This window comes from Primulina huaijiensis, chromosome 9 (genome assembly GCF_012295235.1).
Source record: "Primulina huaijiensis isolate GDHJ02 chromosome 9, ASM1229523v2, whole genome shotgun sequence".
In the NCBI taxonomy this organism is placed as follows: domain Eukaryota; kingdom Viridiplantae; phylum Streptophyta; class Magnoliopsida; order Lamiales; family Gesneriaceae; genus Primulina; species Primulina huaijiensis.
The window spans coordinates 13,164,876-13,309,054 of record NC_133314.1 but is presented as its reverse complement, the minus strand read 5'-3'; the positions used below and the strand labels follow the sequence as shown (position 1 = coordinate 13,309,054).

Genomic DNA, 144,179 nt, shown 5'->3' with positions numbered 1-144,179 from the left:
ATTATTTGGGGGGCCTTGGACACCGGCAAGCTGTGACATCCATTGACATTGTGATGTGAACTACGTGGAACTCCCATGATTTCGGCTCATGTTATTGCGAGAACTCATGGTGACCGTCCATTAAGGTTCAACATCGATTGGTAAGGCTTGACACGTAAAGATGAATGACGTCATATTATTGGGTCCTAATCAAACGTGAGACAAAAGTTTACGTAGAGGGTTGCATGGAGATGCAATTGGAAACTACCTTTCAGGAATTTTGATTGGCTGATATTATTCGGGATCATAATTTGCTAATTGGACCTTGCGTACCTACTGAGCAAAGAAGTTTCCCGTTTTCACTAGAGGGTAGTGAAAGTTATAAAAACAGTGGGAGTAAATATTTATAAAGTAAAAGTTCATACTTTATATCTTACCAAATATTTTAAAATAGTCAATAACATTTATCTGTTTTACTTTTCAGTACAAATTTGACAATGTCTTCGATTCGCAATCTGTTGTCTGCTATACTCGACAAACATATTTTAACCGGACCTAATTACCTCAATTGGCTAAGGAATCTAAAAATCGTCTTTAATTCGGAAAGGATAGCATATACACTTACTGAGTCGCCCCCTGTTGAGGCTCCAACTGACTACACTCCTGAGGAATAGCAGACTTACAAGGAATGGTGTGACCATGACTTGAAAGCCAAGTGTTATATGCAGGCTTCTATGAATGATGAGCTGCAGAGGCGTTTTGAGGATGCAAAGAGTGTTGATGATATTCATTTGCATCTCAAGGAGCTCTTTGGAGAGCAAACACGTCCTCTTAGGCATGTTACCGTCAAGGAGCTGATCACTTTGCACATGCGAGATGGGGCCTCGGTCCATGAGCATGGCCTAAAGTTAATTGGGCTCGTGGACAAGCTCGTTGGCATGGATCTGATGTTGCCTTCAGGGTTGACCACCGACGTGTTGCTCTTATCGCTGCATAGCTCATTTGATCCTTTTGTGGTGAATTTCAATATGAACAAGATGGAACCGACCCTTGAAGAGTTGGTGAATATGCTTGCTACCTTTGAGTCCACCATCAAGAAAGAGAAGTCGGTTCTTTATGTGGGCTCTTCATCTGGTACGAAGACTGGTCCACCTAGGAAGGGAAAGAAGCGTTCTTTCCAACTTCCCAAGAAGAACATGCCCTTGAAGAGGCAGACTCTGAGTCCCGCTGTGGTAGCCACACCAGTGAAGGCTGACAAGACTGTTGACATCTGTCATCACTGCAAGAAACCTGGACATTGGAGGCGTAACTGCAGGGAATATCTTGCCCAGAAGAGTTTTGGAAATGGTATGTTCTATATCGAAGTAAATATTTCAATTAACTCTACTTCTTGGGTATTAGATACCGGCTGTGGCTCACATATCTGTAATAAATTGCAGGTGATGGGAAGAAGTAGGAGGCTTAGGGAAGGTGAGACCTTCTTGAGGATGATTAATGGAGCAAGAGTTGCTGCCAAGGCCATAGGAGATGTTTACTTGCTTTTGAACAATGATTTTAAGTTAATTTTAAGAGATGTTTTGTTTGTACCTGAATTGGTGAAAAACATTGTTTCCATTTCTATGCTTGATAAAGATGGATTTTCTTGTTTATTTAGCAAAGGTGTTTGCAACATTTACAAGAACGAATGTTTATTTTGTACTGGAGAACTTGAAAATGATCTCTACACCTTAAAATTGAAAGATATTCCACTAAACAATGTCCAAGCAATAACAACAACAAACAAGCGAAAACAAGATACTCTAAATTCGGCACAATTATAGCATGCTCGATTAGGACATATTTCCCTAAGAAGGATGAACAAGCTAGTGGAAGTGGGCATGTTTGATATGTCTGATATTAATGCTCTCATGACTTGTGAATCCTGTCTGAAAGGAAAGATGACCAAAATTCCCTTTAAGGGCCATGTGGAGCGAGCCAAAGAGTTATTGGATTTGATCCATACCGATGTGTGCGGTCCGCTTAGCATCACCACTAAGCATGGACATGCCTACTTCATCACCTTTACCGATGACTTTTCGAGGTATGGTTATGTGTATTTGATGAAATACAAGTCTGAAGCTTTTGAAAAGTTCAAAGAATTCAGAAGTGAAGTAGAGAAGCAGTTGGGACGAAGCATCAAGACACTTCGATCGGATCGAGGTGGTGAGTACTTGAGTGCCGAGTTCCAAGCGTATCTTAGGGAGAATGGGATTCTCTCGCAGTGGGCTCTGCCCGCTACACCACAGTTGAATGGTGTTTCGGAGCGTCGTAACTGGACTTTGATGGACATGGTTCGGTCTATGATGGGGTTCACGTAGTTGCCGCCATCCTTTTGGGGATATGCACTTGAAACAGCGGCACTGTTGTTGAGCAATGTCCATTCAAAAGCAGTTGATAAGACACCATATGAGATATGGATGGATAAGCCTCCCAAATATTCTTATCTTAGAATATGTGGGTGCCCTGCTTATGTGAAGCAGGTAGTGGGAAATAAATTGGATAGTCGATCTATTTTATATTACTTTGTGGGATATCCAAGGAATTCAGCTGGATATTATTTCTATTATCCCCGAGAAACAAAGGTGTTTGTTTCTAGGAATGCAACCTTTTTGGAAAAATAATTTCTATTGGATAGAAAAGGGGAGATGGTAGAACTCGAAGAGGTTGGAGAGACACCCACAATTATAGAACCCTCACCCGAAGAGCCAAGAGAGGAGATACAAGCTCCTATAAGATCCGAGAGAGTTTCGAGACCACCTATGAGGTATGGTCTGCTTCTTGAAGAGGGCCATGATGAGCCTATCCATGGATGTTATCCAAGGACCTTCAAGGAAACGTTATCTGTTGCCGATTCATCCAAGTGGCTTGAAGCAATGGAATCTGAGATGAATTCCATGCATTCGAACCAAGTGTGGAACCTTGTGGATCCACCCTAGGGAACCGTTCCCATAGGGTGTAAATGGATGTACAAGAGGAAACTTGGGGTGGATGGGAATGTATTGACCTTCAAGGCGCGGTTGGTGGCAAAAGGATATACTCAAAGACAAGGAGTTGACTTTACGGAAACCTTTTCTCCATTTGCAATGTTCAAGTCGATAAGGATATTGCTAGCCATAGTTGCATGGTATGACTATGAGATATGGCAGATGGATGTCAAGACAGCTTTTCTTAATGGGGATATTAAGGAAGAGATTTACATGTCTCAACCTGAAGGATTTATATCTGTAGGAATTGAGCATATGGTATGCAAACTTCAGAGATCTATTTATGGTCTAAAGCAGGCATCTAGGAGTTGGAACCTCAGATTCGATAGTACAATCAAAGAGTTTGGTTTTACTAAGAATCCTGAGGAACCCAGTGTGTATAAGAAGGTCAGTAGGAGTGCTGTGACATTCTTGGTGCTTTATGTTGATGACATTCTACTCATTGGGAATGATGTAGGAATGTTGCAATCAACTAAAATATGGTTAGCGAGTAAGTTCTCGATGCAGGACTTGGGTGAAGCATCCTTTGTATTGGGAATACAGATCTATAGAGATAGATCGAGAAGATTGCTTGGTCTCACCCAGCCCACATACATTGATACCATCGTGAAGCGGTTCTCGATGGATGATTCCAACAGAGGACATCTACCAATGTGTCATGGCGTGTCCCTATCCAAGTCTATGTCTCCCAAGACTGATGCAGAGATAGCGGCTATGACAAGCATTCCTTATGCATCTGCGATTGGTAGCATCATGTATGGGATGATGTCTACACGTCCTGACGTGGCTTTCGCACTAAGTGTAGTGAGTAGATATCAGTCGAACCCTGGCCTTCCACACTGGAAAGCTGTGAAAGACATCCTCAAGTATTTGACAAGAACCAATAAGTTGTTCTTGGTCTACGGGGGTGGAGGACTGAAATTGGAAGGCTATACCGACTCTAGCTTCCAAAGAGATATCAATGACTCGAAGTCAACCTCTGGGTTTGTATTCATGCTCAATGGTGCTGCTGTCTCTTGGAAGAGTTCCAAGCAAGACAGTACTGCGGATTCCACCACTGAGGCCGAATACATTGCTGCATCAGCTGCAGCAAAGGAGTCTGTTTGGATAAGGAATTTCGTCTAAGAGTTGAGCGTCATTCTTAATGGAGTTGCTCCTGTCCCGGTGTTTTGTGAAAACATGGGAGCTATAGCTCAAGCAAAGGAGCCAAAGTCTCATCAGAAGTCCAAACATGTATTGAGAAAATACGACATCCTTCGAGAGATTATGGGAAGAGGAGAAGTGTCGATTGACAAAGTCGGCTCCGCAGATAATGTTGCTAATCCGCTAACTAAGCCTTTACCTGGACCATTATTCGAGAAGCATCGCGAATCGATGGGTTTGAAGCATATGGGTAGTTGGCTCTAGTGCAAGTGGGAGATTGTTAGAGTAGGTGAACGTCGAGCCAAGTGTTCACAATGAATCTCTATGTATAAACAGTCTTTATTTTAATAATATTTGAAATTATTGTTTTGACACTTCTTTATCTGTATACCCATGCTAGTTGCATAGATAAAGTCCTTGAATATACAAATAGTAGAAAGAATATTAGATGCTCATATGATGAGTATCATGAAACTCATATTTGGAATACTGTATATTCTAAACAGTTCTTAGTCGATTCAGCCACCGCTAAGANTGAGACTCTATGTGCTAGCATTGCACTTTGACTTGTTTACCGACTCTTATGGGGTCATCAGGTGGCAAGGTTGGGTGTTTTGTCGAAACATATAGGAGTCGATGCATTGTAGTCGGGGATTCACCGCTTACCTTCGGGTATGGATATCCTATGTGTATGTAGTATGAAATCTCTGATCAGAGTATGGTGGTAATTATGAAAGGGGTTTCATAGATTACACCATCGATGCAACTACGACATGACACATAGTATCGATTCATTGACAACTCTCGATATACCAATGGTTGTCGAATCGGTCGGGATATATGAGATGAAAGGACCGTACTGTACGCTAACCATAATAGAATGGTTCTTGCAGGCACTATCATTTGATACCTAGGGAATCATGTAAGCGATGCTGCTAGGCGTTTAACATGATTGGTTGGGTACTATCAGACCTGAGTTCTGACGTTCTTATTATCAAGGAGTTGATAATTAAGAATGGAGCAATTGGGGTATGCTCATATAAGGACATGTTTAGTCCGAATCACATGGAGATGTGAACCCACGGCTAGTTGTATCAATGAACCATTGAGGGCCACACAAGTACTAACTTTCTAGATCCCGTTGAGAAGTAAAATAGTTCAATGTGTTGAACGGCTTATAAAGGAGTTTATAAACGTAACGAAAAATAGAAGTATGACTTCTATAAGGGAATGTGACTTTTAATTTTTGGAAGTGTTCCTAAATTAAAAGTTGGCCAAATAAATAATGTATTTGAAAATTGTGATTTTCATAAACATTATTATGGACTAAATTAAATTAATTCAAGTGTTGAATTAATTAAACGCTAGTGGACCTAGTAGAGTCGAAATAATAAATTTAATTCAAGTGTTGAATTAAGTAAATAACATTGGGCCTTGTAGAACCCAAATGTAAATAATTATTCAACTAGTGGGCTTGAGTTAAATCAAGTAAATTTTAAATGGTCTCAAATGTGTTTTAGATATTTAAATAAAAGTCCATGCGCTTTGTAATTGTTACAAACCCAAATAGAATGCATGCATGGGAGGTGAAGGGTTGGGAGACAACTTTTTCAATATCCAAGGCATGGCATGCACATGCCTATTCTAACTTTTTCAACAACCAAGAAAACACTCCTCCCTTCTCTACACACTCATGTTGGCCGAAATTTCAAGCCTCATTTCTCTCCAATTTGGCTTTTTCAAATGTTGAAAATTCCCTACAATTCTCAAAGAAAAATCCTCTTATTTTTCTAGTGCAAAAAAAGAGGGGTTCTAGCTTGTTGGTGGTGGGCTTAATTTTTGAGCAAGGAGTGCTCAAAGCAAGCTTGTAGATTGTGTCTACCATTCAAGAGCTTAATTGTATATCAACTAAGTTGGAGTCATCATGAATCCTTTGTGATTGATAGGTACATTTCTAAAAACCCCTATGTATGACATATCTTGGTGTTTTTGTATTTGCTACACACTAGTATATGAGGTACTCGATTTTTGCATTGAAAAAAATTTTAAAAACTTCCGTTGTGCTTTCGGGCACCTTAACCGATCCCCTTTCATTGTCTACATACAAAGACAACAACAGCCCCATCTGGGTTGAGCAAAGCTCAGTCTGAAGCAACCATAATATATACCACATATATCTACACAATTATATATGATATGCAATGCATGTATGTCGTGGAGGTATCAGTTCAAATGCCCATCCACTGAGCACATGTCAGAATCAATCGAATCGATATCAAATCAATGCTCGAGCTGGCACACCGACCTCAATCAGGGATACTCATATGATAGCGTCGACAAAGCGCCATCAAATCCCAAATCTCAATCAATCATCGGGGCCACTAATGTCTATGTTTTAAGGGCCACATAATGCCAAACAGAGCATCATGTTCACAAACCCCAGAATCAAATCCAATCATATCAGGGTATCCAAGGATCATAGCTCAACGTGCATGTCACGTATGCCATATCAAATCAATAAATAAGGCATATAGACATGTAATCTCAATCCAATCAATCAAACATATATCATATAATACAGATACCTGTCGTATGTTACCCGGTCGCAACATACCTCAATTCGTCGTTTCCAATTGATGTAGCTTGAATATTTTGGTATAATAATCTATCTACATCAATAACATATTCATTTCAATCAATAACATCATTCAAAATCAACAATATAAGTTTCAAATATCTTTTGAAACTTCAAAAATTCATATCAAATCAAAATTATAGCATAATTCAATTCCGACTTCGAATACGAGTTTCTTGCCGGTTATTCTATCGCATATATTGAAATCAACTTCAAATACATGCTATTCCAGCACTTTAATATTTAGAGCTGCTGAAACCAAAAGAATCTTACCTCAAAAGGTAGCTCTCGACGCGAGGATTCCGAATATATAAGTTGTTCCAAGTTTGGACAACGTTTCGGGGTGATTTCGTACAAAAAAAATCGATTTCCACCTTATTCTCTCGAAACTTCAGAGGAAGAAGGAAGGATATGTTGTGAAAACTCATCCTTATCACCTTTATAACGTGTCATGGATGCATTTTGTTCTCTCCGAAACGCTATTTTAGGCTCCGAATTAGCAAAAGTGGTCAACATGAAAGTTGTAGCTCTATGTCTTGGATTTTATTTTCCATTAACCTCACTCACTTTGGATAGTGGATGCAAGAGTTATGCTCATTCTTCCAAAATGTGTCAGTGCAAGAACTGCAACGCACACGATACACTTCGGGATGATTTTGCCTATATTTTCAAATAGATTTGGACAAAACTCAAAACATGAAAGTTTTAGTACTATGTATTAGATTTCCAATGGAATTTGTCTCATCCCATTTGGATTAATACTCAGATAATTATGCCAAAAACCGTAACATGTGTCACTTTTGTATTGCGGTTCAGCATACTTTTCAAACACAAATCAATTTCTAATACAATCTTTCATTATCACCACATATATTCTCATTTCCATTGTCATGATATACATCATATACGGAATCACATGATAATTTCATGAATTATCAATAATCAACATAAGATTTACGATAATAGGATACACGGTCCTTACAAAACATGTCCTTATATGAGCATACCCCAGTTGCTCCATTCTTACTTATCAACTCCTTGACAACAAGAACGTCAGAACTCAAGTCTGATGGTACCCAACCAATCATGTTAAACGCCTAGCAGCATCGCTTACATGATTACCTAGGTATCAAATGATAGTTTATGCAAAAACCATTCAATTATGGTTAGCGTACAGTACGGTCCCTTCATCATATATATCCCAACCGATTCGACAACTATTGGTATATCGAGAGTTGTCAATGAGTCGATACTATGTGTCATGTCGTAGTTGCATCGATGGTGTAATCTAAGAAACCCCTTTCTTAATTATCATCATACTCTGAACAGAGATTTCAAACTACATACACATAGGATATCCATACCCGAAGGTAAGCGGTGAATCCCTGACTACAATGCATCGACTCCTATATGTTTCGACAAAACACCCAACCTTGCCACCTGATGACCCCATATGAGTCGGTAAACAAGTCAAAGTGCAATGCTAGCATATAGAGTCTCAATGTTGTCCCGGGTCATAAGGACTAATGGTGTACAACCATAAACTATGATGTTTCCACTCGATAAGTGAGAACCACTTGGAAAGTCCTTTATAGAGGGTTGTTCAGTGGAATCTACAAGGAGAACCTATCTGCATACTCAGACATCACAATGTCCCCTACCAATGAAACATGATACTCACATCGCAGATACTAGTCTCAAACTCGAGCGGCCTATATCATTCTTAGCGGTGGCTGAATCGACTAGGAACTGATTAGAATATACAGTATTCCAAATATGAGTTTCATGATACTCATCATATGAGCATCTCATATTCTTTCTACTATTTGTATATTCAAGGACTTTATCTATACAACTAGCATGTGTATACAGATAAAGATGTGTCAAAACAATAATTTCAAATATTATTAAAATAAAGATTGTTTATACATAGAGTTTCAATGTGAACACTCGGCCAACACTTGGCTCGACGGACACCTACTCTAACAATGACCGAGTGATAGAAGAAGTTGCTAGCTCGGGCGCTCAACCCGGTAACTTTCAAACCTTAAAATTCTTCTTTTTTTTTTAATTTTTTTAATCATACTGACCATCTCTCTCTTCCTTTTGCAGGTAATACAAAGATGCAAGAAGCCTTCGCAAAGAAGTAAGCGGCTGAGAAGGCGGTCAATGAGAAGAAGCTTGCAGCCCGGAGAGCGGTTGCCGAGAAGAAGAAACAGGTTGAGGAGGAGGCGGTACAGGCAAAGGAGTATGCCCGGGTGGAGACTCAGCTAGAACACGAGACGCCCGAGCGGATTCTCAAGAAGATTTTTAAGACCACATTCCTCTCGTTCAGAGGAAGCGAAAGGCTGAACAAGCCCGGAGCTGATATTGATTGAGAGGAACCAAGGAAGGAACCAAGGCGCCCCTCGGACAACTCAATCCTCCCCTTCTCCTCAAGACCAACAAACCCGAGAGCCTTCTCAATATGGCTCTTCTACTCAGGCCAGCCTTTTCTCAGAGGGGGCTACGCCAACCGGCGTCCAAATCCTCAAACAAATGCTTAGTCCTGTTGAGGTGGCCTTCTTGAAGAGCTCCCGGCCCACCACCAAATTCTTCGAGGGCTCAAACCGGATTTTATCCGTAAGTTGTAACATTCGAAAAACCAATATACGTAAATCACATGCATGCAAAATTATTTTAATTGCTTAATCGTTTTATTTAATTGATTTTAAATGCTAGCATGATATTTATATACGATTAAATGTATGATTGCATGATTAAATTATAATATGACATGATTACATTCGATAATAGGTTTGGTTTTTATGCATGGACACATTGGGCTCAACCAGGTCTAGAGTTTTGGTCCTAGGGGTCATGGTTAGGTCCTGGGAAAGGTCCTAGGGCGGCTAGGGTTCGAGCTTTGGGCTGGGTAAGAGTCCACGTGAAGTGGGACTTTCCCCCATGCTCAGGTTTGTGCAGCAGCGGCTAGGGGGAGCACTGCTGGGGCTTGGGTGAGCTAGGTAGGTCCATCAGGGTCCTACAGTGTTGGGCAAGGGCTGGGCCAGGGGCTGGAGTGGCTGGGCTGGCCGCTGGTTCGAGAGGGCATGAAGAAGCACAAGACGCGCAGCTTGTGTCTCCTGAATTCAGATGCGTCGTGCTTGGGTTCCAGGGTAAGGGCTGGTCTGGGTCGAGTCTGGGCATGGTCCAGGGTCAGTAAGGGTTGAGAGTGGTTGATGGTTAACCAGCTGGAAGTGTCCTAGTCTAGATAGGAGTCTTAAGTCCCCTAGGATACTCACGCACACGCACATGCAGTGTTGGTCTCAGTTTCCAGCAGGGTTTGAGCGAGCTAGGGCCTGGTTCCTTGGGCTGGGCTTGGTCCGTAGGGTCCCTAGGTGGGTTGGATAGGGTTTGGCTTGAGGTGGCTTAGTCGTGGCTCGAGTAAATTGTGAGATGGCTCGGGTGGTTCGATAATGGGGCAATATTTCAAATTTAAGAACTAAAATTGGAACCATGGGTCCACGGGTGCAGTTCATGGCTCACAAGGGTAGAATAAATAATAAAAATATTATGTTTAAAATTTGGGATCAAAATAATGAGTTTTGGATTTATCCGAGATTTAATCGCCGTACGAGACATGAATTAAAGAATTAATTGAAAAGCCTAGTTATATGTTTCTTAAAATTATGAAAAATTATATTTAAGCATAAATAATTATTTAAGGTAATCCCACATCATTAAATGTGAGAAAAAGATAAATTCAAGAATTTTTACGTCCAGAGGCAAAACGATAATTTTACACTTAGGAAAATACGAAAACGCTTGGCAGCGTCCCGAAGGATCATAATGCTTGTAAAATGATATTATATGATTTAAAATGATGATTTTGATGATAATATGTTATTTTATGATTTTTTTAAAAGCTTTGCAATTTTTACTATCTAAAATGCTATTTTTGGAAAATTATGTTATTTTACGATTTTTAAAAGAAAAAGAAAAATATTTTGAGGGACGTGAATTGACTGTGACAAATGTTATATAATATGTGGGGGATCCGTTTTAAGAAGGAACGGTGAACTTACAATTTTGTGGGGATGTCGTGAGGGGAAAAGGCCCCAAAGGGAGCTCATTTATGGGAAAAGGCACCAGAGGGAGCTAGTCTATGGGACAAGGCCCCCGAGGGAGCCTCGGCAATCGTATTTCCACGGTAGAGCCAAGTGCACACCCCCATGGACCATGTGGAGCTAAGACTGTTGTCGACCAAAGGATAAAAGCTAGTCAATTTCAAGGATCAAACTTCATCCAAAATAATATATGATTGAAAGCTTATGATTAAAATGATTTTATGATATATGATTCATGATAATGATTAAAACTATTTTTAAAATGATTTATTTATGCTCAAAGCCATTTTTAAACGATTTTTAAAGGATTTATTTATGCTTAAAAGTTATTTTAAAATGATTTTACTATTTATGATTTAATTATGCTTAAATGATTTTAAATAGTTTATTTATGTTCAAAAGCTATTTTAAATAAAAACATGATTTTTAATGCATGTGATTGTATATGTATTACTAGCTATCCATGTTTAGAACGTGTTGAGTCTTTAGACTCACTAGGTTTGTATGATGCAGGATTTGATGATTTATGGGAGGCGCTGACGATTGAGTGGATCGAGTGCAGCAGTACACACCTGAGAACCTTTATGTTTCCGCACTAGCTTGATAGATTAATGAGTCAAAGATTATTGTAACGCCCCGAAAATTTAAAGGTCCATTCAAACCACATGCATGCAATTATTAAATTATCTTGTATTTTAATTAATTGTTTTAATTGCATGAATTAATTATGTTGTGCATATTTGCATGTTTAAAATATATTTTTCTACATTGTTGCATTAAAATATATTTTTAAAGGTTATTCAAGTTGCGATCGAGGAACGGAGACCGAGGGCTGAAAAAAATAGAAAATGTTTTTATTAAATAATTGTTTTTGATTATTTAAATTAAGGGTGATGCTTTTTCCTTATTTTTGAAAAATAAAGGGTTTTGAGGTGATTTTATACGCCGGGACGTAAATTTTATCGGTGTTGGTTTTTCAACAAAAATACCAACTTAATGGCAACCCGGCTAATAAATTCACAAACTATCCTAAACAAAATAATTTTTATTATTTAACTAAAGATAATTGGGCCTAATTTGAGGGCTTATTAGGCCTAAACTTTGATTAATAAATATATGAGTATTTATTATATTAAACCCTTTCCCCCACCCAGACTACACACGGCCACACACTTTTAAACAACTCAAACTCTTCCCACCCCCTTATACACGATACACACACTCATAAATTGAAGGGGAATTTCGGTATTACAAGGGGTAGTTTCCTAGCAATCGTCTCATCGTCCCGTTCTTTGTCGTCAATGATTTTTCGTGCGTTTAAAACGCAAAGGCACGCCATATTTTCTCTTTCAAACATCTATCACACCATAGTATTTATTTAATTGTGTTTGTATGAAAAATAAGAGAACCTTGGTAATATTTTCGTTTTTGCATCAAGAAGAGTTTTTAAATCTTGCATGTTGATCCAAAAATTATGTTTAACATGATCCTAAGGGGCTGCCATGATTAGGTAAGGTTTAAGGGTGGTTTTTACATGTTTTAAGGAGTCCTAATCACACAAATAAGCTGCACATGCAAACAAATATTAGATGGAACCAACGTGGGGTAATTAAGAATGGCCGATGTGCTGTAGGTCTACTTGAATTCGGTTTGTTGTGCATGGGGCTTAGGGGTTCGACCAGGTCTCGAGAAGGGCTCGTGCTGGACGTGGGTCAGGGTCAGGAAGGCTAGGACCCTTGGAGCGCAGCTTTGGAGGAGTCCCGTGTAGTAGGGACTCCTCGCGCTGGCAGGTAAGGGGCAGCCAAGGGGAGGGGCTCGCTGCTGGGGCTTGGGCGAGTTAGGTAGGTCCTATAGGGTCTAAAGAAGTTGGGTAAGGGCTGGGCCAAGGGCGGTGCGGCTGGGTCGCTGCTGGCGTGAGAAAAGATGGAGCCGTGAGGGAGCATGCAAGACGCGAAGGTTGGTTTCTGGGATTCAGAAGCTTCGCTGCTGGGTTCTAGGCATTGTGCTGGTCTGGTTAGGGGCTGGTCATGATCCAAGGTTGGTTAGGGTCAGGTTGGGTCGAGGGCTAACCAGCTGGAGGTGTCCTATTTGGCTAGGAGTATTGGTAAGGGTAGGACTCTTCACACGCACACACACATGCAATCTGGTGTAGATTGCAGCAGGCTTTTCGAGGGTTTAAGTGGCTGATCTAGGGCTTGGGCTTGGTCAATAGGGTTCCTAGGTGAGTTGGCTAGGGTTTGGCTTGAGGTGGCTCGGGCGTGGCTCGTGTAAATTGGGAGATGGCTCGGGTGGTTCGATAAGGTGTTAATTTCAAAAATTAAAAGGCTAAAATTGAATCCATGGGTCCACACCCGTGGCTTGTGACTTGGAAGGGTAGAATAAATACTAAAAATGTTATGTTAAAAGTTTGGAAGCAAAATAACGAGTTTTGGATTTATTCGGGATTTAATCGACGCACGAAACGCTAATTAACGAGTTGATTGAAACGCCTAGTTTTAGGCTTTATAAGATTATGGAAAATTATATTTAAGCTTAAATAATTATTAAAAGTCTAAGTTTTTAATTTGGAAATTTTATATTAAGGTTTGGTTTAATTCAGGATTAACACGCATTAATATGTTATATTTAAAGAATAAATTAAAAGTAATCGATTTAAGCCAAATAAAAAAATGAGAAAATTCATGTAAGCTTAAATGATTATGAAACGTCTGCCCTTTTTATCGCTTAAGAGTACTAGGATTTTTTTTTTAATTTCTTAAGAAATCTACGTGTCCCAAAGCATTCATAATATTCATGATTAATGGTTACTAGTCGAATTAATTTTTGGAAATTACTCATAAGTAATAATTATTCGAGGATTGCAACGACTTTGGGAGTATAGAAAATGTATAAATTGGGATTTTAAGTTTGACGAAAGGTAAGATTGGTTATAGGAATTGATTTTTGGATAAATAAGTTTAAAATTATCGAAATTATGTTATTGGAAACATGTAGAAAGAAATTAAGAATGACAAGAACTTATGGGTTGATAGTAGGATTTTCGAAATTAAGGATCAATTAAGATAATTTTTGAGGAAATTAATAATTTATTTTGCAATTATTACAGAATTTGGGGACTAGCTTAGCAATAAGTGCGAATTGAATTGCTTATATGGTAAGAATTTTTGATGATTTAGACTTGTAAGAATATTTAGAACTTTGGGATATCTTGGTTATAATGTGATAATGAATTTTAAGCAAAGGTTTTTAAGGATGAATCGATATTAAGCTTGAAAAATCTAAGAATTTGAAATTGTGTTTGGGATTTTAAGATTTAAATTGATAGATTGATGAATATTTTAGGTATAAAATAAGAAAAATAATATACGATAAGTATGACCATCCTTATTTTAATTTTGGGAATTTTAAGAAAAGTTGAAATTCGAGGTTATAATAACATAACAATAAGTCGCTATGGGTCTTTTTAAGTTGCGAATTGAAAAATAAGGATTTAGAAGGTAGACTCTTTAGGGTCCTAGAGGGTGCTTAAGGGCCTGGGAAGGGGCTGTGGCGGCTTGGCTAGCTGCTGGTTTAAGAAGACGTGAGAGATGCATGGCAGCAAGTGCTGCGCGTGAAGTTGCTGCTACTGGTTCAGTGGTTTGCTGCTCACGTCCAGGGGTCGAGACCATGGGCTGGGGAGGAGTCCTTGCCAAGGAGGACTCCACCCGAGAGCTGTAGGAAGAAGTTGCGCAGGATTTCAGCAACTTGTGCAGGGTTGGTTGGCTCGGTCAGGGGCTGGGGGTTGGGCTAGGGTGCGACCCTAGGGTCCTAAGAGAGTGCTTAAGGGTTGGGTCAGGGGCTGGAACAGCTGGGCAGGGCGCTGGCTCAAGATAGCACAAGAAAGCTCAAAGTGGCGTAGGATTGTTGTTCTTGGTTCAGAGGTTCGGGGCTTGGGTTCCAGGGCTTGGGTCGGTCTGGGCTTGGTCTGGGCGTGGGCTAGGGAAGGTTAGGGTCATGAGGGGTCAAGTGGTTAGGGGCTGGAAGTGTCCTAGTTCAATTAGGAGTCCTAAATATCCTAGGAGACACACACACAAGAACATGCAGAATTTGGGTCAAGTTCCAGGGGGCTTTTGAGCGGTCTAGGGCTCTTTTTACGGGCTGAGCTTGCACAGTAGGGTACCTAGATGAGTTGGCTAGGTTTTGGTGCAAGGTGGCTTGGGCGTGGCTCGGGTAAATTAGAAGATGGCTCGGTGCGTTCGATAAGGTGTCAAAAACAAAAATTTAAGAAAGAAAAATTGATCCAAGGGTCCACGTGGGTGGCTCATGACTTGGAAGAGTAGAATAAATAATAAAAAGGTTATGTTAAAAATTTGGGATCAAAATAACGAGTTTTGGATTTAATCGGAATTTAATCGCCGCACGAAACGCTAATTAACGAGTTAAATGAAACGCCTAGTTTTAGGCTTTATAAAATTATGAAAAATTATGTTTAAGATTAAATAATTATTATAAGTCTATGTTTTTAATTTGGGAATTTTATATTAAGGTTTGGCTTAATTCGGGATTTAACGCATTAATACGTCACATTTAAAAATTAATTTAAAAGTCCTCGTTTTATGCTAAATAAAAATATGGGAAAATTCAAGTAGGCTTAAATAATTATTTGGGACATGTTAGAGTCAATTAATTCAAGAAAAAGTCAAAAACGTAAAATTTTAGGTCTAGGGGTAAAACGGTCTTTTTACACCTAAAAATTAGTAAAGGTCATGGCAGTGCCCTAAATGCTATTTTTGTGATATTATGATTATTTTTAAATGTTTATGCAATATTCATGATTTAATTGTGATTTTTAAATGTCTAAGGGATTTTTATGATTTAAGGAAGACATTTAAAATACATGTTGCATGCTTGGTTTCAAAAAGGAAAATGTAATGTTATTCATAATTTTTATAAAGTGATGAGAATCTAAATGTTGAAGGAAGTGAAGTGATTGTGACTAATTCGTTAATGTTGGCGATGTCGTGAGGGTTATGGTCCCAGTGGGAGCCCGACGATCGTGTTTCCATCATTGCGAATATGTGGTAACGGTTATGTGGTAACGGTTTTGTGGTAACGGAAGAATGGGAATATCGTGAGGGGAAAAGGCCCCAGAGGGAGCCCATTTATGGGAAAAGGCCCCAGAGGGAGCCCCGACGATCGTATTTCTATTCGATTATGATAGGCTAGGGCCCAGTTGACCGGTGAGAGTGTTGCTGGTGTCCCCCGCCGCCCAGTACTGTGGTTATATGTAGATGGATCCATCGACCCTCATGATCATGATCAGGAAAGTCACAATTAACGATCTGAATTCAAGAAAGGAAAAGGAAAAGGAAAAGGAAAAATGTTTATGATCATGAAAAGGTTTTATGTCATGTCATGTTGAGGAAAAGGAAAAAGTTAAGGTTTATGTTATGCATATCATGAAAATGTTTTAATTAAAGTTACGCATCAAGAAAATGTTTAAGAAAATGTTCATGTTTAAAGTTTATGCATCTTCATGAAAACGATATTTTAAGAACAAGTATTTTTCACTGTTGCATGTGGTTTTATATGTATTATTTGTTCTAAAGATTATGGTGTGTTGAGTCTTTAGACTCACTAGGTGTGGTGGATGCAGGTTATCATGATAATGCTAATGGAGGTCTTGATGGTTGATCCGACTGGACTGAAGGCGCACATGACCCGAGGACCGACACTAGTTTCCGCATATATGTTATGATTTATGTTAAAAGATTTTATTACTTTTATCATGATTATGAGTGGTTTTTTTGAGGTTATAGTATGGGCTATACTTTTCAAATGTTATTTTTAGATTTAGAAAAATGTTTGTGGGTTGTTTATTTTAAAATGATGTCAAAAATATTTTATGAAATTTTATGGTTCGGCCGAATGCTATGTGAGGTATTTTTTTAAAAAAAAATCCTAGTACTCTTAAGCGATAAAAAGGGCAGACGTTTCAGATTATTTGGGACATGTTAGAGTCAATGAAATTAATAAAATGTCAAGAACGGGAAATTTTACGTCCAGGGGTAAATCGGTCTTTTTACATCTAAAAATTAGTAAACGTCATGGCAGTACCCTGAATGTTGTTTTATGTGCTAATATGAATATTTTCTATAGTTATGGATGGTTATTGTATTTTATATGTGAAAATGATATTTTAAATGTTTATGAGATTTTATATGTTAAAATGATATTTTAAATGTTTAGGGAATTTTATATGTTTATGATTTAATATGTCAAAATGTTATTTTAAATGTTTTGAGGTTAAAATGATTATCTCAAATGTATATGAATTTTTACATGTTAAATTATGATTTTTAAATGTCCATGGATTTTTTTTATGATTTAAGGAAAACATTTAAAAGACATGTTGCGTGCTTGGTTTCAAAAACAAAATTATACGTTATGCATGATTTTTATAAAGTAATAGAATGTAAACATTGAAGGAAGCGAAGTAATTGTGACTAATTCGATAATGTTGGAGATTTCGTGAGGGTGACGGTCCCAGTGAGAGCCCGACGATCATATTTCCAGTAGTACGAATATGAGGTAACGGTATGTGGTAACAGTAAGAATGAGAATAGCGTGAGGGGAAAAGGCCCCAGAGGGAGCCCATTTATGGGAAAAGGCCCCAGAGGGAACCCCGACGATCGTATTTCTATTCGAAAGAGGATAGGCCAAGGCCCAGTTGACCGGTGAAAGTGTTGCTGGTGTCCCCCGTCGTCCAGTACTGTGGTTTATGTAGATGGATCCATCGACTTTTTAAGGTTTAAGAAAAGTCACAATTAACGATCTGAATTCAACAAAGGAAAAGAAAAATGAAAAGGAAAAGGAAAAAGGAAAAATGTTTATGATCATAAAAAATGCTTTATGTTATGTCATGTTGAGGAAAAAGGGAAAAGTTAAGGTTTATGTTCGCATATCATGAAAATGTTTATGTTTAAAGCTGATACATCATTATGAAAATGTTTATGTTTAAAGTTCATGCATCATAAAAAGGTTTACGAAAATGTTCATGTTTGAAACTTATGCATCTTCATGAAAATGATATTTTAAGTACAAGTATTTTCACTGTTGCTTGTTGTTTTATACGTACGTATTACTTGTTATCAAGAATATGACGTGTCGAGTCTTTAGACTCACTAGGTGTGATTTATGCAGGTGATTATGATAATAATGTTTATGGAGGTCTTGATGGTTGACTGGACTAGACTGAAGATGCACATAACCCGAGGATCGACGCTAGTTTTCCGCACTAGTTTATGATTTATGATTTTAAATTATGTTAAGGATATTTTTACGACTTACATTTAAGGTTTGAGAGATTATAATATGACCAGTATTTCTCAAATATATAGTTGGTTGTTTTACTTTTAAAATGGTTCCAAAATATTTTATGTAACTTTTGTGGTTCGGCCGATGCTAGGGAGGTTTAAAAAAAAATAAAATAAAATTCTAGCACGTTTTAAGAAAATAAGTAGCAGACGTTTCAATTATGTTAATGATTTTTATTAGAGATATTTTATTGTTAGTTGATCTTTGCGAAGATCGGTTTAGGAGTTTTGGTTAGTCGATGATTTAAGAATTTATTTTATGCACTTGAGATTTCATATGTTAATTTATTATGAATGGTAAGAAATGTTAAGTTATTTTATTGGTATTTTCGAGTTTAGGATTTATGATTAGAAAAAAAAATCGAGATCGTTTCATAAGTTCTCTGATTTAATGATGATGATTTTTGATTTTTTTTATCTTTTTTTTACTAACTCCTTGTGAACAGGGTTTTCAAATGCTGATCTCGGCCTTTAAAGAGGTAGCTGCGGCGACGACCGCAAAAAAACAATCAAGCCCAAGCTCTGCAAGAGCTTCACAAGCAGCTTCAAGGAGAGCTGTCTCGGGTCAGAACTGCCCACGAGGAAGAAGTGGCTGGCCTCCGCACTGCTTTTTGAATCGGCTGAAGCAGATCTGGCTAAGGCCCGAGATGATATCAATGCGGGCCTCGTCCGGGAAGAGGCTATGCAAGGGACTATATCTGTCTTGGAGTCAAGGAACAATTCCCTATCCGAGCAGGTAGAGTTACAACAATCTCGGGCGGAAGCTGTTGAGAGTGCCCTGGCCATATCTAAGTATAATAAAGATAAATGGCAGGCCTCCTTTCTCCAATCTCCAAAATTCAAGGAAGCCGTTGAAGATCGGGTCTATCCCCTTTTCAAGACCAGATTTGACAAATGCCGAGAGCAATTTGAAGAGGCCGTGCTAATTCCAGAGGATAAGGGAGGTTTTTCTGACTTTGGACGAGCTATAGCATCCCTTCCCAAGGATGGCGAAGAGGAGAAGGAGGATGCCCAAGAAGAAGAGCAGCGAGAGTCAGCCATATAGACTTAGAATATGATTGTAATAATTTTTTTTCTTTCAATTTTTCTTGTACTTCCTAGCCTTCTGGCTTTTATTAATGAAATATTCTTCATTTTATATGCTGTGTTTACCCAAATATCACTTGCAATATAACCAGCCTTAGAAAAATTTAATGGCGAACTGCTTGTGAATGGGTCCCTTAACTCCTAATCGTTATTACAATACAATTTGATTAGGGTTAATTAATTACAGCGGAAAACGAGTTTAAATTTTTTTTACAATGAGCCCAAAATATGTTATTTGAATACTAAAAATAGTATTTCATTTCACATCATAAAATCTGCCCACACATAATCAAAACAACTCATACAACAACAAATCATATCCTCGGGACATGCCCCGGTATATAGATACATAAACATATATACTGGGAAAGACCACTAAACCTCAACTCAAATTGTGACTCCCTCCAGAAGTACCATCTCCGGTCTCCTGATATCCTAGAGTACCTGTCATTGTCCAAATACAAAGACAACAACAGCCCCATCTGGGGTGAGCAAAGCTCAGTCTGAAGCAACCACAATATATATCACAGATATCTAAACAATGATATATGATATGCAATGCATGTATGTCGTGGATGTATCAGGTCAAATGCTCATCCACTGAGCACATGTCAGAATCAATCGAATCGCTATCAAATCAATGCTCGAGCTGGAACACCGGTCTTAATCAGGGATACTCATATGATAACGTCGACAAAGCGTCATCAAATCCTAATCTCAATCAATCATCGGGGCCACAAATGACTATGCTTTAAGAGTCATGTAATACCAAACATAGCATCGTGTTCACAAACCCCATAATCAAATCCAATCATATCATGGTATCCAAGGATCATAGCTCAACGTGCATGTCATGTATGCCACATCAACTCAACACATAAGGCATAGAGACATGTAATATGAATCCAATCAATCAAACATATATCATATAATACATATACCTGTCGTATGTTACTCGGTCGCAACATACATCAACTCTTCTTTCCAATCGATGTAGCTTGAAGATATCAGTTTCAGCAATGTCCTTCTTCATACGTCTCCACCAGAATTGGGGTCTCAATGCCAAATACATCTTTCGACCTCCTGGGTGAATACTGTATTTACTACAATGTGCTTCACGAAGAAGGGCAGATTTCAAATCAGAATGATCAGGGACTACCAGCCGACCATTAAGTCGTAAAGAACCATCAAAAGAAATCTGAAATCCAGACTGATGTCCTGCAGATACAAGTTCTTTCGACTTTTGGATCTGAGCATCAATTTGTCGGGCCTTTCGTATTTTCGATATCAAGTTTGGCTCAATTTGCAATGTTGAGACAGTGACAGAATTCCAATTCGAGGGAAAAGTCCAACTAGAAGTACATATATCCTAATGTACCTTGGCGACACTAATAGAAGCTAAAACAGAATCATGAACCTTAGGACTCAAGGCATCCGTAGTAACATTCACCGATCCCGGGTGATATTGAATCTCACAATCAAAATCTTTCAGGAGATCAATCCACTTGCGTTGTCTCATATTCAAATCAGATTGAAAAAAGAGATACTTAGACTCTTATGGTCCAAATAAATAACAAACTTTTCTCCGTACAAATAATGACGCCAAATCTTCAGCGCAAAAAAAATGGCGGCTAATTCAAGATCATGAACAGGATAACGAGTTTCATGAGATTTCAATTGACGAGACGCATAAGCAATCACCTTGCCATGTTGCATCAGAACACAGCCCAAACCTTTACCAGACGCATCTGTACAAACTACAAATCCTCTGGTACCTGAGGGAATAGTAAGCACAGGTGCTGTGGTCAATCTCGTCTTCACTTCAAGAAAATTAGCTTCACATTCATCTGACCAAATGAATCGCTGATTCTTCTGTGTCAGTTGAGTAATAGGTTTAGATATTTTTGAAAATCCTTAAATAAAACGACGATAATAACCAGCTAAACCCATGAATCTACGAATCTCAGGAACATTCGTAGGTCTCGTCCAATTCAATACGGCTTCAACCTTAGCGAGATCAACAGATATGCCATGTCTCGAAATGATGTGGTCTAAAAATACTACTTTGTCCATCCAGAATTCACATTGGGACAACTCAGCATATAAATGGCCAGTGCGAAGAGTTTGAAGTACCAGTCTTAGATGTTCAGCATGCTCCTTCCCACAAGTGTTTAATTAATTAAACATTTGAATTAATTTAATTTAGTCCATAATAATGTTTATGAAAATCACAGTTTTCAAATAAATTATTCATTTGGTCAACTTTTAATTTAGGAACACTTCCACAAATTAAAAGTTACATTCTTCTTTTAGAAGTCATACTTCTATTTTTCTTTATGCTTATAAACTCCTTTATAAGCCTTTCAACACACTGAACTATTTTACTTCTCAACGGGACCTAGAAAGCTAGTACTTGTGTGGCCCTCAATGGTTCATAGATACAACTAGCAGTGGGTTCACATTTCCATGTGATTCGGGACTAAACATGTCCTTATATGAGTATACCACAATTGCTCTATTCTTACTTATCAACTCCTTAATAATAAGAACGTCAGAACTCAAGTCTTATAGTACCCAACTAAATCATGTTAAACGCCTAGCAGCATCGCTAACATGATTCCCTAGGTATCAAATGATAGTGCCTGCAAGAACCATTCAATTATGGTTAGCGTACAGTACGGTCCCTTCAACTCATATATCCCGACCGATTCGACAACTATTGGTATATCGAGAGCTATCAAAGAATCGATGCTATGGGTCATGTCGTAGTTGCATCGATGGTGTAATCTAAGAAACCCCAATCTTAATTATCATCATACTCTGATCAGATATTTCAAACTCCATACACATAGGATATCCATACCCTAAGGTAAGCGGTGAATCCCTGACTACAATGCATCGACTCCTATATGTATCGACAAAACACCCAACCTTGCCACCAGATGACCCCATATGAGTCGGTAAACAAGTCAAAGTGCAATGCTAGCATTTAGAGTCTCAATGTTGTCTCGGGTCATAAAAACTAATGGTGTACAACCATAAACTATGATGTTTCCACTCGATAAGTGAGAACAATTTGGAAAGTCTTTTATAGAGGGTTGTTCAGTGGAATCTACAAGGAGAACCTATCTGCATACTCGGACATCACAATGTCCCCTACCAATGAAACATGGTACTTACATCGCAGATACTAGTCTCAAACTCGAGCAGCCTATATCCTTCTTAGCGGTGGCTGAATCGACTAGGAACTGTTTAAAATATATAGTATTCCAAATATAAGTTTCATGATACTCATCATATGAGCATCTCATATTATTTCTACTATTTGTATATTCAAGGACTTTATCTATGCAACTAACATGGGTATACAGATAAAGATGTGCCAAAACAATAATTTCAAATATTATTAAAATAAAGATTGTTTATACATAGAGTTTCATTGTGAACACTCGGTCAACACTTGGCTCGATGGGCACCTACTCGAACAATCTCTCACTTGCACTAGAGCCAACTACCCATATGCTTCAAACCCATCGATTCGCGATGCTTCTCGAATAATGGTGCAGGTAAAGGCTTAATTAGCGGATCAGCAACATTATCTGCGGAGCCGACTTTGTCAATCGACACTTCTCCTCTTTCCACAATCTCTCGGAGGATGTGGTACTTTCTCAATAGATGTTTGGACTTCTAATGAGACCTTGGCTCCTTTGCTTGAGCAATGGCTCCCGTATTGTCACAAAACACGGGGACAAGAGCAACTCCATTAGGAATGACGCCCAACTCTTAGACGAAATTCCTTATCCAAACAGCCTCCTTTGCTGCAGCTGATGCAGCAATGTATTCGGCCTCAGTGGTGGAATCCGCAGTACTGTCCTGCTTGGATCTCTTCCAAGAGACAGCAACACCATTGAGCATGAATACGAACCCAGAGGTTGATTTCGAGTCATCGATATCGCTTTGGAAGCTAGAGTCGGTATAGCATTCCAATGTCAGTTCTCCATCCCAATAGACCAAGAACAACTTATTGTTCCTTCTCAAATACTTGAGGATGTCTTTCACAGCTTTCCTGTGTGGAAGACCAGGGTTCGATTGATATCTAATCACTCCACTTAGTGCGAAAACCACGTCAGGACGTGTAGATATCATCCCATAAGTGATGCTACCAATTGCAGATGCATAAAGAATGCCTGTCATCGCCGCTATCTTGGCATCAGTCTTGGGAGACATAGACTTGGATAGGGACACGCCATGAAACATTGGTAGATGTCCTCTCTTGGACTCATCCATCGAGAACCGCTTAACAATGGTATCAATGTATGTGGACCGGGTGAGACCAAGCAATCTTCTCGATCTATCTCTATAGATCTGTATTCTCAATACAAAATATGCTTCACCCAAGTCCTGCATCGAAAACTTACTCGCTAACCATATTTTAGTTGATTGCAACATTCCTACATCATTCCCAATGAGTAGAATGTCATCAACATAAAGCACCAGGAATGTCACAGCACTCCCACTGACCTTCTTATACACACAGGGTTCCTCAGGACTCTTAGTAAAACCAAACTCTTTTATTGTACTATCGAATCTAAGGTTCCAACTCCTAGATGACTGCTTTATACCATAAATAGATCTTTGAAGTTTGCATACCATATGCTCACTTCCGACAGATGTAAACCCTTCAGGTTGAGATATGTAAATCTCTTCCTTAATATCCCCATAAAGAAAGGTAGTCTAGACATCCATCTACCATATCTCATAGTCATACCATGCAGCTATGGCTAGCAATATCCTTATAGACTTGAACATTGCAACTAGAGAAAAGATTTCCTCAAAGTCAACTCATTGTCTTTGAGTATATAATTTTGCCACCAATCGCGTCTTAAAGGTCAATACCTTCCCATCCGCCTTAAGTTTCCTCTTGTAAATCCATTTACACCCTATGGCAATGGTTCTCTCGGGTGGATCCACAAGATTCCACACTTGGTTCGAATGCATGGAATTCATCTCAGATTCCATTGCTTCAAGCCATTTGGATGAATCGGCATCAGATAACGCTTCCTTGAAGTCCTTGGGAGGCTTACCCATCCATATCTCATATGGTGTCTTATCAACTGCCTTTGAATGGACATTGTTCAACAACAGTGTCGTTGTCTCAAGCGCATATCCCCAAAAGGATGGCGGCAACTCCGTGAACCCCATCATAGACCGAACCATGTCCATCAAAGTCCGGTTTCGACGCTCCGAAACACCATTCAACTGCGGTGTAGCGGGCGGAGTCCACTGCGAGAGAATCTCATTCTCCCTAAGATACTCTTGGAACTCAGCACTCAAGTACTCACCACCTCGATCCGATCGAAGTGACTTGATGCTTCGTCCCAATTGTTTCTCTACTTCACTTCTTAATTCTTTGAACCTTTCAAAGGCTTCAGACTTGTATTTCATCAAATACAAATACCCATACCTCGAAAAGTCATCGGTAAAGGTGATGAAGTAGGCTTGTCCATGCTTAGTGGTGATGCTAAGCGGACCGCACACATCGGTATGGATCAAATCCAATAACCCTGTGGCTCGCTCCACGTGGCCTTTAAAGGGAATTTTGGTCATCTTTCTTTTTAGACAGGATTCACAAGTCGTGAGGGCATTAATATCAGACATATCAAACATGCCTACTCCCACTAGCTTGTTCATCCTACTTAAGAAAGTATGTCCTAATCGAGCATGCCACAATTGTGCTGAATTTATAGTATCTTGTCTTCGCTTGTTTGTTGTTTTTATAGTTTGGACATTGTTTAGTGGAATATCTTTCAATTTTAAGTTATAGAGATCGTTTTCAAGTTCTCCAGTACTAATTAAACATTCATTCTTGTAAATGTTGCAAACACATTTGCTAAATAAACAAGAATATCCATCTTTATCAATCATAGAAATGGAAATAATGTTTTTCACCAAATCAGGTACAAACAAAACAACTCTTAAAACTAACTTAAAATCATTGTTCAAAAGCAAGTAAACATCTCAAATAGCCTTGGCAGCAACTCTTGCTCCATTCTCTAGCCTCAAGAAGGTCTCACCTTCCCTTATTCTCCTACTTCTTCCCGTCATCTGCAGCTCATTACAGAGATGTGAGCCACAGCCGGTATCTAATACCCAAGAAGTAGAGTTAATTGAAATGTTTACTTCGATATAGAACATACCATTTCAAGAACCTTTCTCTGCAATTACACCTCCAACGTCCAGGCTTCTTGCAGTGATGACAAACATCAGCAGTCTTGTCAGCTTTAACTGGTGTGGCTGCCATTCTTCTTGGGATGTTGGAAAGAACGTCTCTTTCCCTTCCCAGGTGGACCGGTCTTCGTACCAGATGAAGAGCCCACATAAAGAATCGACTTCTGTTTCTTGATGGTGGACTCAAAGGTAACAAGCATGTTTACCAACTCCTCAAGGGTCGGCTCCATCTTGTTCATATTGAAATTCACCACAAAAAGGATCAAATGAGCTAGGCAGTGACAAGAGCAACACGTCAGTGGTCAACTTCCAAGGCAATATCAGATCCATGCCAACGAGCTTGTCCACGAGCCCAATCATCTTTAGGCCATGCTCATGGACCGAAGCCCCATCTCGCATGCGTAAAGTGATTAGCTCCTTGACGGTAGCATGCTTAAGAGGCCTTGTTTGCTCACCAAAGAGCTCCTTGAGATGCAAATGAATGTCAGCAGCCCTCTTTGCATCCTCAAAACGCCTTTGCAGCTCATCATTCATAGAAGCCTGCATATAACACTTGGCTTTCAAGTCATGGTCACACCGATCCTTGTAAGTCTGCAATTCCTCAGGAGTGCAGCTAGTCGGAGCCTCAACATGGGGCGACTCAGTAAGTATATATGCTATCCTTTCCGAATTTAAGACGATTTTCAGGTTTCTTAGCCAAGTGAGGTAATTAGGTCTGGTTAATATGTGTTTTTCGAGTATTGTAGATAATGGATTGCGAATCAAAGATATTGTCAATTTTGTACTGAAAAGTAAAACAGATAAGTGTTAATGAATATTTTAAAATATTTAGTAAGATATAAAGTATGGACTTTTACTTCATAAATATTCGCTCCCACTGTTTTGACATCTTTCACTACCCTCTAGTGAAAACGGGAAACTCCTTTCCTCAGTAGGTACGTAAGGTCCAATTAGCGAATTATGATCCCGCATAATATCAGCGAATCATAATTCCTAAAAGGTAGTTCCCAATTGCATCACCATGCAACCTTCTACGTGAACTTTTGTCTCACGTTTGATTAGGACCCTATAATATGACGTCGTTCATCTTTACGTGTCAAGCCATACCCATCGATGTTGAACCTTAATGGACGGTCGCCATGAGTTCCCTCAATAATATGAGCCGAAATCATGGGAGTTCCACGTAGTTCACATCACAATGTCAATGGATATCACGGCTTTCCGGTGTCCAAGGCCCCCCCAATAATATGAGCCGAGCCCGGAACACGGGTAGCGTTCATCATGCACCCATTGTCGATGGAAGACATGGAAATTATAAACAACTTTATAATTCCTCTTTTCGGGCTTGATATTAATTTTGAATCTTATTCAAAATAAGGGTTTTTAATTTTGAAAGTACTCATCATTAATTTTATTTAAAAGCTCGCCATGTTTGATCGTATGTTTTCCGGATTCATTCAACTTTGTTATTATCATAATAATAACGCACATATTCATTATTTATAACATATCATGCATTTATTATAAACAGTAAAACAAGGATGATCAATCGCCCCAAAACTAATGGCCCGTGTGAGCTAAACACGGGCCTAGGTCCAATCCTAGGGAAATGCATGAGATGCAAATGCAACTTTTACATAAGCTTCCAATATTTACATGTCTTCGATCTTCATAATCACCAAGGCCACCATATTCCAATCTTGATCTTCCACTATACTAATATTTACAAATAAATATCCATGGCAAATAGAGATACATCTCATGGGGGTAGGAACGGGCCATAAACCAAGCCCACTTTAAATTTGATAATTATTACAATCATTCAACACAAAATATCCTAGCATACACCTAGCAAATTGGGCATGGGCTTTTGATCATCCTTCATGCATAATATCACAAATCATACACCATCAATTAATTATCACAATAATCAATTGATCCAATATTACATATCTTGATCCAATCACTAACCGCCACGATTATAAACTAAATTAACAAAGTATACAAACTCCTTTGTCTACTTTCTAATTAATTTATTTATAACCGAATTTCTCGCAAATCACCATTTACTATAAATAATTAAAGTCCAACTTCAATTATTTATTTTATCAGAAAATATTTACAACTTTTGTAAATTTAAATTCAAGGGCCCAAAAAATCATTTTTCACCAAAAACATTTTGGTCAATTTAAATTTCACAAATTATGTTAGCCATCTAATTGCCCAACAACTTCAAGGCCCATGACACTTTGATATTCCAAAACACTTTTGGAAACCCTAGTCGTCATCGCCGTCGTCGGAGCTCCGTCACCGGATTCCAGCGAACTTAAATTTTTTTTTATTTTCAAAGGGTGTTCGGGCAGCCCGAGCTGCCCGAAATGGGCAGCAATATACTGCCCAAAATCCACCCAAAAATGGCATTGAGTTTTGTAGCAAAAAATTATCTCATGCGGTTAGAAATGGACCTCAATATAATATCATGTATATGCCACACAAAATAGTAACCATAGCTCTGATACTACTTGAAAGGGGATCGATTACGGTGCCCGGTTGTGCAACGGAAGTTTTAAAATTATTTTTTTCAACAGGAAAAATAATCGAGCACCCCACAAAGTAGTGTAACAAATAAGCAAAACACAATATGACATTCATAGGGTGTTTTAGAAGATTATCTATCAATCTCAAGAGATTGATGATGGCTTCAACTAAGATGTAAACACCTTAGCTCTTGAAGGAAGACAATCTACAAGCTTCTCTTTTGAGCACTCTTTGCTCAAATATTAACCCCACCACCATCTAGGTAGATCCCCTCTAATTTTGCACTAGAAAAATTAGATAATTTTTCTTTGAGAAGATTTTTATTTCCTCAACAATTGAAGAAGAAAAATTAAGGAGAAAAGTGAAACGTCTGCTTATTCGTTTTCTTAAAAAGCACTAGAAATTTTTTTTAAAACACTCAATTTTGGGCCACATACATTTATTTAATCCCTTAAAATAAAACACCAGCTATTATTTGAAAATCAAAAGAAGTAGTCAATATATCAAATCGTCTAACATTTTACCAAACCTAAAAAGCAACAAAATTTGAAAAGTATAGCCCATACTAAACCTCTCAAAATCTCTCAAAACATAACTAAAAAGTCGTAAAATCTTTTAACATAAACGTAAACATAAATGCGGAAAATAAAGCGCTGGTCCTCGGGTCATTGATGAAACTTAAAATTAATAATTTATTATATGTTAAAACCAATATTTTAAAATTTAAGTTTCATTAAAATTATAAAATTATGTTATTTTAGTATTGTGTGTTTATATGTAAATGTCTTACTAAATATGTTTTATTTTCAGGTTTTCTACGTGTTGGTAAAATAATTATAACTCAAGCTAGAAAATTCAAATGGAGTTGATTCAAATATTTTTAGAATCCTTGAGAAATTATCTACAACTTTGCAGAAGACATGATTACCTAAAAAGTTGATTAAGATGATCAAATTGTGAAAATATCAAAAGGAGGACAAATTTACTTTCACCATGACCAGCATATAGTAAAAAAATCATAACTATTTCAATATTTAACCAAATGAGGTGAACCAAGTGGCCAAATTCATCTACAGACAATTTCCCACATGTTTGCTGTTTTTAGCTGAGTCAAATTCGGTGATTAAAGTCGTGGAACAAAGCATTGAAAGAAGGGGCATGGAATTGAAGTTGGAGGAGACAAAGACTACTATTACAACTACATTGCATTAATAGAATTTTTGACCCTTTCTCTCATTTGGCCTATAAATAGAGGCCTTGTGCTAGCTTGAGAATCATTCTATCTCATTGTAAAATATAGTGTGAGTGTGTATAAAAGTTCTAAGTTCCAATATATTTTCCATTTTCCAATTTATGAGTGATGTTTTTAGTGTTGATCAAAAGTAAGTTCATGGAAAGCTAAATCTATTATGTCAAGGTGAAGAGGATGAATTCTTGGTGAAGTAAGATTGTTTATATTTTGTATATTCTTTCTTTATTTCTTTTCATTTTGCTAATTTCTTTTTATTGTAGGTATAAAAATGAATTATTTGTTGTTATCAATTTACATCAAATGTTTGATACCATTTAAGTGGTTATCTTGATTTGTTGTTTAATTTTGATACAATAAATATTTCATCAATTATTATTGTTATATTATATATATATAATTATATCATATATTTCATTTAGACGATAGCGTGGCTCTGCCGGTTATTCTAAATGAAATATTATGATATCTAACAATCTAACATTTACTTTATCGCAACTAACTTTTACTTTCCGCATCTAACTTATTACTTTATATGTATTACTTGTACTTTTCATGACAATGCATAAACTTCAGATAAAAACATTTTTAATGCATAAAATTTAGATAAAAACATTTTCATAACACATTCATGATGCATAAACATACTCATATTCATATCCATATCCATATTCGTATCCATGTTCGTGTTTGTTGAATTAAGATCATGATTGTGACTCGTATTCTTAATCGTATTGGGGCGATGGATCCATCTAGAGAAAACCACAGTACTGGGCGGCGAGGACACCAGCGACACTCTCACCAGTCAACTGGGCCTTGGCCAACGTATTAACATATTCGTATTCGTATTCGTATCCGTATCCAAGGAAACACGATCGTCAGGCTCCCACTGAGACCATAACCCACACGATATCTCCAACATGTAGTAGTCACAATCCCTTCACATCCTTCAACATGTTATCATCACTTAATAAAAATCATGCATATACATATCGTTTTATTTTTGAAACCAAGCATGCAACATATCTTTTAAATGTCCAATTTAAAACTTAATAATTCACGAACATTTACAAATCATATTTCAACATATAAAAATTCATAAACATCCATAATCATTGAAAACAATCATATTAGCATATAAAATAGCATTTAGGACACTGTCATGACATTTACTAAATTTCCGGTGTAAAAAGACCGTTTTACCGCTGAACGTGACATTTTTTGTTTTTGACTTTTTCTTGATTTCTTTGACTCTAACATGTCCCAAATAATTATTTAAGCCTAAATTAAAATTCCATAATTTTATTTATCTTAAAAAACTAGGTTTTTAATTAATTCGTAATTAATCGTTTTGAAGGCGTTTTAATCCCGAAAAATTCCAAACTTTAATAAAAAATCCCTAAATTTAAAATTTAGTCTTTTTAAATTATTTTAGCCCTTATAAACCAAGACTCGACCCCCATGAGCTGTTTTTCACTTATTTAAGTTTAGAAAACCCTAACTTGACCCTAATTGGTTAGCACCGAGCCATATTTTGATTTTCTCGAGCCGCCCTCGAACCATAGTGAACCAAACCCTGACCAACACCCTTAGACACACTACTAGATCTTAGGAACCCAGGAACCCTTCCCTAGCCCCATAACCAAACCATATCTTTGTGTACATGAAGTGGTCGAGAATCCATTATGGACAAGGACTCTTGTTCTAGCTTCCAGGACCCTACCAACGAACCCAACCAATGAACCAACCTGTTGTGCACTGACTTAAGACCCTAAGGACTCACTCAAGCCCAGCCATAGAACCCAGGCGGAGCCCTACATCCCCTGCGCAACAGCTGAACCCTGCGCGCATGCTCCATGAATCTCGGGTAGGAGTCCTTGTTAGCAAGGACTCCTCCCAGCCTACAAGTTCGAGTCCTAGCATGGCAAGGACTCTACCCTGGACTCACTCACTGATGTGGCTAGCCCCTGGTCCCAACCGAACCAAGCCCAGCCCCTAAAACATATGAACCGAACCCCCATGACAGCAACACGATTCAGCTTGTCTTCTGTTCTTGTTGCATCGTGTTTGTGTGGTTCTAGGACACTGTAAAACAATACCATAACACTTCCTAATCATGGCAGCTCTTTACACAATACATAAACATGATTATGTGATCAAAAACTCAAGTTTGGAACCCCTACACATGCAATTTCGAAAACAATTCAAAGTGTTACTTGATTTCCATAATTTTCATGAATAAAAATATAATATGGTGTGATGATGTTTTGAAGGAAATAATAGGTGTGCCTTTGCGTTTTAAACGCACGAAAAACTGTTGACGATCGCGAAGAACGGAGCAAGAACCGTGGCTTGAAATCTCCTTGAAATTTTTCGGCTTTCTTCTTCAAATTGATGAAGGTGTCCCGTGTGTTTAAAGGAGATTTTTGGGAGAGAATTTGCTGAAAGTGGCGTGAGTTTGATGTGCAAGGTTTGGGTGATTTACATATATTAAATACTAATTAAATTACTAACAAAACTTAGGCCTATTAATCCAACAAATTAGGCCCATTAGTCTTAATTAGAATTTATTTAAAATATTAAAATAGTTTTGGTAAAAATAAGTTTGTGAATTTAATAGTCGGGTTGCCAAAAAGTTCGTGTTTTTGTTGAAAAACCAACACCGATAAAATTTACGTCCCGGCGTATAAAATCACCTCAAAACCCCTTATTTCCAAAAATAAGAAAAACCATCAATCATATTTTAAACAATTTAAAATAATTATTTAATAAAAATATTTTACGTTTTTCGGCCCTCGGTTTCCGTTCTTCGGTTGCAACTTGAATAATCCTTAAAAATAACTTTTTATGCATCATGACAATTAAATCATATTTAACATATAATCATGCATGTCACATAATCAATTAAGCAATGAAATCATTTAATTACTTATTTTTTCATATTTTTTAGATTTGCATGCCGTTGGGTTACGTCGTCTTAATTTTGGATCTTACAATTCCTCCCCCCTTAAATAAAATTTCGTCCTCGAAATTAGAACTTACCGAATAGTTCTGGATAGCGATTCTTCAAGTCTCTCTCGGTTTCTCAAGTGGCTTCTTCTTCCGAGTGATTCAGTCACTTAACCTTGACCATTGGAATGACTTTGCTTCGGAGTCTCTTTTCTTGCCTTGCCAAGATTTAGACAGGTCTTTCTTCATATGTCATATGTGGAGTCAATTGTAGAGGTTCATAGTTTAGCACATGTGACGGGTTTCACATGTACTTCCGCAGCATCGAAATATGGAACACATTGTGAACTCCTGATAGCATTGATTGCAACGCCACTCTATAAGCTAGTGTCCCAATCCTCTCTAAAATCTCGAATGGACCAATAAATCTTGGACTAAGCTTGCCTTTCTTTCCGAAAAGCATTACACCTTTCATAGGTGCTATTTTCACAAATACATCGTCTCCCACTACAAACTCTAATCCCGTCGTCTTTTATCCGCATAACTCTTTTGTCGGCTTTGCGCCGTCTTCATTCGGTCACGATTTTTGACTACGAGCTCGGTAGTCTCTTCAATCACATCTGGACCAATCTCTCTCTTTCACCAACCTCGTCCCAATGAATAGGAGACCTACATTTTCTTCCATAAAGTGCCTCGAAAGGAGCCATCCAAATAGATGATTGGGCTATTGTTGTAGGTAAACTCCACTAGAGGTAATTTTGGTTCCCAACTGCCTTGGAAGTCAATAACACAAGCCCGCAGTAGATCTTCTAGCATCTATATAACTCTCTCAGACTGATCATCGGTTTGAGGATGAAAGGCTGTAGTGAATAATAACTTGGTCCCCATCGCTGCATGTAAGCTCTTCCAAAAAGATGACGTGAATCTCGGATCTCTGTCAGACACAATAAAAATAGAAATTCCATGTAGATGTACTATCTCTCGAATATATAAGTCAGCGTACTGAATCATGGTGAATGTCGTCTTAATAGGTAGAAAATGCGCTGATTTCTTAAGACGATCAACTATCACTCAAATGGTATTAAACCCCTTAACAGTCTCGACGCATAAGCTATAACTCGGTCATTTTGTATCAGAACTGCGCCCAAACCAAGTTTAGAAGCATCGGTATATAGAACATATTCCCCTTGCCCTGATGGCATAGATAAAACTGGTGCTGAAATGAAGGCCTGTTTCAACTTGTCAAAACTGTCTTGACACTCGGATCCCCAATAAACATTGCATTCTTCTTAGTCAAGGATGTCAATGGTACTGCAATGGATGAGAATCCCTTGATGAATTTGCAATAATAGCCAGCTAGTCCCAAGAAACTGCGAATCTCGGTATCACTCTTCGGTACTGGCCACTCTTTCACTGCTTTGACTTTGCTTGGATCAACTTCAACGCCATTACTAGAAATGATGTGGCCTAAGAAAGCCACCCTATCAAGCCAAAACTCGCACTTGCTGAATTTTTCATAAAGTTTTCTGTCTTGTAGTACTTGCAGTGCTGTCCTCAAATGACGACTATGCTCCTCTTTAATTCTCGAATAGATCAATATATCATCAATGAAGACTATAATAAACTGATCTACATACGGCTGAAATACACGATTCATGAGATCCATGAAGATTGCTAGCGCATTAGTCAGACCGAATGGCATGACCATAAACTCGTAGTGCCCTTATCTAGACGAAATGTCGTCTTGTGAACATCCGACTCTTTCACTTTCAACTGGTGGTGCCCGGATCGAAGATCAATCTTAGAAAAAATCGATGCTCGTTGCAACTGATCAAATAAATCTTCAATTCTTGGAAGTTGATACTTATTTTTTATAGTGACCCTGTTGAGCTCTCGATAATCGATGTATAGACGCATACTCCCATCTTTCTTCTTCACAAATAATACTGGTGCGCCCCATGGAGAATAACTAGGGCGAATGAAACCCTTGTCTAGCAATTCCTGGATTTGATCTTTTAATTCTTTCATTTCAGCGGGTGCTAGACGATAAGGTGCTTTAGATATAAGAACAATGCCCGGCATCAGATCAATAGAGAATTTCACTTCACGATCGGGTGGAATGCCAGAAACGTCTTCGGGAAAGACGCAGGGAAAATCTCTGACAATATCAACATCTTCTAATTTCTGACTGGTAGGAGCATGTGCGGTAGTGACACATGCTAGAAAAGCTTGGCATCCTTGTTTAATAAGCTTTCTCGCATGTAAACAAGAGATAACATGCGGCATTTGCTTGTTTCTCGCCGCCTCAAAGACAAAAGATTTACCACTAGGCGGTCGAATAGACCCTGATCTCTGATGAAAATCAATCGAAGCTCCATTCGCTGATAACCAATCCATCCCAAGTATGATATCAAATTCTGGCATAGGAAGTACAATAAGATCTGTCCGAACCAGATCTTTGCACAAACGAAGCTCCAGATCTTTGACAATTCTAGATGTGAGCATTTGATACCCGGAAGGAATAGAAACTTTGAAACCCAAACCCATATCTTGAGGAGTAATATTCAGTCTTTTGATGAAGGTTTCAGATATGAATGAATGTGTAGCTCTGGGATCTAGCAAAGCGTAGGTAGCTACTCCTTGAATGATAACTCTCCCCGTGATGAGCGTAGTGTCTGCCTCCTCTTTAGCTTCCTCGGCATTCATAATGTATGCTCATCCTATAGTAGGTGCATTCTTCTTTGGGCAGTCCGCTGCTTTGTGCCATTCTTCCTTGCATATGAAACACCTAGAAGTACCCCACACACATGCTCCGTAGTTTAGTCGATTGCACTTCTTGCATGGTTGTCCTTCTGCCGTCTTTAGTGCTGCAGATGGTGGCTTTAACGGTGCTTGCTTCTTGACTTGACCTTGGGGCTTTTGAGGCCCTTGAGGTCTAGTAGGGCCCCTATATGGCTTCTTATTTGGTTGATTGTTGTTCTGATGTTGCTGCCTCTTGCGCTGTAACTCAAACTCGATGTCTTTCAAGGATTGCTCAGACTAGAATGCATAAGTGACTGCAGTGGCATAATCTAAAGGGCGCATCATCATAACATTATTCCGTATGGTAGGTTGTAGACCATCCATGAAGTGTCTAAGCTTTTCTTCGGCATCCCTGGCAATAAGGGGTACAAAGTGACAACCCCTATCGAATTTCTTCACAAATTCAGCAACAGTGGCGTCTCCCTGACGGAGAGTCATAAATTCCCTCTTTAATCAGCTTCTAACATCAGCAGTAAAATTTTTCTCGTAAAATATAGTTTTGAATTGAGCCCAAGTAAGTGTGGCAAGGTTAAAACCCTGCTCGGCTCCTTCCCACCATAAAGAAGCATCATCCCTAAACAGATAAGTAGTACACCTCACACGGTCAGCATCCCCCATTTCCAGATAGCGAAAGTGTACCTCGAGTGAACGAATCCAACCCTCGCATAAAAAGGATCGGTAGTGCCAGGAAATTCATTCGGCGCTAGCCTCCGGAAATGATCATATATATCATGTTGTGGCCTCGGTGCCTGCTGCATCTGCTATAACTGCTGTTGCTCAAAGAGACGAGCCATCCCCTTTAAAGCACGAGTAGCCGCATCCCCTGGAGGAGGTGGTGGTGGTGGTGCATTCCCTTGATGATTCACGCTGTTCTCGGCTTGATTATCATTAACAGGAGCACGTCTAGGAGGCATTTTATCTGAATGTTTTCCAAATTCTAACGTAACCAACATGCATTTAAATCTAAGTTTTCTGATCATGTGACATATCCTACTTCATTTTTAGCAATTTACACATGCAAAGCATAAATACTCAAAAAGCTAGTAAACATGTAACGTAAACATATTATTCATGTCAATATGCAGGTAACATCGTATCAAACCATATAAAGCATGTAAAACTTACAAATTGAGGCTTGAAGACTGATCTTTCCGGCGCTGATGGTGGCACAACCCTTTATAGGAACTTTGTTCTGATACCAACTGCAACGTATGCTTATTCGTTTTCTTAAAAAGTACAAGGAAAAAAAAAATTTTAAAACACTCAATTTTCAGCCACATACATTTCCCACATGAAAATATTTTTATAAAATATTTTAACCCTTGAAATAAAACACCAGCTATTATTTGAAAATCAAAAGAAATAGTCAAAATATCAAATCGTCTAACATTTTACCAAACCTAAAAAGCAACAAAATTTGAAAAGTATAGCCCATACTTTTCAAAATCTCTCAAAACATAACTAAAAAGTCGTAAAATCTTTTAACATAAACTTAAACATAAATGCGGAAAATAAAGAGCTGGTCCTCGGGTCATGTGCACATTCAGTCCAGTCGGGTCAACCATCAAGACCTCCCACAACATTATTATCATATTCACCTGTATCAACACACCTAGTAAGTCTAAAGACCAAACACAACATATCCTTAGTAAAACAAGTAATACATATAAAACCACATGCAACAGTGAAAAATACTTGTACTTAAAATAACATTTTCATGACAATGCATAAACTTCAGACAAAAACATTTTCAATGCATAAACTTTAGATAAAAACATTTTCATAACATTTTCATGATGCATAAACATATTCATATTCATATCCATATCCATGTCCATATTCGTATCCATGTTCGTGTTTGTTGAATTCAGATCAAGATTGTGACTCGTATTCTTAATCGTATTGGGGCGATGGATCCATCTAGAGAAAACCACAGTACTGGGCGGCGGGGACACCAGCGACACTCTCACCAGTCAACTGGTCCTTGGCCAACATATTAACATATTCGTATTCGTATTCGTATCTGTATCCAAGGAAACACGATCGTCGGGCTCCCACTGGGACCATAACCCTCACAATATCTCCAACATGAAGTAGTCACAATCCCTTCACATCCTTCAACATGTTATCATCAATTAATAAAAATCATGCATATATGTATCGTTTTATTTTTGAAACCAAGCATGCAACATATCTTTTAAATGTCCAATTTAAAACTCAATAATTCACTAACATTTACAAATCATATTTCAACATATAAAAATTCATAAACATCTATAATCATTGAAAACAATCGTATTAGCATATAAAATAGCATTTAGGACACTGCCATGACGTTTACTAAATTTTCGGTGTAAAAAGATTGTTTTGCCCATGAACGTGACATTTTTTGTTTTTGACTTTTTCTTGATTTCTTTGACTCTAGCATGTCCCAAATAATTATTTGAGCTAAATTAAAATTCCCATAATTTTATTTATCTTAAAAAAATAATCTTTTTAATTAATTCGTAATTAATCGTTTTTAAGTCGTTTTAATCCCGAAAAATTTCAAACTTTAATATAAAATCCCTAAATTTAAATTTTAGTATTTTTATATTATTTTAGCCCTTATGAACCACGAATCGACCCCCGTGAGCCGTTTTTCACTTATTTAAGTTTAGAAAACCCTAACTTGACCCTAATACCCACGGAACCCTTCCCTAGCCCCATAACCAAACCATATCTTTGTATACATGAAGTGGCCGAGAATCCATTATGGACAAGAACTCTTGTTCTAACTTCCAGGACCCTACCAACGAACCCAACCACTTAACCAACCTGTTGTGCACTGACTTAAGACCCTAAAGACTCACTCAAGCCCAGCCCTAGAAGCCAGGCCGAGCCCCACTTCCCCTACGCAACAGCTGAACCCTGCGCACATGCTCCATGAAGCTAAGGTAGGAGTCCTTGTTAGCAAGGACTCCTCCCAGCCTACAAGTTTGAGTCCTAGCATGGCTAGGACTCTACCCTGGACTCACTCACGGACGTGGCTAGTCCCTGGTCACAACCGAACCAAGCTCAGCCCCTAAAACATATGAACCGAACCCCCATGACAGCAACACGATTCAGCCTGTGTTCTGTTCTTGTTGCAACGTGTTTGTGTGGTTCTAGGACACCCTAACTTCGTGTAAAACAATACCATAACACTTCCTAATCATGGCATCTTTTACACAATACATAAACATGATTTAGGTGATCAAAAACTCAAGTTTGCAACCCCTACACATGCAATTTCGAAAACAATTCAAAGTGTTACTTGATTTCCAAAATTTTCATGCATAAAAATATAATATGGTGTGATGATGTTTTGAAGGAAAGAATAGGTGTGCCTTTGCGTTTTAAACGCACGAAAAACTGATGACGATCGCGAATAACGGAGCAAGAACCGTGGCTTAAAATCTCCTTGAAATTTTTCGGCTTTCTTCTTCAAATTGATGATGGTGTGTGACGTGTGTTTAAAGGAGATTTTTGGTAGATTGATGAAAGTGGCGTGAGTTTGATGTGCAAGGTTTGGGTGATTTACATATATTAAATACTAATTAAATTACTAACAAGGCATAGGCCTATTAAGCCAACAAATTAGGCCCTTTAGTCTTAATTAGAATTTAATTAAAATATTAAAATAGTTTTGGTAAAAATAAGTTTGTGAATTTAATAGTCGGGTTGCCAAAAAGTTCGTATTTTTGTTGAAAAACCAACACCGATAAAATTTAGGTCACGGCGTATAAAATCACCTCAAAACCCCTTATTTCCAAAAATAAGAAAAAACATCAATCATATTTTAAACAATTAAAAATATAACAATACATGTCACATAATCAATTAAGCAATTAAATAATTTAATTACTTATTTTTTCATATTTCTTAGATTGGCATGTCGTTGGGTTACGTCGTCTTAATTTTGGACCTTACAAAAAGATGATGAAAATTTCGGCCAAGTGAAGGGGAAAAAAATTTCTTGGTTTTGCAAAAAGTTAAAGTGAAAAGTAGCATGTGCATGCCATGCCATTAACTAAAAAATTGCATCCAACCCTTCACCTCCGTTGCATGCTTTCTACTTGGGCTTGTGACAAATACATGGCACATGGACTTTTATTTAAATGTATCAAACACATTTGAGACCATTTAAACTTTACTTGATTTTACTCAAGCCCACTAGTTGAATAATTATTTTCTATTGGTCTCTACAAGACCCAATATTATTTAATTAATTCAACACTTGAATTAATTTAATTTAGTCCATAATAATGTTTATGAAAATCATAATTTTCAAATACATTATTCATTTGGCCAACTTTTAGTTTAGGAACACTTCTACAAATTAAAAGTTACATTCCTCTTTTAGAAGTCATACTTCTATTTTTCTTTATGCTTATAAACTTCTTCATAAGCCGTTCAACACATTAAACTATTTTACTTCTCAACGGGATCTTGAAAACTAGTACTTGTGTGGCCCTCAATGGTTCATAGATACAACTAGTAGTGGGTTCACATTTCCATGTGATTCGAGACTAAACATGTCCTTATATGAGCATACCTCAATTGCTCCATTCTTACTTATCAACTCCTTGATAATAAGAACGTCAGAACTTAAGTCTGATAGCACCCAACCAATCATGTTAAACGCATAGCAACATCGCTTACATGATTCCCTAGATATCAAATGATAGTGTCTGCAAAAACCATTCAATTATGGTTAGCGTACAGTACGGTCCCTTCAACTCGTATATCCCGGCCGATTCGACAACTATTGGTATATCGAGAGCTGTCAAAGAATCGATGCTATGTGTCATGTCGTAGTTGCATCGATGGTGTAATCTAAGAAACCCCTTTCTTAATTACCATCATACTCTGATCAGAGATTTGAAACTACATATACATAGGAAATCCATACCCAAAGGTAAGCAGTGAATCCCCGACTTCAATGCATCGACTCCTCTATGTTTCGACAAAACACCCAACCTTGCCATCTGATTACCCCATTTGAGTCGGTAAACAAATCAAAGTGCAATGCTATCATATAGAGTCTCAATGTTGTCCCGAGTCATAAGGAATAATGGTGTACAACCATAAACTAGGACGTTTCCACTCGATAAGTGAGAACCACTTGGAAAGTCCTTTATGGAGGGTTGTTCAGTGCACTCCACAAGAAGCACCTATCTGCATGCTCGGACATCACAATGTCCCCTACCAATGAAACATGGTACTCACATCGGAGATACTAGTCTCAAACTCGAGTGGCCTATATCCTTCTTAGCGGCGGCTGAATCGACTAAGAACTATTTAGAATATACAGTATTCCAAATATGAGTTTCACGATACTCATTATATGAGCATCTCATATTCTTTCTACTATTTGTATATTCAAGGACTTTATTTATGCAACTAGCATATGTATACAGATAAAGATGTGCCAAAATATTAATTTAAAAAATTATTAAAATAAAGATTGTTTATACATAGAGTTTCATTGTGAACACTCGGCCAATACTTGGATCGACGGGCACCTACTCTAACACGTCAGTACTCGGGTTATGAGCACCTTCAGTCCAGCAAAGTCAACCATCAAGACCTCCTTTAACATTATTACCATAATCGTCTGCATCAATCACACCTAGTGAGTCTAAAGACTCACACACCATAAACTTGATAACAAATACTACATATACAGATTACATGCAACAGTGAAAAATACATGTACTTAAAATATCGTTTTCATGAAGATGCGTAAACTTTAAACATGAACATTTTCGTAAACATTTTCATGATGCACAACATTTAAATATAAACCTGTTCGTAAACATTTTCATAAACTTTTGCATAAACGTTTTCATATCATCATAAACATATTTATATTCATATCATCATCAACATATAAATATTCATATTATCATCAACATATACGTATTCATTTTTCCTTTCGTTGAATTCAGATCGTTAATTGTGACTTTCGTGTTCGTTTACGTCTACCTGTTAGGCGATGGATCCATCAACATGTAACCACAGTACTATGCGGCGGGGACACCAGCAACACTCTCACTGGTCAACTGGGCCTTGGCCTATCCTCATAATATGGAAATACGATCGTCGGAGCTCCCACGGGGGCCTTCTCCACAGACGGGCTCCCTCTGGGCCTTCTCCCACGAATGGGCTCCCTCTGGGGCCTTCTCTCGTAAATGGGCTCCCTCTAGGGCCTTCACCCCTCACGGCATCCCCATTCATGTCATCATATCATCATATTCGTATCAATGGACATAAGATCGTCGGGCTCCCACTGGGATCATAACCGTCACGATATCTCCAACATATCATCGTATTAGTCACAATTACTTCACTTCCTTCAACGTTTCATATTCTCATCACTTTATAAAATTTAAACATGCATATACGTTTTTCTTTTAAACCAAGCAAGCAGCATATCTTTTAACGTTTTTTTTTATCATGGAAACCCATAAATATAATAAATCATAATATATTAAATCATAAAATCCATAAACATTTTAAAAATATATTTTTAACATATTAAAAATCCGTAAACATTTAAAATAAACTTTTTAATATATAAAAATCAAAAAAATCCATAAATGTCTTAAAATCATCATTTTAACATATTAAATCATAAACATTTAAAATAAACATTTTGATATAAAAATCCTTAAACATATAAAATTCTATAAACATTTAAAATAATCATTTTAACATATAAAATTCCATAACCATTGAAAATAATCATAGTAACATATAAAACAGCATTCAGGGCACTGTCATGACGTTTACTAATTTCTAGGTGTAAAAAAAACAGTTTTACTCTTGGACGATAAATTTCACGTTTTCGACATTTTCTTAATTTCATTGACTCTAACATGTCCCAAATAATTATTTAAGCTTACATGAATTTTCTCATATTTTTATTTAGCATAAATCGAGGACTTTTAATTTAATCTTTAGATGTGACGTATTAATGCGTTTTAATCCTGAATTAAACCAAACCTTAATAAAAAAATTCTCAAATTAAAAATTTAGACTTTTAATAATTATTTGAGCTTAAATATAATTTTTCATAATTTTATTAACCTTAAATCTAGGCATTTCCCGATTCGTTTATAAACTTAGACGTACAACTCGATTTAAATCGTATTGACTCGTAAGTTTCCCACACTTTACCAAATTTAAACCAAAGCTTAATAACACCTAACTAACCCATATTCCACCCAAAACAAGCCAACTAAGTCCCTTAAACATGCCCCTACCAGCTACTGAATTTCGGTACAAGGAATCCTAGTTCTAATAGAATTTGAACTCCTCCTACTTCGGCTCCAGCCCTTAATCACTTGGTCCAGACCCTGGTCGACCCTCCTAGGACCTTACCCGACCCCTCTAGGACCCTCTTAGCCCAGCCCCCTTGGCCCATGCACGACAACGCACAGGCTTCTACTCCACGCACACAGCCACGCTAGGAAGCGCCCAAGCTACGTTCATCTCTCCTCCAGCCCTTACCAACTTCACGTGGTCCGTCTTCGCTCAAGGCTAGGACCGTCAAGAGCCCAGACCTTTACCTAGAAAGATCCCCGTGCAGTCTCCTCTCCTGAATCACCCAAAGCCGAGTCCTAATCCCATTAAACTCTCGACCATGTGCTCTGTACAACTGTCCTGATCCAGCCCTCGTTCCAGCCTTTGTGCAACATGTCTAAGACCATGGCACCACGCTCCTAAGCCCCTTGGACACTCCCTTGACAGCAGCAAGCCGTCGCAAGCCCTAGTGAACCCTAGCCGAAGAGTCCTTGTAACACAAAGATTCTAATTCCCGTCTCCCTTGTCCCATGGTGATGTCCAGCCCTTAAACATTGATCTAAGTACCCTTAAGCACTCTTAAACTCCTCCTTTTTGACTCCTCCCTTTTGGTGTCTCTATGATGGCAGCCCCTTCATGCAATTATATTTTAAGTTTTAGAACAAAAATTCATACCTTAATCATATAAGAATGCATAAAAACAAATTTATTCAATAAGGGATCATGTTTTCATACAAGAGTAATTCAAAACAATAGTATGGTGTGATAGATAAGAAAAGAAAGATTTATGGCGTGCTTTTGCGTATTTTACGCACGAAAACCAAGCGACAATGCAAAGAACGGCGACGTCGACACCTAGGCTGAATTTTTCCTTGAAGCTTTTGATGCTTTTCTCTCAATATTTGGTGTGTGCCGTGTAAAAGCTGATGGGGGAGAGTTTTGATTTGTTGGGAAAGTTTAAGAGACTGGGGCGTGGGGTTGAATGGGGTTTAGAGTGGGTTTTTTGAATACTATATACTTAATTACATTTTAATCAAGCTTAGGCCCATTAAGAGGCTAATTAGACCCATTAGTGCTTAATTAAAATATATAAAAATAATTTTCCTTGAATAAGCTTGTGAATTTATTAGCCGGGTTGCCAAAACGTTCGTATTTTTTTTTTAAAATTCAACACCGATAAAAATTACGTCCCGGCGTGTAAAATAACCTCAAAACTTCTTATTTTAAAAAATAATAAAAAGCATCAATCATATTTTAAATAATTAAAAATAATTATTTAATAAAAACATTTTCTATTTTTCAGCCCTCGGTCTCCGTTCCTCTATCGCAACTCGATTAACCTTTAAAATTTTATTTTAATACAGCCATGTAGAAAAGTATATTTTAAACATGTCAACATGCACAACATAATTAATTCATGCAATTAAAATATTTAATTAAAATACACAAAGAATTTAATAACTTATATGCATGTGGTTCGCGTGGACCTTTAAATTTTTGGGGCCTTACAATCTTCCCCCCTTATATCCTTAATAACCCAAAGTTTAGATTTACTTCTAGTATCCCGAAAATCCACGTTTCCTCTGCGCTACTCTGATAAAACTTATGTTCTAGAATGTCCTTACGTCTCCTTGATCCCAATTAAATTTACCTTCTAAATCCTTATTTTGCGAATCGCAACTTAAAAAGATCTATGATGACTTAGTGCTACGTTACTATTACCTTGAATTTCAACTTTTCTTAAAATTCTCAATATTAAGAGATGGATGACCATACTTATCGTATATTATTTTTCCTTATTTTATATCCAGAATGTACATCAACTTGTCATTTTTCAATCTCAAAATCCCAAACACACCTACAAGTTCTTAAATTTTCAAGCTTAATATTAACTCATCCTTAAGAACCCTTGATTAATATTATAACCTAAGATATCCCAAGGTTCTAAATATTCTTTTGAGCCCAAATCATCAAAAATTCCTATCAATTAAACCATCAAATTATAGCTTATTGCTAAATTAGTCCCCAATTTCCTTAACAATGGCAAAAGAAATTCTTAATTTTCCCAAAAATTATCCAATTGGTCCTTAATTTGGAAAATCTTACGATTAACCCATAAGTTCTTGGCATTCTCAAATTCCTTCTACAGGTTTCTCACAACAAAATTTCGATAATTTTAACTTATTTACCCAAAAATCAATTCTCATAACCAATCTAACATTTCATCAAAACTTAAAATCCTAATTTATACATTTTCTTATTTCCAAAGATAATCGCAGTCTTCGAATCATTATTACTTATGAGTAATTCCCAAAAATTAATTCAACTAGTAACCATGAATCATAAATATTTTCTTAGAAAATCTACGTGTCTCAAAAGAATTCATAATATTCACGATTAACTTATGACCCAAATAGTAGAACGTCAATACTAAAACCCAAAAATCAACATAGTCCAATTCCACTACAAAGCCAACATGCGATGAAATCAAATAATTTCTCATTTCGTATGGTATCACGTATAAAAATTCTAAAACACATAAATCATATATTATTATAAAAGCTATTAAACATGTGACGTAAACATATGATTCATATAATTATGCAGGTAACATCATAAAATCATATATAGCATGTGAACTTACAGATTGAGGCTTGATGACTGAGCTTCCCGGCACTGATGGTTGCACAACCCTTTACAGAACCATTTATCTGATATCAACTGAAACGTCAGCTACTCGTTTTCTTAAAACGTACTAGAAATTTTTTTTTTCAAACCTCACATAGTATTCGGCCGAACCATAAAATATTTTTGACATCATTTTAAAATAAAGCAACCAACTATAATTTGAAAAGCAAAGGAAATAGTTTAGCATAAAATTATCCAACATTTTACTAAACCTAAAAATAACATTTGAAAAGTATAGCACATACTATAACCTCTCAAAAACCATTCATAAACATAAATCAATAGTCGTAAAATATCTTTTAACATAAATCATAACCATAAACTAGTGCAGAAAGCTAGCGTCGGTCCTCGGGTTATGTGCACCTTCAGTCCAGCAAAGTCAACCATCAAGACCTCCCTAAACATTATTATCATAATCACCTACATCAATTACATCTAGTGAGTCTAAAGACTCAACACACCATAAACTTGATAACAAGTACTACTTATACAGATCACATGCAACAGTGAAAAATACTTGTGCTTAAAATATCATTTTCGTGAAGATGCGTAAACTTTAAACGTGATCATTTTCGTAAACATTTTCATGATGCATAAACTTTAAATATAAACCAGTTCGTAAACATTTTCATAAAAATTTTCATAAGCTTTTGCATTAACGTTTTCATATCATCATAAACATATTCATATTCATATCATCATCAACATATACGTATTCATATTATCATCAACATATATGAATTCCTTTTTCCTTTCTTTGAATTCAGATCGTTAATTGTGACTTTCGTGTTCGTTTATGTCTACGTGTTAGGCGATGGATCCATCTACATGTAACCACAGTACTGGGTGGCGGGGATACCAGCAACACTCTCACCGGTCAACTGAGCCTTGGCCTATCCTCATAATATGATAATACGATCGTCGGGGCTCCCTCGAGGGCCTTCTCCCATAGACGGGCTACCTCTGGGGCCTTCTCCCATGAATGGGCTACCTCTGGGGCCTTCTCCCGTAAATGGGCTCCCTCTAGGGCCTTCTCCCTTCACGACATCCTCATTCATGTCATCATATCATCATATTCGTATCAATGGACATAAGATCGTCGGGCTCCCATTAGGACCATAACCGTTACGATATCTCTAACATATCATCGTATTAGTCACAATTACTTCACTTCCTTCAACGCTTCATATTCTCATCACTTTATAAAATTTAAGCACGCATATACGTTTATCTTTTAAACCAATCATGCAACATATCTTTTAACGTTTTCGTTTTATCATTAAAACCCATAAATATAATAAATAATAACATATTAAATCATAAAATCCATAAACATTTTAAAAATACATTTTTAACATATTAAAAATCCGTAAACATTTAAAATAAACATTTTAACTTATAAAAATAAAAAAAAAAGCCATAAACTTCTTAAAATCATCATTTTAACATATTAAATCATAAACATTTAAAATAAACATTTTGATATAAAAATCCTTAAACATATAAAATTCTATAAACATTTAAAATAATCATTTTAACATATAAAATTCCATAACCATTGAAAATAATCATATTAAGATATAAAATAGCATTCAGGACACTGCCATGACGTTTACTAATTTCTATGTGTAAAAAGACCGTTTTACTCCTGGACGTAAAATTTCACGTTTTTGACATTTTCTTAATTTCATTGACTCTAACATGTCCCAAATAATTATTTAAGCTTACATGAATTTACTCATATTTTTATTTAGCTTAAATCGAGGACTTTTAATTTAATCTTTAGATGTGACGTATTAATGCGTTTTAATCCTGAATTAAACCAAACCTTAATAAAAAAATTCTCAAATTAAAAACTTAGACTTTTAATAATTATTTGAGCTTAAATATAATTTTTCATAATTTTATTATGCTTAAATCTAGGCGTTTTCCGATTCGTTTTTAAACTTAGACGTACAACTCGGTTTTAACTCGTATTGACTCGTAAGTTTCCCAAACTTTACCAAATTTAAACGAAAGCTTAATAGCACCTAACTAATCCTTATTCCACCCAAAACAAGCCAACTAAGTCCTTTAAACATGCCCCTACCAGCTACTGAATTTCGGTACAAGGAATCCCAGTTCTAATAGAATTTGAACTCCTCCTACTTCGGCTCCAGCCCTTAATCACTTGGTCCAGACCCTGGTCGACCCTCCTAGGACCTTACCCGACCCCTCTAGGATCCTCTTAGCCCAGCCCCCTTGGCCCATGCACGACAACGCACGGGCTTCTACTCCACGCACACAGCCGCGCTAGGAAGCTCCCAAGCTGCGTTCAGCTCTCCTCCATCCCTTACCAGCTTCGTGTGGACCGTCTTGGCTCAAGGCTATGACCGTCAAGAACCCAGCCCTTCACCTAGAAAGATCCCCGCGCAGTCTCCTCTCTTGAACCACCCAAACTCGAGTCCTATTCCCATTAAACTCTCGACCATGTGCTGTGTGCAACTATCCTGATCCAGCCCTCATTCCAGCCTTTGTGCAACCTGTATAGGACCCTGGCACCACCCTCCTAAGCCACTTGGACTTGCCCTGGACAGCAGCAAGCCGCCGCAAGCCCTAGTGAACCCTAGCCCCGAAGAGTCCTTGTAACACAAGGATTCTAATTCCCGTCTCCCTTGTCCCATGGTGATGTCCAGCCCTTAAACCTTGATCTAAGTACCCTTAAGCACTCTTAAACTCCTCCTTTTGGTGCCCATATGATGGCAGCCCCTTCATGCAATCATATTTTAAGCTTTGGAACAAAAATTCATACCTTAATCATATAAGAATGCATAAAAACAAATTTATTCAATAAGGGATCATGTTTTCATACAAAAGTAATTCTAAACAATAGTATGGTGTGATAGATGAGAAAAGAAAGATTTATGGCGTGCCTTTGCGTATTTTACGCACGAAAACGATGCGGCAATGCGACAAACGACGACATCGACACCTAGGCTAAATTTTTCATTGAAGTTTTTTATGATTTTCTCTCAATATTTGGTGTGTGCCGTGTAAAAGCTGGTGGGGGAGAGTTTTGATTTGTTGGGAGAGTTTATGAGAGTGGGGCGTGGGGTTGAATGGGGTTTAGGGTAGGTTTTTTGAATAATATATATTTAATTACATTTTAATCAAGCTTAGACCCATTAGGAGGTTAATTAGGACCATTAGTGCTTAATTAAATATTTAAAAATAATTTTTCTTGAATAAATTTGTGAATTTATTAGCCGGATTTGCAAAACGTTCGTATTTTTGTTGAAAATTCAACACCGATAAAAATTACGTTCCAACGTATAAAATCACCTCAAAAATCCTTATTTTCAAAAATATTAAAAAGCATCAATCATTTTTTAAATAATTAAAAATAACTATTTAATAAAAACATTTTCTATTTTTCAGCCCTCGGTCTCCGTTCCTCGATCGCAACTAGAATAATCTTTAAAAAAATATTTTAATGCAGCCATGTAGAAAAATATATTTTAAGCATGTCAACATGCACAATATAATTAATTCATGCAATTAAAACATTTAATTAAAATACACCAAGAATTTAATAACTTATATGCATGTGGTTCACGTGGACCTTTAAATTTTCGAGGCGTTACACCCGAGCCAGGGTACGGAGCCCTAGGCTTTATTAATAACCAGGGTACGGAGCCCTGGGCCAGGGATCAGGTCCCAGGACTTGGGAATAGTCGAGGTGCGAAGCCTCGAGCCAGGGTACGGAGCCCTAGGCCAGGAATCAGGTCTTGGGACTTATAGATTAACTGGGGCGTTGTACCTCCCGGGTTTAGGTATAATATTCATACACTTTCTGAGAAGAAAAGAACTTTCATTGTATCCTCAAACGATAATTACATCTTTTAAGCATAATACTTTTTCAAATGAAATACATTCCAGGGGCGCTTGAGAGAGTGTCATTGAGCATCCTCCAAATAAAAAGCTCCCGAGCTAACCTTCTGGGTTATTTTGAAAGGTCCTCCTCACCGAGCTTCCAATTTGCTGACCTCTCCGGCTGGATTGACTTTCTTCATAACTAGATCTCCTACTTGAAAATCTCGAATTCAGACTCGCTTGTTGTATGATTTTTTAACCCGGCCTCGGTAAGCTTCCATTCGAATCATAGCCCTCTCTCTATTCTATTCCTCCAGATCCAACTCCATTGCCCAACTCGGATCATTGTCATCCGGGTACGTTTCTACCCAGGCGGAAGATTGCCCAATTTCAACAGGAAGAACTGCTTCAGAACCATATACCAGATTAAAAGGAGTCTCTTGAGTAGGTGCTCGCGGAGTACTCCTGTATGCCCATAGAACACTAGGCAGCTCCTCCACCCATTCTTTTCCTTTTCCCTGCATCCTTTTTTTCAAAGAATGAACAATAATTCTATTTACGATATCTGTTTGACCATTTGCTTGAGGGTAAGCAACAGAAGTGAAAGACTGAGTAATCTTCATTTCCTGGAACCAGGACGTGATTTATCTTCCTTGAAACTGCCTTCCATTGTCTGAAATTAGTCTCCTAGGAACCCCAAACTAGCATACAAGATTCTTCCATAGAAACATCAAAACTTCTTTCTCAGTAATCCTAGCCAGAGGCTTGGCCTCAACCCACTTGGAGAAATAATCTACTGCCAGCAATATGAATCTCTTTTGAGCTCGGGCAGTTATTAAGGTTCCCATAATATCCATGCCCCATTGATCAAAATGACAAGATGCCCAAATGGGGGCTTCATAAGAGTGGCTGGATTGTGCTGAAAATTATAATGATGTTGACAACCAACACATGCCCGGACCACTCGAGCTGAGTCTTGGCTTATATTAGGCCACAAAAATCCAGCAAGAATTGCCTTCTGGGCCGACGCTATTCCACCGAGATGCTCTCCGTAACATCTTTCATGAATTTCCCGGAGGACATAATCCACATCTCCCAGATATAAGATTTTCAACAGAGGTCCTTGATATGATCTCCTGTATAAGATATTATTTAAAAGAACAAACCTAGGAGCTTGTCTTTTAATCTTCTGAGCTTGCGCTCTATCTTCAGGCAGTTCATTGTGAACAATGAACTTGATCAGCAGTGTCATCCAAGAATCCTCTGGTACAGGCAACATCTTCTCATCCATGGAAAGAATTAGCCGGGTAACATGCAATACTTCTCGAGTTTTGACTTCTGATAAAGTGGCGGTCATTTTGGCTAAAGCATCTGCTTCCCCATTCTCATCCCGAGGGATTTGCTCAATACTCCAATCCACAAAAGATTCGGCATGGGCTTTTATGAGCTTTAAATATTTTAGCATCATGTCATCCTTAGCCTCATAAACACCTTTTATCTGTTGTGCAACTAATTGCGGATCAGGGTATAAAATGATCCGGGAGGCTCCGAACTCTCGGGCAGCTCGAATGCCGGCTAGAACAGCCTCATATTATGCTTCATTATTGGTCACCCGAGAATCAATTCTTAGAGCCAATTTAATCTTCTCTCCCGGGGGAGCTATTATCACCACTCCTATTCCAAATCCAGGGAGACTTGATGCCCTATCCACAAATACTCTCCACACCTCTTCCATGTTAGGCTGAACCATCTCAGACGAGAAATCTGACAAGGCATGTGCTTTTATAGCAACCTGGGGTTTGTACTCAATGTCATACTCTACCAATTCAACTGTCCATTTGATCATTCTTCGTGATACCTCCGAGTGAGTCATAATCCTTTCAAGAAGACTATTAGTAAGTACAATAATTTGATGCGATAGAAAATAAGGCCGCAATTTTCAGACTTTCATAACCAAGGCAAGGGCTATTTTCTCCACTTCGCTGTACCGGAGCTCGGGTCCTCGAAGAGCATGACTGACATAATAGACAGGCCTTTGATCAATACCTTCTTCCCGTATAAGCACTGAGCTGACAGCATATTCTGTTGTAGATAAGTAAACAAATAAATTTTCCCCAGGCTCAGGCTTCACCAAGACATGAAGTTCAACCAAACGGCTCTTAAGATCTCTGAATGCCTACTCTCATCTATCATCCCAACCAAACTTTTGTGCCTTCCTGAGGATCTGAAAAAAAAAGATAGCTCCTATGTGCAGACTTGGAGATGAATCGGGATAAAGCAGTGATTCTCCCGGTTATCTTTTGTACTTCTCGGACGGATCGAGAAGATGGCATGTCTAGCACTGCCTTGACTTTTTTAGGATTCACTTCGATCCCCCAGTCAGTCAACCCAAAACCCAAAAATTTACCACTCTTCACGCTAAATATACACTTAGCTGGGTTTAGCTTGATCCCATAATGAGTGAGAGTGGCAAAATTATCCTCCAAAACAATAATAAAGCTAGAAATCTCTCTAGACTTGCCCAATATATCATCAACATATACTTCCACGTTCCTCCCCAATTGCATCTCAAATACTATGTTCATCAGACGCTGATACGTGGCTCCAGCATTCTTTAGTCCGAAGGACATAACAACACAGCAAAAGGTACCCCCTAAAGTAATGAAACTGGCTTTGTCCTGATCGACCTTAGTGAGGGTGATTTGATGGTACTAATGGTAAGCATCCATAAAGCTAAGAAATTCATACCCCGAAGTAGAATCCACCAATTGATCAATCCTGGGAAGAGGATAGTGATCTTTTGGGCAGGCTTTGTTAAGATCTCAGAAGTCCATGCACATCCTCCATTTTCCTGCAGCTTTAGGAACTAATACTATATTCGAAAGCCATGTAAGAAATTGTACCTCTCGAATATGGTCAGCCTTCAATAGCTCACGGACTTGCATATCAATTATTGTATCCTTTTCTGGCCCAAAATGTCTTTTCTTTTGCTTAACTGGATGAGACCCTGGAATGATATTTAAGCTATGCTCAGCCATCTGGGGTGAGATACCAGTTAGTTCCTGTTGAGACCAAGCAAAAACATCGATATTAGTTTTCAAACAATTCAATAGATTGACCCGAGTGGTCGAGTCAAGATCTCGGGCCACTCGGATCTCTTTCCCAGGCTCAATCTCCATCCTCTCCTGCTCCTGTTCTGCTACGAAATGTACTTCTCTTTTTTCGACTATCCTCTCCACATCATTATGAGACTTTCCCTTATCCTCCCTCCTTACTCTCTTTCGATCCACCCTGACCGTTTCCACATAACATTTTCGGGAAGAATTTTGATCTCCCGATCCTCTCCCACTTGACTTCCGACTGGAAATTTTATCTTCTGGTGGTACGTGGATGCGACAGCCTTTAATTCATTCATGGTCGGTCGGCCTAGAATAATATTATACGATGAGGGTGCATCCACTACTGTGAAAGTAGTCATAACTGTTTTCCTTAAACCCCCCCCCCCCTAGTACCAAGGGTTAAAGGAAAAATAATCTCTCCTTCGGGGTACACAGCATGACCCGCAAAGCCAAAAAGAGTTGTCTCAACCGACTCCAACTGATACCCTTGCAAATCCATCTGCACTAGGGCTTCCTTGAAATTGACATTCACAGAGCTTCCTGAGTCAACAAAGACCCTCATGATGTCATAATTAGCTACCCGGGCTTGGATAACAAGGGCATCATTATGAGGAAGGCTGACACCCTTGAGATCCTCCGGGCCAAAACTGATAACTGCTTCACTCCTCCTCACTCCTTCCACTTCCATACAATATCTCCTACTCCTTGACTTCCTCGCCCGATTTGAATCCCCATCATTAGATCCTCCAGAGATCATTTTAATCACTCCCAAGACAGGGGGTGAGGCTTTTTCCTCTCGGGCTCCTGATTTCTGCTTCCCCTAGGGGCCTCTCTGGAATCCTCCCGAGCATGGGTCCTGACTGCCGAGTTGTCCAAGGTGGCAATCTTGGCTTCTTGATTGATTATTATATCCAAGGACAACAGGCGGGACATAATTTCTTTTCAGTGTCCGGCATTCTTCTGTATTATGGGAACATACTTTATGAAGGGTACAATATCCCCTTCTCGGACCTATTAAATTGTTGAGGGGGAGGGGGGGCATGTCCCTGCTACACTCTTGGACATCCTGGACCCGGGCGATTTTTAAGGGCACATGATGAGAAAAATGCCCGGAGTTACCCCTTCCCTATCCTCGCTCCTCGGGTTTAGGCACCCGATCACACCTCTCTCTCTCTTCAAAGCCTCCCTCTTCTATTTCTGCGCCTCTTCCATATTGATGTACTTTTCTGCCGGGCCAACAGATCTTCGAAATCCCCGGGCACTTTCTTGGTAACCAATCGAAAAAGTTCCCCTTCCCTTAGGCCCTAAGTAAATGCAGTAATTTTTGTCTCGAGGGCACAAGAGAGGACATCCAGAGCGACTCGGTTGAACCTCTGTATATAAGCCCTCAAACTCTCTTCCTGCCTTTGCTTTACTTCAAAAATACTGAAGGCCGTTTTCTTGTATTTCTTGCTGCTACTGAAGTGGTACAAAAATATCTTCTGGAAATCCTCAAAGGATTGTATACTTTGATGGGCCAGTCCCTCAAACCATCTCTAGGCTGAGTCAACCAAAGTGGTTAGGAACACTTTGCACTTAATCTTGTCAGCAAAACAGTGCAACATGGCCATGTTTTCAAACCGGGCCAAATGCTCCTCAGGGTCAGGACTGCCATCACAGTCCTTGATTTTTGCATATTTAAAATGCCCGGACAGAGGTTCCCGGACTATGGAATCCATAAAAGGGCATCCTTTAGTGATTATCCGAGCGCGATTCTGACTTTCCATTTTCCCCTCTAGAATCCTCATCTTCTCCCTCAATTCTTCCAACTCCTCGGCCACAGTAGGAGACTTAGAACCGGCACTAGACTTTCATTCCTCCATCCTCACTTCCTCTTCCTTCACTTCTTGCTCACGCTCCTGCTACCCTCCAGGTTGTGTAGCATGATGAGAAGGGGCCCTTCTTGCTACGGCCTTCTCTACTGCCTCGGATATAATCCGAACAAAATCCTCCGGGGACAAAGTAATAAAAGGTGGAGGTTCTGTGGATGGAAGACCACCTTGTCTAGAGATAAGTACATTATCTCCAGGAACCCCGGAAGTGTCTTTATTTGTCTTCTTGTACGAACATGTCTTCTTCTTGAGCTCAATTTCCCACAGACGGCGCCAATGATATGATCCGCGTGAATAGGGTGAGCTGGGTCGGCTATCTACGGAATCTGATAAATAATGAAGGGAAAATGAGCAAGGGAATATATCTTTTGGAGAAGATATATCTCTGTAATATGGCTTCAGTTGCAATAAAGACCTGCAAACCAGGAAAGGAACTCGTGAATGGGCGCCGGAGGGGTGTCCGGCATGGCCACTCTGATACTTAAGTCAGCAGGTTGATGATGAAGGATAAAGGGCTATATATGTGAAGATATACGTGAGTGTTAAAATGTTCCGAATCAGAATCCCTCAAATGTAAAATATATCTACTATTTATTGGAGGATATCTTATGATTACCTTGTTTTCAGTGCCCATTTACTAATGATAGCAAGATGACTGCCCATACCCTGCTTCTGACAACTTCTATGACACGCTAACTCCTCCAGCTCTGACAGTAATGATTGCCAAACATAAGGTAGCCCATATTGGTGCACTCGAGTAAAGTGCTATTTTCGAGGTAGCCCGAGTAGAAAGCTTCCCGAGTAACTTGCATGAGAGCTCGGGCTCCTGGTAGCCCAGGGAGAAGATGTCATGGGCGTCCTCCTGTCCAACTTATGAAGAATTCATCTTGCTTACTGACTCTGGTTTGGGCTATCCATGTAATATCCTGGGTCATCCATGACCCGACTCTTTTATGGGTATCACCAATTTTTATTATTTTTTATTTCATCGAAATACTGATATAATATCAGATATCTCACTAGTGTCTAATATCATAACAGTAATGATCAACATCATGGAAACAATATATTTTCATGTTATATCAGTATCCGATAAAAAGAAACTAACTTATTGTACTAATGTCTAATTTTGATTAATTAGAAGACCAAAAATAATAAATGGCAATTCACTTTGCTATTTTATGTAATATTATATTGGTTCCTATTAATTGTTTAATTGGTCCATTTTTAATATGGAATTATTAATAATTACGAAATATGCTTGTCAAATTAAAATTAAGTACCTACAAAAATTAGATGAAACTGTTTAAATAATATTAGGATTGAAAAAAAAAAATTTAAGAGGAGATGAATAAAATTTTTCAAATTAATTTGATAAATTGGATAACTCAAATTGTGTGAGTAACTCAAGTTGATATTTCAATCAAAACTAAGTACAAGAGCAATTGCAGAGAAATATCTCGAAATACAAAGTGAATATTAAATACTCAGATCAGATTGGATAAAATAAAGAATTTAAGTAATCGTCGCTGGTCTCCTTTCCTCAATCCCGCATCAGATAATCGCCTGAAACATGAAACTCAAGGAAATATTTTAACGTGCATCACATAAACATAAATAATTTAAAATAATGCATTTTCATAAAACCTGCATCTCAAAAAATCATTTTAAAAATTAAATAAATGATTTAACAATTAAATAAATGCATGGGTTTTACGTGTACTGATTTTGGGCTCTACACACACAAACGTACCACTACTCAAATACAGTCTTGCACAAAGACAATAAACTCGTGTATGTAGTATTTGACACATAGACATTAAAGAAGTGTTGGGTGGAAGGTGCTGCCTTCAGTCTAGAGTAGGAGTTCAGTTAGGCAGTAGTGTAAGTTCTAAGCTGTGTAGGAGTTATACAATCAATTGTATAAATCTAAATCTTCTAGTGTATCCTACCCGTGGAGGTAGAAGACGTGACGTAGAAACAGTTGAAGTCTCCGAACACCCATAAACATATCTTGTGTATTTAACTGATCAACTATTGTTTTCAAACTAACTGGATTAGCAAGAATATCCATCAGTTCAGTTGTCACCATAACTGAATTAGTGAATGCAAAAAATAATCTACCCCTTTTGCGTTATTCAGTTGCACAGTATATAAAATATATCAGTTTCCTTAACGAAAGATTACTTCGAGTGTTTTTCGCTTGGTTTATAACCAAACTCGATCTAATTCATCGGTGTAAACATTCTTAGAACACGAGCTACTGCAGTTCTTGGAGAATATTGTGTTTGAAGCATCTTTGGTGCCCAGCACATGATCCAACAAGTGGTATCAGAGCTAGTTGTTCCAAGAAGGACATTTGAAAACTGATATTTTAAAATTTGTTTTAAATTTGTATTTAAAATGGATTTCAAAATTCTCTTAAAAATTTTATATGAGTTTACTGGGAGTAAAGAGAAGGTCTTGGCTGAACAGCAATCGTTACGGCCACTTCTCTAAACTCCTTAACTTGAGTTTCTTAGCTGCTTGTAAGGTTTTGAGGTCTACTGACAACAGTTCAGCTAAACTGCTCTACGTACAAGGTCTCAGCTGCCTTTCTATCAGTCCAACTGATCAACAGACGAACCCAACTACCAGCTGAAACTGATGATTTAAGTGGAGCTGAATCATCAGCAGTACAGCCGCTTAACTACCTTATCAGATCAAAGTAGATGTTCAATGCAGTTCAGCATCAGTTGAGTCCAGTTCTGAGTCAGCTCGATCAGTTAAACTGCACAAAGATCAAGTTCAAGTCAAATTAGTTGCTCTTCTGGCAAAGGGGCTCAAAATCGCTGCAGCATTCAAAGCATTCAAGGCGACCAGTTGTTAGTATATTCAGTTCTAATATGTGTAAACTAACTGATACTTGATGTTATTGAAATTCTGCTATTGTAGTGACAATTTCCCTTACATTTGCTGGTGTACGTAAATGAATGATGCAAAGAACGCTTATTTGATTAAATAAACATCATATTAATCCAGTTAGCCTTCATATAACTGAACTGTTATTTTAAGATTTGTTGCCTAAACTGCTTGAGTTTTGTTAAAACTTCTTTAATCGCGTAATCGATTATATTTTTAAGGGAGAGTTTTTAAATCAGTTTCTGAGAGGGGGCTTCTCTTTAAAATCATCCCTTAAACTGAAAAATTGTTATTAAAATTTTCTTTAATTAAGTTGTTGAGAGGGGAGTTTGTTCTTTTCGATAAATTGATTTTAACCTGTTATCCCTCAAACTGAAATTTTCTGTTATTTTGTTTTTGATTCTCACAAAGGGGGAGAATCAGTTATGTTTTAAAATTTAGTTGTATATTTTAGTTTGCTTTAAACTGTTCAAGTTTTGTGAGCATCAAAAAGGGGGAGATTGTTGGAACATTTCATGTTCGCAATCTTTACTTGATTTTGATGTTAACAAAACTTATTATTGTGTTTCTAATAATCTACCTTAATTGCGCAGAAAACTGGAATAAAAATAATCAGTTGACAGACCAAACTGAAGACTATCGGATACGCCAACTGAGCGCACCAACTGATCTTATGAACTGAATGAAATCCAACTGATGTATCTTAAATCAGTTCAACTAACTAACCAGCTGAAAAGTAGTTCAGCAGGAAACCTTTAGAAGCCCGGCCAGCTGATTAAGTGTTCAACTGATAAAGATCCCAGCTGATCAGTTCAACTGAACCAGTGAAATCAGTTCAGCTGACGAGCCAACTGATTTCATCTCTTCAACTGCAGACCAGTTCAACTAACCAGTTCAGAAATTCAGTCAGGAGCAATCAGTTGCGGAACATGACAGTCAACATTATTGGAATCCAGCTGTGTGCAAAGGTACATAAGCTTTTGTCCAGTCAAAGGACAATAATGGACCGAGCAGCAAAGCTTAACGACAAATTTTTCAAGAAGAGATGTCGGAAAAAGACGAGACACAAACTTCAAGGAATGCATTCAAGATGCAACGGTCACATACGCTGAGTCTTGGTATACGGTCATCTTGCTGATATAAATATAGGCCAAGACCTTCAGCAAACAAACATAGAAAGAGTGTGAAAAACAAGAAGGGCACGCTTATTATTCATCAGCTTTCAAGAAGCATTACGCCTAGTTGCGAGGGAACACTTCAAGATATATCAGCTTAGTATAGAAGCTATTTTCCCTCGGTGTGTGAGAACACATTTCTGGTGTATTTATTGTTCGGTTCTCACACACACACACACGCACCACCACTCAAATACAGTCTTGCACAAAGACAATAAACTTGTGTATGTAGTCTTTGACACATAGACGTTAAAGAAGTGTTGGCTGAAAGGTGCTGCCTTCAGTCTAGAATAGGAGTTCAGTTAGGCAATAGTGTAAGTTCTAAGCTGTGTAGGATTTATACAATCAGTTGTATAAATCTAAATCTTCTAGTGTATCTGAAACGTCTGCTATTCGTTTTCTTAAATCGTGCTAGAATTTTTTTTTCAAACCTCACTAAATCGGCCGAGATGTTTAATCACATGCATAAAATATTTTGGAACCATTTTAAAATAAAACAATCCACTATATATTTGAGAAATACAGCCCATACTATAATCTCTCAAAAACCTCTCAAAACATAAAAAGTCGTAAAATATTTTTAACATAACTTGAAATCGTAAATCATAACTAGTGCGAAAAACTAGCGTCGTTCCTCAGGTTTTGTGCACCTTCAGTCCAGCAAAGTCAACCATCAAGACCTCCATAAACATTATTATCATATTCACCTGCATAAATCACACCTAGTGAGCCTAAAAACTCAACACAACATAATCTTGATAACAAGTAATACATATACAAAACACATGCAACAATGAAAATACTAATAGTTAAAATATCGTTTTCAGGAAGATGCATAAACATAACATTTTCGTAAATATTTTCATGATACATAAACTTTAAACCAAATGCTTTCATAATGATGCATCAACTTTAAACATAAACATTTTCATAAACTTTCCATAAACATTTTCATAAGCATTTTCGTAAACCTTTTCATATCCTCATAAACATATTCATATGAGCATGCATAACATGAACCTCAACATTTTCCTTTTCCTCATTTCATAACATAAATCATTTCCTCATGATCATAAACATTTTTCTTTCCTTTATTGAATTCAGATCGTTAATTGTGACTTTCCTCAAACCTCAAAAATTCGATGGATTCATCTACATGAAACCGCAGTACTGGGCGGCGGGGGACACCAGCAACACTCTCACCGGTCAACTGGGCCCTGGCCTATCCTCATCGAATGAAAATACGATCGTCAGGGCTCCCTCAGGGGCCTTTTCCCATAGACGGGCTCCCTCTGGGGCCTTTTCCCACGCATGGGTTCCCTCTGGGGCCTTCTCCTGAAAATGGGCTCCCTCTGGTCATTTCCCCTCACGACATCCTCATTCTTACCTCAAACCTGATAACCTCAATAGTCACAACTACTTCATTTCTTTCAATGTTTTACATTCTCATCACTTAATAAAAATCATGCATTTAATATCCTTTTTCTTTTAAAAACAAGCATGCAACATATCTTTTAACGTTATCGTTTTATCATAAAAATCCATAATCGTTTAAAATAAACATTTGAACATATTAAAAATTCATAAACGTTTAAAAATGATATTTTAACCTCAAACATCTAAAATAACATTTTGACATACTAAATCATAAACTTATAAAATTCCATAAACATTTAAAATAATAATTTTAACATATAAAATTTCATAAACATCCATAACCATTGAAAATAATCATATTAGCATATAAAACAGCATTCAGGACATTGCCATGACGTTTACTAATTTCTAGGTGTAAAATGACCGTTTTACCCCTGGACGTAAAATTTCACGTTTTTGACTTTTCTTAATTTCGTTAACTCTAACATTTCCCAAATAATTATTTAAGCTTACATGAATTTTCTCATATTTTTATTTAGCTTAAATCAAGAACTTTTAAATTAATATTTAAATATAACGTATTAATGCGTTTTAATCCCGAATTAAACCAAACCTTAGTATAAAATTGCCAAATTAAAAACTTAGACTTTTAATAATTATTTGAGCTTAAATATAATTTTCCATAATTTTATTCCCCTTAAAACTAGGCTTTTCGTTAAATTCATCGATTCGTTTTTAAACTTAGACGTACACCCCGGTTTTGACTCGTATGGACTCGAAACTTAACCAACACTTACCAAACTTGGACCAAAGCTTAATAACACCTAATTAACCCATATACAACCAAATTTAATCCCATTAAGTTCTTTGAACATGCCTAGGAAGCTACTGAATTTTTCTGTACAAGAGTCCTAGTCCTAATATGTTCGAACCTAGGCTAGTTTCGTCTTCAACCCTTAACCACCATGTCCAGCCTCTACCCATCCCTCCTATGCAGTCCACTTAAGTTTAGTGGACCCTCCCTAACCGCAGCTAGCAGCCGTGACCCTCAAAGACTCCTAGTCGAAGAGTCCATTCCCTTAAGGAGTCTATTTTCGTTTTTATTCCTTCTCTAATTTTTTCAGCCTTTAAACATACACTTAGGGACCCTTAAACATGTGGAAAAACATCCCTTCAAGTACCCCTACCATGGCAGCCCCTTTGTGCATTATTATGAGGAGTTTTAAAAGATGGAAACACTAGTTTTGTGCATTTATAGCCATAAAAAAATATATAAAACTTGCATCATGTTTTTCATGCAATCATGTATCAAACATATAATATGGTGTGAAAGATGAGAAAAAATAGATTAAGGCGTGCCTTTGCGTTTTAAACGCACGATTTTACGTTGATAAATGGAAGAACGACGACGAAGAGACGACGGCTTGAATTTCCTAGTAATTATCAATGCTTTTCCCTTCAACTTTTGATGTGTGCGCCTTGACTTGTGTGAAGGGGAGACTTTTTATTGTCTTGGGGACGTGGGCATGGGGTTGTGGTAGGGTATGGGTAGGTTTTAGCTTTAAATATAGTTAATTAATCACTTAAACAAGCTTAGGCCCATTAAAGAGGTTAATTAGGCCCATTAAAGAGGTTAATTAGGCCCATTAGTGATTAATTAAATTATAAAAATTTATTTTGTTTAATAAAGTTTGTGAATTTATTAGCCGGGTTGCCAAAACGTTCGTATTTTTGTTGAAAATCCAACACCGATAAAAATTACGTCCCGGCGTATAAAATCACCTCAAAACTCCTTATTTTAAAAAATATAAAAAAGCATCACCCATATTTTAAATAATTAAAAACAATTATTTAATAAAAATATTTTCTATTTTTTTCAGCCCTCGGTCTCCGTTCCTCGATCGCAACTCGAATATCCTTTAAAAATAGATTTTAATGCAACCATGTAGAAAAATATATTTTAAACATGTAAATATGCAAAACATAATTAATTAATACAATTAAAATATTTAATTAAAATACAAGATAATTTAATAATTGCATGCATGTGGTTCGCGTGGACTTTTAAGTTTTCAGAGTGTTACAATCTTCCCCCCTTAAATTGAATTTCGTCCTCGAAATTCATCCTTGATAACCCAAAGTTTAGATTCGATTCTAGTATCCCAAAAATCCGTGCTTCTGCTGCGCTACTATGATAAAACTCAAGTTCTAAAATGTCCTTACGTCTCCTTGATCCCAATTAATTTTACCTTCTAAATCCTTATTTGCAAATTGTACTTAAAAAGACCCATGATGTTTTAGTGTTGTTACTATTATAACCTCGAATTTCAACTTTTCCTACACTTCCCAATAAAAATATGGATGACCATACTTATCGTATATTACTTTCCTTATTTTATACCCAAAATATTCATCAACTTATCAAATTTCAATCTTAAAATCCCAAACTCATCCGCTAACGCTTAGATTTTTCAAGCTTAGTATTGATTCATTCTTAAAAACCCTTGATTAACATTATTTATAGCATTATAACCAAGATATCCCAAAGTTCCAAATATTCTTAAAAGTCTAAATAATCAAAAAAATTTATCATTTAACCCATTCAATTCGCACTTATTGTTAAATTAGTCCTCAAATTCCTTAACAATTGAAAAATTAATTCTTAATTTCCTCAAAATTATCTTAATTGGTCATAAATTTCGAAAATCCTACGATTAACCCATAAGTTCTTGGCATTCTTAATTTACTTCTAAAGGTTTCCCATAACATAATTTCAATAATTTAAACTTATTTATCCAAAAATCAATTCCTATATCCAATCTTATCTTTCATCAAAACTTAAAATCCCAAATTATACATTTTTATATTCCCAAAGTCGTGGCAAATCCTCGAATCATTATTACTTATGAGTAATTCTCAAATATTAATTCCACTAGTAACCACGAATCATAAATATTTTCTTAGAAAATCTACATATCCCAAAAGCATTCATAATATTCACGATTAACTTATGGCCCAAAAAGTATAATGTCAATACTAAAACCCAAAAATCAACATAGTCCAATTCCACCACAAAACCAACATGCGTTGAAATCAAATAATTTCTTATTTCATATCGTATCACGTATAAAAATTCATAAGCATATAAATCACATATCATCATAATGTTATTAAACAAGTGACGTAAACATATGATTCATATAATTATGTAGGTAGCATCATAAAATCATATAAAGCATTTAAACTTACAAGTTGAGGCATAACGACTGAGCTTCTCGGCACTGATGGTGGCACAACCCTTTACAGAACCATTGCTCTGATACCAACTGAAACGTCTGCTATTCGTTTTCTTAAATCGTGCTAGAATTTTTTTTATTCAAACCCCACTACACTACAAGAAAAATGACATAAGACAACGGTTAAAAACCGTTGTCGTATCCATTTTAAAACTGTTGTTAAAGCCCCTGTGGTTAAATGGTACGCTCAAAGACAACCATGTCAACAACCGTCGCTATTTAGCGACGGTTCATATACCGTCGCTAAAATAAGCGACGGTTTATATAACATCGTCGCTAAAGTTAGCGACCGTTTATTCATAAAGTCCATCGCTAATTAGCGACGGTTAATTCATAATTTTCGTCGCTAATGTTTTCAGTAAAATAAAAAAAATTACTTTTAATAATTTAACGAATCTAAAAAAATGACAATAAATTACAATTCCACAATCCTAACATTATTCGTGAACTTATTTAGCACAAAAAAATTTATCAAAAAATAAAACAAAAATATTTATCCTAAATCGAAATAAAAATATGGTAAGAGAGAAAAAATTTTAAGTGTTGTGATGTGGTGTGAATGAAAATGGAACGAAAACACTGATATTTATAGACAAATTGCGACGGTTTTTTCGTTAAACCATCGCTAGCGACGGTTATTTCCATAAACCGTCGTACATTTAAAATAGCGACGGTGGTATTTAAAAACAGTCGGGAAATTTAGCGACGGTTGTGGTAATCCGTCTCTATATTTAGCGACGGTTTTATAAAACTGTCGCTATTGTTAAAAACGCGACGGTTTTACTTGAAACCGTCGCTAAATATATCGACAGAAATTAAACTGTCGCTAAATTTAGCGACTGTTGTAGTCAAAATCGTCGCTAATTTAAAACTAGCGACGGTTTTTACATCCGTCGCGATATTTAGCGACGGATTTATCAAAATCGTCGCTAAACAAAGCAACAGTTTTAATGAAACGTTGTTGTTTGTCAAAAAAACACGATAATCGACAACGGTTTTCTAAAACCGTTGTCGTACATCATAAAAAACACGCTAATAGACAACGGTTTAAAACCGTTGTCGTAACCCATATACAACAACGGTGTTTGTTAAAACCGTTGTCTTTAGCAACCAAAGAACACGTCCATAGACAACGGTTTGCTAAAACCGTTGTCGTTGACCCATAAAGGCAACGATTTTTTAAAAACCGTTGTCTTTTGACAAAAAAATTCAGAAAGACAACGGTTTTAACGAAAACCGTTGTTAAAAAGAAAAAAGACAATGGTTTCTGATAAAACCGTGATCTTCTGAGTGTGGTTGTATGTTGATTTTCTTGTAGTGCTAAATCGGCCGAGATGTTTAATCACATGCATAAAATATTTTTGAACAATTTTAAAATAAAACAATCCACTATATATTTGAGAAATACATCCCATACTATAATCTCTCAAAAAATCTTTCAAAACATAAATAAAAAATCGTAAAATATTTTTAACATAACTTGAAATCATAAATCATAACTAGTGCGGAAAACTAACGTCGGTGCTCGGGTTATGTGCACCTTCAGTCCAGCAAAGTCAATCATCAAGACCTCTATAAACATTATTATCATAATCACCTGCACTAATCACACCTAGTGAGTCTAAAAACTCAACACACCATAATCTTGATAACAAGTAACACATATACAAAACACATGCAACAGTGAAAATACTTGTACTTAAAATATCGTTTTCATGAAGATGCATAAACATAACATTTTCGTAAATATTTTCATGATGCATAAACTTTAAACCAAACGCTTTTCATAATGATGATCAACTTTAAACATAAACATTTTCATAAACTTTCCATAAACATTTTCATAAGTATTTTCGTAAACCTTTCATATCCTCATAAACATATTCATATAAACATGCATAAAATGAACCTCAACATTTTCCTTTTCCTCATTTCATAACATAAATCTTTTCATCAGGATCATAAACATTTTCCTTTCCTTTATTGAATTCAGATCGTTAATTGTGACTTTCCTAAAACCTCAAAAAGTCGATGATCCATCTACATGAAACCCTAGTACTGGGCGGCGGAGGACACCAGCCACACTCTCACCGGTCACCTGGCCCCTGGCCTATCCTCATCGAATGAAAAAATGATTTTCGGGGCTCCCTCGGGGTCCTTCTCCCATAGATGGGCTCTCTCTGAGGCCTTTTCCCACGCATGGGTTCCCTATGAGGCCTTCTCCCGACAATGGGCTCCCTCGGGGGCTTTTTCCCATCACGACATCTTCATTCTTACCTCAAACCTCATAACCTCAATAGTCACAACTACTTAAATTCCTTCAACGTTTTACTTTCTCATCACTTTATAAAAATCATGCATTTAATATTCTTTTCCTTTTAAAAACAAGCATGCAACATAACTTTTAACGTTATTGTTTTATCATAAAAATCTATAATCGTTTAAAATAAACATTTGAACATATTAAAAATCCATAAACATTTAAAAATGACATTTTAACCTCAAACATTTAAAAAAACATTTTGACATACTAAATCATAAACATATAAAATTTCATAAACATTTAAAATAATCATTTTAACATATAAAATTCCATAAACATCCATAACCATTGAAAATAATCATATTAGCATATAAAACAGCATTTAGGACACTGCCATTACGTTTACTAATATATAGGTGTAAAATTACTGTGTTATCCCTGGACGTAAAATTTCACGTTTTCGACTTTTCTTAATTTCGTTGACTCTAACATGTCCTAAATAATTATTTAAGCTTACATGAATTTTCTCATATTTTTCTTTAGCCTTAATCGAGGACTTTTAAATTAATCTTTAAATAAAACGTATTAATGCGTTTTAATCGCGAATTAAACCAAACCTTAGTATAAAATTCTCAAATTAAAAACTTAGAATTTTAAAAATTATTTGAGCTTAAATGTAATTTTCCATAATTTTATTCCGCATAAAACTAGGCTTTTCATTAAATTCATCGATTCATTTTAAAACTTAGACGTACACCCCGGTTTTGACTCGTATGGACTCGAAACTTAATCAAAACGTACCAAACTTGGACCAAAGCTTAATAACACCTATCTAACCCATATACAACCAAATTCCACCCCATTAAGTCCCTTGAACATGCCTAGAAAGCTACTGAATTTTTCTACACAATAGTCCTAGTCATAATATGATTCGAACCTAGGCTAGCTTCGCCTCCAGCCCTTAACCACCTTGTCCAGCCTCTACCCATCCCTCCTATGCAGCCCACTTAAGTCTAGTGGATCCTCCCTAACCGCGGCTAGCAGCTGTGACCCTCAAAGACTCCTAGTCGAAGAGTCATTTCCCTTAAGGAGTCTATTTTCGTTTTTATTACTTCCCTATTTTTTTCAGCCTTTAAACATACACCTAGGTACCCTCAAACATGTGGAAAAACATCCTTTCAAGTACTCCTACCATGGCAGCCCCTTTGTGCATCATTATGAGGAGTTTTAAAAGATGAAAACACTAGTTTTGTGCATGTATAGTCATAAAAACGAAAATATAAAAGTTGCGTCATGTTTTTCATGCAATCATGTATCAAACACATAATATGGTGTGCAAGATGAGAAAAAAGAGATTAAGGCGTGCCTTTGCGTTTTAAACGCGCGATTTTACGTTGATAAATCGAAGAACGACGACGAGGAGACGACGGCTTGAATTTCCTAGCAATTATCAATGCTTTTCCCTTCAACTTTTGCTGTGTGTGCCGTGGCTTGTGTGAAGGGGAGATTTTTTATTGTCTTGGGGATGTGGGCGTGGGGTTGTGGTAGGGTATGGGTAGGTTTTAGCTTTAAATATTGTTAATTAATCATTTAAACAAGCTTAGGCCAATTAAGAAGATTAATTAGGCCCATTAGTGTTTAATGAAATTAAAAAAATTTATTTTGTTTAATAAAGTTTGTGAATTTATTAGCCGGGTTGTCAAAACGTTCGTATTTTTGTTGAAAATCCAACACCGATAAAAATTACGTCCCGGCGTATAAAATCACCTCAAAACCCCTTTTTTAAAAAAATATAAAAAAAAACATCACCCATATTTTAAATAATTAAAATCAATTATTTAATAAAAATATTTTCTATTTTTTTCATCCCTCGGTCTCTGTTCCTCGATCGCAACTCGAATATCCTTTAAAAATAAATTTTAATGCAACCATGTAGAAAAATATATTTTAAACATGCAAATATGCACAACATAATTACTTCATGCAATTAAAACATTTAATTAAAATACAAGAGAATTTAATGATTGCATGCATGTGGTTCGCGTGTACTTTTAAGTTTTTGGGACGTTACAGTATCCTACCCGTGGAGGTAGAAGGGGTGACGTAGGAGCAGTTGAAGTCTTCGATCATCCATAAACATATCTTGTGTATTTAACTGATCAACTGTTGTTTTCAAACTAACTGGATTAGCAAGAATATCCATCAGTTCAGTTGTCACCATAACTGAATTGGTAAATGCAAAAACTAATCTACCCCTTTTCAATTATTAAGTTGCACAGTATATAAAATATATCAGTTTCCTTAACGAAGGATTATTTCGAGTGTTTTCCGCTTGGTTTATAACCAAACTCGATCTAATTCATCGGTATAAACATTTTTAGAACACGAGCTATTGCAGCTCTTGAAGAATATTGTGTTTAAAGCACCTTTGGTGCCCAGAACACGATCCAACAACATTTGTTATGATTTTGAGTGGTTTTTGAGATGTTGTTAGTTTTAGCGATTTTGCTAAGTTAGGATATGAGACGTATGACGATTTTACGATTTAAACTATTTTCCTTTGGGTTTTTAAATGTTAGTTAGTTGTTTATTTTTAAAATGATGTCAAAAATATTTTATATATTTTTGTATGTGTTCGGCCGAATTTATGGGAGGTCTTTTTTTAAAAAAATTCTAATACTTTTTAAGAAAACGAGTAGTGGACTTTCCACGTTTGAGGTGGAAAATTTAAAGTTATAATTTTATTTTAAGCCGATGAAGTAAGTATTTTAAAAGATTTTTTAAATTTTAGTATTTAAGGGCTAAATTTAATTTATCGAGTGAAATAAAGACGTTAAACATTTTAATTAGAAAAATTCAAAAATAAGACATTTAAATACGTCCACTCAAAAAACAAAATTTTAATAATTATTTTTATGACATAATTAATTAAATTAGGTAATATTTAACTGTGGGTAGAATTTAAAAATTGCATGACTCTTAATTTGACAAATTGGAGGGCTTAATTTGTAGAGCCCAAAATCAATAGACGTAAACCCATGTATTTATTAAATTGTTAATTATTTATTTAATTTTAAAATGATTTTAATGATGCATGATTTATGATTTGCATTATTTTAAATTATTACATGTTTATTTGATGCACGTTAAAACGTTTTCTTGAGTTTTATGTTTCTGGCAAATATTCGATGCGGTGTTGGAAACTAAATTTCGGTTGTTTGAAAAACTAAGTTCTTGAAACTCAACTGATCGTCTATAACTGAAGTTTAAAGCGCAAATTTTCAAAGGCAACTGAAACCAGCTGAACTGAACTAACGTGGACAACTGACTGATTAGTTGCTACATTCAGTTATGAGCTTATCGGCTATTGCTTATCAGCTGATCCTTCAGCTGTACACATCAAGAAAAAGGCTTTCAACCGACAATAGTACAAAAGCAGACTGCAACAGATAGTGGGAACGCCGCAATTCAGCTGAAGTGTACGAATGCAAGAAAAATGTTGACATGACAAAACAACGGATAAAAAGATTTAAAATCTATTAAATGTTACCGTTGAAGAAAAGCCTATAAATAACAGAGAAGAGCAGCTGAGACATACACGTAACACATCAAAGTTCTGAATATCTAAACTCGTCAAATCTCTGAAAAATACGCTGTTACTCAGCTGAAATAAAAGCTCACGCTCATTGCATATATTCGTAGCAATCAAGACTACTCATTCGAGCTTTATAGCACAGTGTCATACTTGTAAAAATCGATCTTGTAAAAGATCAGTTGTGCTAAATTCAGTTGCATACTATGAAGCATTTTGTAAACTAAGAGTTTCAGTTTTGGTAGTGTTAAGTCCAAACTGAAGTGGGTCTTTACAAATTGTTGTATCGATCAAAGTTTTTTAGTGAATATCCTATCCTCGTGATAGAAGGGGTGACGTAGGAGTGTTTGAAACAATCAAAGGGATATGCACTACAGCTCAGCTATTTGATGAAAGTCAAGGGGTTGGTGAGTGATGATTCTGAAAGATCATCCAAACTCAAAATCTTCAATGCTAAGAGTGTCCAGCCGTCACAGCCGAAACTGGACATGTCCCCTGAACACTTCTTGAAGTTGAAGAAGGAAATCGGGATGCAGGAGGCTCCCAAAACAAAGTGACAATCAAGAGAAAACTGATTGTCAGTGAGTCTGATTCTGAGAAGACTCTTTCATCCAAAATCACCAAAAGACCCAGAACTCTGAAAACAAAGCTTGCTGCTGCAGTTGGAACCATCCCAACTGAAAGACTGATTCAGCATTCAGGAGCCGAACAGCCAATTCAGGCTACACCTCTAAGAGCTGTACAAACTGAACCATTAACTGAGGTTCAGTGAACTCTTTCTGAGGACCAACAAAAGAAGAAGAAGATCACCGAATCTGGTGATCATAAGAAATCGACTGGAGTCAAGGCTCCATTAATCACTATTTCTGGTTTTTCCACTCTACCGGTTGCTAGACCCAAAGGGGTCGTGATTACAGAAAATATTGACGCAACCTCATCAGGACTGAGTCTCCCTCATGTCCTAACAGATTCTAAAGGCAAAGGGAAGCTGCAAGAAGAACCCCGACCAACCAACACAGTCCAAACTCACATTGATCTCATCTGGACAAAGAACAATGAATTTTCCGAGAATAAACTGACAGTTTATGAGGATTGGGTAAATTTGAGAATTGAGTTGTTTGCCAAGCAGTTACAAAAGAAGTCAGTTCTGAAGAAATTTATCAAAGTGGAGGCCGTTGTTATAAAGTTAGTCAAAGCCTCTTCGATTCGGCAAGCCTTACAACGGAAGAAATACTTCATTGATCAAATCCGTGCAAAGAAGCTAGGTCAAATGATTCCTCAACTGAGGCAAAACTATGATCTTACAAGTCCGACAGCTTTTAACGACAAGGCAGTAAATGATCAGTTGGACTCGGATCTTATATCTTTGCAGATGGCAATCAAGCAATGGGAAATGGACCTAGAGCTGATCATTCCAACGGGTTCACATGATCATTTATCCGAAGAAGAAGTCGAACCCTCAGTCCAAACCAAGAAGACAACTCAGGAACCAATTGCTGAACCATCATACAAAGCAATTGCTCCTCCAAAAGATGTGCAACCATCTTCTTCTGCAAAATAATTATTTTTGAGGTATGCAATTTGTCTTGTGGCCAAATTATGTTACGGTTTGAAAGCCGGAGAACGTGTCCGGGGACTCTCCAACCTCTTCGGATGAATTATATTACGTTAGGGAGTGGACATCTAGTCCAAAGGCTGTTGTGATCCCTGCCGGTCCAATACTGTAATTAGTTTGATCAAACAATTTATGTTATGGGCCTCTTGCATTGAACAGAACTCTACGTAAAATGATTTACGATTACGATTATTATGACGAACATGAAAATATGATTTTATGAAATGTTTATGTAGGAAAATAGCGTTATATATATATTTATACTTATATTATTTTATGTACGAACTATGTTAAAATTGCATGAATTTTATTACGTATTACTTGCTATTCATGGTTTGGTGACTAGTATGCCGAACTTTTTATAGTGTGTTAGATTTTTTTCAAAGGCAAAAGCTTGTGTGAGACGGTCTTTCAGGTCGTATTTTGTGAGACATATATCTTATTTGGGTCATCCATGAAAAAATATTAATTTTTATGTTAAGAGTATTACTTTTTATTGTGAATATCGGTAGGGTTGATCCATCTCACGCATAAAAATTCGTGAGACCGTCTCACAAGAGACCTACTCTTTTTCAAATTATGATTGATGTTTTTAAATTTTGATTTTTATGATTGTTTTCAAACGTTGAAGTTTAATATTAATTTTATTTTAATATGAGTGGTGATCATTTTTTATTTATAAGTTATGTTTATAATAAATTATATAATAAGAACATTTCAAATTTTTCCGTAAATATTAAAATATTTTAATAATCGGTTCGTCACACATCGAGCATAAATGTCAATTCTGTTGAAAAATTATTTAAAAAATGTGAAAAATATTTGTGTTGAAAATGTGAATGTTGAATGTTGAAAATTAGGTAAAATTAGGTGTTGAATATTGAAAATTAGTGTGTGATGATGTAGGTAATGATGTATTTTATTTTTGGATTATTTGTAAAAATTTTCTACAAATAGATCTCTCATTTGTGAAGAAAATCACAATTGAGTTGAGAGAAAAAAATTATAAAATGTGTAGTGTGATAATTTTAAGAGTTTGAGATTTTTACTTTTTACCGTAAATTTTTACTTTTTCACAACACGTTATCAGCACGAAGCTCTAAAAGTCCTCCATATTTTTCCAAGCTCCGAACAGAAGAAAAAGGTAACAAAAGTAATAATATTTATTTTACTGTTATTTATTTATTGTTTATATATTTAATATATAATATAATGTTATTATTAGAAATAATAAAAATAATTTTTTCAAAAACTTGTTATAAATCCTGGGAGGATGTTAAGACGACATCCCACACTCCCGGTAAGGGATACGACAAGTATAAAAGCCTATAAGGTTTTTAAACAAAATAACTTATGACACCTAATTATAATAATGTGATATGATATACATAATTATTTAAATATGACTAATATTATATACACCATATTATTACCATAAAATTATACAAATACATACATTTATTTTCTTATACACCAACGGTAATAAACGGTAACAAAACGGCTAGTTTTTGCTCTATAAATACAATCTCACAAATACATTCAATCACTCCAACTTTCTCTTCTTCTCTAAAAATTATTCTTCATCAAATTTTCGAAGAAAAAAAGAAGATGGCTTTCACGAGGTTATTTTTAATTATTTTGGTTATCATACTCACCAGTCTTGTATTTATCGGAGAATATCCTCCTCGTGTGTTTTCTTTATTTTTACGAATACTTGTACTTGTTGTTTATCCATTACTTTGTATTGCAATATTCATTAACTAATAAAATGCATCGTAATTTTTAGTACCACCATGGCAAACTTGGCAAAGCTCGAATTCATCGCTCTTGATATTACTGGGAAAAACTATATGCCATGGACTCTTGATGTAGAAATGCATCTTGAGTCATTGGGTCTAAGCGAGACCATTAAAGAAAATGGTATATCTTCATCACAAGAAAAAGCAAAAGCTATAATATTTTTACGACGACACCTTGATAAAGGTTTAAAATGTGAATATCTCATCGAAAAAGATCCCATGGCTCTGTGGAAAGGACTAAAAGAGAGATTTGAACATATAAGGGAAGTTATACTTCCGACCGCCCGTGATGAATGAAATATGTTAAGATTCCAAGACTTTAAAAAAGTCAGTGATTACAATACAGTGATGTATAGAATAATCTCGCAGTTAAAATTTTGTGGACATGAGGTTACAGAATAGGAAATACTTGAAAAAACATTTTCCACGTTTCACGCATCAAATATAACACTACAGCAACAATATAGAGTGCGTGGATTTGCGAGATATTCTGAACTCATCGCCTGTCTTCTTGTGGCCGAAAAGAATAACGAGCTATTAATGAGAAATCATCAGTCCCAACCCACTGGATCAACAGCATTTCCAGAAGTAAATGCTGTAAGTAAAAATGAATTTAAACCTGGAAACCAAAATCAAATTCAAAGACAAGGTTTTGGTCGAGGTCGAGGTCGTGGACGCGGCCGTGGTTTTGAAAATAATCGAGATAGTTATTTCTATAACTCATCTCAAAATAACGTCCCAAACCATCCGCAGAAAAGGCATCAAGAAAACATGAGTATTAATGAAAATCACTCGAAAAGATTTGAAAGTTATTGTTTCAGATGCGGCACTCCAGGACATTGGTCTCGTATTTGTCGAGCCCCTGCGCATCTTTGCAAACTTTATAAAGAATCAATAAAGGGGAAAGAAAAGGAGACCAACTTCATTGAGCGAAGTGACCGTTTAAGTGATTCAACTCATTTTGATGCTGCTGATTTTATGAATGGTTTCTCTAGAAATGATCAATATGTTGGTGAGATAGAAATGAACAATATTGATGCTGCAGCTTTTCTCAATGATTTCTCTGAAAATGAACAATATAGTGGTAGAATATTAATGTACAATAATTTATTTCTCATGTATTTATATGATAATGTTTTATTGTACAATTATGATATATATTATATTTAAATATGTATTGTCATTAATTTTTTTTTTCATTGCATCTTTTTTGAAGTTCAAATATGGAAAATGCTATGAGCAAAGCTGAAGTTTGCATACCCGAGAGTGGTACAACGCACACTATCCTCCGAGATAAAAGATATTTCTTGGAACTAAAACCAACAAAAACAATGGTGAATACAATATCAGGTCCTGTAGACTTGATTAAAGGTTGTGGTAAAGCACAATTTTTGTTACCTAATGGTACAAAATTTTTTATTAATGATGCTTTGTAGTTAGCGCAATCGAGAGGAAATTTGGTGAGTTTTAATGATATATACTCTCATGGGTATGATACTCAAACAATGAATGAAGGAAATGAGAAATATATGTGTCTTACCACATATAAATCAGGAAAGAAATATGTGATTGAAAAACTACCAATGCTCCCTACTGGATTGCATTATACACATATAAGTCCCATTGAATCAAACATGGTAGTAGATAATTCTTCAATATTAAACAATTGACATGATCGATTAGGACATCCTGGTTCAACAATGATGCGAAGAATTATAGAAAATACACATGGTCATCCGTTGAAAGACCAGAAGATCTTTCAGAATAATAAGTTTCAATGTAAAGCATGTTCTCTTGGAAAACTTATTATAAGACCATCACCAGCCAAAATCCAAACTGAATCACCAATGTTTCTTGAACGTATTCAGGGTGATATTTGTGGACCAATCCATCCACCATGTGGAACATTCAGATACTTTATGGTATTGATTGATGCCTCCAGCATATGGTCACATGTATGTTTATTGTCAACTAGAAATGTTGCATTTGCAAGATTACTTGCTCAAATAATAAAATTGAGGAATCAATTTCCCGATTATACAAACAAGAAAATTAGACTTGAAAATGCTGGTGAATTTACTTCCCAGACTTTCAATGATTATTGTATGTCTATGAGAATCATTGTTGATCATCCTGTTACTCATGTACATACTCAAAATGGATTGTCTGAATCATTGATTAAACGTCTGCAAATGATTGCTAGACCAATGATTATGAAAACAAAGCTCCCTATTTCTATATGGGGACATGCAATTTTACATGCTGCTTCATTAATTCGCATCAGACCAAGTGCATATCATAAATACTCCCCATTGCAGCTTGCATTTGGTAAAGAACCAAACATTTCTCATCTGAGAATTTTTGGATGTATGGTGTATGTGCCTATTGCACCACCTCAACGAAAGAAAATGGGACCTCAAAGAAAGATTGGACTTTATATTGGTTATGATAGTCCATCGATCATTCGATATCTTGAACCTCGGACAGGCGACGTGTTCACAGAACGTTTTGCTTATTGTCATTTTAAAGAGAAAATCTTCCCAATGTTAGGGGGGGAACAGAAACATACCGAAAAAGAAATTCCATGGTATGTATCATCATTGTTACATCTGGAACCAAGAACAAAAAAATGCGAAAAAGATGGACAGCAAATTGTGCACTTGCAAAGAATAGCAAATCAAAGACGAGATGCATTTGCAGACACAAAAGGAGTAACTAAATCATATATACATGCTGCAAAAGCCCCTGCTCGAATTGAAATTCCGAAGAAACAAATTGAAGATAGTCATGATGTCATTAAACGCCTGAAGCGTGGAAGGCCAGTTGGTTCCAAGGATAAAAATCCTCGAAAAAGAAAATTCATAGAGAAACACAATGATCACAAAATAGAGAATGATGTTCCTGAAGAAACACATGATGATGAAAATGTTTTGTCAGAACCACAAACTGACGAGAATCATGAAATCTCTATCAATTATATTAATACTGGAAAAATATGGAACCGAAAAGATATAGAAGAAATTGATGATATATTTTCTTATAATGTGGCAATCGACATCATAAATGATAATGAAGATCATGAACCAAAATCTTTTGGTGAATGTAAAAATCGGCAGGATTGGATAAAATGGAAAGATGCCATCCAGGTTGAATTGGATTCGCTAAATAAACGTAATGTTTTTGGACCTATAGTCCTTACACCTGAAGGTGTAAAACCTGTTGGATACAAATGGGTTTTTATTCGAAAGCGAAATGAGAAAAATGAAATAGTAAGATATAAAGCTCGACTTGTTGCACAAGGGTTTTCTCAAAGGCCTGGAATTTGTTATGAAGAAACGTATTCTCCTGTGATGGATGCAATTACGTTTCGGTATTTGATTAGCTTGGCAGTATCTGAAAATTTAGAAATGCGTCTTATGGATGTTGTTACAGCCTACTTATATGGATCACTTGATAGTAATATATATGAAAATCCCTGAAGGATTTAAGATGCCTGAAGCACAAAGTTCAAAACCCAGAGAATGTTATTCTGTGAAATTACTAAGATCATTATATGGGTTGAAGCAATCCGGCAGAATGTGGTATAATAGGCTAAGTGATCACTTGATGAAAAAGGGATATGTAAATAATTCAATATGCCCTTGTGTTTTCATTAAGAAAACAACATCCGGATGCGTAATTATTGATGTATATGTTGATGATTTAAACATCATTGGAACGAATGAGGAAATTCAAGAAGTTGTGTCATACTTGAAAGAAGAATTTGAAATGAAGGATCTTGGAAAAACCAAGTATTGTCTGGGTTTACAAATTGAACAAAAAGAATGTGGAATATTTGTTCACCAGACAAATTATACAGAAAAGATCCTTAAACGTTTTAATATGGACAAATCAAATCCTTTAAGTACTCCAATGGTTGTTAGATCATTAAACATAGAGAAGGATCCATTCCGTCCATGTGAAGATGATGAAGATATTCTTGGCCCAGAAGTACCATATCTAAGTGCTATCGGTGCCCTTATGTATCTTACAAATTGTACAAGGCCTGATATATCTTTTGCCGTAAATTTATTGGCAAGATTTAGCACATATCCAACAAAGAGACATTGGAACGGAATTAAACATATATTCCGTTATCTACGAGGAACGACAGACTTGGGACTTTTGTATTCAAAAGATGCTAATCCAAGTATAATTGGTTATGCTGATGCTGGATACTTATCTGATCCACACAAGGCACTTTCCTAAACTGGATAAGTATCTACTCGTGTAGGCACTGCAATTTCTTGGCGTTCACAGAAACAAAAACTCGTAACAACTTCATCAAATCATGCCGAGCTTATTGCACTACATGAAGCAAGCCGTGAATGTGTGTGGTTAAAATCAATGAATCAACATATCCAAATCTCATGCGGATTATCATTCGACGAGAAGCCGTGATACTATATGAAGATAATGCTGCATGTGTTGCTCAAATAAAAAAATGGATACATAAAAAGCGACAGAACTAAACATATTCCTCCTAAGTTCTTCGCATTCACCAAGGAGCTTGAGAAGAATAAATGTATTGATGTTCGTCACATTCAATCAAGTGAAAACTCATCAGATCTCTTCACAAAGGCACTTCCTACGACAATATTCAGAAAGCACATATATAATATTGGGATGCGCAATCTACGAAATTTGTGAAGAATTGTTCGTGTCAACATGAGGGGGAGTTTACGTGACTGCACTCTTTTTCCCTTACTATGGTTTTTATCCCAATGGGTTTTTCCTAGTAAGGTTTTTAACGAGGCAGTATAAAAACACGTAATGTATACAATCATTATGATCATCATCACAAGGGGGAGTGTTGAAAAATTATTTAAAAATGTGTTAAATATTTGTGTTGAAAATGTGAATGTTGAATGTTGAAAATTAGGTAAAATTAGGTGTTGAATATTGAAAATTAGTGTGTGATGATGTAGGTAATGATGTATTTTATTTTTGGATTATTTGTAAAAATTTTCTATAAATAGATCTCTCATTTGTGAAGAAAATCACAATTGAGTTGAGAGAAAAATATTATAAAGTGTGTAGTGTAATAATTTTAAGAGTTTGAGATTTTTATTTTTTACCGTAAATTTTTACTTTTTCAGAACAAATTCTACCAGATATAATAATAATATAATTTTGCGCGACCAAGGCTAAAACCGCGCTTTCCCCTCGAAGGGTTTAAGCCTCCACACTTGACTTTGGGTTTTGTCTGTTATCTGGAAGCCATGGAGCCTCTCCTCACTTCACTTCGGAGTAGTTTCCGCCGTGTTCCTGCGGCAGCGATTCCTCCGATGCTGGATTGTATACTGGCTTCAGCAGCCGATTCACCATCTTCAATCTTCTCCAGTCTCCTCGATGAATTTCCCCAGCTCATCCAGGTACAGCTCTTGATACTTTCATCTTCTCAGTAAATTGTATTAATTTCTTGCTGCTTTCCCTTAAATCCTTTCTTGTGGCTTTCATTAAATTGTCAGCAATTTCAATGGAAGTGGAAGTTGGGAGAGGAATCATTATGTGGACCGAGGAATTAAGTGGTTTTATGCATTTTGAGGAATTGTCACATTTGGTTTTTTTTTAAAAATTAAAAATATATACTTTTTCTTGAAGGATTGAGAGCACGCTTTCACTGACCATTAGTAATGGAAATCAGAAACGACTGAAGCTTGTAAGGAGAAAGTGGAAGGAGATCATAAAAACAATTTCACTGAATAATGCCGATATTTATAAATTTTTTCTAAAATTTATTCTACACTTAGACATGCTTTCCGGTGCTGTTCATTGCGCAAATGATAAACTGCCAGTGATCAATGGAGACGGCATACTCTGAGTTATAAATGCAATTGACTAGCCTGTTATGTCCTGAATGTACGTTTAATAAAGTTTTCTTTGGTGTGAACCAACTAGATTGACCTCATTGCTAAATTTTTGGAACGATAACTTACTTCACCATTTTACATATATACTGATTATTGTCATGTAGGGAATTGCTATAAAAAGTGAGATGATTGACATCGAATGGCGTAATTTTGTTGGATCCTATGTGGCTGCCTTATGTCACCTTCTAAAGACGTTAGGTGGGTTTTTTCTGTTACATGCAAAATTGATCACATCTTCTGCATGAGTTACTACTGTTACTCATTTGTCACATTTCCTTTTATAGTGCGTCCTAACTTAATTTGGAATGTTGGAAAGAACTTCTACTTAACTTGAAGTTACTCGTAATCCAAACTATCCACCATAGAATGTATTCTAGTATAAGCTCCTATATCCAGCAAGGAAATGTGCAAGCAAATGGGATGGATGAACTTGTAAAGTCGACCTCCAAATTATGTCAACCCGATTTGCACAGCCTTCACATTAATCGCTGAAGTATGGTGTTGCTACCAAAAAAATTAGTCTTTCTGTTGAATTCATTTACCTCTTTTATTGCCATTTTCTAACTCTTCCGCTGTTGTCACTGTCCATAATGATTCATAAGTCCAAATTTTTCTGAACTATATGTTTATGATTCTTCCTCGTATTATCGTGTATTCTAGATTCGTACTTCATAAATCAATGTATGTTACTTTGCATTTACAATTTTAAACATTAAATCTTATTTGGAACTTAAACTATTGACGTTCGATGAATTTTTTTCGCTTTAATTGCTTGTTGGAGATTTGTGGTTTTCTATCATCATCTACATATTTTTAGCCTATAGATTTGATTTTGGTTTGTTTGGTAAGAGATAAGTTTTAATTGAATACCATTGTAAGAGTGAAACACCACCTTATTAGATATAATTTAAGAACTCTCGCAAACATATATTTCTCTTTTTTGTTCATCCACTGGTATTTCAGGCTGGCAATAGAAGGAATTTTATATTTTACAAAATAAATTGAAAATTAATCAATTCTTCACTCTTTTACCTAACAAAAACTTGAGTATATGTGTGAATAGTTCAGAACAAAACTCAATTATTCTCCTTGCACTTTTGATTGAACCCTTAACGTATAAATACAAGGAAGATGAAAATCACTTCCTAAAACAAGGATCTAAAATAAGAAAAAATTAAAGTAGGAATAGGTGATTTCAACCATAACCACCCTTTCTTCTAGGAAATAAATCAAACGGAAACCTAATCATTTCCTAACAATGAAGTCATAATTTTTAATTCCCACACAAGCTAGGTTGTTAACCTTAATTTTAAACATTAGACCTTTTCCTGGTGTTCCCCTGAAATACCTTAAAATTTTGTGAGCTGCATCAAAGTGTGTTGGACTTGGAGAGTGGATAAATTGACTTACAAAGCTGACTACAAAATCTTTTCTACAAATTTCTTCAGGCTTGGTTGGTTGGAGCTTAACTTTGAACTCCATATGTGTCTTGGCTGCCTTGCAACCTAGTAAACCTGTTTCCTTGAAAAGATCTAGGACATATTTCCTTGGGTAACAACTATACCCTCTTTGGATTGTTCAAACTCCATACCGAGGAAGTATTTCAATGCTCCTAGATCCTTGATCTCGAATTCATTAGCAAACACTTCTTTCAATCTTTTAAGCTCACCATGATTATCTCCAGTGAAATTATGTCATCTACATAAACGATCAAGATGGTAATCTTCCTCACTTTGGAGCGTCTGAAAAACATGGTGTGATCTTGTTCGCATTGAAAATACCCCTGATCTTTTACAGCCCTCTTGAATAATTCAAACCAAGCTCTTTGTGACTGTTTAAGTCCATAAAGAGATATTTTAAGCAATTTACTTTATTTCTACAATATTTTTCTTCGAATCCCAGTGTCAATTCCATGAACGCTTCTTCTAAGTCTCCATTTAGGAAGACATTCTTCACATCTAATTGGTGTAAAGGCCAATCAAAACGAACCGCCAGAGAGATTGAGTTTATTTTTGTCACTGGCGCAAAGGTTTCTTGGTAGTCAATTCCTTGCATCTTGTGTAAATCCCTTAACTATGAGTCTTGCTTTGTAGCTCTCGTCATTACCATCAGCGTTGCATTTAACAGTAAACACCCGTTTGCAGCCCACTATTTTCTTTCCAGCAGGTAAGTCTACTACTTTCCAAGTTTCATTTCTCCGGAATCGGTAACTTCCAATCCGGGTGATCTAGAGCTTCCAGGATGTTTGAATATAGGCCCTATAATTATTGGAAAGCTTATGGTGTGACAAATATTTTGCAATATGGTGTATCGTACATGTTCAAACTCCTTTCTTAATAGCTATAGGTATATCATGTTCAATAGGAAGCATAGTTGCTGGAACAAGATAATTACCTACAGAATTTTTAGAGTCCAAATTACTCGACTCCAGAAGTGATTATAGAACTTGCATAGGGATAGTTGTGTGATCCTTACTTTTTTGACTAAAACATTTCCTGCTAAAAACACGAAACTCAGGCAGAGGATTATGAATATTTGATAGTATTTCTCCCCTTGTCTGTAAATCATCTACACTTGACACCGTTAAACCTGGGGTTTCTTTATTTTCATTTGTTAAAACTTGTGTTTCTTGGTTTATTTCAGAATTTAGGTTGAATTCTAAAAAGACCACATGTGGCATAGGTACTGAATTTTTCGAAAATTGATCTTCACTCTTTTCTATCCCCCGCTGAAGATCATTTTGTTTTAAGAATGGTTCATTTTCCCAAAAAATAACATCCATGCTTATGCATTTTTTTTTGTCATTGAATTCAAGCATTTATATCCCTTTCTATTAGGAGCATTGCCAAGCAAAATGCACTTTTCAACCCTAGGTTCAAACTTTGATCCCGGGTGATTTGCTATATGGACAAAAACAGTACAACCAAATATCACTATTGGCAAATTAGAGATGATTCGATTCTCTGGAAAATTTTTTTTTAGACTCTTCAGAGATGTATATTTTTAAACGCATGTTGGCGTCCAATGAATCAAATGACATGCTGTTAGAACAGTATCCCACCCTAAATTTTTTGGAACATGCATAGAAAACATTATTTCTCTAGCAACTTCAAGTAAATGTCGGTTTTTCCTTTCACAAGTCCATTTTGTTGAAGAGTCCCACGACAAGTGGATTGGTGTTCGATGAATTTTTCTTTTAAAAAGGTCCCCAAACATTCTTTAAAGTATTCGGTATCATTATCGCTTCAATGAGTGTTTATTTTGGTTTGGAACTGCTTTTTGACCATAGTGTGGAACTCTTTGAATAATTTTTCAACCTCAGATATTTCAACCATCAAATAGATCCAACAAAGTCGAGTATGATTGTCAATAAAAATAACAAACCATTTTTTTGGGTCAAAGTAGTGATTTTTCAGAGACCCCATACATCACTGTGAATCAAATAAAATGGTTTTGATGCATGATAAGGCCTTGGTTTAAATGAAACTCGATGAATTTTTGATAAATGACAAACATCACAATTAAAGAATTGCAGTCCAAATTCTTAAGTAAATTGGGAAACATATGTTTTAAATAAGGAAAACTAAGATGCCCTAGTCTACGATGTCAAAGCATAATTTTTTCACAAACAGGGATAGAACTAGTGCTACCTCTCAAGCCACGAGTTTGTTTATTGCAGAGAGAATTATCATCAAAATAGTAGAGACCTCCAAACATCCTAGAACTGCCAATCATCATCCCGGATTCTGGTCCTGATATTCGCAATAGGAGTCACAGAATACGACACGACAATTAGAATCTTTTGATATCTTACTAATTGATAAAAGATTGCAAGAAAGTTGAGGAACAGGAAGTACTTAATTCAGCAGTATTTTTTCTGAAATTTTTACTGAACTGCCCTTGCGATAGATGAAAAACACCCATCTGCAATCCTAACCTTCCTATTGCCAGACAAGGAAAATAAGATTCAACTAAATGAGACATTTGTCATATGATCTGATGCGCCCGAATCAATGATCCAGGGTGTGGAAGGAATGTACTGGACAGTGCTTTGTATGCACTACCTGAGTGTGCAAGAGAACCACTAGGAGTACCAGATGTTGGGTTAGATTTTAGCAGCTTCAAGAGTTAATCAACCTGCTATTTGGTGAAGAAGCTAGTCTCAGCTTCATTTGCTAAAGGAGTCCCAAAGCTGTTTTATTCACCAGATTTGCTGCCCTCTATATAGCCCGGATATTCCTTTTTTTCCCTGAAGTACACAGATGAAACGCTGATACGCATGTCGGATACGACGCAATCCGTATCGTTGATTACCATGTGACGAGCTACGCTAGCATCGGAAACAGTTAGTGCCGAGTTCTCAAGGGATCCACCAGTACCCTTTTTGCCCAGCATGACATTGCGACGACTTTCCTCGTGTCGTACTTCCGAAAATACTTCTCCAATTGATGGAAAGGACTGTCTACCAATTATTCTACCCCTTCATCAAATTCAACATTCATATCTGCCGTAAATTTATAGCCTGTTATTCTCCACCGTCTTTCGCTTCTGGTTATAATCTTCAACACTTTTCCATTCATAATCGTTGATGAACAAATTCAAGTCCTGCCATAGGCCTTTCAGGATATTGAAATATCTCGTCACACTATCACCCTTTATTCTGAATCTCTCCAAAACGCAATTGCAACTCATAAATTTGTGACCCGTTGCCAAGATCTGAATACATTTGACATATATTATCCCAAAGCTCTTTTGGCAGTCGGTAACACATGTAGTTGGCACTAATGTCTACCTCCTTAGAATTGACCGGCCATGCCATCAACATGGAATTCTTTGCATCCCAGGTTGCAAAGGTTGGATCTTTTTCTGCATGTGCTTTGGTTTCACCAGTGAGATATCCGATATTTCCCTTTCCATGAATGTGCGTCCTAACTGATTGAGACCACGTCAAAAATTTACCTTCATCGAGTCTGATTGTTGTGATTTGAACATTATGAGAATCAATATGAGAATTCTTGGTTTCAATGATTTTAGAATTAACATCAGGAGAGGAATTGACAACTTCAAACATGGTGAAAAAATTCGACTGCTAGGGTTTTAAAAAATTGAGAAGCTTTTCGGCTCTTGATACCAGAAAGAATATTGTATATTTCTTCTTCATAATAGAAAGTGTACTTAATGATATGCAAAGGAACTAAATAAAGTGAAAAATTAAAATTAGGCTAATTACAGTTGATCAAGTTTCCTAAAAGCTACAGGTTTGTACAGCTTGAATATTCCTAAAATCATGCCAATATCATGGCTGATTGGTTTTATTTTCAGCACATTCCAACATATATTATCCTTTCATTATTTTTTTCCAGAAATAAAATCATATTTTCTTCCAAGATTTCACTTGTATTACATAAAATAGGGTTAATATCATCAATTCTATCCAAACAAGGTTTTAAAATAGAAATAAATGTTTTTTCATATTAAGATATAACATCAAAGCTATTTGAACATAATACTATTTTTTGCAATGTGTGATAGTCTAGATTTAAATATCGGATTGTAAGCTATGAAAGCCAAAATGATCGTCCTTAAAGAACATAACACGGAAATCGTAATACCCCGGGCCCTGGTCTTGGCTAACGTGACTACACAATGGGCTACTGTAGCAACTATTTCGTATACGTCCTTTGCTTTACGAAAATGGTTGATCTAAATTGCTTTAGGAGTTCATTGTATCTCATTATAAACCATTTTAAACTTTTTTTAACCAATGTGAGACAAGAGTAATACAATCACCCTTCTTCAAAACAAGAACTTGATCTCTCGATCGTATACACTAGTTATGCTTATGGGTTGGGCTTCATGGGCAATATGCATACGGTTTCATCTACCATATTTTGAAAGGGCTTACATCTTTGCCCTTTCTTGGGATGGTGAGAGGACATGAAATTTCAAACTCACCATAATATGTATTCTTGGTCGATCTTAGATAATTTGAGAGATTGAGCTTATGTGTATCATTGATACAGCTTTGATATTATGTAATTGCTGTTGCTAGTAGACAACTAGTCCACTGTTGTAACTAATTTATCATTTTATTAATGAAATATTGTTTCTTATTAAAAAAAAAAGTTTCAGGCATAAAACATTACTTCAGGTAGTTTGTGAGTTGGGGATAGATGATTTAAGCTGAATGCTTTTGGTTACAATTATTACAAAATATGCTTCATTTAAGAGATCTCACATTAGTATGAATGTCAACCTATATTACTTTAAGTCCACAATTTTATCATGGGAATGCCGGTTGGCTTTCACTTAAATGTTTTTAAACTTGTAGGAAGATACCTCATTCTCTCATTTTACATTCAAATTCCTCACTGAACAAACTCTGATACTTCTGCAGATGCCGATCATATGCAAATGTTTATTTGGAAAATCTTGATTCCTTTGTTAGAGTTAGTACATGCAGATGACGTTGAGATATTTAACGAGGTAAAGCATTTTGCTTCCTTGATGTTGTCATGTTTTGATGGTAGCATTTTCATCCTTTAAACAATTTTTTGGGTAGGTTGCAAGTTTGTTTCTTGATCTTGTCACCGAAACAAACAGCTGGGAGGTTTTTGAAGCAACAATGGTGCTGCCCCTGTTAAGATCTATCAGCCTGTCTACGGGAATGTTTGAAAGTGAACAACTTGGAATTCATAAATGGAGTATAGATTCAAATTTTAAGGTTTCCTGTGATGAGGAATCTAGCCGGACCTGTTTTGAAGATTTTAATGACAGATTGACCGAGAAGGATAGTCACAATGTTTTTGCGATATCTCGGTCATATGATATTCCACTATCTATATCTTACAATATATTAAACTTGACATTGGATGCTTCTCTTTCAAACAAACACGAGAGAGGAGTTTTATTCAGCTCAACTCTAGCAAATGGGTCCAGGGCGAAACTTTTTGCTGGAAATATGCTTTGGGATCTTTCTAATTTGGCTATACACATGCTTTCTAAAAGTGTTGAGCATCGAAGCTGTGCAGTCAGGTTTCTACTTCCACTTTTATTTAAAGCATTGGCATGCGAGCGTATTTTTGAAGTCTCAGTTTGCGGGAAGAATCATGTTTTAACCAGGTATATTCCACATGTTATATTTGCAAAACATAAAATATGAGCTTCATATATCATATATTATATCGTATGTGCTTTTTTGTAGAGCTCAGCTTTTCGATTTTAGACAAGTTTTATTGTTATTACAGGAAACATTTTGTAATGAAACTCTGGAAGTGTTGCAAATTATTGTTTTCTTCGGGTTCTTTGGAGAGAAGAGATGCATATGATATACTTTCTTTGTGTTTATCCTTTTCGCCGCCAAATGATGACCATCAAGATGCAAATGTGGGTGCAGAAGAGGCGATATTTGATTTAAGAGCTGACAAGGCATTCTGGGATGAAATAAAGAGAGGCTTGGTAAGCGTGCCCCTTTCTCACTTTAAATCTTACTCTTAATATATATTCTTCTGTGTTAACCCTGTATATCTACTTTAATTCTTAAGCTTGACAAGGATGGCTTCGTGAGGAAGCAGTCACTGCAAATATTGAAAAGGATGTTATACTTGAGCAAGAAAATGGAATTATCCACTGGCATTCCAATTAAACTATCGAATGAGAAAATTTTGGATTCCCACTTCATTAGCAAAAGAGGGCGGTGGGCTGACAATGAAGCCAAGTCATTGGGTGTTGGGAGGGTATGCCATGATAATGCCTCCAATTTAACCGGTTGGAAAAGGTGGGAGGCATTTGTATTTCTGTACGAAATGCTTGAAGAGTATGGTATCCATTTGGTTGAAGCAGCATGGAATCACCAGGTATGCTCGCATTATTATATTTACAGAACTTGCATTCCTAAACTGCCGGCTGTGGAATACTAATTGTACTTCTTTTGGAACTCTTTTGAAAAGTTTACCTTGGGTTCAAGTAAGAAATTACTCAGATGATGGCATTTTTCCCCAAGACATTCTTTGCCTCATGACGTTCACTTACTTGAAGCAGGAAGATCAAACTTCTCTTGTATTACTACTGATTTTCGTTCTTGCAGATTATGCTGTGGCTCCGGTCTTTGTTCTCGGATGACGATTTGACAAACTCTGAAAATGGAAATCTTTATTGCAACCAGATGGCATCTACAGAGCAAACTTTTCAATGGCTAGCTATTTTATGGGAGCGTGGCTTTTGCCATGATAACCCTCAAGGTAGAGATCCTTTGTCATAGTTTTACTTGTGAATTTCTATGATACATTATCTCACTTTTGTATGTGGGCGTGCAATGCCTATTCTTCTTGTTGAAAAGCTAATCCTTAATTGTCTACTGCAGTGAGATGCCTTATCATGGAGTCATTTTTGGACATTGACTGGAAAAACTGTGGGTCTTCCGCGAAATTGGTGCCCATGAACTTTATACTTGGTCCACTTATACAGGCATTAAATGATCCTGTGCAGCACAAAAATTTTGGTATGTTCGTTTCAGCATTTGCTTACTCATTTAATTCACCAAGCGTAAGTTTTTTTTGTTGTTCTTGAGAAAAATATTGAGAGAGAAAACTTGTGTATTTCATTGAAAATAATACATAAATTTATAGTTACAATGGACATATCAAATTCCAACTATAAAGAAGAAACAAATATCTTTTTTTTTTTTTTTTGATAGGAAACATATATTTTATTTAATCAAAATAGACCATTACAATACTTAGCGGGTGAGATTTCCGCGAAATAATAGAAAATACAACAATTAGGTCAATACGTGACGATCATCCAATCCCTAACCACATCTGAGATAGATAGATGACACAATTCTTTGATATTTCTTGTTGAATGCGCTACCCTGAATTCAGCACTTCCCAAATTTTGTCTACCGAGTGAGACGAGTCGTTGAAAATTCTGTTATTTCTCTCGAGCCATAACGTCCAGAACGTGTAATGAACGACCATATACCAGAAAGTCGTCACTGTAGCCCTCTTATGAAAGCCCGGATCTATGATAAACATATCTTTGGCCGTCCTCGGAAAAATCCAAAAGAATCTCAGCTCTTGCATCACCTTAATCCAAACGCTTCTTGAGAACGAACAATGTACCAATAGATGATCCTGATCCTCTTCGTGGTCTTGACATAAACAGCACCATTGTGGCCGTAAAGCACATGATGGCCATCTTCTTTGCACTGAGTCAGAGGTCTGCAGCTTGCCGAGAGCGACAATCCACGAGAAAATTTGAATCTTTTGCGGGATAGGAACTTTCCAAATATGTTTATATTGGGTAGAAGACAGGAAATTTTTGGAAAGGAAAAAATGACTCGTAAAAGGAGCTGACAGAGAACAAACCCGTAGAATCCCCCAACCATACCCTACTATCCTCCGCACCCAACTCTATTATGACCGAATGAAGGACTCCCATTAAATCCCCAAACTCCCTCAGCTCTATCTCATTAAGATTTCTCCTAAAGCGCACGTCCCAACGATAATCACGACTTCCTCCTAAATCAAAAACTCAATAAATTTTCGAATTGGTTTATTGATGACGGTGCATATCCTAACAAAGAAGGAAAGCGAACTTTGAAAGAAAGACCCCCTCCCCCCCAAACATCCTCCCAAAACCTAATGTAATTCCCTCCTTTCAAAACCAACCCACTCAACTCTTGAATTGCCGGGAACGATCGAGAAATAAATTTCCAAGGGCTTCTGAAAGTCGCATTTCTGGCCAACCCCAAGTCCCTTCCATTCTCTTGAAGTCCATAAATGCTCTTAATGACGTTCTTCCACAACTGCTCCTTTTCCTCTGTCCCTCGCCACCACCATTTCCCTTGTAACGCTTTGTTCCTCAAACCAATATTCCCCAATCCTAGCCCTCCCCTATCCTTTGGTCTGCAAAGTCGGTCCCATCCAACAGCGTGACAACTCTTATCCCCGTCCGCTCTCTCCAACAAGAAGTCTCGCATCATGTTTTCCATAATTTTTGCAACTTTAACTGGCACCCGAAACAGGGACATGTAATAAGAAGGCATTGCACTTAACACAGATTTGATCAGTGTCAACCGACCACCTCTGGAGACTGGATAAAAACGATTTCTTCCAGCTTGAGAGTTTTTTTGTCATTTTTGTAAGGACTGGTTCCCAAAACTCAAGGGTCATAGGTTTCCCTCCCAATGGTAGCCCAAGATACTTAATCGGCCAGACTTCTTTTATGCACCCAATTGCTTGTGCCAAGCAAACCACTTCTTCTTCCTCGCCACAACTCCCCAACACCACACTTTTTTGAAAGTTGATCTTTAATCCCGATTTCTGCCCAAATAACTTTATTATTTCCACTAATTTCCTGACATGTCCTTCCGTTTGTACTAAAAACAAAGTGTCATCAGCAATTTGTTATCAATTTAAATTCCCATCAGATTTATCGTAATCTACACTCCCCCTCAAGCTTGGCTATAGATGTTGATGAGACCAAGCTTGCCAACGAGAAGTTCATGAGTCTGTTATGAAAGTCCTTTTGTAAGTAGATTAACTAGCTGATGAGAAGTGGGAACATATTTAACACTTAAAATTCCTTCCTCGAGTTTTTCTTTAATGAAATGCCGATCAACTTCAACATGTTTAGTTCTATCATGGTGAACAGGATTGTGAACGATGCTGATAGTTGATTTATTGTCACAAAATAACCTCATAGGACCTTCAAACTCTATCTTTAGTTCTTTCATTATTCTTTTAATCCAAATGAGTTCACATACTCCATGGGCCATAGCTCTATACTCAGCTTCAGCACTACTTTTTGCAACAACTGACTGTTTTTTGCTGCGCCATGTCACTAGATTTCCCCAGACAAGTTTACAATAACCCGAAGTTGACTTTCTATCAGTGATGGATCCAGCCCAATCAGAATCAGTTAATGCAGTAACCATTCTATCATTAGTTTTCTCAAGAAATAATCCTCTTCCTGGAATTTGTTTAAGATATCTCAAAATTCTGTGTACTGCATTAAGATGACCTTGGCAAGGTGAATGCATGTATTGGCTTACTAAGCTCACTGCAAAGGCAATATCAGGGCGAGTATGTGAGAGATAAATGAGTTTCCCAACAAGACGCTGATAACTCTCTTTATCCACTGGTCCACCCTCAAACATTTTTCCTTTGCTCCCTGGTTCAATAGGTGTATGACTTGGTTTACACCCCAACATACCTGTTTCCTTCAGGAGATCTATAGTGTATTTTCTTTGAGAGACGGAGATTCCTTTCTTGCTCCTAGCGATTTCCATGCCTAAAAAATACTTCACTGTTCCAATATCTTTGACTTCAAATTGTTTTGCCATCATCAACTTAATCATCTCCATTTCATAATTGTTATCTCCAGTGACTGATCTCATCAACATACACTATGAGAATGTTTAAAAAAGAGTGTATGATCTGCTTGTCCCTGAACATATCCTAATTTTTTGATTACTTGAGAGAATCTTTCAAACCAGGCACGAGGTGACTGCTTCAACCCATAAAGAGATTTGTTAAGTTTGCAAACAGTCTGACTCCCCAACCTTTTTTCAAATCCCGGAGGTTGACTCATGTAAACTTCCTCTTCAAGATCCCCATTTAGAAATGCATTTTTTATATCCAATTGGTGCAATGGCCAATCAAGATTTGCTGCCAAGGATAACAGAATTCGAATAGTATTGATTTTGGCAACAAGAGCAAACGTTTCAGTATAATCAATGCCATATGTTTGAGTGAAGCCTCTAGCCACAAGTCAGGCCTTGTATCTTTCAATTGAGGCAGATTTATAGTAAATACCTATTTGCATCCCACCGTAGTTTTTCCTTGTGGTAATTCAACCAGATTCCAAGTATTATTCATTTTCAAGGCCTTCATTTCCTCAAGGACGGCATTTCTCCATTCAGGCATTACAAGTGCCTCTTGAACAGACCCAGGTATTATTGTACTAGACAATCTTGAGGTAAAGGCACAAAATGATGAAGATAAATTTGAGCAAGATACAAAATTTGAGATAGGATGTTGGGTACAAGATCTCTTACCTTTTCTGACTGCTATAGGTAGATCAAGGTCAAAGGTAGTATTTGACTGAGGATCCACTACCGGTTCATCCTTTTGACTGTTGTTAGGATTCACATTGTCTTTAGTTGCCTGAGGTTTGCTCCGTCTTGAGTAGACTTTTAACTCCTGTGACAGTGTTGATTCTTCCTATGTTTCTTGTATTGGGATATGTGCCTGAGAATCTGTGTGAGAATTTTGAGGAGAGTTTGTGTCTGGTGTTCGAGGAATCTCATGGAGTTGATCACATATGGGAAGAGATGGATTATCCCACCAAGATTCTGTATCTAGGTTCCGCCGTTGAAGTGAAGGTGGAGGAAAAGTAAGGAGTGTTTTCAAGGAAGGTGACATCACGAGAGACATAGGTCTTCTTTGTGTGTGGGCAGTAGCATTTATAACCTTTTTGAGTGGAAAAATAACCAATGAACACAGTCTTCATGGATCGAGGATCAAGTTTACTTCTGTTGTGATTGTGGACATGAACGAAGGCCGTACAACCAAAGGTTTTTAACGGAAGATTATTTAAAGTAGACACGTGGATATTTTTTAAGAAGAAGGAATAAAGGTGTTTCAAACTCAAGAGTGCGGCTTGGTAAGCGATTGATGAGATAAACAGCAGTGAGAATGGCATCCCTCCAAAGATACTTAGGAATATTCATGGTGAACATTAGGGCACGTGCGACTTCTAACAAATGACGGTTCTTTCTTTCGGATACGCCATTTTGTTCAGGAGTATCAACACAAGAGCTTTGATGAAGAATCCCATTATCCAACAGATAATCACCTAGAATGGTATTGAAATATTCTTTACCATTGTCGGTTCTAAGAGTTTGAATATGGGTATGAAATTGAGTTTGAATCATTCTGTGGAAATCTTTGAAAATTTTGCTTGTTTCAGATTTATTATTGATAAGATACACCCATGTGAGTCGAGTATGGTCATCAATGAAAGTGAGGAACCATTTTTTGCCATTTGACGTAGCACTTGGTGAAAGACCCAAAAGATCACTATGAATAAGAGAAAATGGAGCGGTTGGTGTATATGTTTTTGAAGGAAAAAAATTTCGAGTGTGCTTAGCTAAATGATAAATATCACACTGAAGCAAATCAGGACTTCTATTATTGAATAAAGATGGAAACAATTTTTTGAGATATGAGAAACAAGGATGGCCAACTCTATGATGCCATAACATTATTGTCCTAATACTAGAATCAAAGAGAGAAACAACGTGAGACACTCGAGTTGGAGGACAATCTTGAGGAATCTCTAGGTAGTAAAGACCATTGTGAATCCTAGCACTGCCTTTCGATATTCATCAACGGTAGACCGCGAGGAAAATTTCAGGGGGAGAGAGGCATTCGACAAGGGGATCCACTTTCTTTTTTCCTCTTTAACCTTGTGATTGATGGGTTGGGTCGGTTGGTTGATAAGGCCAAGACAGTGAATGAAGAGGTTTGGTAGTGGGGAGAGACAAAATCGAAATATCACATATCCAATTCGCAGACGACACGTTTTTTGTCCAGTCAGAAAGGCATTTAATGGCACCATTGGAAATTCTCAACTTCTTCTCTCTTAAGTCGGTTTGAAAATCAATTTGGAAAAAAGTGTTGTCTTGGGATTAAATGTGTTGGAAGAGGAAGCTGAGGGTATGGCATGAGTAATTGGGTGCAAAAGAAAGAATTGGCCGATCAAGTACCTTGGGGCTCCGTTGGGAGGTGACCCTAAGTCTGCTGAATTTTGGGAGCCCGTATTATCAAAAATGGCAAAGAAGCTTGCAAGTTGGAAGTGGTCTTTTCTCTCAAGGGGAGGTCGTCTTACTTTGATTAAGGTTGTGTTAGGTGCAATGCCGACTTACTACATGTCTCTCTTCAGAGTGCCAATTAGGGTGGCGAAAAAATGGAAAAATTGATGAGGGATTTCTTGTGGGACGGAGCAGATGGAGAGACTCATTGCCCTTTAGTTGGGTGGAAGCAAGTCTGTAAGCCAAAGGACAGGGGAGGACTGGGGTTTGGGAATATTTGCTTGACGAACAAGGCACTTGGGAAGTGGTGGTGGATATGCTCGGTGGAAAAAGATTCATTGTGGAAAAGAGTTATTAAGAGTATTTATGGATTAAATGACAACGGCTGGGATGTGAGGATGGCGAGGAACACGACCTTTAAAAGCCCCTGGAAGTTTATTTCTCGGTCTTACTCGACTTTTCATCTATTGATTAGGGCGGTTCTTAAAGGGGGAATATTATTTGATTTTGGAAAGATATTTGGGGGGGCGGTGTTTTGTCGTTCAAAGATCGATTTCCATCTCTGTTTCTAATCTCCACATCCATTAACAAACCGATCTCCTACTTTTTAGATCTAACTGATACTGGAGTCAATAATAATATTTTTCACTGGGATGTGCGTTTCAGGAGAGCGTTAAATGAGGTAGAATTAGAAGAGTTCAGCGATCTTTTAGGGATCTTGGACACGGTTAGGTTGGAAAGGGCTACGGATGATTTTAGAGTGAGGTTGGGGGATCCATTGGGGTTTTTTTCCTGTTCGGTCTTTCTACTCTTCTTTTTTCCCTGTTACAGCTTTCCCTATATTTCCTTACCACATGAATATCTGGAAAATATCAATCCCGTACAAGGTTCAAGTTTTCTCGTGGATAGTGGCGTTGGGGAAACTACCAACTAGCGATTTTTTGCAAAAAAAGTGGGCCACTTGCGCATTATGCCCGCAATTGTGTAATCTATGCAGGAAACATGAAGAGAACCAGGACCATATTCTGCTGCATTGTTCTCTTTCACGTGCTATTTGGACAAGAGTACTGCAAGAGCTTCGTTTCGAATGGACCTTTCGAAGGAAGGCCCGAGACTTATTTATCATAGAGACTTTTCTCACACACAGTAGAAAGAACTATAGCTTCTGGTTTTTGGTTGTTCACGACATCTTTTGGTCACTTTGGTTATAGAGGAACAGCAGAATATTTGCGGATTCGGCAGAGTCTGTGGACGACGTATGGGCAAAGATCAAATTCAGGGTCGCGACTTGGATAACACTTCTGCCGGAGTATAAACATTTAGTTATTGCGGATGTGGTTAGGGATTGGAAGTTTGTTTGCTGCTGATTTAAGCTTAGAGATTTTTTTTCTTCTATTATTGTAATCTAGTTCTTAGGATTACTATCCTTTGTAATCCATCTTCATATTTTAGTAAATTATAGTTTCGTAAAAAAAAAAAAAGAAATTGACATGACAAAGGAACAAATTTAGCAATTCAATTATTGTCAAGTGTGAATTTAGTCACTGAGATCAGATTGCAAGTTAGGGTACGAACATGGAAAACTGACTTTAGGATGACATCCTTAGATAAAAGGTATGCTACCAAAACCAGCAACTGGAGTCATTGAACCATTAGCGATTTTCACAGAAATATGAGCAGAACAGGGTTTATAAGTGCGGAATAAATTAAAATCGCTAGTAATATGGTCAGAGGCCCCGTAATCAACAATCCAAGAACCAATGGAATAAGAGCGGAGGGCCGAGAAAAGATTACCAGATTGATTTTTTAACAGATAGGGCTTGATAACCATGCAGTTCATTCTTTTCCTTGGGCTGCCAATTGGCTGGTTGGGATTGGTGAATCATCAGAAAACATGACTTTTCTTCGCATCTCTTCACGTCGAACTTCCGCAAAGGCATTGTCGGGAGATGGAAATGGGTCTCTTGCAACTACCCGGCGACGAACATCATCAAGATTGCGATTAAGCTCAGCTAGAAAATCAAAGACCCGTTCTTTCTCAAGATTAATCCTGATCTTGATGCTGCAGTCTGCACAAGACGAGGAATCATCACGAAACAGGTCCTGTTCTTGCCAAATATCTTGGAGGTCTAAAAAATATTTCGTTACAGATTTTTCCCCTTGCTTCATATCTTTCAATTTTTATCGGAGCTCATGGATTTGGGATGCATTTCCAAGGTCGGAGTACATCCGGCAAGCAGCGTCCCACACTTCCTTGGCTGTGTGAAACCATAGATAGCGCCGACTGATTTCAGGCTCCATCGTGTTGATTAGCCAAGCAAGAACAATGGAATTTTAAGCCAACCAATTCTTATGTGTTGGGTCAGATTGCGTTGGTGGCTTTAATTCCCCTGTGAGGTAACCAAGTTTCCCACGCCCACAAATAACGATTTTTACCGATTGAGCCCACTGAAGGTAATTACGCCCATTGAATTTGTGGGTAGTGATCTGGATTGAAGAAATGTCACTACCGGAAAAAGTAGTGACAGGCCCAAGAGTTTTTTCTGGCATGGTTTCTTCAGAAAAGACGGATGAAGTTGAAGACATATTAGTGTAGGATGTATTGAAACCCTAGTGCTCTGATACCATGAGAAAAATATTGAGAGAGAAAATTTGTATATTTAATTGAAAATAATAAATAAATTTATAGTTACAATGGACATACATATCAAATCCCAACTATTAAGGAGAAACAAATATTAAATCCCAACTATTAAGGAGAAACAAATATTAAAAAATATTATCCTTACCAAATTTACAAGATTATCATATCCTATCACATCAATACCACTTATTGATATCAATTAAAATTCCCATCAGATTTATCGTAATCTACAGTTTTCTATGAATGGTGTTACACAATCCATATGCCTACATGTTTTTCTGAAACAGGTTCAAAAGAAGTCTACTCCTCTCGGGCAATTAAAGCCGCAGCTAGATTTCTATTTGAATATGCCAGCGTCTTGGACGAGAGGTTTGGTGTAAATACATGATAATTCTTTGTTTCTTCAGCATAAGTCATGATTATTCACTTCTTGACTTTGAACATTGTGTATGTGTTGATATTGTCCAGCTGAGATATACTTTTAGAGAAATAGAATCATTAGGTGACAATATGCGAATCAATACGCTAGCAATGCAGATATCATTGTTCTGATGGAGGACCTTTTTCTAATTAAGGAATCTATGGATCCACTGTGTGCTTCTGTGGGATAATATCATTTATCAAACTGTTCGCTCTTGGAACTAAAAAAGGAATATTTATTCTTGTTGGCTTGTGATGTTGAGTCCTTATTTCTTCTTAGAGACACTATTATTTTTCTTTTTCCGAGTCGAATTTTTGATTTTACTATGAGATTGAAAATTTTTCCTTGCTAAAAAATGCACAAGAATTACTTGAGAGGAGCAAAGAAGTACAGCATATAAAGAAAGGTTTATTTTTATTCGAAAAAACAGAAAATAACCAAGAAAATTATGGGGATCATGACAGATGTTGCAGGATGGTCAAATGCGATGAGAATGTTTTTTTTTCATGATTGAATTTTAAATTCTTGAAGATTAATTAGTGTTCTGGAAATACATAGGATCTTATGGAATTATTAAATTTAAGGGTAGTTTGTCGACTATGAAATGAAAATGGAGTGCACCTAATAATTTGTGGAGTCCAAATAACTATCCCTTGTCTGTTGTTGGTTGAGGGAGAAAATAATAATTGTCTCTACTCTTAAATACCTCTCTGTATTAACAATCAAGGCGTGGTTTGCAAAGAGGGAAACAAGAAAAAAAATATTTATATTGAATGACTTCTCTATAGGCTACTGCGATATAACATGCTTTTTGGTAATTATTCTTCTATGTGACTCATTTGTTTGCGGGATTTCAACTGTTAGCTTGTAACCAAAAGCATAATAATAAATACAATGTTCCTCTTGGTTATATTTTGGTTATCTTCTCTCTAGGCTGTTCTAATCCTTTGGCGTTAAATTGTTTGATCCCTGTAATTCTCGTTGCGTTATATGCACTATAAACTTCAGACTCAAAAAGTGTGATATAATTAATATCATGTAATACAGGCAGCATATTTCATTCTTAGTCCACCTGGCATCTGCTCCAAAGTTATACTCTTTTGGGCGAGCTGGCTTGATGTGCCTTGCAGAGTGCATTGCTTCAGCTTCCAGTGGAGTTATGTGCCAAAATAATCATGAATTTGAACGATCTAATGGTGCCTCCTCTGACGAGGTCCTGGCTGAATCCGCACCAAATTTTTATCAAAATGATAGAGCTGACTTATTGGATGTTTTGCGCTTTATTCTTGAGTGTAGTAAACAACATTTTAATCCTAATTACCGTAGTAAAGGTCTCTATTTACTAATTAAAATTTTCCCAAGTAAAAAATTATGAATATTGAAAAGCTTACTATTCGGATCTTGTTATGGCTTATAGTTTGTGAAAGGATTCTGGCTTCTGCGTCTTCAGCGGTGACTGCAGTCGATGTTCCTCTCGAGATTCTTTTACGCTTCATTGCAAGTCTGCCTCGCGAATATACTGATGTTGGTGGTATGGTTTAAACGGTGGTTGTGAATTTTTCCTGTATTTACTATCGTTGAACAGTAATAGTTATTTGTGTTGGTAGATCTTATGTATCTTTTGCTCTTATTTTCTATTTCAGGTTACTTGAGATACGATGTTAAAAAATGGCTTCGTGGTGCTAATTTGCCTCTCCTGACGGCTATTAATGGATTTCCCCCAGACTTTATAAGTTATAAGCACCCTTTAGATTCTCTTGTTACATATGACGATGAAGAATTAAAATCTTGGGAGTTTCAAGCAAAACGTTGGGCTCGAGTTCTCTTTCTTGTTGTGGTGGAAGATCAACACTTGGACCCAATTCTCAAGGTTTGATGTATAAAACAGTAATAACTATGATAAATCTTCTTTTGTCCTACAATGCACTGTTCTATCATCTATGTGTTTTTGTGAGTTGGATCTTATTTTCTTGGAAAGACAGAGAAGAATGAAAAAATTTGTGTTTTGTCTTCATTATTCAAGTCGGTCAATCCACGTAATGCATATGCCAAATTATTAAAATTTGTATTTTAAGGCATTCTGTTTCTTGACATATCGATGAAATTTTATTATGTTTACGATGTTATATTTTTCGAAAAATCTGGTGTTTTTCATGGGGGGAAGTTGCCACATCTGGACGTTTTTGGTTCATGATGGGGAGAACTGTCCATGCTGTTCTGTACATATAAGTGCAGGTGTGTTTGAGTTTGAATATTTTCTTACGGTGTTTGTGAAGGTGGAGTCGTACGCTGCGTGTCTGTTGGGTGCAGGCAGTGTGCATGGACAGGGGGCTGTTCGAGATCGAGGAGGCGGAGTCACGGGACATCGAGGTGGCTTGTGGTTTGGGGCTCATGACCAGGATTGGCAGTGCGAGGGAGAGCGCAGGTGCTGCGCACCCTTCAAGCTGCCGTGGCTCAGTCGTAGCCTGAGCTGTCCACCTCTGATCCGGGAATTCGTTCTTCGCCCCGGCATGTCGAAATTATTATTTTGATGAAAATGTTGAGGGATGAAACTGGACAGAATTTAAGAAATTTTTTTACTTGTTAGGCTACAAGTTTCTTAAGCTTAAAAAATAAAACAAGAGAGATGGCGAAAAGAATTTTTGGGAAGGAATCATGGTGCTGTGCTTGAGTTTTTGAAATTAAAAAGAAGAGAATATAGGGTAAATTTTCATAGCAAAGTTCGCGAGTTATTTATGAAATTTTTTAAAGATTTTTAATGATTTGTGGTAAAGTTACAACTGATATTACGGGCTTTGAATGCCGGCCTTTGGGTCGAGGTGCCTTGCCAACTTGACTGTTTACGAGTTTTGGATGTCGGCCTTCGGGTCGGGGTGCTTTTACCAACTTGACTGATTACAGGCTACGGATGTCGACCTTCGGGTCCCGGTGCCCTGCCAAACCTGAATCCTTGTGTGCTTGATCAAACGACTATGACTGATGACTGGAGCAAATTTCTGAACCACACTTCATAAAATATTTCGAGGATTTTTAATTGAGGATTTTAGGAACAATTGAGGAGAAAGTTGACTATTTATGTGATGGTGTCTTTCTTTTGAAAATGTGTAGAGTTATTCTTCAAAAAATTAAGGTGACGAAAAAATATTTTATATGCTAAAGTTTTGAGGAAAATGTTTAATGCATGTCATATTTTATTAAGTATTTTGTTGATACTTGGAAGGGATGAGTTACGTTGAAGATCTGATATCTTGTTAGCATATGACTTGTCTTTTTAGATAAGATGTCATCTTATTCTTTGTATTTTAAACATTGGTTAGATTAGATTAGGGTGTTATACTTTCATTTATATTTTGTATTTATGGTAGGGCATTTACTGATGAAAGAATAAAAAACAAACTTCTTTCTTCTCTTCTAATACTCCAACGCAATCTACATGGTATCAGCGCCATGTTTTAGTCCTGGCCCAGGTTCCACCGTTGTGTTGAACTGCCCATAGTTGGGCCACCCGTTCTGCTCATAGTTGGGTCATTTGTAAACTTCACGTTCTAGATCTTCATTCCTGAGCGTGATGGGTGTATTAATTTTCCCACATTTGTTGGATAAAATCCTTGGGAGTTGCATATATAGACTTGGACAATCCCCCCTTTAGCTAGCTTTTGTGATTGATTTAGATCCAAGTCTCAATATTAACATGGTATCAGAAGTCGGACAAGGCCAATGACGAAATACGGAATGACCTCATCCTCCGATGCTGCATCCTCTCTGGCGATCACGACCCAGGGCTTGGGCCACTCGTCTCCGTACTCCATCACGTGCCATAAGCTTAATGGCCGGAATTTTCTGCCATGATCGCAGTTCGTGTTGATATTTATATGGCAAAGAAGGATTTCTCAATGGCTCGGTGTCACAGCCTGATTCAACCGATGCTAAGTACAAGGCGTGGAAGGCTGAGAACAACCTGGTCATGTCGTGGTTGATTAATTCCGTTACACCTGAGATTGGGGAAAACAGGACTATTTGCAATTGACTCAGCCATTTACGATTTGTGACAAGATGATTCCGGGGTCACAGATTATTTTACTGCCCTTACCCGCCTTTGGCAAATTCGACTTGTCTCAGGCGCATGATTGGAAGTGCTCGATGGATGAGAAGCTATACAAATCCATTGTGGAAAACAGAAGAGTTTTCAAGTTCTTGATGGGCTTAAATACTAATCTGTATGATGTGAGGGGTCGAATTCTTAGCACCAAATCATTGCCTAGCTTGCACGCCGCATTCTCTGAAGTCCGACAGCTTTGAAGGTTCTGCCCTCACACTCCACCAGCAACTGCCCTCCAATTCCAGTGATGCTTCTACCGCTCAAGGAATCCGCAATGGGCAGTCCTCAAATACCACTAAACGAAAGATTTCAGACCGTCCTCGGTGCGACGTTTGCAAGAAACCTACTCATAATATCGACACTTGCTAGAAGATACATGGAAAACCACCCGACTGGAAGCCCGCACGAGAACGCCAAGCACACGATGCTGCTGTTTCTGACCAGCCTACTTCAGCATCAGTGCCCTTCACCAAGGAATAACTTGCTGTCCTTCACCAATTGTTTGTACAGCAATCGACTCCATCATCACCTCCTGTTAATGGTACTTACATGGCTGCCATTCAAGGTGATATCGCCCTTGCTTTACTATCACATAATGATCTGTCAACTTATTGGATAATCGATTTGGGTGCGTCTGATCTTATGTCTGGCCAGTTGAAAATTTTCACTTCTTACAACCCATTTCATGTTCCTAAATTAGTACGGGTCGCATATAGGTCTTGTACGAGGATGCTGAGTTGGGGTTCCAGATGATTATCCTCGAATTTATGTTTACACAATGTGTTGTTCATTCCGGCACTTCATTGCAATTTGATATCAGTCAATGTTTTGAATATGGATTTGAATTGCTCTACCATATTTTCGACTGATTATTTCATTTTCACGACCTAGCATCGCGGAGGACGATTGGCAATGCTGATTGTTGTGTGGGCTTGTACCTCTTTGATATGAAGTCCCTCTCAAAGCCTCCACCTTCAAGTGACTCCGGTCCTCCTATTTCTGCGTTTCAATCGACATGATCCATGATATGATCCAAACAATTCTCGTCCAATATCCAAATCTTACGCACTGATCGAGCACATGATTTCTTTAACTCCGTCTTGGAGATTACCTAGCCACTTGAGGGAATTGTTCATCAAAGTTTCTGCGTTGACTGACATCCCTCAGCAAAATGAGGTGGTCGAACGTAAAAACCGCCATCTCCTCGAGGTGGCTCGGTCCTTGTTGTTTACCCACAATGCCCCTCATCATTTCTAGGGTGATGATGTCCTCACAGCCACTTACCTCATCAATCAGATATCTTCTAGAGTCCTTAGGTTCCAGACCCCTAATCCGCATAGTTCGCGCAAATTCCCATCTTCTCCACAACATTCCCTTGCGTGTCTTTGGCTTTTGTGGTTCGTTCACATTCATTCCCATCATCAGACATGCTTGATCCGCGTTCTCTCAAATGTATTTTTCTAGGGTATTCCCTTAATAAGAAAGGATATATGTGCTATTCTCCTTTCCGCTTGGAAATTGTATGCTTCCATGAATGTCACTTTCCGTGAGGCTGAGATTTTCTTTCCACCTTCCTCGGTCAAGGGGGAGAATGTTATGAGTAAGCCTCAAAATATGATACCTTTCAACATACCTTCTGAACTCGAGACACATCCTATACTTGATCCAATGCACACAATCCCACCATATAACTCACAACAACATCCTGAACATCATATTCTACCTTTTGATCATGCTTACTCTCGCAAGGAAACCACTTCAACTTGGGGATCATCAGGACTGCACAGATGTTCAGCAAATTAAGAAGACTTCCCCAATCCCAGATCCAATGGAAAACAATCAAGGTACACCAAGCTCTGACTTATCTAATATTGATGATCTTGATGATAGACCCATTGCATTGAGAAAGGGAATTAGATCATGCACTCAACATCCCATATGTAACTTTGTCTCTCTTGATCTTTTATTCCTGCATATCGAGCCTTTGTTGTGAGTTTGGACCAGGCACAAATTGTTAGAGTAGATGCCCTGTAAGCCAACTGTTGGCTGGGGAATTTATTGACTCAAGTGTAATAAACAATCTTTATTTTAATATAATTTACTTTTTAATGGTTTCGTTATACTTTATCTGTAGACCCATGCAAGCAGCATAGATAAAGTCCTTGATTATGCTTTAATACAAATGAATCGTAATTCGATGTTGAAACTCATTTGTAAACACTGCATATTCTAAATTCGTTCCTAGTCGATTCAGCCGCCTAAAACAGGGATAAAGGTCGCTCGAGCTCGAGACTAGCATCTGTGATGTTGTGTACTGCGTTTCTTGGTAAGGGCATAGAGATGTCCAAACATACAGATGGGTAGTCATATGATGATTATACTGAACAACCCTCCCTCGGACTTTCCAAGTGGTTATCATTCATCGAGAGGATAAGTCCGTGGTTATGATTGTACACCATTAGTCTTTACGACCCGGGACAACACTGAGGCTCTATATGCTAGGGCTGTGCTTTGACTCGTTTACCGGCTCCAGGAGAGTCATCAGGTGGCGAGGTTGGGTATAGTTGCGACACATATAGGAGCCAGTGCATTGTAGTCGGGGATTCACCGCTCACCTACGGGTGTGGATATCCTATGTGATCTGATGTAATAATAGTGCATGGAATCTCTGGCCAGAGTATGAGATGTACGTTAGAGAAAGAGTTCTCCAATAGTACACGCGATGCCACTATTATAGTTGTCACATAGTTATCGAATTAATATGCAACCCTCGATGAACCAATGGTTGCAGATTCGATCGGGATATATGAGATGAAGGGACCGTACTGTACGTTAATCTTAATCGACTGGTTCTTGTAGGCACTATCAGCGATACCTAGGGGATCATGGGGCGATGCTACTAGACGCTCTTACCATGATCCGATGGGTGCAATCAGAAATGAGTTCTGACATTCTTGATCAAGGTGTTGATGAAAAGAATGGGGCTAACTGGGTAAGCCCGAATAAGAATAAGTCTTATTCTGAATCACAAAGAGTTGTGAACCCACGGCTAGCTGTATCCCTGAACCATTGAGGGTCACACAAGTACTGGATCATTTATTCCCGTTGAGAGAATAAATTCAAGTAGTTGAATTTATATATTATAGTAAGTTTAAGGAGTTGAATTTATGATAATTAAATTTTGAGAGAATAAATTCAAGATGTTGAATTTATATTATGATATAGTAAATTCAAGGAGTTGAATTTATGAAATATGGAGAGAATAAATTCAAAGTGTTGAATTTATAAAACTTGAGAATTTAATTTATTAAACTCAAAAGTTGAGTTTATTGAATATTAAATTTTGGAGGTAATAAAATTCAAGGAGTTGAATCTATAATAAATTCAAATGTTGAATTTATAAATGATTTAAATTAAATGTAATGGGTGTATGTATTATGGGCTTGTAAGAGTACAAGACCAACATACAAATTATTAAGGTTTTTAATTGAACTTTAAAAGATTAATTAATTAAACTAGTTGGACTAGAATAATTAATTGATTAAGCTCATTAAGTAATTAATTTATTAATGGGCCCTAAGCTTATATATATGTGTATTAGGCTTAGAGTTGATAAGAATTCATTCATAATTTTTCTAAAAACCTCTCCTCTCCTCTCAAAAGAATTTCGACCACCTTGAATTAAATAGTTTGAGCCGTCTCTCAAATATTTTCTCCTACGCAAAATCTCTTCCATATTTTCTAGTGCTAATTGGAAGAGGAATAAATCATCTAGTCGTGGACCTGATTAGAAGGAAACAAGCTTTTGAAGAAAGTTCGTAGGGATTTCATCAAGAGCTATCTCCGCTAAACCCGGAATAGTTGGAGCCATGTGATTAATTCACCTAAGGTATGAAATTCCAACGCCCTATGAATGTTTATGATAAAACCATACGAGTGCCCAAATATAAACAGATTTTGATTGTCAAAATAAAATAAAATTTTAAACTTCCGCTGCGTTTGGGCACATAGAAACCGAGATCCAACACAAATCCCATCAAGCATCACTGAAGCTCTACGACGTCCAAACTGGTGAGCTGCTGTCTTTGATGAAATAATGGCCCTTGAAAAGAACAACACTTGGAAGATCACACAACTTTTACCCGGGAAACAAACTGTTGGTTGCAAGTGGATTTTCACAATCAACCGTAAGGCTGATGAGAGCATTGAAAGATTTAAAGCAAGGCTTGTAGCAAACGGCTATACTCAGACCTATAGGATAGATTATCAAGAAACCTTCGTGCCTGTAGTGATGCTGATTACGGTCCTTGTACTCCTATCCATTGCTGGAAATTTAGAATGGCTCCTATATCAGCTTGGTGTCAAAAATGTCTTCTTGAATGGTGATTCGAAAGAAGAAATCTACATGAGTATACCTTCAAGATTCGAGTCCAAAGATATTGCCGACAAAGTCTGAAGGTTGAGGATCTCTCTCTATGGTCCGAAGCAATCTCCTTGAGCTTGGTTTCATAGGTTCACTAAAGTCTTGAAAGAAAGTGGATACATGCAGTGCCAATCGGATCCCACTCTGTTTGTCAAACACTCCAACAAAAACATGATTGTTGTTATCATCGTATGTGTTGATGATATTGTTATTTTTGGAAACCATGAAGAAGAGCTCACTCAAGTAAAGTGCTTACTCTCAAAAGAGTTCTAGAAGAAAGGCCTAGTAAAGTTGAAATATTTCCCGGGAATGGAAGTGGCTGGATCAAAACATGGAATCTCTATTTCTTTATCTGTTGGATATGTTGAAAGAAACATGGATGTTGGGGTGCAAGCCAGTTGATACTTCTGTGGACCCAAATATAAAACTTGGAAAGCATTAGTATAGTCCAACAGTCGATAAAAGAAGCTATCGGAGGTTAGTGGGCAAACTAATATATCTCTCACCACCAAAAACACAACTGCTCTAGTCATTATCCTAGCTGTCCGAACCGTCTAACCTGAGACATGTCCCATTGAATGAGGATGTGAACGACAATCACTCAATACGAGAATGTACGAGTATACAAACTGATATGATACATATGAAATGCAATATGCTCGGATATCAAGGATCAAGCCAAGAATCTCGTGCTCAGTCTAGAGACGCCTGAGTGTGTAGTCACTGATCTGCCGTAAGCATGTTTTGGATCCCACACTCATAATCAAGAAGTAGGCCTACAATGTCCAGGGTGATCAGAGTCTGCGGGTCCTGTCGGTCGTTGTAGCTCTCGATACCCAACCGTCCACAATACAGAACAAGGCTGAGCGACCGCAAGAAACAAGATTTATCTCAAAAGATATCTGGCCTAACGTTCTATGTCATGCATAATATGTCAAAGCAGTAAAAAATGTATCATGCAACAGATAAATATGAAGTATATAAGTGTGTATACTATGCTTAGATATCTCAGTCAGTACATCACTTACCTCACTAAAACAATTTGACAGAAAGTTTACTATTCCGAGCCTAGAAAATACCAACATACTGAAATCATTATCTAGTAAGATTTAAAATCACTAAACATCTTCATTGTTCTTTTCTAATTATCCTTAAATCTCTATTTAAGGCTTAAGGATTATACCTGTGTCCGTCATCAGTCCTCTTATGACATATCGATCTGTGTGTCCAGATTCACCGACCTCTGCTCGAGTCAACACTAGTTCTGAAGTGTCTCGCACTAAACTGCCCTACAAACTTGCTAGAAAATCGAAAGTATATGGGTAGAACTCGAGCGAGAATAGCTGTGGGTAAGCGGTGTCGGAAACAAATGAAATCAACTTTTATTTATAGGCTGTATCCGGATTAGTTCAGAAGATCCGTACTCGATTTTATCTGCTACGTGTTATAATATCATTCGTCTAATTGGATTTCTCAAGATAATTTAATCTGAAGTAGATTTGGTGGTCAATTTTCAATTCGGTGGATCCCAATATGTCAGATCTTATCGAGAAAAAGTTTTTCTCTATAGAAAAATTTGAAAATGCATTCATCAATAGCTCGCGACCTTCGCTGGCTACCATTGCCTTCTCCGTTCATCTCCGACTACCGCTCACCTTCACTGGCCATCACCGATCACCCTCGACTTTCGATTGTCATCTCCGGCCATAACTTTCGCTTCTTTTTCTTTTCAGAATTTGCGTTTAGGATGATATAATGCTTCTTCTTCCAGCTCGTAATAGTCGTTGGTTGACATTTCTTCTATCCTTCTTCTCCGATTACCGTTTTCCATTACTGGCTATCAACGAAAATTTATGAATCCTTACTACCATCTCTAGCCCTTCTGTATTACTGATTTTCTTCACTTTTATTATACGACGATGCTTTTTTTGTTTACAGCCGAAGTCATTTCCGTCTATTTTTCTTGTTTACTTCCCATTTTATCCCACCGTCGAACCAAATAGCTGATTGCCTAGACACGCTTGCAACCCAATCGTGATTTCAAAATTACACGGACAAAATATCCTCCACAATCTTAGACACGTTCTGATATTCTGCCCCCAGCTACAATCTGACTCTAAAGAAGGAAAGAAAGTAGTGTTGTGACAACCGCGATGAATCGAGGGATGCACAGGTACCATTCCTAAAAAGATTGCGAGATTAAAATCGAACAAAAGTTGTTTTTAATAAGCATGGGTAGGAGGGGCCATGCAGTGTGTGTGACAGAGAAGACCAGAATGCGAGCTATGTGTTGGAAGTGGATTTGGAAAGTTTACATTGGATCTTGTTGAAATTGTGGGAATACATTAACACACCACAATCATGCTCTAAGTTTAATAGATTCAGTGGAAAAGAAGCAGTAATATCTATGCAGAAAATTGTCAATGGCCGAGGAAGCTATCTCGAAGTCTCTAAATTTGTCTGGAGGGGAAAGAGGCAGCGCAAATCATACCGAGCAGTCGATTTGATTGGGGTTGGAAATGGGTGGCACACAATTTGTCCAATTTTATGATGAAAAGAAGGGATAATGTAATGCACATAAGTGAAGTAAGGAAGCCTATGGAACAATCACAAAAGTTTGGAAAATTGTGTCCGAATCTCATTAATCCGGGGAATACAGAAGCTGATACTTATGATCAATTACCATCATGTATGGTTAAGAATTGGAGTAAAGCTTTCATCATCACAAGGGAATGTGTCAATATGTCTTGGGAATTGGTATGTCTGACTCTTGGGAAGGCAGTCCAGACGAATATTGAAATATTTGCATTTCAAGCCAACAAAGCAATATGGTGGCCAAACAACGAAGATGATGCTTCTTTTTATTTGCGATTGAAGAAATGCTTTCTGAAGAAAGAAGTTACTTTGTCATTTGAGAGATGGAGGCATCAAATCAACAATGATGATTTCAGTTGGTGGAAATCACTGTTTGTGGAGTGGGTTAGTTTACCTGCTGTTGGTCGGTCAGGGGGAATTTTGATTATGTGGGATCCAAGGATGATTTCAGTTAAGGATAACTTGATTGGGGAATTTTCGATTTCAGTTCATATTCAAAAGGACGATAACAATGATTGGTGGTTTACGGCGGTCTATAGTCCCTGTAAACCAAGATTGAGAAATAACTTCTGGGATGAACTGGCCGGATTGAGGGTCTTATGTGGAGGTAGATGGTGTTTGGGAGGAGATTTTAATGTTGTCAGATCATTAAGAAAGAAAAAGAATAGTCGATCACGGACTGCGAGCATGCTTTGTTGATACATTGATACAGGAATTGTAGTTGTGCGATCCACCTTTATTGAATGGGAAGTTCACGTGGTCGAATTTAAGGGAAACACCCTTATGTCGCAGATGAGACAGATTCTCGTTCACGACGGGATGGACTGAAATTTATCCATTTTATAGACAAATACTCTTGCCAAGAGTCATCTCTGATCATTTCCCAGTGGTCTTGGATTTGGAAAAAATCGAATGGGGTCCGACTCCTTTGAGATTCGAGAATGTGTGGTTGAGGCACAAAAGCTTTAAAAAATTGGCCCTATCGTGGTAGAACAATGCTGAGATCCAAGGATGGGAGGGATATAGATTTATGATGGAACTCAAGGTAATGAAGGGTGACATTAGAAGATGTAATGAAGAGGTTTATGGGACGGTGGAAATGAAATCAGCAGAGTTAAGAGGTGAAATCAGCAGACTGGATAAATTAGAGAGCGACGGATGGGGATCGAAAGAAGTATCGAATGAAAGAAAAGAAGCCAAATGGTTGTTAGAAGAGTTGATATGTCGAAAGAATCAAATCAATAATAAAAAAAGCAAGGTCAAATGGATTAAAGATGGGGATCACAATACAAAAATTTTTCACTCACTTTTAAATCAACGGAGGAGTAAAGCTACCATTAACAAATTGGAAAGAGATGATGGATCGGTTACGAGTGATGAGGATGAAATTGTCTCCATTATCTTGCAGTTCTTTAAAGAGTTGTATAGTTTGCCAGATGCGAGATGTTGGGGTATTGAAGGAGTGGAGTGGAGTGGTGCCCGTTGATGGGGATTTGAGTCGAAAGTTAGAAAAACAGTTCTCGGAAGAGGAGGTCAAGAAAGCAGTCTTTCAGTGTGATGGTTGTAAGAGTCCGGGGGCCAACGACTTTACTTTGGTATTTTTTTTGGTATTTTTTCAAGAGTGCTGGGATATAGTCAAAGGAGATATAATGAAGGTTTTCGATGAGTTCTTTCAGAGCGGAATCATAAATGGTGTAACCAACGAAACATATATTTGTTTGATACGAAAGAAAAATGAATCGATCAAAGTGAAGGATTTCAGACCGATTAGCCTGACAACAAGTTTGCATAATAAGATAATAGCAAAAGTTTTAACTGCAAGGATTAAAAATGTGATAACAGAGACAATATCCGAATCTCAGAATGCTTTCGTTGAGGGATGGCAAATACTCGATTGTGGTCTTATAGCGAATGAACCACTCGAAGAGGGAAGGAGAAAGAAGAAGAAATGATGGTTATTGAAGGTGTATTTCGAAAAGGCTTATGACAATGTGAATTGAGATTTCTTGGATTTTGTTTCGATGAAAAAAGGGGGTTGGAGGGAGATGGCGAAGATGGATCAAAGGATGTGTGTCGAATGTATCATTTTCTGTTATGAGTAACGGGAGGCCAAGGGGTAAATTTAAGGCGTATAAAGGGCTGAGGCAAGGAGATCCGTTGTCTCTTTTTTTGTTCAATTTGGTAGTGGATGTGTTGGGGAGATTGATTGGTAAAGCCAAGGAAGAGAATTTTATAAGGGGGATTGAGGTTGGTAGAGACATGATAGAGATATCTCACATTCAGTTTGCGGACGATACACTTTTCTTTGTGAGGAATGATGAGCATATCAGGTTTTTGGTGCAAGTTGTGAGATCTTTTTATGAAATGTCTAGATTAAAAATCAATTGGGAGAAAAGTGCTTTGTTGGGAATCCAATGTCAACAAGAAGAAGTTGAACTGTTAGCACAACAAATTGAATGTGGTAAGGAGATGTGGCCTATTAAGTATTTGGGAGTGCCTTTAGGTGGAAATCCGTTACAAGCATCGTTCTGGGACCCATTGTGTCTAAGATGTCGAAAAAATTGGCAAGTTGGAAAAAAGCTTTTTTGTCAAGAAGGGGAATATTAACCTTGATAACATCGGTTTTAAATGCAATCCCGATATATTACATGTCTCTTTTTAGGGTGCCTAAAGGTGTAGCGGAACTGATGGAGAAGAATTCAAGGAACTTTTTATGGGACGGAGCGGATGGAGATGTACATAGTCACTTGGTTGCATGGGAACATGTGTGAAAACCTAAGGAAAAAGGAGGATTGGGTGTAGGAAGTATTATTTTGAGAAACAAAGCTATGTTGGGGAAGCGGTGGTGGAGATTTTATGCGGAAAATGAGACGTTGTGGAAGAAAATCAATTTAAGTAAATATGGGTTACAAGAGAATGGGTGGGATACGGGTTTAGCAAGAAACGACACATTCAGGTGCCCATGGAAGTTTATTTCCCGACTATATCCGATTTTTAAGCAGCTAGTTTCGATTAAGGTGAGAGGAGGTAAGAAGGCTAGATTTTGGGAAGATAGGTGGTGGGGGGATTCTTCTTTTAAAGAATTTTTTTCTGCATTATTTCAGTTATCCGCGGTTCACAATTTGCCTATATCACACTTTGTTCAATCCTGGGATTTTCATTTTAGAAGGGCTGTGAGAGATGAGGAGCTTTTTTAGTTGTCTGAGTTATTAGATGTGTTAGAGAGAACTAGGTTGGTTGAAGGGGTAGATGATTACCGTGATAAAAGAATGCTATCGACAGTTTTTACAATCCAATGAACCATGGCAGGACTAAAATGTTGAAGTCGATAAGCTCTTTATCAAAGAAAAGATTGAGAAAAAGGAATTCTATGCTTTACGTATGTTCCTACTTCAACACAAGTTGCGGATATGTTGACAAAAAGATTGATAAAGCCGACATTTGAAAAACTTATGGATAGATTCTGATTATTCAACCTATATAGTTTATTATGAGTAGGCAGATTATTATACATGATACTCTAGATGTATTTGATGGCGTTGTTTGTAAATAGAATTGCATAAATCCCGAAGTTTAATGGATTTGTTATTTCCTTTCTTCACTTAATTTCTTCTATATATGACTCTACAGATCTTGTATTGTACAACAATATTTTCACTAACGATTACTTCAGTTTCTGGTTTTTTCACCACCTTGACATTTAAAATGATTTCCATAATCAGTTTACTGAGCCTCAAAATCTTGCAAATTAGCTATTGATGTTGTTTTTCATTTTCTCTGGAATGATAGTTTATTTATTTTATCTCATTTCCGGAATCAATTTTATTGAATCTGAAACTACTGTTGGCTAGCTGTGTATGCCGGTGTTCTTATATGTTCTGGAATTTCTTGCTGTTGTTTTTATGCAGTTTATTCTAGATTATGGTGGTGATATTTTCAAGAATAAGAACCATGTAGAGTGGGTGGAAGTGAAATTTCTCATCCTTGTTTCAAGCTTGATTGAGGAACTTCAAGTAATTCTGGAGAATTCTGCTCGCATTAAAGTCTCGAATAGAAATATATGTGATCTTGGCTTTCCCGGGAAGCTGGACAACCCTAACTTTATGAAAGAAATAAAAATCTTTGACAAGTTCATCATTGTATTGTTGTTGGTTCTGGTATGAATCTTTCCTTGGATTTGGTTCCTTTATCACCTTAAAATAACAATTTTGATATTGACTGTGCCAATTATTCACAGGAAGAACTAGTCTCTTTCACCAAATCATCATGTTCCATTTTCTGGTCGCCTGTGGTGACAAAGAGCAAGGCTCTTCCGGGCTCTGTCAGAGGGAGGCTGGGGGGCCAAAGTCAACGTCGGTTGTTAAGTTCTTCATGTACTTCTGTTTTGGAAGCTGTGCGTCCATTTAGATTATCTTTGCAACAACCTCTTTCGCTTTTTCTTATTGTTATCATGTTTCTTCGACATCTATGATCATTTTCTATTTATAAAGTTTAGAGAGAAAATCATAACTCTTACATCATCAACAATGATGATTACAACGGTTTATATATATCATAAACAATATCTAAATAAGGAAGATTAAACCATAGAGAATATTTACTCTAATCTAAATCCCACACAATCTGGGATATACATTGACCAAATAATTACAATTATACACACAATCCTCTTTGATTGGGGGGCGATTTTCCCACATATATCGTACTGTTAATATATATTCCCCCTCATTTAAATGCTCTGGATGCTTCGATCTTGAGGTCTGCTGCTTGTTGAGCTACTCTTATAACTACACGAGTGCATTCACCGCTCTTATTATGCACGTCTCTGAGATATTCCGGTTTTCATTTTTGATTTACTTATGGATTGACAGATAACATCTGTAAAGTCTCTGGCATCTGTCTTGAGGTTGTGTGCACAGTTTAGAACAAATATTTCACTTGATTCTGCTCATACATTGCTCTGGAGCTTTTGCTGGAAGATTATCACATCTGCAGCATGTAAATCAGAGGTACGCTAGATTTTTGTCTATAGTTAGAAGTGATAACCTCTCATGTTAAAAATCTCAGTTCATCTTAAACTTCCTAAAATTGTTGTGCTGTTTGTATTTTTTTGTCACATTTTGAAATCAGGTTGAAGCAGAAATATGCACAGCTGCCTATGAAGCATGTTCCTATGCTTTAAAGAATTTAGTGACAATGTTTTCTCCTTTGTCATTGGATCTTATTTTGAGAAATAGTAACTCATCTCTATCAGAAGTAGATGATGAACCTCTGTTAGATTTATTTATCAGCACTTTTCTCCATAACATCAACAGTGTTATTGACGGGGGAAAATTGGCACGGACACGGCGGACAATTTTGATGAATTGGAAGGTGATTCTTCTTATCTGTGTTTGGTCTATGGCATTTGGTAATACATCTATTAATTGTTGTTTGTGCATGACTCGTAGTCAATGGCAGTGCTATTTTGTGAGGCAACTATACAATAACTGATTAGTCCTCGACAATCTATATTATGTGCATTTGTTGTTTTTATTCTTGGGGTCTGCTATTTCGAAAATGTTAAATACTTAGTAACAGGCTTTCTTGGATTCAAATATTTTTCTTAGGATTTATAAAATTGCTCTTTTGCTGCACTGTGAGACTTTAATATCAATACCCTTTAGCATAATCCTTTCTTTATTCTGTCCTGTAATATCCATATTGTTAGAAATTTAGAATTAAAATATTGTAATTTATTTTCCTAAATAAGTTAACTAATTATTTGGGCTAAACGTTGTGCCATGCCTACGATTAAGGGATAGCACCTGTAATTAAGGTAAAAAAGTCTGTATATAATTAGAGTTCTTGTAGGTTTATGACATATACGATTTACAAGAAAGTAGAAGATTACTTACTCTTCCTTTTTCATGGCTCCCTTCATTGGCCAAAATTTCATCACTTTTACTTTGTCTTCACTCGTATTAGTGGTTCAATGTATTGTCTGACTGGGAAATAAGTTTCTTCCCTTGTTATTTTTATCTTATAATTTGCTTCTGATATCTGCTTAGCCTCCTGTGTGTTTTTCTTTAAAAGTTAGCTTCAATTTCGCTACTCATGCAGTACCCCTTTTACTAGCAACATTTGCACAGACAAGGCATGGTATTTGATCCGCATTTATATTACCTTTTCTGCCTTTCTCGCATGTTGGCAACATTTGCACAGACAAGGCATGGTATCTGATACACGTTTATTTGAAATACAGAAATTTTAAATTCCTAACAAAAACATTTCATGATCAAGATCATATCTCAAAAGTAACTAACCACGATCACGCTCCACCACTGTAGAGCAGAATTTTTTTGTTCGACTTTCCATGTTGTTTGTTTGACTTATTAGATGTTTTTTGAGAGTTAGTATTTTCTTATTAGCATTGAAGCACACATTTAAGTTATCTGCACTAAGAAACAGGTCAACAAGATTTTGGGACTTTTCTGGTATTTATATTTATGAATGTGTCAGAAGCCTAGGTTGCATTTGTTGGTGTGTTCGGGATTCTTAAAAGTTTGTAAGTAGGCAAGGGCTGATGCCAAAGTGGAACTTTTATTCCAGGACTGCAATTAAATAGGAAAAAAATGCTTTAGTTTGCATTAGTTATGCAGACGTCATAAATCCATGAAATAGATCAGTGTTTGAACATTTTAACATTTGAGCATGACGTGCTAGGACAAAAGATATGTTTTTTTTTGCTTATGAATGCCGTTGAGGCGTGTGCATTTTAGCGTCGACATTTCTTCTGGTGTTTCATGTGGTCTTGGCCCTAAGGTGATAAATCAAGTGTCTTTTCATTTATGTTTGTTATGCTTGTAATTTTTGAATATTATATGTACTATCTCTTTATTTTGCTCTCATGTTTCACCTTCTTCTATAGACCTATTAGTTATTGAGAATCTATGCTATGCTTTTGAGATCTGGGTACTAAGTAATGGTTTGTACACAGTGGAGCTGTCTAGAATCTCTGTTGTCGCTGCCCAAGTTTGCACTTCGTAATGGAGTTTGTATGAGGAGGTGCAAAATTTACTTCTCAGACTCGATGGTCAGACAGATTTTTGATGATCTTGTTGGAAGGTAAGCTATCAAGTTGTTATACATGGTTCTGAAAACATGGTTGTTGATTTTGCTTGTAAAAATAGTCCCTCTGCAGATTAGTTATTTTGCTAACAACTTTTTTCAAGGAACAACTTGGACGTGGTTTGCAAATGACAGGCGAGGATATCCAACTTGTTTTTGAATGTTGAGGGGTCATCTATAAAATTTTTAAAAGGTTTGAGGTCGTAGAAAAATTTGGCATAAGAGAGTATTGCCTGATTTCCAAAATTTCTTATTATACTTTAACATGAGTATTTCTTTTGTTCCAATGCAAGGTTCTAGTAAGAATTATTTTCTTTTATTGGTGCATATTATCCTACTTATTAAAGTTAAGTTTACATTCCATTATTTGGAATTTGAAAAAAAACCATATGTGCTAATGGCTTTTTTTGGGCAAACAATATTTGTTTATGTGCTACATGCGTAGAATCTTTGGACCTCTGCTAATTAGTTACGAATGAGTTTGCAGCCTTGAAAATGCTGGAGAATTTTCTGTTTTACCCATGCTGAGATCAGTCAAACTATGCATGGAATTCTTAACTTTGAGAAGAACAAATCCCATGACCACCTCTTGCGACAGCATCACTATCAAGGTCTGCTTTCTTGTTTTATCATTTGTCCTATTAAGGATCTCCTAGAGCAGAAATTGTTCGTCTTCTAGTCAACATGTTCATAAGAAATGCCTTCCCTGATTGAGATGGTTTCCAGTGCAAATTTGGTCAAGAGTTGGTTTGAAATATAAGCAGCAAGTGAAAGTGTATTGCAAGGTTTTAGGTCATTAATATTTATTTATACAATACTGTTTGTATACCGAACATAGAGAATTGAGGGTAAGAATTCTTGGTTTTGATGTAAAAAGGGATACATTAAGTGCATTTATTCATGATACTTGGCATAACAAGGAAAGAAAAAGTTCATGTTAATTTGAAATTAATATGAGGATATTGTAATTTGAAATTAATATGAGGATATTATTGACCATCTATAATACCGTAAATTCTTTTATTAAAAAAGTTAACAAATCTATGATTACCCGATGAGAATTCCCATATTCTGTACATATGTTTTTATACAAGGTGTAAATTTCATTTTTGTGATTAACATGTGGGAAAATTTGGTCCCTAAATAAAGAAAACTGTGTATTTATTATGGCTGTAATTAGCTGGGAGAATTTGCGAGGGATCCATATTCTTATTACTTAGGGTAACACAGTGTCTTTAAGTATATCAGTCATAATTATATGCGGCACGAGATGTACTAAGGTGTGGAACCATTGGTGCATGGTGCAAGACGAGGTGTGCTTTATCGTAGCAAAGCGTGCCAAGCATTATTTTTTAAATGTGCATATACAAATGAATTTAATATATAGTAAAAAAAAATTAATTTCACAAATTATGAATTAATTATGTGAATCAAAAGTTCATCAATAAATACTTGGCATAATTAAGTGAAAAAACGTCATTCAATTTTCCTCAACTATATTATCACCATTTCTAAAAGTTTCAGATTTGTATCCCTCTATATCTTTATTGGTTTCATCAATACTGATATCTATCTTTTCATCGATAAGATGACCCAAAGCAAATTTAGATGAAGAGTGTGTTTTCTTGGTTGTCTTTGCTATAGTTTCCCTTATTTCTTAAAAACACAAATCTTGAGATTTAAAACCACAAGCATATTTACCCACCCAGAAGCTCGGAAGTCATCATCCAACATAAGATCATTTTCTTTGTTCAATCCCACATCAATCATTGGTTTGTATTGTCTATTTCATCCAAAGAAATAGAAGAACGATGTGATTCAAATCATACTGAAATGTCAAAACCAAATTATTTAATCATTTTGTTCAAACTGATTTCTTCTTTACAGATGAAGCTGTACCAATTGACAGAAGTCAATACTAATTTGATTTTATGATAATAAATTTATTTAATATTTCAATGTTAGGCCCCAAAGAGAACACATAAAGTTGAACATCCAAGACTCCAAGTGACATCAACATCTCTAACACTTCAACATCTTCAGAAATCTTTTGAATACTTTTTGCTAGACTAATTCTCTTTGCACCAAAGAAACTTGAGGACGAGTTTTCTTGATAGTTCTATAAGAACAATGGAATTAGAAACCTAATTACATTATAGATAGAAACCTAAATTGCATTAGCATTAGTATGACTTGTTTCCAAATGATAAATCAACCCACCTAAGCGGTAGGATGCTTTACACAGCACCATGGGTTGGGAGGGCCAAATCTTGAGAACTATAAACTAGGGATGACAACGGCTTGGGTTTGGCCAAACCTGCCCCGTCTATTTCGATTCCCCCCACACCTATAACCCAGCGGGTCTAATCCAAGTTAGACCAACCCATGAACCTGTTAAGTAGACTTATTTTCAATTCTAAGACTTCTATACAACAGAAAGTCCAAAAAATTATTACAAATTCTATGATGAGACGGAAAAAAATAAAAAGAAGAAGTGAATACAATAAAAGATCCATACTTCATTCTCGTAAGTATGTTTTCTCAAAAAATTCCTTATCATCCAAATGCTGTGCTTAAAACATAATTTTTCCTTAAATCCATCAGGATTCAACATAAAACGAACAATAGCACACGCGCTGTGTGCGATAGATGTAGATCTATATTATTATCCAACTTCATGTGACCTCATTTTAGATCTTGTCTAAAACTCATAAAGAAGGCATTAAAACCTTCGGAATGTTGGTAGTTAGTTCCTTTGTTGAAGAATGGAGATAACATCAAAAGAAAATGATGTTGGGGCAGTTCTCTTTTCCAGCAACCTTGAAGCACATACTACCAGTGGTGTCTGCTTGGCTGCTTTATGAAATCAGGATCATATAATCAGAAAATTATCAAGCTTAGAGTTTTTTCTACCAATTTCAGTTTATCTTTTTTCCCTGTACAGTATGGTTATTCTGTTAGGATATTCATTAGGGATAAATTTTTTCCTCTTAGATGATGTGGTTTTTGGTTCGATCGTCATGGATATTGCATGTCAGCTGCAACAAAAGGAGAGTAGCTTCTATTGCTTCCCTGTTATCTTCTGTCCTACATTATTCAGTGTTCGCTGATGAGAGAATGCATGAATTTGACTGTTCCCCTGGGCCATTAAAGTGGGTATGTGGTATCCTTTCTATTCATCTTGTACCTGAATAGCTTCTTGGACATGTTAATGTGAAACAGCGAAAAGTTTTCTGCAGTTTGTCGAGAAAATTCTTGAGGAAGGCGCAAAAAGTCCTCGAACCATTCGGCTTGCTGTGTTACAATTAGCTGGGCTTTGGTTGGCATATCCTCATACCTTAAAATACTATATGAAAGAGCTGAAATTGCTAACCTTATATGGTTCTGGTACGCTTCTTGTTCGCTCAGTATTTTTGTTAGTGCTCTGACTGCAACATCATTTGTTGCTGCTTAACTGTTTCATTTAGTTTTGTGCAGCATGAGCAACATATTTATAAAATAGCTTGAGCTTCCACCTGTGTCATATGTTTTTTTTTCTAACGTCTGTTTGATTTCTTTTATATCAGTGGCTTTTGATGAGGACTTCGAAGCTGAATTGTCCCAAAATTATGATGCAAGAATTGAAGTATCAGTTCTGTCAAGAAGCCTAGACCCTGATTTAACTGAAGTATGTCACAAAATCACACACAATTAAGAACTGAGTGTATTAATGATGGTTTTGTAGTGTATACCATGTTTTAAGCAGTGCAATACATTGATACCTCTAGCACATCCTTTGCAAGTTTCATCTTGTGGGATTTAGCACATCCGTTGTAAAGTTCCCATCTTGTGGTAGATTTCATTTGTTTTTTTGCGATAATTTGTTTATTTTAATAATTTTCAGTTGACTGATTAACATCTCTCCAATAGAACAACACTGATTATTAACTTCATAGCTCATGTTTCAATCTGATCATGAAATAGACGGCAATATGTCTTTCTGTATCCTATGAAATTCTGTTTTCTAATTTTTTTTTATTGGTTGCTTGGATATCTCTAGTGAAATTTGTGATGCTTCTCTAACCAGGGATTCATTAACACGGAGCTTTATGCACGTGTATCTGTTGCTGTTTTGTTTTCAAAACTGGCGGACATGGCTGATTTGGTCAAAACGACGGAAGAAATTGAAAACAGCCTTGCTGCAATGGCATCTGGAAAATCTTTTTTGCTAGAACTTCTTAATTTTGCGGTATTAATTTCTGTTTTTAAAATTCTTATTCTTCTTGCCTCTTCCTCTCTTACCCTTACTGCATGCCTTCTCTTCCATCCCATCTCTTTGCTAAAAAATGAAAGAAAATTACAGCTGGACAGAAGAAAACATGCATAGTCATTTGAACCGTTTGGTTGTTATTTGTGTGGTGATATGTTGTGGACTTGGCCTTTCCATTAAAAGGCTCTTGAAAACATCCTCCAATCCTAGTTATTGTTACGATGCTTATCTTTTTATCGAAAACTGAAGTTAATGCTATGCTCCCATCTTAGTTTTGTGTATGAATCCAATATTCAGATGTATTAATGATGTCTGCCAAGTTTGCTAACTTGATTCGAAATTTGTTTGGTTTACCATTTTTTCCAAGTTATGGAAAGTCCTATTTTAAGAATTTACATTTCCCTCCTTGATTAGAGTTTAAGAACAACCTTGGCACTATAATATATCTAGGTTTACTTAAGTTGCTTCACTTCATCTTTCCTCTTCCTCTTTTTTGCTTGATTTTTTTGTGCTAGTGCATCAATTTATTGTAACCCTGAAACAAATTATACATTTTTTGACAGGAAAGTGATAAAGATATCTCTAAGGAGTTGTATAAGAAGTATAGTGCGGTGAGTTCCTTTTTCTACCAGCAGTTGCACCCACTTAAGACCTTGCTCCTAGTGGACTCCAAAAAACATAGCGCTCAGCAAGGTTTATGAATTATCAAGTGATTGTTAATCTCTTATTTCCGGCTGAATTTCTTCTGTTTTTTGACCGAAACTTATAACCTGTCCCTTGAATTCTATAAAAATGATGTGAAATATGAACATCTGGGCCATAACCATCTGTAATATAGACATGCCACGGAAACTGTTATGATGCCCATTATCTTGTGAACAATTACATGATTAGAGGGTTGCGTTAAATGCTTAGACGCTTCTTCACCCTCTGAAACTAATTGCTTCATGCTGATGGACACCGTTGTCAATTTGGTTTCTGATCATTGTTTCATTGGCTATGCTTTTCTTCTTTTGCAGATTCATAGGCGGAAAGTTCGTGTATGGCAGATGATTTGTGTTTTGTCACGATTTGTTGATCTGGATATGGTCGAGCAAGTTTCATCTAAGTTGCATACAACAATTAACGTTAGCATTTTTATTCTCTCCACAACCTTTATGTAGCTGACCTGTTGAGTGGTGAACACTTTGGATTTTCTTATTTCCTTTGATGCATGAGGGCAGTGGCGCATGTGTGGTTTAAGAGATTCCAGCGGTTAAGAGTAATAAATAACAAAAAATTCAAAATTTCTTTAGATACCACAGTCGGCACAAATATTGGAGAAATCTTGTCAAAATCCTATAACGACTACCCCGGATAACTTATAAATAGTGGCCAATGCCACCTATGAGTTACCAGATATCACTTATTTTTCTTGGAAAGCTCATCGATTCTGATGGTTGTCACTTGTGGCAAATCACTCTTAAAATTTCCATGGACATGATTGTTGCACTTACAAAAACTGCGCCATTAAAAAATGCCTTCTCAAGCATATGTGATAATTCTTGATCTTTGAATAAGAACCTAATCTTTTGACTGATTTTGAAAATTTTTTGTGCCATAGAAGTAGGGGATTCCATCTTGTCGGATGGAATAACTTTAATTTTAAAAAACAAAAAATTGATTATTCACATTTTGTCTTGCTTTTAATGGTTATATTTTTAAATTTCGGTGTTCAGTTTTCTTTTTTCTATATTTGCTATATTGTGAAAGTTTGAATCTTATGATTAATTAGTATCAAATTACTTTTGGCAGGGTATGTTTAATAAATTAAATTCCAACTCTCGCATCTTTATCAACCGAGAAATTGTGGCTACAAAAGAAAATAAATGGTTTTATTTGGTTTTTTTTGTTAATCGTATTGGAGGTCTATGCCCACATTTGTGAGCTGCTGTGACATCTCAAATGAAACAGTTCTGTTCTTTCTGGAACTGCTGTTTTGTGCTTTCTTGAAATGAATAAAAGTTATGTATCAATCCACCAAGCAAGTTGAAATTGAACTAGTGTTCTTACTTCAGTTCTTGATTACGTACTACTGATGTTTATTTTAAGCTGGTACTTATGCTTAAGCCCCACAATAATTTATATTTTTTTCTTTTTTAACATTTTCTTATTCTCGACCTAATGGTTTCCATTCTCATGTCTTTGCAGAGAAACAATTTACCCTCAGTTCGACAGTACATGGAAACTTTTGCTATCCATGTGTACTTGAAGTTCCCTTTACTAGTAAGAAGTTCCTTTATTCTTTGTCCCTATAACTTCTATTTTTTTTTATCGAAAACTATGATTTTATTATAATAATACCTAGTTTTACAAGGAAAGCGGATGAGCAATCCGCAAGACACCTCACAACTACGAAGTACCAAAAGCTCCTAAATCTTAACCTGGTAAACAATCCCGGGTCCATAAGAAACAAGTCCTGTGACTGTCTTGGAAAAGTCCATTCAAAACCCAATTCTTGTAGAACTTTGATCCAAATACCACGTCTAAAGGAACATTGCAATAATAAATGGTCTTGATTCTCCTATTGTTTCCGACATAAACTACACCATTGTGGGCATAAGGCGTAGCTGAGCCAACATTTTGCAAGGCATCACAAGTTGGCAGTTTCCCCAAAGCCACGATCCACTAGAAAACTTGAACCTTATGCAGGATGAATACTTTCCATATGTTAGAGTAGTACATGAATACATGGAAGTCAGAAAGAAAGAGGCGTAGAAAGAACTAACAGAAAAAATACCGGAAGACACCCCCAACTATACCCGAACATCCTTTGTGCCCAAACTCAACCTAACTCTTAAACTCAACCTATCTGTTTCTAAGACCCCTAATAGAGTGCTGAACTCACCCAATTCGATGTCATTTAACGCTCTTCTGAAACGCACATCCCATTGAAAGTTGAATTACCCTAAAGATCGGCGACGGAGAAGAAGTGGCTGATCGATTTGTTAATAGAAGAGGAAATATGAAAAAGAGATAGAAAACACTCTTTGAACGACAAAGCCCCCTCCAAAACATCCTCCCGAAAACGAATGAGATTCCCCCTTTTGAGCTCCGCCCTAATCAACTGATGACAAGCCTTGTAAGAACGAGAGATAAATTTCCAAGGACTTCTAAAGGTCGAGTTCCTAGCCAGCCCCACATCCCACCCGTTATCTTGAAGACCATAAATGCTTACGGTAACTTTTTTCCACAAAGAATCCATTTCCGCTGAGCATCTCCACCACCATTTCCCTAGAAGCGTCTTATTCCTCAAACGAATATTCCCCAAGCCCAGAACTCCCCTGTCTATAGGTTTACAAACTTGTTCCCAAGCAACGACATGGCAATGTGCCTCCCCATCGGCTCCGTCCCACAGAAAATCCCTAATCAATTTTTACTTTTGTTTTGCCACCCGGATTGGCACTTTAAAGAGAGACATAAAATATGTTGGCATCGCGCTTAACACCGACTTTATCAGTGTAAGAGGACCGCCTCTTGAGAGAAACGCCTTTTTCCAACTAGCAAGTTTTTTGGACATTTTTGAAACCATAGGTTCCCAAAACTCAAGATTCCTCGGGTTGCCTCCCAACGGTGCCCCGAGATACTTAATCGGCCACTTCTTTTTTTTTACACCTAACCGCCAACGCCAAACCATCGACCTCTCCATCCGAAAAATTTAATCCCAACACAACGCTTTTTCCATATTGATTTTCTAGGCCGATTTGATGCCGAAAAAATTTATTATTTCCACCAAAGCCATCATATGCCTCTCGGAATGGACGAAAAACAAGGTGTCGTCCGCGAATTGGATGTGTGTGTGAAATTTCTATTTTATCTTTCTCTACTTCCAGTCCTCTCACTACGTTCTCTGTCTTAGCCTTGTCTACCAACCGCCCCAAACTATCAATCACTAGATTAAACAGGAAAAGGGATAATGGGTCCCCTTGTTTGAGGCCTCTCTCCACTTTAAATTTCCCTCGTGGCCTTCCATTTATAAAGAGCGAAAATGAGACATGGATGCGCACCCCTTAAGCCACTTCTTCCATCTAACCCCAAATCCTTTCTTATGTAGCACGAAAGCAAGAAATCTCCAGTCGACATTGTCATACGCTTTTTCCTAGTCAACTTTAAGCACCCATCTTTTTTCTTTTTCCGTCTATACTCCTCTACTCTTTCATTTGCGATAAGACAACAATCTACGATCTGTCTTCCTTTAATAAATGCACAATGGTTTTCCACTATTGTCTTGCTCAAAACTTTCTTCAACCTGTTTGTCAAGACTTTTGCCAAAATCTTGTACAAGCTTGTTATCAGACTAATTGGTCTAAAGTCTTTAACCTTGATTGCTTCTTTTTTCTTTGGGATAAGGCAAATGTAAGTTTCGTTTGTGATACCATTAACAATACCCCCGTCAAAAAATTCAGCAAACACGTTCATTAAGTCTGATTTGACTGTATCCCAACTCTTTTGATAGAAAGCCAATGTAAAACCATCCGGCCCTGGAGCTTTGAATCCATCGCTTTCGAACACCGCTTTTTCAATCTCTTCCTCTGAAAACAGCGTCTCCAACTCCTCAGCTTTAAGCTTATCTGATGGACTCCACTCCAAACTGTCAAAAACCCCCCCTTTTCTATTTGATTTCCTATAAAGATTCCTGTAGAAACTGATAATGTTCTCTTCAATATTTTTCTCCTCTGTAATCACAGTCATGTCCTCCAACTCGACCTTGTCTATCATTGATCTATTCGTTCGATTATTCAGTAAAGCATGGAAAAATTTGGAATTTTTGTTCCCATCCCTCAACCATCTCACTTTTGATTTTTGGCTTCCCATATGGAACCTTCTAATCGACAGAACTTCCAGCTCACACCTTGCCGCCCTTCTCTCCCCATTAAGAATATCCGACCAAGTTCCCCCAGCCTCTAACTCATCCAACTTTTTGATTTTGTTAAGCAACTCCGTGTATCTGACATTCACATCTCCAAAGACCTCTCTATTCCATTTGGACACCTCCACTTTGATTCCTTTGAGTTTCTTCATAAATTTATGTTCTCCCCACCCCTGACTAATTCCATTATTCCACCATGCCAAAACTGATTTTTAAACTTATGGTGAGACAACCAAGCATTGTCAAATCCGAACGGAGTAGGACCCCATCTCAACTTAGTGGTGTCAAACATCACCGGGTAATGATCCGATGTAATTCTAAGAAACGCCGTCTGTCTCAACGTGGAGAAAATGTCCGTCCAGCCCCCGGAAATAAAGAATCTGTCTAAGCGGCAGCAAATAGGATTGGCCCTAAAATTTGACCACGTGTACTGTGCATTCCGTAAAGGTGGGTCATGTAGACCCAATTTCTCAATCAGATTATCAAAACTTGACATGCTCGTGGTATTTGAATCACTATTCATCTTTTCGTCCGTGTTTCTAACCACATTAAAGTCTCCTCCCAAGCACCACTTGTCACCACTGATAGAGTTCAGGCCGGCTAATTCATCCCAAAAGAATTCTCTATCTCTTGGCTCGCATGGTCCGTAAATGGCTGAGAACCACCATTTGATCTCGTCATTCCACCGAATCTTAATCGACACCGAAAAATCTCCAATCAGATTATCGCTGACCACGACCACTCTAGGATCCCACATCACTAAAAAAACGTTTTTATTTTATTATAATTTTAATTACATTAAGTAAATCAATCGATTAAAGAATGCATAAACATACAAAATTTGAGAATAAATGTATAAATCTTAAAGAATATTTTTGTTTCTTTAGGATTTATTTTTGAAATATTATTTTATCAAATATTTATGATTCAAAAATTAACTTTTGTCAAAAATAATATACGTTAGCTTAAAATTAAAAAAAATTAAAGTTAACTTAAATATTATCGAGAAAGCTCACGCTTAATTGTGTTTTTTCATGCTTTATGGTTGATTGGTTTTTCCACGCTTTTGCCCGATTTCAAGCTTTTTCTTTACTCTTAATTGCGTTTAATCTGCGCTTTTCCAGACTTTTTAGAACATTTATTATAAGCCTTTTTTTTTCGAATTCACCTATGATAAGAGGATTGCTTAAAACTTGTCGTTCAGTACAATGATTGCTGAAAGGTATCATTTCAAAGTTGGCTATTTAGTTGGTGAAAAAATGTGTTTTATTTGGTTTTCCACGAACTGATGTAATGGATATTTGACATTGAGACCTGAATGAATCACCAGAATGTTTATATCCTTTTCAAAGACATGGTTCATTTGTTTTAAGCAAGGTTTTGGATGCAAATACTAACTCATATTAAAAAAAATCATTAACATAAATCTTTAAATCATTAATCTAATAAGCTAGTGCGGAAATATAAAGGCCCTCGGGTGTCTACTGCTGCACTCGATCCCCTCAATCGTCACCGCCCCCCATAAATCATCAAATCCTGCATCATACAAATCTAGTGAGTCTAAAGACTCAACACGTTCTAAACATGGATAACAAATAATACATATACAATCACATTCATTATAATCGTACTTTTATTTAAAATAGGTTTTGAACATAAATAAACCATATAAAATCATTTTAGCATAATTAAATCTTAAATCGTAAAATCATTTTAAAATAACTTTAAGCATAAATAAATCCTTTAAAAATCATTTAAAATAAGCTTTAAGCATAATTAAATCATTTTAAAAATAGCTTTAATCCTCATCGTAAATCATATATCATAAAATCATTTTTATCATAAGCTTTCAATCATATATCATTTTGGGTGAAGTTTGATCTTTGAAAGTGACTAGCTTTTACCCTTTGGTCGACTGCAGTCTTATTTCCACATGGTCCATGGGGGTGGGCACTAGGCTCCACCATGGAAATACGATCGTCGGGGTCCCTCTGGGGCCTTTTCCCATAGACGGGGTCTCTGTCCCTCTGGGTCCTTGACCCGAATATGGGTTCTCTCTGTGGCCTTGGCCCTCACGTCATCTCCACAAAATCATATATCATATATCATATATCATATCATTTGTCACAGACAATTCACATCCCTCAAAATATTTTTCTTTTTCTTTTAAAAATCATAAAATAAGATAGCTTTCCAAAAATAGCATTTTAAACAGTAAAAATTGCACAGCTGTACCATAAATCGTAAAAAAACATATTATCATTAAAATCATAATTTTAAATCATATAATATCATTTAACATGCGTTATGATCCTTCGGGACGCTGCCAAGCGTTTTCGTATTTTCATAAGTGTAAAAAGACGGTTTTGCCCTTGGACGTAAAAATTCTCGAATTTATCTTTTTCTCAGTTTTAATGACATGGGCTTATTCTAATTAATTATTTAAGCTTAAATATAATTTTTCATAATTTTATAAAGATTAAAACTAGGATTTTAAATTAATTATTTAATTAACGTTTAGTGCCCCGATAAAATCCCGGATAAATCCAAAACTCGTCATTTTGATCCCAAATTTTAAACATAGCATTTTTATTATTTATTCTACCCTTCCAAGTCATAAGCCACACCCGTGGACCCATGGATTCAATTTTTGCCTTTTAATTTTCGTTTTTGACACGATATCGAACCACCCGAGCCATCTCTCAATTTACTCGAGCCACGCTCGAGCCACCTTGAGCCAAAGTCGAGCCAACCCACCTAGGCACCCTACTGACCAAGCCCAGCCCAAAGAACCAGCCCCTAAGCCGCTCAAACTCGCCTGAAACTGGACCCCAAACCTGCGTGTGTGGTGCGTGTGAGTCTTTGCAAAATCTAGGACTCCTAACCTAACTAGGACTTTCCCAGCCGAGCCACCACCGAACCCAGCACACCCTAACCCTTCCTGGACTACGCCCAGAGTCTACCCAGACCTAGCCCAGCCCCTGACCGCGCCACAAGCCACCTGAAACCAGACAGCAGCCTGCGCACGCTTGCTTCCACAATCACATGCTTCGCTTGAGCCAGCCACCTGCCCATCCGCTCCAGCCCCTGGCCCGACCTCTGCCCATCTCCCTTGGACCCTGATGGACCTACCCAGCTCGCCCTTAGCCCCGCTGCAGCCCTCTCCCGAAGCCCAGCTGTGCGCAGCGCATGGGGGAGAGTCCCACTTCACGTGGACTCTTCTCCAGCCCCTAGCTCGAACCCTAGCTGCCCTAGGACCCGACCCAGACCTAGACCACGACCCTTAGGACCCAACCCCCAGCCCTGGTCAAGCCCCAAGCCCATGTTGGACGACCGGACGAGGGTGCGACGTTGGACGACCGGACGACGAAGAACACAAGCTTTCTTCCATCCTCTTTATTTTCTCGAAAATTGTGTGTGCTTTGAGGTGAGAAAACGGCTGGTGGGAAGGAATTGTGGTTAAAGAAAACTCTAAAACACTATTTGTGTATTTTAATTAACATGTAATTGGGCTTTATGTTTGGGCTTGTTTGCTTAGGGGTTATTGGACCTACTTAATTAATTAAATTGGGCCCAATAACACTTATTTAACTAAAACATAAAAGTTTATAAAATAAGTTTCCTTAAAATAATATTTTTGATCTTTTAAAACTCTTTGTTTGCCCAAAACCGGCTTTCCGAGAAAAATCGAGCTCGACTCGTAAAATAATTCGAACTCCAACATTTTTAGAAAAATTAAATCATTTTTAATCATATTACGAAGCCTTGCCATTATTCAAATAAAAATACATATTCTTGTTTTGGTCGTCCCCGGTTTCCTTTCCCAAACCTATTATCGAATATTCGGTAAAATCCATAATTTAATGAAAACATGTCACATAATCATTTAATCATGGAATCATACATTTAAAAACAAATAAATAAAACGATTAAGCAATTAAAACAATTTTGCATGCATGTGGTTTACTTAGGTTGGTTTTTCGGACGTTACAATTATTACTGAAAAAATTTGTTATTCTTTTGTTAAATTTGTGTGGCAAATAAAATTTACCAATTTAGATGGAGATTTCTTACATTTTGCTATTAGTTGCAGAGAATATTGAAAGAGAAGAAACAAGATGTTAGTGGAAGACTGAATGGATCATAAATTGATCCTTATAAAGTAAAATTGAAGAGTCGTGGATGAAAATAAGATGTGAAATATATGGTTTTGCAATGATTAATACCTAACATCTGGAAAAAGAATTTATACTTTTCGTGGCACTCAAACTGTAAGGTTTTGCATTGAAATATGTCGCTAGCTCAAAGGCTTGCATGCTCAATCAATGTGTTTACTTCCCTAACGGCCTAACCACAGGATCAATTGAGTGTATGGGTATGTGTGTGTGAACAATTGAATATTTTGACTGTTATATAAATAGTCTGATATTGTGATTTTTTTTTGGTATCCGTTATTTGGACATCGCAGTTTGTTTTTCACGTATATTTTGACTCATTTTCTTTGTTCGAGTTCTATGCAATTCTGAGGCTCTCCTTTGTTCTCCTAATAGGTTGGGCAACTTTTGGTTTCTCAGCTTAGGAATTATGATTTGCGGCCTCAGGTGAGGAAAAATATGCATTTAAAATATTTATTTTTTTTGATTGTTTAGTGAGTTCTTTTTATTTTTTTACTTTTGTTTAGCCAATTCTCCAGATCCAGGCCATTATGACACAAATGTACTAGTTGTTCAAGTAGTGCAATGATTTTTAATGTCATCCTAAGGTTGTCAATTTATGTCTTAACCCAAAATCTTCTGTGTTAGGATGAGTTCGAAAAATAATTGACAAACTTCCCCCAATTGACAATCACATGACACTGTTCCAGCATGGATGCCTAAGCTATAACCTTGAAAAACAATTTCTTGATCTAGGCTTTTTGAAAATATGAAAGCAGTTTTCGGGTTTGAAATTCTTTTTGGAGTCCAGACTGAGTTTGAATATAATAATATTATACTAAGTAAAAATCATGATTCAAATATTTCATAATCTAGTTCATTTGGTCTGTGTTCCAGATACCTGGATACACTAGTGAAAATTATCTTTTTTATTTTTGAATGAAAGGTTGAAGCCCAAAAACCAAAATTTCTGGTTTTGGATTTTGATTAGATAGCTTCTGTGAACGAACAATGTAAACTTCCTCAATTTTGGCTTGCTTAGACTTTAGTTTCTAATGCAGTGGCATTAGTAGTTTATTTATCGCATAGGTTGAGACTGAAATTTCATGCTTTAAAATAATTTTTTTACAATGATTGTCTTTTGGATCTTTAATTTATTTAACTGTAAGGAGTATCAATTTTTCATTTTTTTTAGCTTTCTGTGAAAACATTTCTATTTTTCTTTAGATACGAAACTATGATTTATTAAAATATGAAGATGGATTACAAAGGATAGTAATCCTAAGAACTAGATTACAAAGGATAGCTTTGGTTCTTGCGAAGAAGCTCCGTACCAAAATTTGTATGATTCTCTAGTTCTTCAAAGTCATGGTTTAATCTAACCATCAATTTTACAATTACTTGAGCTCGATATTCTTGAAGAAATCATTCCAATCACACTAAGCGGGCCACCCTCTTGCAGAATATTACAATGAATTGAACTTGATACTCTTCAAACTTGATTGTTATCAGCCTAACGAGATGGAGTGTCCGATTGCTATTGAGAAATTGAGGAGATGTACTGATGAAAATTTGGTCTTTATATTCCTTACCTGTCTTGATCACAATCTGAATCAGGTTAATGGTTGGGTTTTAGCTGCCTCTCCCTTACTAAATCTGGACGAGCATATTCATAGGTCCGTCAAGAAGCACAAAGGCATGTTATCATAGGATTAGATGCTCGTTCCGAGGCTACTGAAATGGCTATCCACAAAAATCATACACGGCGAGAACTCCTTTCTCATTTAACTAGTTTCTTATTTCGCCTTTGCACTCACTGCAATAGCCCCAAACACACGATCGGTGTTTGCTAAAATAAACATGCTATCCAAACTGTACAAGCTAAACGAAAAAGCAAGAAATATATACCCCATCTACCACTCCCTCTTCATAGAAATTTTTTCGCTTCTCTCTTCAAAAAGGTAATCTGGCTCGGCCTTTCTTTCTGTTACCCCTAACACCCTTGTGGCTAGAAATCCCTCTATACTCCACAATCTAATGCCTTCAACTGTTATCTTTGTTTTGGTTGACAGCAAGCCTCATATTCCTATCTCTGGGGTTAGAAAGGACCCATCTCTTCCCGCACTATCCATGTCCCTTGCATTATGTGCACCTTGTTTCTCTAACAGTCTCCTGACTCTCCTTTATATTAGCAAGATTACTCAACACCATAACTGTTCTATAAATGAATCTTGAAGTGCACGAGCTTTTGTGCTTTACTTTGCGTGTTCCAAAATGTTTCTGGGCTGATGCTGTCTGCTATTTTTTATCAAACACGAACCTGTTTGTATCATTCACTATTGAATTCTGTAGATTATTGTAAAATATTATTGTTTTGCTGTAGCCGTTAATTGGCCAATTATAGGCTGCCGATTTGACCTATATATATTTTGGATTATTATTGTATTCAGGAGATGTGATATGTTGTCTTTCCTTATTTCATAGATGTATAATATGTTTTTGATTGAGAAGAAGAAAATTAATGTTTACGTATTTCCTCATTCCTTTTATATGTTATCCACGTTTTCACTTCATGCCTTCTACCTTGACTCTTTGTCACAATATTTCGGTCGTATTCATGTTCATTCACACCGAAGGGACAAGATTAACGTTGTGATCTTAAATGTATGTGTCTTTCTTGGTTATTCCAACTCTCCGGAAAGCTATAGATGCTATAATTCTCCTGCAAGGAATGTTAGCATCTGTGGATGTTCATTTCTATGAACTTGAGTCTTTTTTGTCTGGTGATGTATCTTTAGTTGCTCTTCAAGGGAAGATTGATCGTAAAGAAGAAGAAAAACTATGTCTCGAAGTAAGAGATTTTTTATTTCAAGAGGTTAGGGAGAATCTTCTGCTAGTCTTGAACCTACAACACTTGAGTTTGCCCTTTCGGAAAGAAAGGAGAGATCAGATAAGTTGTTGTTCAAGCACATGCATACAAGGAAGAACAAGAAGCTGGAGTTGAAAACTGCATCTGGTGGAGGATTGGAGTTGGTAATTATATCTCCTTCGGTGTGATATTTGGTTCCATGATTTGCCTTTGGCTTTTTGTTTCACCATCCTAGGCGGGGAAAATGCCATTGTTTTCGATGGTCTTGAGGCATTTTTGCTTGATCGAAATTGCTCAAATTCCTATAGCACAGGATTCTCAAGTTCGCTCATTTCGTCGCTTGGTACAAATGTTCTATTTTCTTCTAAGCAAGCTTGGAATTTGGTGAGAAAGGAATACCACTAGCTCCATTTTTTCACCTACCTAGGCCCCCTGGTTTTCTATGTTCATGTCATTCTTGATCACATATTCTTTTATGGTCCTATTGCTCGCCACATTTGTTCTTTCTTTATTTTGATTGTTGGGGTATCTATTCCATAAAAAACTGATATATAAGTTGGTGGTTCTCAGCCATTTACGGACCGGTTAAGCCGAGAGTGAGAGAATTATTTTGGGATGAACTGGCGGGATTGAAATTGATTTGTGGGGATAATTGGTGCCTCGGAGGGGATTTTAATGTTGTAAGGAATTCGGGAGAAAAATTGAATAGTCGTTCTTTAACTACAAGCATGTCCTGTTTCGATGTTTTGATAGAAGAGTTGGAGCTCCATGACCCCCCACTTCTAAATGCCAAGTTCACGTGGTCAAATTTTAGATCGGCGCCATTTTGTTGTCGCTTGGACAGATTCCTCTTCTCGGGGGGTTGGAGAAACTTATTCCCCAATTTTAGACAAACGGTGCTACCAAGAATTACTTTGGACCATTGTCCTGTCTTGCTTGATACCGCTAAGTTGAGATGGGGTCCCGCTCCTTTCAGATTTGAGAATGCTTGTTTGTCACATCGTAACTTCAAAGAGGTAGTAAGGACATGGTGGAACAATGGGGGATTTCAGGGGTAGGAAGGATACGAATTTATGAAAAAATTTAAAGAGATCGAAAGAGAGGTTTCCAAATGGAACAGAGAAGTGTTTGGAGACGTGGGTGTCAGATTCAAAGAGTTGAGCAACAAGATTAAGCAATTGGATGGGATAGAGGCCGGTGGATCGTGGTCGAGAATGCTAAACGAAGAAAGAAAAGGAATAAGGTGTGAATTGGAAAATTTGTCATTTAGAATCTTCCAAATTCAAAGTCAGAAAGCAAAAGTTAAATGGCTCAAAGAAGGGGACCAGAACTCTGAATTTTTCCACTCATTACTCACTAACAGAAGGAACAGAGCATTGATAGACAAAGTGGAATTGGAGGATGGATATGTGGTTACAGAGGAAGAACAAATAGAACAGGAGATTTTAAAATTTTACTAGAATTTGTTTAGGAAATCGGACGGTGAAGGGGGGTGTTTTGATGAGGTAGGGAGGGTCTTAATGGGCTAGATTGGAGCCCTCTACAGAGTGTCGATGCAGAGGAGATAGAAAAACCATTCGCGGAGGAAGAGATTAAAAAGGCGGTGTTTGATAGCGATGGATCCAAAGCTCTAGGGCTGGACGATTTCACATTGGCTTTCTTTGAAAATAACTGGGATACAGTGAGAGAGGATCTGTTAAAGGTGTTTGCTGAATTTTTTGAAGATTAGATTGTTAATGGAATTACTAATGAAACATACATCTGTCTTATTCCAAAGAAAAACGAAGCGCGAAAGATCAACGACTTCAGACCAATCAGTTTGATTACGAGTTTGTATAATATATTGGCTAAGGTCTTGACAAGTAGACTGAAGAAAGTCTTGAATAATACCATTGCGGAGAACCAGTGTGCTTTTATTAAAGGAAGATAGATAGTGGATTGTTGCTTTCTTGCGAATGAAGTTGTGGAAGAATATTGACGAAAGAAAAATAAAGGATGGGTGCTCAAAATTGACTTGGAGAAGGCATATGACAGCGTCAACTGGAGATTTCTAGACTGTGTTACGCAATAAAGGATTTGGTGAGAGATGGAGGAGCTGGATCAGGGGATGTGTTTTAATGTATCTTTCTCTATTTTTATTAATGGAAGATCGTGCGGAAAAATAAGAGGGGAGAGGGGATTAAGACAAGGGGATCTATTATCACCGTTCCTATTCAATCTAGTCGTCGATGGGTTGGAGAGGATGGTGGACAAGGCAAGGGCACTGAATGAAGTAAGAGGGCTCGAAGTAGGGAAAGTTGAAATCGAAATTTCGCATTTACAATTTGCTGATACTTTGTTTTTCGCAAAATCACAAAAGGATGTGTTGGCAATAGTGGACATACTCAAATTGTTTGGCACCAATTCAGGGTTGAAAATTAATATGGCTAAAAGTGTTGTCTTGGGATTGAATTGTTCGAAAGAGAAAGTCGATGATATGGCATTAACTTTTGGGTGCAAAAAAGAGAGGTGGCCTATTAAGTATCTTGGGGTACCGTTGGGAGGTAATCCCACAAAGATGGAATTCTGGGAACCTGTGCTTTCTAAAATGTCCAAGAAACTAGCAAGTTGGAAAAAGTCGTTCCTATCGAGGGGGGTCGTCTTACTTTGATAAAGGCCGTGCTATGTGCGATGCCATCTTATTTCATGTCCCTTTTCAAAGTGCCAATTGGGGTGGCTAGAAGAATGGGAAAACTGATCAGGGATTTTTTGTGAGATGGTGCAGACGGGGAGAACCACTGTCATGTGGTTGGATGGGAACAGGTTTGTAAACTGAAGGATAAAAGAGGTTTGGGATTGGGGAATATATGTCTCAGGAACAAGGCTTTTCTCGGAAAATGGTGGTGGAGATGTTCAGTGGAAAGGGGGTCGTTGTGGAAAAAAGTTATTAAGAGCATATCTGGTCTACAAGATAACGGGTGGGATTTGGGGTTGGCGGAGAAGGCGACATTCAGAAGTCCTTGGAAGTTTATCTCTCGTTCTTACCAGGCTTTTCATCATCTTATTAGGGTGGTTCTAAAACAGGGAAATATCATTCGTTTTTGGAAGGATGTTTGGGAGGGAGGGCCTTATTTAAAATCAGATTTCCGTCTTTGTTTCGTATTTGCATTTCAACGAACAAACCTATCAGTCATTTCGTAGATGTCGTTAATAGCGGGGGCAGTTTTTTTATCATTTGGGATGTGAGGTTTAGAAGAGATCTTACCGAGGGTGAGGTGGGTGAGTTCACTGTTTTGTTAGGACTCTTAAAGATTGTCAGAATGGAGATGGGTATTGAGGATTTTAGAGTTTGGTTGGGGGACCCTTCAGGGTTGTTCTCTGTCAGATCTTTTTATAACTCTTTTTTCCCCATTTCCAATTTCCCATTATTCAGTTTTTTTAATAATATCTGGAAAGTACAAGTTCCAGAAAAGATTAAGATTTTCTCGTTGATCGTGGCCTTGGGGAAGCTGCCCACGTGCGACTCAGTGCATAGATGGTGGAAGGATTACGTTCTAAGCCCACAGTGGTGTTGCTTATGTCGAAAACAAGAGGACAATCAAGATCATCTACTTGTGCACTGCTCATTTTCGAGAGGAACTTGGATTAAAGTTCTAAAAGAGCTGGGATTTCAATGGGCTTTTCCGAGGCAAGCTAAAGATCTTTTTACTTTGGACTCCGGGTGCCCTATAGCGAAAAAATTCTGCAATTTCTGGTACATGATAATTCATTGCATATTTTGGTCCCTATGGTTGGAAAGTAATAGCAGAATATTTGAAAATTTCTCGGAGTCCGTCGATCAAGTCTAGTAGAAAATAAAATTCAGAGTCGCTTCTTGGACGACAAACTTGCCAGAGTACAATCATTTGTGTATTTCAGATTTAGTTAGGGACTGGAAATTTGTATGGTCGTGAAAATTATGTGATGATGTCATAGCTATATGCTTTAGGTTAGTTTTCTTGAAACGTTGTAACGTTGTTGCGGACTACTCAGCCGCGCATATGGTGTAACCTCTAAATATTCTAATAAAATTAGTTTTCTATCAAAAAAAAAATATATATATATATATACATGTTTTTGAGTGCTTGAAAAAGAAGAATACAATAGACAATTTCTTTACACTTCCGTAATCCATGCATTTCCTGATTCTTTGGTTTTTATGCTCTACAAGAAATGAAATAAAGCGTATACAAATTAAGGTTACACTTGAATGAGTTCTCTATCAAATTTTATCCTTTGTTCGACTAACTTATCCTAGTGGTTTCATTAGATCCACTCATCGGCATAAATATATGGAGTTGCAGGATATTTTGGTTTTTCAAATTTGTCTCCGGGTGTGCTTAGAACTTGCATAGTCCATTGGCTCAAGCCACCAGTCCATACCTTTAATTGAAAGTTGATGGTAGTTCTAAAGGGGATCCAGGCGACCTTGCGATTGGAGGAGTGGTTCGTCATTCTTCCGTAAAACTCCTCGCGGCCTGAAGCGAATTTATCGGTGAGAGTTCAAATATTAAACCAGAGTTTACAGCCTTGTGGCGGGGAGTCTTTTTTTTATCTCAAGGCATATTTTTTCCCATTTGGGTTAAAATTGATTCACAAGCTACTATCAATTTTACGACAAGCTGGGATATGGATATAATTCTTTCATATCATCTCCTGATTGTCCTCCTTGTATTATCACACATATTTACCGATAATGAAATCAAACCGGAGATGAACTTGCATGGGAATCACATGTGGCCAAATTATTTCAATTTTTTGATGTCAAAATATTCCTAGGCATATTTTGAGTTGTGTAAAATTAGATAGGACTGGCTTGCCATACTTAAGATCTCAGTATACTACAGAGTACAAGGTATTCCCGAGTGTCACCGTGTGTTTATGCAAATCTAGATTTGCATGCTTAGAGTTCTGTTGGCAGCCAATTACCTCGCTATAGCCTTGTCACTAATTGTTGTCCACTTATCCTCTGCTAAATCTAGTGGTCTCCACTCATCATGCCTCACCTCTGTAATCAATACGGCTATCATCGCATGAGTTTGCAAATTAATTCTTTGATGCTATTGAGCCGTTGTTTGTCGTCGACGGTCATTTCCCACTAGATCCTTCCCTAGTCATTGTGTCCAGGTGAAATTCTGTGACTGATGCCAATTTTGGTGTAGCAATAAAGGTGTTTCAAATGAAATTGAAAGAAAAAGTAGTATTATTTAGAAAAAATATTATTATGATTGTTATCAATTTTTTTGAAACAATGGATGCTTGGATAGAGTAGAAGTTGTAGTCCTAATGTAATTATAATATTAAGAGAATACTAGTCCTAAGCCAATTTTGGATACCAAGAGCCCTAATGTAAATAGCAGAGTCGTAATATAATACAATACTAACATAAGAAGTATTCTAATTAATGTAAACAACTTAAAATTCTGGAAAATAATAAAATAATAGTAAATTTGTGCTGCATCAGTTATGCATTATATAAAATTGTTTTGTTATAGTCTGTTATGTTTGTGTTTGATACATGATGAATCTCGTCACAAACTTAATTTTTATCAGGCTTATGTGAAATAATACAAATCTTTTTCTGAATTTTGTGAATAAAATTGCGTCATAGAAACATTATAATTTTCCGCCAGAACTATGTAAGTTAATGTACTTGATGGATGCAGGCTTTATCGTCATATGTATTCATAGCAGCCAATATAATTCTCCATGCAAACAAAGAGACAAAATACGGGCATCTAGATGAATTACTTCCTCCTATAATTCCCTTGTTGACCTCACACCATCACACTTTACGTGGATTTACTCAGGTCAGTCATGTTGATGAGAAATGTTGGCATTTTATTCATCTAGTTATTTATATGATTTTTGTGGTTCCCCATATGTCTTCTGACAGATATTGGTCTTTCAAGTCCTTCAAAAATTGTTGCCCGATTCAGATTCTGGTGCCTTTGCTGAAATGTCTTTGGAGAAGAAGTGTTTTGTAGATTTGAGATCTTATTTGGCTAATAACTTGGACTGTGCCAGGTATGCGAATTCAATGTACAAAATTCTCATATTTATTTGATTGAACAAGATGTATCTGTTCAGTTTATTCCTCAAGTACAGGGCATAGAAATATAATGCAACAAGCAGCATATTGCTGAATTTTGTTAATCAGGATCTGGGAGGTTGCTTTAGTCCATGTGGGGTTTTTCTCTCTGTGCATATTTATTTTGGCATTCTTGATTTTCAAACGCAAGCTTTTTGGGGTTCTTTCATGTTTTGAAGGAATACACGCAAGAGCTGTCTGAGTTATGGCAAAACATCAAATATTGGTTGCCTTTGGGCATACTTGGACAATCTTATAAATCATTTAGTTGTTTATTAGCTTGACCGTGACTTATATTAGCTTAATACAATCACTCAGTAATCTACAGATGTTCGGAGTTGGTATCCAATTAGTTGTTAATTTGTATTTTCTATAAGATAAATGAAAACGATGTCTTACCCTTTATTTATAAAGATTGAGATGGAATTTTCTTCTTATTTTCTTTGACAAAGATTACTGGAAAATAAATAGGAAGGAGGACACGACTAGTTGGTTGACTCTCCATGATTCTAGGCCTAATAACAAGGGAAATAAATCCTAACTAACCAAGGATATAACCCAAAATTAAGGGATACGATCTTTACTATATTTTTTCCCCAAAAAAGCCTAACTAATTTGAGATCTAGGAATATTCCCAGCTTCTTATGTGGCAGTCATGTAATTTTATGCTCTCCCTCAAGCTGAGAGATGTATGTTCCATTCCCAACTTTGAACTGTGGTTCTCAAATTTAGATCTTGGAATTGTGAACTACCTTCTTGGTATGGTCATTGCACCACGAAAAAAATCATAAAATTATTCTGTTTGGAAGGTGAGAGTGCCAGTTATATGACTTGCCTCGTTAATTCTATGGATCCAAGTATCGGAAGCAAGTATTTTCTGCATTAAGGAATATGGATGGCGGCCAAGGATGTTCACTTGGATTGGGAAACACATTACAATCTTTCAAAGTCCTGTCCGAAATCTCCTTGAAGTAGCTAGTTACTTGATTTTTAATGCTCGAGTGCCTAAATACTTATGGGGGGAAGCAATTCTCTCTGCTACCTATTTGGTGAATAGGATGCCATCAAGAGTTTAAATTTTAAATTACCCTTTACAGTTTTAAATGAGACATATCCAATGTCGCGTTTGACTTCTGATTTACATCCTAAAGTGTTTGAAAATGTAGCCTTTGTTTGCGTGCACCCTCATCATCATGATAAATTTGAACCTGGTGCATTGAAATGTGTTTTTCTTGGATATTCTCCAATATAAAAGGGGTATAAATGTTTTTACCCCAAAACACAAGTTTCTTGTTTCAATGGATCATGGATGTCACTTTTTGTGAGCCTCAAATCTCTTTTAATACTCCTCTTCAGGAGGAGAATAAAATGGGAGACTCTTTATTTGATTCGGGATATAATTTGTAAAGTCCAAACTTTGATTTCATGATAGAGGTAGGAATAAGTGCCTCTAAACCTCAACCAATCTTGCTGCCTGTAACTGAAATAAACTAGAACACCTAACTTGCTACCTGTAACTGAAATAAATGCTAGAACTATAGATGATACACGGCTTGATGATGAGAAACTATTTGGGCCAGTCTATGCAAGGAGAAAACGTCTTCCAATTACACAAAATACCAGATTCCAGCATGACCAGGAATCTAATCTGAAACCAGATCGAAATGCCACTGATGTTTTGAACCCATGCGCACGATCACCATCGTCTTTAGATCTTCCTATTGCTATTAGAGAAGGTGTTAGATCATGTACTCAACATCCTCTTTCTAATCATGTCATACAAAAATCTTTCTAAATCCTACTTGCTTTTATCTCTCCCTAGTGTGGATATTTTTCAGATAATATAGGAAGCTATAAATGCTTCCAAATGGGAGAAGGCTGTCCTTGAGGAGATCAATGCCTTGGAGAACATGGGAAATAATACACTTGCCTGAAGCCAAAAAAATTGTGGGTTGCAAATGGGTTTCACGGTAAAATTTAACTTAGATGGGTCAATAGAACGATATAAAGCGAGGTTGGTTGTTATAGGGTTCACACAGACTCATGGAGTTGATTATCTGGAGACTCATGGAGTTGATTATCTGGAGACTTTTGCTCCCTCCAGTAGCAAAACTGGATACAATTCATGTACTGCTCTCACTAGATGTGAATCTGGATTGCCATTATATTAGTTAGATGTCAAGGCAAATTGGAGGAAGAAGTGTTTACGGATGCTTCCCCAGGCTTTGAGAAGAAATTTGTGGGGAAAATGTGCAAGTTGAAGAAATCACTTATGGGTTAAAACAATCTCCAGGGGCGTGGATGATCGTATAAAATATTAATATTTTGTAACTGACAGGAACCCCACTAAGCATAATTTGAGGGTCTGATCGATCTATGTTACATTCCCATTCATATCCAAGAGGCGGATATGTTAACAAAAAGCTTGCCAAACACCATTTTCAACTTCTATCGGACAAGCTGAAAATGACAAACATCTATTCAATAGTTTGAGTGGGATTATTAAAAAAAATGCCATGGTTTATTGTAAGTATATTTTATTTAGTCACTTTCCTTTCTTAGGGGATTTTTAGAATAGTTTTTCTTTCTCCCTAGACAAGGCCAGGTATAAAGTTTTGTATAAATACCTGCTATCTTTGGAAGTATAAATAAGTGAAGTATCCTTTCATTGTTTCTTGTTGTAGGTTTAGAACCTCTATCATCACGATTTTTTTGTGGGCTACTGCTGCAGGTTGAGATCTTCCATGGAGGGTTATCTGGATGAGTTTAATCCAACAAAATCTGTATCCCCACATGGGATTTTTGCAAATAGGGTTGAGGTCAGTCGATATTAATAATTTTTACCTTCTTTGCTACTCTTCTTCTTCAAAAGAGAACACAAGAAATAAAGAAAATAGAAAGCTGCATTGTACGAAGCAGTATTAGAACTAAAAAATCCTTATCCATATTTCTCTTATCGAAATTTCTGAGGAAACTATCAAAAGTCTTGTTCATTAACATTAAGTGTTAGTTCGTTGATACGAGAATATGTGAAAGCTTTTGTGCTTGAGAAGCAACTTTTACTGACACCTTTTCTTTTTGATGCATTTGGCTATCTAAGTTTCTATATTTTCGATTTTTATAGGAAGATGAATTTGAATGTGTTCCAACGACACTCATGGATCGGGTCATTCACTTTCTAAATGTAAGGACTTTTGTTTTCTGTTTTACTATTATCATGGATTTGCTATAATAATCAATTCTTTCAGGAAACACGCGAAGATCTCCGAAGCTCAATGGCTACAGATGCAGCTGCTATCAAGAATGAGAGCCTCTGCATGGATGAAGATCCCAAGGCCAGTGAAATATTGGACTCCAGGGGAATACTGCCAACATTCCAGAAGCCAAAAGAACTTCTATTAGACTTTCAAAAGAAAATTACTTTCTCAAAACATGAGCTGCAACACTCGGCATCTGCTTTTTCTGAAAACATGGCATACAGATCACTTTTAGGTATGTTGGATGCTGAAAATATAAATTTCACTTTCTCTGGTAGCTTAAATTTTTAACGAGGTGATCACAGATAATAGTTTCACATCAAACTATCCAGAGAAAAAGGTTTTATTATCCAGAGACATAGAAAGAAATATGTAGTGTCTGCTAATAGCTAAGCTTTGAGATGATTTGGTTATTCAATTTTCCTCTCAACTGATTTTCCTTAGAAATTAAAATCATCACTTTGCTCCCAAATGCAGATATGGAAAATGAAGATCAGCTTCTTGATCAGTTGCTACATTCAAGGGGAGTGATAGCAGAAAAGTTAAAAACAAGCAGACAACAGATTCTGATTTTTGCTTCACTTATTGATCGAATACCTAATCTTGCTGGATTGGCACGAACTTGTGAGGTGCGATATGCAGAGTCTTGGTACTTTACATTGTTTTTTGTGCCGTCATGATTCTGACTGTCACATTTCCCTTATTTCTGCACTTTGGAAGCTCAATTTATCATGTTGCTCTCAACTCTTGTTGTATATTATTCTCTTAACTCATGCCAGGTGTTTAGAGCCGCTGGACTAGCTATTGCAGACAAAACCATATTGACTGACAAGCAGTTTCAACTTATAAGGTTCTGATTATTATTTTTTCTTTTTTTATCTTGTCGTTTCCAGTTCTCACAAATTTTTTGTAATAGACCTCTTGTCTAGCCGTTTTCGAATACTTTAGAGGATGGTTGTATTTTTTTTTCTGGAGCATCGTGCGTCCATAATTCTTTTCAGTTTCTGATAACCTTGTTCGCCTTGCTCGAGTTTCATATTTTAAAACTGACAATTATGCTTTGTTGAAGACCGTTGTGTTCGACTGTGACTGTTCGTCAGTCTTTTTCTTTCAAAATTCTATTGGTTTGTGTATAACAGAAATTCAAGAATCATCTAGGATCTCATATTATTTTAGTGTGTGTGGTACGTCAACCTTAGCAGCTTTGCCATTTAATTTTCAGTGTGACGGCAGACAAATGGGTTCCTATTGTGGAAGTACCACCGAGAAACATGAAATTATTCTTGGAAAAAAAGAAGAAAGAGGGATTTGCTATCCTTGGTCTGGAGCAAACGGCAAACAGCATAGCACTTGACAAGTACAATTTTCCTATCAAAACGGTAAGTTGGCCACACCAGCTTATCGTATCGATCCATCATTTGACTAGATGTTGATATACTGTTGAAATGATGAATATTATTTGAATTATAAATTAAAATAATGCTTTGTATGATATTTTCAAGGTTTTGCTACTGGATAATATGCTGGGCGTTCCATTGAAAGTGATTAAAATTGGAATTCTTTTCAATGGCTATGCTTTAGTAGTTGGTAAAGAAATAATTGAGTAGTTTTCTATGTTTACTTGGTCACAACTTGGGTTCAAATTAGTTGGAATTCAAATTGCATTCAGAAAATTGAATTTGATATCAACAAAAAGTTAGTCTTTTGATCAATTTAATAATTTATGTTACTTGGAGTATTTTGGTGGTCTCAATGATGCAAAATGATCTCATCTATGTAGGAGTGCGGACAATTGTGTTTTAATGAAGGATAACTGAGTTCTAGTCCCTTGAGCATTTGTTCACTGACATGTAGGCATCATGATCAAACCATATAATTCAGATAATTCAGTTGTGTTATTTTTCCTCTCCCTATAATTGCTTTTGATGTACCTCATTCAATTTTCTCATTCCAGCACCCCATTTAGATTCTGGAGTTGAAAAGGTAAGCTAACACATGGATTAGTGAACAATGACTGCATCAACTTGTTAGTTGCCCGAATCATTCATATTTTTAAGATTTGCCATGGTGCATCTCCTGAACAATCTATAATAGACATGCTTAATTTAGAATCTCATAGAACATGGCATTCATTGTTCATTGTTTCACAGGTCTTGGTTCTTGGGCACGAGAAGGAAGGAATACCGGTGGACATAATCCATATATTGGATGCTTGTGTGGAAATTCCGCAGCTTGGAGTGGTGAGGTCCCTTAATGTTCATGTCAGTGGTGCCATTGCGCTTTGGGAGTATACTCGACAGCAGCGAAGGCTACTGTAAAATTTGATTTGCCCTCTCTGATTTATTTTATTGCATTGACTGACCAAATCAGCGTGTTTTATTTAGTTTAATTCGTTAGATTTATCATAAATCTTGATATTTTTTATAATTGTTTAGAATGAAGTGTGAAAACCATGGTATTTTGATATTTTACTTTTAATTGGTTAGCAGTGAAATATTTTCATATCATAACCGTACGTTGTTTAATTACAACAAAAAATTTGAGTTACAAATTTAAATTTAAACGAAACGGAAGTATGTGCTCGAAAAAGGCTGCGAGGATTACATAAAACTTCAAAAACTACAACATATGCGAGCCAACCGATACAACCTTGGACCTAGCTAACGTAGCACCTTGTTGCCTTAGATGAACACTCATAGGATGTTGACATATTATATTCCACAAACAAAAATAACAGGCTTGGAGGGCTTGATATACACCCAGCATGACATTTTTGGGACATCGTATTCTCATACCCAAGACGCAACGGTTTTATCTCCGCTGACGGAAAGATTACCGCCATCGTCAACAGTCAACTGCTGATTGTTGAAGAAGACGCCTTCTACGATCTTTTCAATCTGCCGACTGATGGCTTAGCAAACATCTCTGACGTGAAGGTTGCTGATGTTGAGGAGATGCAATCACTTCTATCTGCTGATGGACGTAAAATCAAAGTTTCTGATCCTAAGAAAGAACTGAAGCCAAAGATTCAGTTACTGGCTGATATAGTGGCTAAGGGGCTACTTGCCAAGACTGGATCATTTGTTGCTCTTACTTTGGAGAAATTCCAATTTATTACTGCTATCATGGCTGCAAGAGAATGAAGTGGTCGGCCATCATCTTCAACATACTGAAGAACATGCTTCAGTCATCCAGCCTCTCAGCTATCTGCTGAAAACCAAAGGCATGGTGGGGGACTCTTCTGAGAAGTTATCAAAATTCAAGGTCTTCAAAGACAAAAATGTTCAGTTGCCAAAGCTAAAACTGGACATATCTCCTGAACAATTTCTCAAGGACAAAAAGAAGATTGGGACAGCTCAGGAGGCTGCCAAATTAGTTAAGAAGACCAGGAAGCCAACTCAGAAGAAGAAGAACAAATTGAAACTGAATCATAAAAGACTCCCTCTCCCAAAAACATGAAAAAGCCCAGAACTCTGAAGACCAAACCAGTAGCTGTGCTGGAAACCATTCCAACTGAGACACTGAATTTTTGAGCTGAACAGCCTATCGACGCTACACCATTGAGGGCAATACCAGCTGACTCTTCAACTGAGGTTCAGTTACCTACGCCTATTGTTCCATCCAAGAAGGTTATCACCAAATCTAGTGATAAACAAAAATCGACAGAAGTCAAAGCTAAGTTAATCTCCATTGCTGCTCCTACTACAGTGCCTTTTGCAAGACCTAAAGGAGTGGTGATAAGAGAAAGAGTAGAATCTACAGAATCTGTACTGAGCAAGACCTAAAGGAGTGGTGATAAGAGAAAGAGTAGATGCTACAGAATCTGTACTGAGCATTTCTCATGTCATGACTGATCCAAAAGGGAAGGGAAAGTTGATCGAAGAGGCCCGACCAACAAATCCGATTCAAACTCATATTGACTTGATATAGAACGAGGTCAATGAGTTTTCTGAATCGAAGCTCAAGACGTACAACGAGTGGATCAGATTCTGGACCGAAATTTTTGCTGAGAAGTTAAAGAAGAAAGCAATGTTGTCTAAATTTATTGCTTTAGAGAAGGTGGTCTTGAAGGTGGTTAAAGCTGCCACGATTGCTCAAGCACTGGAGAGGATGACGTACTTCTTTGATCAAGTGCGTGCCAAGAAATTAGCTCAGCTGCTTGCTCAGTTGCGCCAAAACTATGATCCTACCAGTCAAACTGCTTTCAATGACACAACAGTTCACAATCAGCTGGACATGGATCTAAGATCATTATAGATGAAGATCAAGAGTTGGGAAATGGATCAAGAATTGATTATTCCAGCAGTTTCCCAAAGTCCAGCTGAACAATCTGTGCAAGAAGAACCTTCCAATGAACCAGTTGCTGCACCAACTGAACCAGCAACTGCTCCTCCTTGTAAAGATGCAGAATCATCTCCTTCGGCTCTTCCAACTTCTATTGCTGATCTTCAACTATATACTGATGCTGAGTTATTATTGGCCAATATCGACGAAGTCATTCAATCAGTTGCCACTGATATTCAGCAGACTCTCTTATCCACAGCAGCAGTTGAAGAACCGATCTTATCAGAACAACCAACCAGGGAGGCTGTTTTGCTACAAATTGGACTGAATGCCACGACTAAACAAGATGTTCTGGCTGAAACTGAAGTAGCTCAGTTGCACGAAAAATCATCTGTAGAAGTACAAGCTGAAAAACAGACTACAGTGCCAGTTGATCAATCAACTGATGAACCAACTACAGTGTCAATTGAACCAACAACTGAAGTGCCAACTACTGTATCAGCTGATGAACTGACTGAAGAAACTATAACTGTCTCAGCTGAACAACCAACTGAAGAGCCTTCAAGCTCAACTGATGTTCAAAATCCCTCTCTTCTTCCAGAACCTCAACAAGATAAAATAACAGAAAATGTATCAGAACAAATTACTGTTGCGACTGAATCTACAAACAGAGTTTTGTTAATCTTCACTCAAGAAGACAAAGAGCAGGAACCAGAATCCTCTTGAGCCATGTCTCCTAAGATATCAATAGCAACTGAATCAATGATAGAAGACATTCAGTCCAATCTTCTCAATTTGAGCTCATCCATTTCTGATATCAAATCAACCCAACTGCTGCACACATTGAAGATTAACTCTATCAAGGAGTATATTATGAAGAGTTTACAACAAGTCACAAAAGATGTGACTTCACTATTTATCCAGTTAGATCAATTAAAGAAGGACCGAGTGACGATTCAAGCTCATTACCAAGCTCAAGAAGTATTCACAAATCGCATGGATTTTTTCCAGAATGTGGTCACAAAGAGAATGGATTTGCTGCAGGAACATATAGTGCATACATTATCCAATGTCACTTCGGAAGTTCGTGCCTTATCCAGCAAAAAAAGGGAAGAAGAAGAAGATAAGAATGATTAGCAGAAGCAATCAAAGAAGAGATCCAGTCAATAAACTGATCTAGAACCAGCTAAAAGAGCAAAGTAATAGAAGATCAGTTAGTAGACGGTCTCTATTCTTATTCAGTTGAAGAATTTTGGCAGATTTTGTATTTTAGTCAGTTTAGGAGATTTATTTCATTCTTTGTACGGATCTGTACATTGAAAGAGTTGACAATAAAGATTATTTTATCTACACAA

General features: G+C 37.1%; 3 protein-coding genes across 3 annotated transcripts; 1 reads left to right on the top strand and 2 right to left on the bottom strand.

Moving 5' to 3' along the window:
- Positions 1-49,267: 49,267 nt before the first annotated feature.
- On the bottom strand, positions 49,268-49,585 carry LOC140983881 (uncharacterized). The gene has a single exon (XM_073451036.1). The coding sequence runs from the start codon at positions 49,583-49,585 to the stop codon at positions 49,268-49,270; it is 318 nt and encodes a 105-aa protein (XP_073307137.1).
- A 212-nt stretch (positions 49,586-49,797) lies between these two features.
- Positions 49,798-52,838, bottom strand: LOC140983880 (uncharacterized). The gene is made up of 6 exons (XM_073451035.1): positions 52,475-52,838; positions 51,866-52,362; positions 51,269-51,673; positions 50,951-51,087; positions 50,575-50,851; positions 49,798-50,460 (listed from the first exon to the last, which is right to left on the bottom strand). The coding sequence occupies exons 1-6, from the start codon at positions 52,836-52,838 to the stop codon at positions 49,798-49,800; spliced, it is 2,343 nt and encodes a 780-aa protein (XP_073307136.1).
- A 24,320-nt stretch (positions 52,839-77,158) lies between these two features.
- LOC140984440 (uncharacterized) lies at positions 77,159-141,039 on the top strand. Its single transcript, XM_073451855.1, has 35 exons — positions 77,159-77,384; positions 77,987-78,080; positions 84,280-84,368; positions 84,445-85,004; positions 85,130-85,340; positions 85,427-85,738; positions 85,969-86,122; positions 86,245-86,382; positions 94,633-94,714; positions 95,814-96,097; positions 96,184-96,297; positions 96,410-96,636; positions 109,792-110,040; positions 110,121-110,276; positions 110,755-110,892; positions 111,014-111,256; positions 112,863-112,990; positions 113,481-113,604; positions 115,988-116,149; positions 116,233-116,380; positions 116,560-116,660; positions 117,060-117,221; positions 117,806-117,853; positions 118,262-118,369; positions 119,433-119,507; positions 126,702-126,752; positions 134,859-135,002; positions 135,089-135,219; positions 138,015-138,102; positions 138,408-138,467; positions 138,532-138,775; positions 139,018-139,169; positions 139,320-139,390; positions 139,763-139,919; positions 140,691-141,039. The coding sequence occupies exons 1-35, from the start codon at positions 77,232-77,234 to the stop codon at positions 140,856-140,858; spliced, it is 5,526 nt and encodes a 1,841-aa protein (XP_073307956.1). The 5' UTR covers positions 77,159-77,231; the 3' UTR covers positions 140,859-141,039.
- The last annotated feature ends 3,140 nt before the right edge of the window (positions 141,040-144,179 follow it).

Coding starts and splice junctions, on each gene's coding strand:
- LOC140983881 (XM_073451036.1), bottom strand. CDS start 49,585: ATGAAGATTACTCAGTCTTTCACTTCTGTTGCTTACCCTCAAGCAAAT.
- LOC140983880 (XM_073451035.1), bottom strand. CDS start 52,838: ATGATCTCTGGAGGATCTAATGATGGGGATTCAAATCGGGCGAGGAAG. Junction 50,852..50,950: donor CTTCGAGGACCCGAGCTCCG/GTACAGCGAAGT, acceptor ACTTACTAATAG/TCTTCTTGAAAGGATTATGA. Junction 50,461..50,574: donor CTCTAAGAATTGATTCTCGG/GTGACCAATAAT, acceptor GTTGCACAACAG/ATAAAAGGTGTTTATGAGGC.
- LOC140984440 (XM_073451855.1), top strand. CDS start 77,232: ATGGAGCCTCTCCTCACTTCACTTCGGAGTAGTTTCCGCCGTGTTCCT. Junction 110,893..111,013: donor CTGCAGCATGTAAATCAGAG/GTACGCTAGATT, acceptor TTTTGAAATCAG/GTTGAAGCAGAAATATGCAC. Junction 139,920..140,690: donor ACAATTTTCCTATCAAAACG/GTAAGTTGGCCA, acceptor ATTGTTTCACAG/GTCTTGGTTCTTGGGCACGA.